Genomic DNA, 110317 nt, shown 5'->3' on the forward strand with positions numbered 1-110317 from the left:
CCCAGTTGCAGGCTTGGTGGTGCCTCCGGAGGGGCCAGACCAAGTTTCAGGAGGTAGGGCGGGATGATGAGCTACAGGTTTAGATGTACTGTGCTTGTGGACGCCCCAGAGGGAAGCATCCAGAAGGCAGTGGGATCCCTGGGTCTGGAGTAGAGAGGCGCATTTTGGGAGCCGCCTGCATGGCGTTGGTAGCTGAGGCAGGGCGCACATGGTCTCCCCAGGGGGTGTCTGTGTGGGTGTGCGCACGCGCACGTGGCAAGGAGAGAGCCAGGGCAAGGAGGGAAGCAGTGAGGGACCGGGACACAGCCGAACGCATAGGGTCTTTCAAAGGAAGAGGAGTCAGTGTGGAGCAGGAGGGGAAACTCCAAGAGAGTGGGTGTCCCAGAAAGTGTGGAAGGTGAGATCCAAGAAGAGACGACAGGCAGGGACCGCCCTCCAGCCAGTGCCCCCCCAGAGCAGCCCAGCCTCTCCCATCAGTCCCCAAGTCCCAGCGCCTGCCTCTCTCATCCAAGCACCCCCCCTTCCCTATAGAACCCGGGGAAGGACAAGAATTCCCTGGGACATGCTTTGGGGACCCTGCGTGAGGGGGGTGAGCAGGAAGGACATCAGGTGACCAAGAGGAGGAAAACACACCTCCCAGGTCAAAGTCCCAAGCTTTAGAGCAAAACAAGTTGTTCCGGAAAAGGGGGGGTGTGGGTGGACACTTGGCTTTGAGGCTGGTCCCTTCTCTCTAGGTGTCCTCATCCAGCTGAGGGGGGCGGTCATCTCCCCAGCTATATGGACACAGCCCTGGGTCCCCATGGTAACAAGTTGGAGCCCCTGCTTGTCTGGCTTGGGTCCAAGATCTGGACTCAGGCCTCAGCAGCCCCACGGGGCTGGACCCTGTGTCCTCATCTCTGAACCACTGTTCCATCAACGCTCAGTTCCTCCCTCCTGTTCCCAGCCCAGCTCTGCCACCCCGTGTCATCAGGCCCCCTTAGGCCCTCCACACAGCTAGGTCTTGTGTGATTACCCTTCAGAAAAGCCAAAGCGGCCCTCACTGCTTCTAGGAGTCCCCTTTCTCCGCGCCCCATCCAGCCTGCCATTCCACTCGCTGCCAGCAGGTGGCAGAGTCTAGCCCCGATCCCAGACTAGTTGGGGAGGGCATAGAGGGGAGCCAGTTTGCAGCTGAAGGTTCTGCAACTTCCTCTCTCCAGCCCCTGACTTCCGACCCCTTCCAGGGGTAGTTTGAAGGAAGGGAGGGTGGACGCTGACAAACAGTCAGTGATGCTGTGAACAGCGCACCTGGCATGCTCAGGGCTATGCTCTAGGGAAGCACTAACAGCTAAATCGTTAGGGATGGCGTCCTGGCAGGGCTGATGCTAGGAAAAGTTTAGCTGAATTGTTGGACCTAGCAGAGAGACAGCTTGGGGGAAGGCATCCAGGCAGAGAGCTCAGCCTGAGGAAAAGCACAGAGGCACATTCTCGTTGGGGCTCAGAGCACAGAAGTAAAATGTTTGTTAACTCATTCTTATATTTCATCTTGCTAATGTCTTTGCTGCAAGCCTGAGAGCTCCTGGAGACTTCGTTTTATTCATTCAAACAGATCCTACTTACATCCCTTCAGGGCTGCCAGTTACTCTTCAGATAATACGCAGACTTCTTAGCATCGGCTTGAAGACCCCACCACCTGCCCTTACCCTCCTCTCCAGCTTCATCTGGCCCCAGGGTCTTTGTCACTTCCTAACAGCAGCCAAGCTCTCTCCTGCATCAGGGCCTCCACCACACTTGCTCTTCCCCTCTGTTTGCCTGGCGGATTCTAACCAATCCTCCAAGTCTTGCATTAGGTGTCACTTTCTCCAAAGGGCTTTCTTTGATCTCCCTTCTCCCCCATCTGAAGTCACTCCTGTGAGTCCCCTGCTCATCTCTTCACAGCCGTTATCACAAATTGCAGTGACATGTTGATATGTGTGTTTACTCATTAGTGTCTGTCTCCCTGGAGAGAAGACATCATGTCCATTTCAGCCCCAGCACACTAGTACTGAGCACACGTGCAACAAATGTAAGTCTCAGCGTATCCAGCGCCTACCTCTGGCCTGGCAGAGAGCAGCTCAGAGAATGATTGTTGAATAAGGTATTTTAGCTCTAGTCAGGGCCTTATCTTTCTTTGTCCTCTAGCTGTGGGCGCAGAGCGTGGATCTGCTTCATCTCTGGGTGAGAGGAGACAGGGTCACGGCTGTTCAGAGAAGCTGGACCTGGCCAGCTCGGGATGAGCATGAGTTTCCATCCCTAGAGGTGCACAAGCCAAGGCTGGGAACCAGGTCCCTCAGTGAGGGCAACTACAGAAGGGGTTCTGGCCCTTCCATCTCTGGAAACCTGTCATTCTGTGACTCCGTTAAAAGACTATGGTAGATTTTTGTATTTTAATCAGGTTCTGAGGAAGTGGGCTGGTTAGGGGTGAGTCTCTCTCCTCTCAGACTCAGCATTTGGTTCACCCAGCTCACTTCACTTAGCAATCCCTCCACAAGAGCCCATGGGCAGTACTTGGGTTCATGAACTTGCATGGGAAAAACATTACATCTGTATCTCACTAACCTCTAACTGAAATTCACCATATTCTGCCATTAGGAATGAAGGCATCAAACCACAGTCCCTTTGTGACCTTTACCTGTCACCATACAATTGTTGCAGATATCTGGATGGATTATTTCTGCTCATCACTATGGAAATATAACAGTCATTGGGACTAGACTTCCACTAGATCTTATCATAAAGTACATATAGTTACTATATTGCAAACTTGTATTTTTAATATTTTAATAACTGTATTTCAATGTAATTGGTTTCCTTGCAATGCCACGCATTTTATTTTATGCATTTAAAAACATTACTGGGCTCCCCTGGTTGCTCAGTGGTTAAGAATCCACCTGCCAGGGACTTCCCTGGTGGCGCAGTGGTTAAGAGTCCGCCTGCCGGGACTTCCCTGGTGGCGCAATGGTTAAGAATCCACCTGCCAATGCAAGGGACACGGGTTCAAGCCCTGGTCCGGGAAGATCCCACATGCCTCGGAGCAACTAAGCCCATGTGCCACAACTACTGAAGCCCTCATGCCTAGAGCCCGTGCTCCACAACAAGAGAAGCCACGGAAATGAGAAGCCCGCGCACCGCAACGAAGTGTAGCCCCTGCTCTCCGCAACCAGAGAAAAGCCTGCGCGCAGCAACAAAGACCCAACGCAGCCAAAAATAAATAAATAAATAAATAAATTAATTAATTAAAAAAAAAAAAAAAAGAGTCCTCCTGCCAATGCAGGGGACACAGGTTCGAGCCCTGGTCCGGGAGGATCCCACATGCCACGGAGCAACTAGGCCCGTGCACCACAACTACTGAGCCTGAGTGCCACAACTACTGAGCCCACATGCCTGGAGCCTGTGCTGCACAACAAGAGAGGCCACCGTAGTGAGAGGCCCACACACCGCAACGAGGAGTGGACCCTGCTCGCCACAGCTAGAGAAAGCCCGCATGCAGCAACAAAGACCCAACGCAACCAAAAATAAATAAATAAATTAAAAAAAAAAAAAAAAAGAATCCACCTGCCAATGCAGGGGACATGGGTTCAAGCCCTGATCCGGGAAGATTCCACATACTGCAGAGCAACTAAGCCCATGTGCCACAACTACTGAGCCTGCGCTCTAGAACCTGTGAGCCACAACTACTGAAGCCCACATGCCACAACTACTGAAGCCCGTGCACCGAGAGCCTGTGCTCCACAACAAGAGAAGCCATTGCAAAGAGAAGCCTGTGCACCACAACGAAGTGTAGCCCCCGCTCACCGCAACTAGAGAAAGCCTGTGCACAGCAACAAAGACCCAACGCAGGCAAAAATAAATAAATAAATAAAATTTATTCAAAACTAAATAAATGAATAAATAAGAGCATTACTCTGAGAAGGGGTCCATAGACTGCCCAAGGTTTCCATGGCACAAAGAGTTAGGAAGCCCTGACACAGGGAGCCTGGGGCAGGTCTGCTCAAAGCAAAGCCACATGATCTCAAGGTCAGACCTGGAGAAAGATTGGCACTCTCTGGACAGAGGCTTTCTGGGGCTCAGAGCTGGGGGCTACGGTCAGATTGCCCATTGAGGGCCCCAGTGCCCGGGGGGCTACAAGGAGCAGAAAGCAGAAAGGAATGTACTGGCTGGACTCCTGGGTCCTAGGGGACCCCACTGGGCTGGTGAGATTTATGGCCAGGACTCCCCAGTGGGGGAAGATCAATCACCTCCTGCTGCCCACTCACTCTGCCAAGAAACTAAAGGGCTGGCCCTGGGCCAAGAACCCAGCCTGCCAGCAGAGGTCCCAAGACCTAATTTTTGCCCAGTGGTTCCAGCACAGCCCTGCTCCCCTGCCCCAGGCTGTAGGTCAGCAGTGGAATCCCATGGTGGGTGCTGGTTTCTAGAATCACGGTCTCTCCTGGCCTAAAGGCTCATCCTGAGTAGTGTGATCTTGCGCCTCATTTTTCAGCTGGGGAAATTGTGACCCAGAAAGAGACAGTCACTAACTGGAGGTCACACTGTAAGTTATCAATAGTAGGCAAGATAGGGCTAAACCCCAAGCATTCCTATGTCTAGCCCAGTCCCACTGTGAAGGACCTACTTGTTGGTCAGTTTCCCAAACAGCAATCGGCTTGCTTTCATTCATTCACTCAGCACACATGTACTGTCTCCCATGGGACTGGAGACACAGTAGTGAACAAGGTAGAGCTTACGTTATACTATTATCTAATTACCATTGCACCAAATATTTCAAAGGAGATGGAAGGGCGCGAAGAGTATATACATGGGTATACCCTCTAGTTTACGAAATCAAGAAAAGGTAGTATTAAGTCTAAAATTCACTTCTTCATTCATTCTGCAAATGTTTATTGAATGCCTTCTGTGGACCAGGCACTCTTCAAGATGCCAGGGATACAGCAGTGAACAAAACAAAGTTCCTGCCCTCACAGAGCTTTTATTCTAGAGAGGTTAGCCAGGAAGCAAACAAATAAACGGATAAAATAGGTCACATGGCAGTAGGGGAAAGACCAGATAGGATCAGGAAGATCAGGAAGATGCGGTCCTGGCAGGGAGGGCTGTGCTGTTTTACACAGACACTTCAGGGAAGGCTCCTCTAGAGGTGACATTTGAGGAGAGCTGAAAGTGGGGAAACAAGATATTCAGCTGTCAGAGGGGAGAGGATTGCAGGCAAGGAGAGCAAATAGCACATACAAAGGCCCTGGGAAGGAGCACGGAGGGAGGTGTCATTGTGGCTGAGGGAAGTGAGTGCAGGGAGAGGGCAGGAGAGGAGGTTTGAAAGGCTGCAAGAGGCCACTCCTCTGGGGCCTGTGGGCGCCATAAGGACTTCGGCTTTTAGTCAGACTGAGACAAGAAGCTCTTCAAGGACTTTGAGGACAGAAGACGTGATCTGGATGCTGTGTTGAGAAAAGGCCACAGGGAGCAAGAGGACCAGAAGCAGGGAGGCCAGTTAGGAGGCTACTGAACACTCCAGGCAAGAGATGTCAGTGGGGCTTCCCTGGTGGCGCAGTGGTTGAGAGTCTGCCTGCCAATGCAGAGGACACGGGTTCGAGCCCTGGTCTGGGAAGATCCCACATGCCGCGGAGCAACTAGGCCCGTGAGCCACAACTACTGAGCCTGCGCGTCTGGAGCCTGTGCTCTGCAACAAGAGAGCCCACGACAGTGAGAGGCCCGCGCACCGCGATGAAGAGTGGCCCCCACTCGCCGCAACTAGAGAAAGCCCTCGCACAGAAACGAAGACCCAACACAGCCAAAAATAAATAAATAAATAAAATAAAAATTTAAAAAAAAAAAAAAGAGAGATGTCAGTGGCTTAGGTCAAGGTAGCAGCCATGAACTGGGGATACGCGATCTGAATCTAGGTGTCTTTTGAGGGTAAAGTGACACGACTTGGAATGTGAGGGAAAGAGGATGGCATCAAGGTTTTGAGTCTGCTCAGCGCACTAGGCTGAGATGGGGAAGGTTCAGGAGCACCGGGCCATTCTTGCTCAGAAGGGGCAGGATTTGCGAGTTTGGTTTGGAGACGGGTACGTGACTCTGGAGTTAAGAGGCAAGGTCCAGGCTGGAGATGTACATTTGGGAGATGTGGGGCAGCGATGCAAGGCCCCCCTGGGTCCCAGGGAGAGAAGATCTGAAGTGCTGGGCTTGAGCAGTGGTAGGGAGGAGCCCTTCCAGGCTGGGTAAAAGCCTATGGGAAGGAGCCCCAGCAGGAGGAACTGATCGGAGATGGGCTTGGCCAGAGAGCAGAGGGTAGTTGGGAAAGGGGTCTTGAGGGCCTTGCAGGACCTGTTAAGAGGTTTGGTCTTTACCTTACAGAGGATACCGAGCCATTATGGGGTTTTAGGCGAGGAAGTGCCATAGGCAGTCTTGCATTTCAGCAAGATCTCTCCAACCACAGCTTGAAGAATGGGTTAGATAAGGCAGGAAGCTGTAAGCAGGCTGTGTATGGGGGTAGGGGAGTAGGGGGGCGGGAATCCAGGAGAGAGATGGTGTGGCAAGGCTTACAGCAGTGCATGGAGAAAAGTGGGAGGATCAAAGGTCAGTTTAAGGGGTACAATTGGCAGGCTGCGGTGACCGCATGGATGCAGGGAGGAAGGGCCTCCAGAGAGAAGGGTCAAGGCGGCACCCGTGTCCCCACCTTGGACAGTGCTTGGATGTTGGTGCTGTTTTTTAAACCAGAGAATACTAGAAGAGCAGCAGTTTAGGAGTGAGGAGAGAGCATGTATTCCTTCATTTAACAAGACGTTCAAAGTGTCCGTTCTGTGCCAAGCACTGTTCTAGGCACTACAGCTACGCAGCCCTGCCCTGGGGGAACTCACATGTTAGTGGGTAAGACAAGCAATGAGCAATGAAACGTGTCTGGGCTTCTAGTGCAGACAGGCTGAGTTCGCAGGGCCTGGGGGACATCTCAGGATGCAGCTAGGGGTGTCGGTCTGGCGTTCCTGAGAGAGATCTGAGCTGGACTTAGAGGCTTAGAATGTAGCAGCTCATGGGTGGTGGCTGAGGCCTTAGGCAGAGATGATATGGCCATGATAGGGAAGGATGAGACATCGGGCTGGGACCCAGCCTTAAGAAATGCCCTAATTAATATGGGGACATGTGTATGAATATGGCTGATTCGCTTTGTTGTGCAACAGAAACTAACACGGTATTGTGAAGCAATTATACTCCAATAAAGATCTATTAAACAAACAAAGTAATTAATTAATTTTTTTAAAAAAAGAAATGCCCTAATTACATGGATGGAGAGTGGGTCCCCATCTGAACTGAAGGGACGATAAAGAAGCAGCACATACGGCCTTTATAACCTTACGATCTACAAGCATCAGGCATGCCTCACATTTCAGGGCCTTTGGAGTCATGTAACTGATTTTATTTCATCCTAACTAAAACTGTTTTCTTCCCGTGTTACTAATTTTGCCATTGGTCTATTAAATATTTGGAGAAGCTGAGCTTTCAGCCTGAAAAGGAGCAGCCTCAGAGGGCTCTGTCTCCAGATCAGAGAGCGAAATTGTGCTCTGTGCCCTCTGAGCGCCGAGCTGGGGATGATGAGAGCAGACACACAGAGGCTGGGTTTGGTTCAGTGAGAGAAAGGCTTGTCTAAAAGAGCAGTCTAGTGATAGCAGAGATGACTCTGAAAGGTGCTCAGCTCCCCGTCACTAGAGGTGTGCAAGCAGGAGCTGTGAGCTTGCAGGGGGGAGGTAGAGCACAGCAAGGGGCAGGGGAGGGATGAAGAGACTCAATGCCTAGTCCCTGGGGACCAGGAAGTGTGAGCTGAGGGTCAAGATGATCACCCACCAGTAGTTTTGTGATCTGAACAAGTCTCTTCATTTCTCTGAGCCTTCGTCTCCCAGTAATGCTGCACCAGATTGGTTGGAGCATAAAGCATCTGAATACCTTGTAGCTTTAGATACTTGATAAGTGTTAGGAGCTCCCAGATCTGAACAAGGTGTCAAGTGTTTGAGCTGTACTGCCCTGTCCCAAACCGCTCCTTTTTCAGAACGGAAGCACCAGCAGGGTGGAGAGGGGTATGTTCTGCTGGCCACATGTTCACCACCTCTAACTCGGTCTAGAAGGAGCCACACCCAAACCATCGGGCCATTTCAGGCTTGGAGCTTTTATCTGAAAGGTCAGACTTTGACCTTCAATATGAAAATAACTTTCAAAGGCTGCACGCAAAAGTTAAACAAAATGCAATTGCAATTTCACAGTTGGGAAAAGAAAAACATGGGGTTTTTTTGCGGGGGGTGGTTTAAGGGAGGAAATACATCAAAGCATTCATTGGTGACCTGGGCTGAGTTTGTGATTTTTTTTTTTTTTTCTTCTCTTTCTGTTCTTTCCAGATTTTCTATAACAAGGAATGTTTGTTTGGGGTGGAGGGTAGGGGGCAGTGGGGAGAGACCTTGTAGTTTAAAAATAAAATAAAATGTGCATTAAAAAGGCAAAATCAAGTTACTTTTCCAAATTTTTACTGATGCCCTTAAATAGCCCAAAAGTTAACCCAGAGCCTTTCTTTGCCAAAGAATCCATCCCTGGCCAGGCAGGGCCACTAGGGCTCTGTGGAAGAGCCCAGTCTGTCTATTATCTGGCTAACGGGGGGCTTCCCCCACCATAATCTTCTACAGAGGTCTCTCAGGTGCCAGGACACACACAGCAAGCACCTGGGTCCTGCCCTCCAGCTCAGTCCATGGTGACAGAGAGGCATGTCCCATCAGTGATGCTGCCACTTCTGGAAGGAATGCTTACTGGGGGCCAGGCACTGTACCAGGCGCCTCAGATCCATTGCTCATCCAATCCTCACAACAGTATGAGGTGAGTGCTATATCCCTATTTTACTGACAAGAACACTGAGGTTCAGAGAAGTTAAACTCGTTAAGTAAATGGATCCAGAACTTGAATCCACATCTATTTGATTCTAAAGCTCTTAAGTATACATTACAATGCCTCCTCACATAAACAAAACAAAACCAAACAATACTAAAAAGCAATGACTTCTGTGAAGGAGGTATACAATTAGAACCCCACAGAAGGAGCCATTAAACACCCCTGGGGAAAGGAAGAATCAGGGAAGACTTCCAAGAAGAGGTGACATTTGAGTTGGGCTTTGAAAGATGAATAGGAATTTACCAGAATGACGTAGCACGCAACCAGACAGAATGGATGTTCAGTAGATATTAATTTAATCAACTAACAGAGATTTTAACTGAATTTACAGATGAAATAACATGATGTCTGGGATTTGCTTCATAATAATCCTTTTCAAGGACAGGGAGTGTGGGGAGGGATGAAGGTATAAATGAGACAAGATTACCCATGTGGGGGCTTCCCTGGTGGCGCAGTGGTTGAGAATCTGCCTGCTAATGCAGGGGACACGGGTTCGAGCCCTGGTCTGGGAAGATCCCACATGCCACGGAGCAACTAGGCCTGTGAGCCACAACTACTGAGCCTGCGCGTCTGGAGCCTGTGCTCCTCAACAAGAGAGGCCACGATAGTGAGAGGCCCGTGCACCGCGATGAAGAGTGGCCCCCACTTGCCGCAACTAGAGAAAGCCCTCGCACAGAAACGAAGACCCAACACAGCCAAAAATAAATAAATAAATAATAAATAAATTAACTAAAAAAAAAAAAAAGATTACCCATGTGGACAACCGTTGAAGTTGGTGATGGATTCCTGTCATTCATTATATGATCCTCTCTATTTTCATGTATATTTGAAAATGCCCACAATAAAATGACGGTAATGATCCATTTGTGCCCACTCACCCCAAGGATCTTATGAAATAACTCAGTAAACATTTACTGAGCACCTGTGTACCCCCCACACACACGGGGCCTGACGGAGGCACCAGTGACACACTGTCCCAGCAATGACCGGCTCACAGACAAATAGGGAGATGAGGCCAGGATTCAAACATGGGCAGATGGCAGGCAGCACCCAGATATGGTTCAAGGGGCTCTGTGAGTTCAGAAATAGGAGAGACCCCAGTCCGGGGCGGGCCGGGCGGTGGACCAGCAGATGCAGCCTCAGATAAAGTTTAACACACAGAAGTGTTACTGGTGGTGGGAGTCTACAGGGAGGGCATCTCGGGTTTATACAAAGGCTTAGGGGAGGGAAAGTAAGGATGGATGTGGAACACTTGGGGAGCTCAACAGGCCCTTAAGAGAGGTTGGAGGAGAGAGAATGGGGCCACATTTTTCGCTCGGATCTTAAACTAGCCTATTTTTTAGGATACTCCCTGGAAAACATGGGGGTGGGGGCGGGTGGGCACAGGACCATACTTGCTCCCTCTTCCCTCCCTGAAACTCTGTCCACACCCCCAGAGCACGGGGAACCATCAAAGTGAGTGACGGCAGGCTAATCACGGCCACTTGGGTGTGAGGAGGGTCCCTTGTCTCTCTCTGAGGACCCCAGCATGGACAAGTGCAAGACAAAAGCAGTGCCTCCCCCTCCTCGCCTGCCACCGCCTTCATTAGCATCAGATAGAAAGCCTGCCAGCCAGGCTCCCCGCTCAGCCGCAGCCGGGCAACTGGACCGGCAGCCCAGCTTTGGCCGAGCCCCAACCGAGCAGATGTGAACCCTGAAGGGGCCTGTGGCCAACCCTGGCCCCCCTCCTCAAAAAATAACCAAGCCAGGCAATCCCCACCCGGCTCTGCCTACCCCATAAGCCTCTCCTTGCATTGCCCCACGGAACCTGCTGCGGCCGCCAAAAAGCCAAAGGGAGTCCAGTAAGCGTATGATCCCTGAATGACAACTCCTAGGGCGATAGAACCTGAGGATCGTAGAGACATCAACTGCTACCTGTCATTAGACTCACGGAGTCGAATCTTAGCTCAGTTCAGGGCCATCACATCATGTCGCCCCTTGTTTGGACTGCTGCTCTAGAATGCGTCATTGCTCAACAACAGAATTGCAGCCTCAGGACCTAGAGTCTTGAGCATGGAAGGCAGGTAGCAGGCATCATAGCTGTGAGGTCCCAGGAGGTCCTGGGAGAGATTGCCTGGGGGCTTGGGGCTGGGAGTGCCAGTGTCTGTCTGGATCCCACCTATTCAGGGGCAGTGGGGAGGGGGCGTGAGAGTGATGAGGAAGCCTGATAGCCCATTGAAGGCGGCAGCTCGCGGGGGACTGATGGAGAAGGGGCGGAGCGCCGAGAGAAGGAACTGGGGGCTGCCGGTGTGGGAACGGCCAGAGGGCAGAAGGCCTGGCCCCCGCCCCCCTCCCCCCGCCGAGATCCCGCAGAGCCTGGGACCCGGGAGCACCACAGGTCCCAGGCTGCTGGGGGTGAGCTGGGGAGGGCTGAGGACCCTGGGCTCCCGGGTCTCAGCTGGCTGGGCTGTCACCAGGAATGGGGTGGGAAAGGGTTTTCTACCCTGGTCCCGTAGCTCCACTGGGTCTCAGAAACGCAAGGGTCTTGCAGGGGGCAGGGGGTGGTGGCAGTTATGGGATAAGAAGGGGGTGGGGGCCAATTGGGGGAGGGGGTGTTATCTTCAGATCACCATCTGCAGAACTGAGACTGAGTCAGGAGAGATTGTGTCTCCCCCGTAACAGGGACTCACAAAATAACATATAATAAAACCTCCCCCCACCAATGTATGGGGGGGGCAGCCCTCCTCTGATTGCTCCTCTGAGTAGTCTTACACTAACAGCCAGGGACTGGGGGGTGCCCCTCTCAGTAATCCCGGCAGTATTCAGGGGCTCATCTGCATTGGGGTGAGGGAACGGGTTCCCCAAACAGCCCGGGTCAGAATCCCAGCTGGGCTTCTCTCTCAGCCACTCGACCTTGGCCAAATCGCTTAACCTCTCTGACCTCGGAATTTCCTCATCTGGGAAATGGGAGTGACTGTCCTCTCACACCGGGTTCTTGGGAGGAGTCAGTGAGATGGCAGAGCTGAAAGCACAGCCCTTCGGTATAAACTGCAGACACTGAGCACAGGTGAGGCTAACCTTGGCGACCAACATCTTCTTCCCAAGCTCCCCAGGTCTGGGGCCAGGGGACCCTTGGCCTCGCTCTACCAAAACCGGCTCTTCCCTGAGGAGATGGCAATTTAACAGGTCTACATTAAGGTTAATTCAAATTAAACATAATTAAATATTCAGTTATGCAGTTGCACTAGCCACATTTCAAGTGCCAGAGAGCTGCACGCTCTGATCGAGCGGCTTCCATACTGGACAGGGCAGATAGAACATGCCCACCACCACGGAGTTCTGCTGGACCGCACTGGCCTAAGGGGGTGAGACAGCTCCAGGTTGGGGGTCAGGACAGCTGGGTTCTAGCTCCAGCTTAGCTCCTAGTTCATGCTGAGTTTAGACATTCCCTTTGCCTCTCGGAGCCTCAGTTTCCCCATATGGCAGCCTATCCCACACTCTGTGCAAGGCAGAGCAGAGTCAGTGCTTGATGAGGACCTCTTGGTTGATCCTATTGCCCCGCTGCCTTGGATCAGGCCCACGTGGAAATAGGCGGTGGGTGAAGCCCTGCTCATGTGGATGCTGAGGGAACCACCTGCCCACCCACAGGCTCTGGAGACTCCAGAAAACACCCTGGAGTCCCGAGCTTGTAAGGTCAGTCTCCCTGAGTCTCAGCGTCTCAGACAGTTGTCTCCAGGCCAGCAAAGCCAGAGCCAGGAGGCAGGCCACGCAGAGGGCCAGTGTGTATCTCTCCGTGGGCTTACACAGGCCTGAGTCAAGCCTGAAGACCCCAAACTCATCCCTCCCAATGCAGAGAGAGGCCCAGGCAGGCAGGGCCTTGGACAGGAGGCGGCCTCAGGGGCTGGTCCAAAGGGGAGGGGAGGGGAGGCACGGAGAGCCGAGAGTCAGAACCTCGCTATCAGCACTGCCCGTCCTCCCCACTTCCTCTCTTCGAACGGATCACATCCTGTTATTGTGTGGACAGAGAAGGCCAGGGGCTGGGGAGGGAGGCAGGGCTTGGACCAAGCGAATGGGGAGAGAAAGGAGGAGCCAGAGGGAATATCCTGGTGGGCATGGGTAGCTCCAGCAGCCCAGCCCTGCCCCAGGTGGCCTGGACAAGAGCGGGGCCTCCAGGACGGAGGACCAGCATCCCTGGAGCAGCTTGCAACTGCCATTGAGAGAAGATGCTGGGGCTCGGGACAGGCTGTGCAAACCTGCAAAGGCACCTAGAAGGATGGAAATGACACCGTCTCTAGGAAGCCTTCCCCAGCCTCCTCCCAGGCTCCTTCAATTCAGCAAACATTTACTCTGGGCCTCCACTGCCAGAGCCAGGTCTCCCACACCCACTGGGCCTCTCTCTCTCCCAGCGCTTGCCTCCAGGGTTGTCATGCTCTGGATCTCTTCCCCTACATCCCACTTCCACCCAGCCTGCAAGCCCCCTGAGGACAGGGACAAGGAAGATCCCTTGCTGGCTCCCCAGCATTGCCCAGCATGGGGCAGGTCCAGAGGAATTCCTGCTGCTGTGAATGATTAATGTTCCCACCTCCCCTCTGCCCTCTTTCTCTCTTCTGCCATTCCAAATACAGCCCTATCCCAAACCCATTTCCAGCGATAGTAATAGTTCTTTCTACAAAACACAAGCACTTACATATATTATTGAAGTCCCATGACAGTCCTGTAAGATACGTGTTAATAACTTCATTTAACAGATGAGGAAACTGAGACTAAGAGAGATTAAGTGATTTACCCTAAGTCACACAGCAGGCGCAAGAAGCGGCAGCCCTGGAACTTAACCCCAAAGGCCAGGCTCTTTCTGTGGCCCTGCTGCCTTTCCTGCTCAGTCCCATTCATGTCCTGGCCTCTCCCTCCCTGAGCTGACACCACATCAACTGTCCTCACTGCCTGCGAGCCTGTCCTCAAGCCGAGCGTGTAGCTATCGGCAAGCTCTCCAGGGCCCACACTGATTGCTCATGGTCCTGGGCAGATTGCTGGACAAACCGAGCTGCCATCTGCCCCCAGCCTGGCACAGGCCCACCTGCTCTAAGAGCACGAACTACCTATTGGCTATTTCTTCTTCCTCTCCTGAGGGGCCCTGAGCACTGGCTCTGGATCAGACCTGAATTCAAATCCTGTGTAAACTTGGTGAAGCCCATACCCTCTCTGGGCCTCATTTCCTCCTCTGGACGATAGAGAGGGTGCCTGGGTGATCTTGACTGACTCCTGTCCTTACAGTCATGATGGCTGCGCCTCTACTGCTGGACACTGTGCCCAGCACCATGGCCCGTCCCCAGCAGTCTGGCCACACAGCCAGAGGGGGAGAGCTGGTTGCTGGGGAACAGTTAGTTGTTTTGCAAGCTGGGGAAAGGGGAGTGGGCAGCGTGGGGAGGTAAGGCTGCTATGAGCGGACCAGATCATCAGCCTCCTGATCTTCATTATCCCCACCTCACCCCAACCCGGATCCAGTACGAGAACCAGGCTAGGGGGGCCCAACCCAAGAAAACACATACCCCACCTCCCTATCCACCAACCAAAGCAGCCCAAGGTCCTCTGCCAGCCCAAGGGGGCAGAGCTGTCCGTCTGCCCCTGACCAGCCCAGGACCATGGTTTTAGGCAGAGGGCATCTTTGCAGGATTGACCCAGCCCCCCACCCATCCATCCCTCTACCCTTTCATTCCACACTGGCCTCAACACCGAGCTGAGAGATTCCATGCAGGGGAAACTCTTCATTCAGCAAATGTTGAAAGGGCCCCATACCGGGTCTGACACAGGGCGCTGGAGGCGAGGAGACAAATCAGGCACGGCCTCACCTTCAAGGAGCTCGTGTTTTAGTGGGAAAGCAGATAAGTGGACAAGCAGACAGAGAGTGAAGGAAGGCCTGTGGGGACACAAAGGAGGCAGCTGACCCCAGTGAGTCAGGACAGTCTCCTGATGCTGAAGACAACTTAACTAGATGAAAGGAGGGTGGGAACAGAGGATGGATAGAAACCAAAAGTGCAAAAACTGGACAGTTAAAAAAAATTGTAGCAGGTGCAGAAAGGCTAGTGCAATAGGAGCAGAGAGAACGAAGGGTCGGGTGGTGAGAAATGAGGCCGGAGAGACCATTTGGGTGAGGCCCCGTGGCTGCCCTTCCCCCTCACAGGCACAGCCTGTCCTGGGGGGGCAGGAGGCCCGGCCCTGCCCTGCCTGCCACTGTCCATGGGATGTGTGGCCCTGGGAAGATCCCTCTCCTCTCTGGCCTCAGTCTCCCCATCTGGAGATGGGGCACCAGCCAGCCTGGGCAGTTGATAGCCTCGTAGTTTCTGCCTGGTGGCCACAGAGCTGACGGGCTCTTCCTGAGCTCTCTGGACATGGACTGCCTCGCTCTCTCCTGAGAAAGGTCCTTCTGGAAATGGGTGCTCCTTCCTTCTGATTCTGTGTCCATGACAGTCAGACTGTTGCCTCCACCCCTCCCCTGCTGCTGTTCTCACCAATGCCACCAGCGACTTCCACGTTGCCAAATCCAGTCAGCACTCTCAGACCTTTTCTTGCTTGCCCTCTCGGCTGCCTTGGGCTTGGCTAACCACTTCCCCAAACACCCTTTGGCCTTAGCCTCTGACACACCACACTCACACTCTCCCAGGAGTTCTCCTACTCCTCTGACTGCCCTGCCCTGTCTCTCATGTCCCTTCACCATGCTGCTCCCACCACCAGCGCCAAGACCTGCAGCCCACTCCCACTGGTCTCCCCATCCCATGACTGAGTTTCACCATCTCTCTGCCCAGGGACCTCCTTGCTCTGGGCTGGCGAGAGGCACACTTGGCGTCTTTCAAAAGCCGAGGAGCTTCCCTACAGGCCAGAGCAGTATCCCCATGCCCTGTTGTGCCTTTGCCCTCCTAGCAACGGTTGGAAGCACCTCCAGAACAGGGGCGGCCAAGATCAGAGCCTGGCAGGATGAGCAAGGCTCACCCCAAAAGAGCCAAAGTTATCTGTGGGCCCCTTGAGCTCCCCCCTTGGCACATCTTTTTCCCTTAATACTAACCACCTTCTAACCTACTATACAATCAACATATTCATATGGCTGTGTGTGTCTGTGGGTTACTGTCTCCCTCCTAGAATTTAAGTGACACAAAAACAGGGATCTTGGTTTTCTTCACTGCTAGATCCTAGTACCTAGAACAATACCTGGCCCAATAGGAGCTCAATAAATATTTGCTAAATGAACGAAAGAAAGAAGGATTGGTACTTCGTTGGAAGCGCCTACCTGACCTACTGAGGTTCCCGAAGATCCAACAGTCTGCATGCAGAGGCCTCACCGGCATCCAGAGTCCCTGCCTCTGAACGGTGGCTCTCTGCCTGAGCCTCCACTCACTGCTCCCAAAGCCTCAGCCTCTGTCGCTGAGCCCCACGTAAGACCCGCACCCCCAGTCCTCAAGAGCAGCCTCCATTGAGTCACTGGGGAGCCTGGGACCATCCTCTGGTGAGAACTTAATCTGTCCTGAACCTATAATAAAAGCCACTGCCCCAGCCACGGAGCTGAACCCAACACGCAAAGAAGACTCTCCGGCCTGAGGCCCCGTGCCCGAAGTGTGCGTGCACAGCACTGAGAAGAGGCACCCCCTCCGTGAGGCCTGGCAGAGGGAAAAGAATGGAAACCCTAAGGGGGGGAGCCTCAGGGTAGAAGGTGGGAGCCCACCCCGGGAGAACCCATTATCAGGGGAGACAGGTTCGTGCCACGCCTTTCCTTTAAAGTCCCAACTCTCAGTCCTAGGGGTGCAACATGCAAGCACAGAGTCTAGGCCCCTTTGTAAAATTTTTATTTAGAAATCTTCCCAATATATCCTTATATATATACACACATCATCACCACATGGGTTTTGTCGCTAAAGAGTCACACGCCCACAGTGTTGGCCTCTGGGCTGTACAAAGGTCAAGGTACCTGGAGCGGTTACTCCTCTTCTGCAGAAAAATGCAGAGACCAACGCAATGCATCACGTACAGTACAACATTGACGGAAAGTGCTGGGCCCGCCCGCAGGAACGATGCGCTATGTACATGGGCTGGGGGGCAAGCCTTCGGCAGGGGCCACGTACCATTGACATCACAAGTACGACACGACCACCCCCAAAGGCCGAGACAGGTGTCGGCTGACTACCGATGCTGTGCCCTTTGTTTTGCTTTCGGAAAAGGATAAAGGTTGTACCATCTTGTCGTTTGCCACTACAAATAAAAGAATACGAATTTGTCTTAAAAGACGTGATTCCCTCCAGTCATTAACAATCATCTTTGTCCTCCTCCTGTTTTTTTACCTTTACATTTTTTCCTTTTTGTACAGATATTATTCTTGGATGGAGAATGTTCATGGGTGAAGAGGAGGCAGAGGAAGGAGAAGAGTATGGTGGGGGGAGGTGCTGGAAAGGAAAGTGAAAATTATGGATCTTTTCTAGTTCTTAACAAAGACACGAAGCTTTGCCCACCCCTACCCAGGCCTGTCTTGGGTAGCTGTTGTACTTTTTACATATTCTGCCTCTGTTCCCATCTCTTTTCTAGTCTCCCTCCTGTGCCTTGCTTTGGAATGAGACTGAAATGAGGTCAATCTGGAGAGATAAGGATAACCTAGATAACTCAGGCTCAAGTGGTTTAGAACCTAAATTACCCAAATGCTATGGAGACAGGTAGATTGGCCCACTGCCTAGGTCCCGGACTCAGGGTGGGAAACCCCACTGCAGGAATGATAGTGAGGGGGACAGAGTTCCGTACAGCCTCAAAATGCTTCTACTTTCATGATTCCATTCAGTCCACACCACCGCCCTAGGACACAGGCCAAGCCAGAGTATTTACGAGAAATTGACCTTCAGAGAGAGAACTTTTCCAGGTCACACTGCAAGTCTGAGAGAAGAGGAAGCCAGAAGCTGGAGTTCCTCATGGAATGTGTGATCCATCTCCTAAAACCCATCCACCTATGCTCACCGTGGCCACTTTTCACTCCCAGGTCAAATTAATCCACCGGAAGCAAACACAGCCTTAGGACCTAGAATAGGTGCTCCATCTTTAGACAGATGGGATTTTTCACAGGAGCTTCCAAGTATCAGAAAGGAATGAATCCTAATGTTCATCAAAATATGACTGGGGGGGGGCAGCGCTGAAATGGGACAGAGAGAGTGCTACAAGGGTTAACCATGTTGCTCCCACCCCCACAAACTGGACCTCTCACAACTTAAAAGGAAGGGGAGGAGAGCAGGGATCATTCCCCATGGGCATGTGGCTGTCCCCAAGGTCCTGCCATGGTGAGGGCGAGCCCCCAGGCTGGAGCCCATAAGGTGTGAGGGTCTTTCCCGACAGCGGCAGCGCTGGTTCTTCCACATTGCTATGGACAGGGCAAAGTCAGAGCATTGTTTTCCCTCTGACCTCAAAGGCAGAGCCTGGTCAGAGCCGGCTGGGGTGACGTGAGGGCACAATGACAGGTATGTAGGACTTGTGTGCAGTTTGTTCCAGGGGCTTGGGATGTGGGTCACAGGCAGGCCTCACCTTAAGAAAACCATGTTCCACCATCTGGATTGACACGGGAGGTCAATGAGGGAGCAGCAGTCCACTCTACAAAAGGATTCTCCACTTTACCAAGGGACTTGTGGCAGTATTTCTTTAAAAGGTGAAGATAAGGATTTGATTTACAAAAATGTCATGTACAACTTTTGGCGGGGAGCACTCCTACTGCGTCACGCCAGCCTCCCATACACACCCTTGAGGACCAAAATTTGTGCACTCAGGGATGCCGAAGGTTCTGCTAAGTGAATGTCAATGTGTTTGGGTCTCCGCCAGGGCCTGGTCTCTCACTGGGCTCCCCGGGCCCTAGAAGTGGGGCTAGATCCTGGGTCATATCAAGACCTAGAGATCCCACAAATACCTGAAGTCAAGCAAAATCCCACATGCCAGGAATTCATAGGACAGAGTTTGTTGTCGATTCAGTTTCAGGACACAGACCAGACCGTCAGCAAACAGACATCCTGCAGCAGGGAGGCCCCTCTGAGGAGCTAGAACGCGAGACGGGGCCGCACGTCTACTCTCAGCACCCACACACACCGATCAGCACACTGGCATCTGCTCCCTGCATGAACCGCGACGTGTCGCTGAGGACGCAGGCAGGTAGCTCTGAGACACCACCACGATTTGAAGCCCACGTGCCCCAAATAGCTCTTGCTCAATTTCACTCTCATCATTTCTCCTTTGTCTGCCTTCGAACAAAGCTCACAGGGCACGCTCACAGCCGCAGACTCAGTCCCCACAGCCACAAGGATGAGGAAGGCAAGTCTCAGTGGGGAGAAAGCAGAGCTTCGATCCCCAGGGCAAGAAGTAAGGGCTTCTGGGTTTCTGACCCTCTGGCCCAGCTAGTCGAGAGCAGGCTGTCCACTGGCTGTCTTCTTCAACCAGGCCCTGAAGAAGGCACCTCGAGGCTTGTGACTCTCTGCAGCACTGGCAAGCTGGATGGACCAACAGGGGCCTGGGTGAAGATGGGGCTCGAGAAATGGGCAGCTATTGGGTACCTATATATTTGGACAGTGTGGCCACAAAAGCCACCCCAGCCAGCTTGGGAGGGGCTAAAGGCAAGGCAGAGGCTGCCGGACGCCTCAGGAGAGAGCTGACAACCCCAGGTCTCAGCCAAGACAGGCTCCCATGCGCCAGGCCAAAAGCAATGCCACTCCAGCCTCTTACTTGGGAAGTCTTAGGGATTTGGAAAAGGGGGAAGACCGTGCCATCTTCATAAAAAGTACCTACCACTTTGCTCCATTTTTCTGTTCTCCTACTGAGGCAGGAAACAGGAAAGCCAGCCCCAGAGGCAGCTGGGACTTCCCACAGTTCAGACATCAAGGAAAGCTCATCAAAAGTCCATGCCCTGCTTCAGAGCTGCCCAATCCTCACCCCACCTGCCCTAAAGCCCATGGTGCCCGTGGCCTGAGGGCACCCTCCTGGCTGGTCCTGGGTGGCCCCAGACCCATCACCGAGGGCCGGCTCCATCCGCGGCGGGCAGCATGGCAGGATGGAGGCTGCGGGCCGTGTGCTTGGGTGCCGGCTCTTCGGTGTAGCTGTCCGGGCTGGCTGCCCCGTCCAGGGAGCTGCCACAGCTGGAGTTCGGGGACAGCACGTCCTGCAGTAGGTCATCTGGAGGTGCAGCACCCCCTCCGCCACCACCCCCTCCACCAGCCCCCACCGCAGGGTCCTTGCCAGGTTTGGCCCGCTGGCTGCCCTCCTCCTCCTGGTCATTGAGCAGCTTGGCCAGGAAGTTGATGTACTTCATGGCCAGGCGGAGGATCTCATTCTTGCTGAGCTTCTTGTCTGGGGGATGCGTGGGGATCAGCTTGCGGAGCTCAGCGAAGGCCCCGTTCACATTCTGCTGCCGCCATCGCTCCCGGCTGTTGGTGAAGATGCGCCGCACGACTTTGGTGTGGGGACCTGGAGGTAGGAGGACAAGGGTTAGGACAGTGGGTCGGGGATCCCCCAGGGCGTCTTCTCCTGTGGGGAAGCAGAGAAGCCATCCACCTGGAAATTTGGAAAACCCAGAATGCCCTCTTTCCTTTTACTCAGAAAACTCTTTACTTGTCCTTCAAAACCCTGTTTATCTGTTTCCTCCTCTCTGAGAACTTCCCTCAACCCCTCCAGACAGATCTAACCAACCACCACGGCCCTATAATCCTGTAATCTCCATCACTCTTGATCATCACTGTATGTTTCCATGTTTGCCCCCCTCTCTGAGCTGTGAGACATTTGAGGACAGGAACCATATATTATTCATTCATTCATTCATTCACTTGTGCTAAGAAGCCATATGGCACTAGTTAGAAAGATTAAACTCTGGAGCCAGACTTTCTGGGTTCAATTCCTGACTATTACTCCCTAGATAGTAACTCTGGGCAATTTACCTGAACTCTCTGTGCCTTAGCTTCATCACCTGTAAAATGGAGATAATACTAGTAACTCAAGTCATAAGATTGTCTTGTGGATCTAACAACTAATACAGTTAAAGTACTTAAGATAATACCTGGCTCTGATGAAACATTCAATAAATGTTAGCTATTATTATCCATTCATCAATTATTTACTGACAACCGGCACTGTGCTAGGCATTAAGGAATAAGGGTACACAGAGTCCCTGCCCTCGTGGAGCTTACATGTTAATGGGGATGACAGATAATGAACAATCAGCAAACAAATAAGAAACAAACAGGAAGCTGAATGTAAATGAAAGATGGAAAGGAGCTGCCATGTTTACCTGAGGTGGTTGGGGACAGCCTTTCGGAGGAGATGACATCTATAAGGGAAGAACTTAAGGCTAAAGAAGAGCCAGCCAGACACAGGAAGGGAAGTTGGAAGGGCATGTGCACATGCCCTGAGCTGGAAAATGGCTGAAGCCAGCCCGGCTAGATTAGTGTGGGTAAGATCAGAGTAGGCTGAGTCCAGATCCCATAGGGCCCTGCGGTAAGATGTGGGGATTTTATTCTAAGGGTGATGGAAGCACAGAGTAGGTAGGAGCTTAATAAATATTTGCTGACTAACTGATCATGCTGGCAGGTGCGGAATGGAGGAGAGAGCAGAGTGGTGGGGAAATGACCTACCCTGCGGGCTCTCTCCCCCAGGAGAGGAGTGGAGAGACAGCCACGCACAGGCATGGCCTGAGGCTCTAGGCAGGCGTCTGAGGGCTGCCTCCGTCTCCCCATGTCTACAGTGCACTGATCACAGACTAGAACAGTATTCACTAGCGCTCGTGTACTAAGACTTGCAGAGCAGGGGCAGAAACCAGCGTGCATGTATCGAGCACCTACAGTATACAAAGCACTGCACTAAATGTCCAAGCGTGACCTGGGATTCCCAAAGCCAGGAAAGGCAGAGGAGCGCCCCGCTAGCGCTCCCAGGCTCCTGGGCTGAGGCGGCCGCTTCCTTCCGCAACCCTGAGGCACAGAGCCAGCTCCTGGCAGTCCTCAGGAAGCTCTGAGCACTGAAGGAACTGCCAGTACTGGGATGGTTGCTTGCCCTCTTCTGATGACCCTGGAACCGGATCTCAGAACGTGGAAAGCTGGGTAGGAGAGAAGACATCACCTAAGACCCATTGCTCATTTCACAGCTAGGGAGACTGCGGCCAGGACGGAGGCAGACCTTGCCTCTGCAACCCAGCTCATCTGTGCCGACACTTCCCACTTGATCATCTCTGTCTTACAAATACACACACCAGTCTTACACACACATACACACACACCACGTTTCCCCCAGGGAGAATCACTCATCCTCTGCCCACAGTGCCTCAGAGCTATCTTTCCAAACCCCAGCAGGCCCCAGCCCAGCTGACTCTTTGCCAAAGGCCAGACCCAGGCTGGGAAAAACACAGCACACCTGCTGGGCAGTCCTACCCTGGGCGCCTCAGAGGAAATAACTTGCTGTTCTCCGGCCTCCAGGACAGACAGAGGGGAGTCCCTCAGCTGTGCCATCAGGAGGACCACTGCTCTGTGGCTGAAGCTGGCTGATCTTGAGGGAGCTCCTAGGTGTGGAGAGAGGCATTATGGCTGCTGTCACAGCTAGAGCTACACAGACTCCAGAAGCCGCACCTACCCCAAGCCAGGCCCTAAAAGCACTTTACCCCACTGTGCTCCTTCAACAACCTGTGAGGAAGCTATTATTCTCCCTACGTTACAAATGAGAAAACCGAGGCCCAGAAAAGTTCAGCAACAGGAATGCACATCAAGTCCTGGCTTTAGACCTTGTGTTAGCTCCACTTTTATGGACTCCTTTCGGTTAAATCTCTGATTTCAAAATCCTGTGGACATATCCTGCACCCCTCCACCCTTCCCTTCACCTCCATTTCTGTCTATTCCTCTCTGGTCTTTTCCAGAGAACCACCCACCTCTCCACACCTTCCTCTTTCCTGAGTCTGTACCTCCCACCAGGTCCTCTGTCTCATGCTGGCAGGGCACAGAGTAGGTGCTTGGTAAATATTGGCATCATTTATGGGTAATCGCCTCTCTACACTCCTGCACTCCCCCCAAACCCTCACCCCTTGCCCCTTCCTCTGTGCCTGATTTCTGTTGTCTCTGACCTTTGTAGAAAATGCCTCTTCCCTGGGGAACTTCAGGGCTGGTCTTGCCTACTTCCTGTTTGGTACACCCACCTCCTGTCTCTAACCTAGCAGCACTGACACTCCAACACCCTTCCCTCCTGGCCCTACACCCCTGTGCCCCAGGCTGGCTGGGTCTTTTGAGATCTGTTCCTTGTCCAGATGCTAGCTTGCCTCCTCTCCAGAACACCACAGAGGGATCCCCTCCAGAAGCCCCAGCTCAATATACATCCCTCCCACCAGCAACTTGCAGAAATCCCAGTCTGGCTCCAAGGCCTCCGGTGTGCACCAGGAGCTCCAGGAAGTCCCTCAGCTCTGAAGAGCCTGCTCTCCTGCCCCCTGGTGCTGGGCCCCATCTACTACATCTAGTCAACCTTGGGAAGAGGGAGGGGGTCCTCCAAATTTCCCACTCATCCAACTCCTTCCCCCAAGTTCGGGACCAAAGACTACTCAGGTAGTTCACATTAAAAGTGCTGAGGCCTTTGGGGTTGGGGGGGGAGGGAGGGAGCAGGGTAGAATCTATGATGTCAGGAAGGGAGCTCTGAGTCTGAGCTCAAAGTGTGGAAAAGGGGACAAGAGGGCCCCACTTTGCAGGGACCTGGGACAAGACCCTAAAAGGTGCAATTCCAGGCAGGGAGAAGACTTCAGACTCCAAAGAGGACTTGGGAGGAGATACAGAGAATCCCTGGAGGCTGGTGCTTAGAAACACTGTGTGTTTCTGCCCTCCCGGGGGATCCTTACCAACTGTAGGAATGGAGCTAGAGTGGGGACTACAATTGACGTGAGGTTTGGGCTAAGCGCCACAGCGTGTCCTCACTCCCATGCACTCTCTTCCCAGGACTATGAGTGTGGCAACCCCCAGCCCCACCCATGACCTCTCCTAGTCCCAGGTCAATAGGGCGAGGACTTCGACAGCTTCTCTTGGCTCCAAGAGAGCTGCCCATCTATGTGAGACACCTAGGGAGTAGTCCCCGATGATCCCTCCTTCAGGGTTCTAACAGCTTGAGGGAGTGAGTACACAAGTGGGGCGGGGGGTAGACTCACCATCAGTAATCTCCATCTCATAAGGGGAGGGTCTCCTCTTCACTCGGTTGTTGGTGGCAAACATAGGGAAGGCATCTGGCTCCCCAAAGAACCCACTGTGGGAGGGAGCAGGCAGATCACAAGATCACATGTGGGTGGAGGGGAGAGAGAGGCTCCACACAGATCCTCCCCACATGTTCTTGAGCCCCCGCCCCAAAAAACAAGGGCAGGGCTTCCCTGGTGGCGCAGTGGTTGCGAGTCTGCCTGCCAATGCAGAGGACACGGGTTCGAGCCCTGGTCTGGGAGGATCCCACATGCCGCGGAGCGACTGGGCCCGTGAGCCACAACTGCTGAGCCTGCGCGTCTGGAGCCTGTGCTCCGCAACAAAGAGAGGCCGCGACAGTGAAAGGCCCGCGCACCGCGATGAAGAGTGGCCCCCGCTCGCCGCAACTGGAGAAGGCCCTCGCACAGAAACGAAGACCCAACACAGCCAAAAAATAAATAAATAAAAATAATAATAATAAATAAATTAAAAAAAAAAAAGAAAAAAAAGAAAAAAAATAGCAATTGTCCTTAAAAAAAAAAAACAAGGGCAACCCTGGTCCCTTCACATCGGAACTGGGGATAGAAGGAGCATGAAACACACACACACACACACACACACACAACACCCACGGCCTCTCTCTGTGGTGAGACAAACAAGGGGAGGGTGGCCACACACCCCTACACACACACACTCAGACACACACAAACACACACACACAGAATTAATGGTGAACACAGGGAGCAAACAAAAATGAACATACACCCCCCACATACAAGTGCACAATCCATAGACACCTCCGCTCCCAAACAGGTGCTCACACAGGCAGACACGGCCTTCACACCTGGGAGTGTGCAATTCCTGCACCACATAAGGGCACCCTGTCCCTTACCCCCAACTTCACCCCACCTTCACTCCAGCCCCATGGGGCCCATGGACAGACAACAGACAGGAAACCCTGACTCAGCCCCACTGACATGCCCCCCCATCACCCACTCGACTCTCCGTAGCTTCTTCCTCCAGTGTCCCACAGACTCACAGACTGCCCCCCACTGTCTCTCCCTGCCTCATCTTCCTGTCCCCACCCCAACCGTGCCTCCTGCTCTCCACCACCTCAGTGGCCCCAGCAGGGAAATGGATACCCTCACACCAAAGGGAGCACAGGTCCTGCCCAGAGATCGCAGCTAGGGGCAGAGGAGCTCCGGAGAGGAGGGAGGGATCCATTCCCCAGGCGGGCCCTGGCGGGGAGATTCAGAGGAGGGAGCCCTCTTGCAAGCACCCTCAGATGCACATCTCTTACCTGTCCACAGAGGGCTGCAGCTTCCAGAAGAATTTCACAGCGGAGCGCATTCAGACACACTCCTTCCTGGTACTCACACTCAGACTCCTCCTGTCCACCCCACCACCACCACCACCACCACCGGGCAGCGCCCCGCGCTTCTGCTCACAGCCAGCCGCGTGCCGGTACTCCCCCTCTTCGGCTTCCAAGCTCCCAGCACGCCGCGTTAACAAGGCACCTGCACATTGCCCCCCGCGTGCGCACACATACACACACACACTAGCAGAGGGCTCGTTCCTCACTTGCACGGGGTCTCCAGCCAGACTTTTCCGACCCCGGGTGTAAAACGTCCCCCTCTCCCCTTCTCTCCGAGCGCTCAGCCGCACTGCCCCGCCGGGAGGAGGGCAGCCGGCTCCCGACGTGCGGAAGGGGAGCCCCGGCGCCCATGCCTCCTGCCCACCCGCCCCTCCCGCCGGCCCTGACCTGCCGAGAGAAGCCAGCGGCTGGCTGAGGCTGTAGAGCAGCGCGCGGCCGGGGGCGGCGGGGGCCGCCAGCGCGGGCGGGCTCAACTGCTCTGCGGGGGCCGAGGCGGGCGCGGGCCCAGGAGGTCTGCACAGCTCGGTGGTGGGTACCCGATGGCGCGCTTCGGCAGCCGCCGCGTCGCGGCCCTTTAAGTCTCGCGCGGCGCCGCCCCCACCGGCGGGGCCGCCCCCCGGGCCGCCGCCGCGCGCGCCCAGCTCGATGACCGGGGGCTCCGCCGGGGCCGCGCGGCTCGTCTCCTTGGCGACGCCGTTCAGCAGGACCAGGTGCGGGGGGGCCATGCGGGCCTCGGCCGCGTCCCGTCCCTCTAGCGCGGGGTCACTGCGTGCCGCCTCGCTCGGCGGCCGCTCCGTCATCCTGCGGGCAGACAGACAAGCGGACACTCGCTCTGACCACCGCCCCCAGCCCATCCACGTGGGGTGGGATCGGAGCGGGGGGTGGGGGAGGGGGTGAAAGGCAGAGAGAAACTCACGCACCGAAACGTGAGAAGAAGCGGACAAACTTAGCGCCACGTGGACACACACCCGCCCGCAGTGCTGGGGCGGGAGGGAAAGGGGGCCTCTGGTTTGGGAGAAGGGAGGAGGGTGCCCGGGAGACAGAGACTGAGGGCCAAAAGGACAGAGGTGGAGAAGGACCACAAAGACATTGGATGAAAAGGAATACAGCCAGCGAAAGAAAAACAGAGGGGGGAAAAGGAGGAAGGAAATGTAGAAAGAGGCGAGAAAGAAATATCACCCCGTGCCCCTTCTCAGGCCGCAAGGGAAGAGGAGGGAACAAATCCCCGACCGTGTTCTTCCCGCCCCCCTTTTGGTTTTGGCGGGGAACCTGTCGCGCGGAGGTGGGGTGCTTTTCGAACCTCCCTTGCCTTTCGGCAATACCTGCCCCCAGCCTACCGCCACACACATACACCCAGAAACCTGGTGCGGGGGTGGGGGTGCAAGAGGGATCAGAGCTGGCAGAGAATTATCCGGAGGAGCCAGCTCTCCCTTTCAACACATATTCACCCCTGCGGGGGCGTCCGCCTACACTCAGCGAATCCACCTGTATTCTGTGTAGCCGCCGGAAACCCCAGTGGCCCTTTACTTTTACTCCTCCCGGGACTGGAGATGGGACATAAGGAAGGGAAGAAGATGATCCAGGCCATACCTTCTCGCACACTATACCCTCTTCTGCTCAGCTGGACTCAAAAGTGAGGTGGGGTCTAGAAGGGAAGCCTGCCTGAGGCAGTGTGAAGCCCCGACGTTCAAAGGGTGCTCCTGAGGCCACTGGGGTCTGGGCTCCCATCCAGGAGTGTGGGGCGAAGGGGTGTCATGATGGCTGCTGAACTCCTCCAGCACTCCCCCATCCCCCTCTCCTACCTCGGTGTTGTCCTCTGGGAAATGGGAGGAGTACCTCATATATGCATTTAAAAGCACTGTGCAAATGCTCAAGTAAACATTATTATGGACTGGGAGACTGGGCCCGCAAGGAGACTACCTTGCCCAAGGTCACACTCGCCTGTTTGCCACAGAGCAGGACTAGCACTCCAGTCTCGCTCTGTCTTTGTTATCCTCCCATATACACCCTCTCATATATCCTGCCCCCCCCCCACCAGCCAAGGACAGTCCTCTCCTCCTCAACCATACTCCTGGGTGACCGCAGGCCGAGGCTCCACTCCCCACTACCGCTCCCTCCAGTTCTTCCATAACCCGCCACACACACACCCCCCACCCCCGCAAGAATGAAAACAGAAAAACTATGAGACTCTGGGTCCAGAGTGTGGAAATGCTTGTGAGTTTTAATACAACAATAAAAATATAACCAACTCAACAGGCTTCATAAGATGTTCAAAATAAGGCTTCTGCTGTCGGAATTATATAATTGGGGTATTTTGTAGCAGAAAACAAATACACAAAAATCCAACTCAGCACCAAGCAGAGTCCATCTGATCATTCCTGGCAGCCATTCTGCCACTGCACCACTCTGGGCTGGAGTCGGCCTGGGAACCATCCTCCCACCCCAGAAGAGAGACCAGACCTTCTGAAACCTCCTCAGTAGCTCAGCTCAATTGCCACCGGACACACAGCTGATGGAGAATCACCATTCAGATTAAGCTACTGCCCTAGCTCTGCCAGCCCCATGGGCAGCGCCCCAAAACGACAAAATTCCCCCAGACCTGGTGTACCCTGGCTGCAAAGGCAGTAGGTCCGCAACACTTCACTGGAAACGAGTTTATGATCATGGTGGAAACAATAGGTCTGTATCCACAGAATGGGACCGACCGTCAAGACACTGCAGCCACTAGAAATGCACCGGAGGTATACCATTGGAGACTTCCTGGCTCCCCTGCGACAGTGAAATGCATTAGAAATATACTGTCCTCTGGCAAAACATACAAGCCCCAGGGAGCTGGCTCCCTACCTTACTGTCCCCAGGCACCGTTGTGCGCCCAGTGACATGTGCTTAAGTCCCAGCTTCTAACCGAGTGACAAACGGTTCACTCAGCAATTGCCAGAATGAGCTCAAGCTCTCCATATGACACATTTGTACCTTCTGATTAATTCCGAGACTCTGAGTAGGAGCAGATCCCAGAGGGGCAAGGGGAGCACGTATTTCAGATGAGTTGACTCTGGCCCCAAATGCCCTCTCCAGACGCCTATAAATATCTATATCTCTGAGCCCCCCCAAAAACCTATGATTGGTCCCCAGGGGTCTGTGGTCAGCCTCTCCCCGCCCCTCCCAGGACCTCAGGAAAACCCTGCCAGTTCGTCTGCAACCAGGATCACCCAGGCCAGAGGTCCAGGCTCTCGAGGAAGCTGCCAGAGAACTCACAAGCACTTTCGGTGGTCGGTGACTAAACCCCATCACTTGGCTTTGGTTAAGATTATTAAAAGGAAAGCCTGAGTGACGTTTATTTGTTTTTATTAGGGAAAATGAAGAAGGAGGTGAGAAGATTTCAGATTTCGAACCGAACAGCACTAGACTATTGGACCATTACAACTCCTCTTTGTGCAACCAAGACCCAGCTCGAAGCCCCCTACACCGGCTCATCTCCTGTTGCCAGACAGCCAGCCCGATCACTTCCATGTGTGTCTGAACAAGACAGGGGAACCCGAGAGCTCCTGGGGGGGCAGGCACCTGGTCTCCCGCAGCTCCCACTTCCCAGCAAGGAAAATTTCTTATGTGAAAACAGCCTCCGCCATGCCCCGGCTAGAGCCACCGCCTTAAACACAGCCTCTGGTCCCTGATACTACATCCACACCCGCATGACCCCCTGGGGGAGCCCCAAGCCTGCACACAAACCAAAATCGCCCATGAACAGAACCACTTTCCCGCTGCTACTGGAGTGGAGGGGTGTTTGAACGCGGCCCCACCCTAGGCCTTAGGCCCCAGCCTGGGCCCACCCGAGTTGGGACTGCGTTAGCCAGGATGGCTGCGGCCTTCTTCCTGCCAGAGCCCCGGGCGCACACAGCTTGCGCTATCCGGATATAGCCGTCCCAGAGTTATGAGCCTTGTGAAACGTCCACAGAACCAGGACAGAGGGGGACTTTGGGGTGGGGGTGGGGGGACTAAGTCCAACTAGCTGTTTTCACCCAGGGTCAGGAAAGGGCCCTGCTGGAAGCCACAGTGGCACAGAGGCCACAGTCAATGGCAGAGTCAGATCCCGGATTCCCAGCTCTGGGTTCTTCCTCCCCTACTCCTCCCCAATCTGAAACTGGACTGTCCTCTGTCCCAAGCTTTCCCCACCTCAGGCCAGATCCCAAGGCCTTCCTGGTGACTGTTTCCACCAGTACTATTCCCCAAAAACTCACCTGGGGCATATTTAGAGAGAGCGGCCCCTCTGAATAGGATCTCCACTCCTCCTCCGGCAGGAGAGTGGCGGGAGCCGAGGTCCAGGTTGTGGAAAGGGGTCTTTGCTTTCCCCCTCTCTCACTGAGAGACCAGCAGTTAGGCCGCGGTGTGGTCCTGGGCGGTCTGCCGCGCCCAAAGCGAGTTTCCAGGAAAGATGGGGGTGGAGAGAAAGAGGGAGGGCGAGAGGGAGGGAGAGAGAGAAATGGGGGTCAATGGCTGGGAATTACCTCATGTCCTCGCCAACCCGCCCCGGGAATCGCCAGCAGCTTTCCGCCCCCAACCTGCAGGTGTTTGAAGCCTCCCCCGCACCCCCATAAAAAAGAACCCTACACCTGACCAATCAGGAATAACTATCTAGTCCAACAACAACAACCCCGCCGCAGACTGCCCGGAACGTTATCGGACCCTCCAACCGGGATGTCTGGTTCAGTGTGGCCGTTTGTTTTCTAAGCAGACTCGTCTACGCCGTTGGCTCGGGAACCGAAGTCAGGCCGGAGCTGTGGCCACAGCGCGGAGTCGTCCGCAGCCTGGCATGGGTGGGTAGCGGGGTGTGTGTCCGGAAAGGGGGATCCAATCTTCAGACCCTGGTCAGTGGGACAGAACCTCTGAGAACCCCATTCTCTTCATGACTCTCACCTGCCCACCTCCAACCCAAAGCGAAACCAGAACCCAATTCCAAAGGCTACTTTCCCGAAGGGATACAGTCTGAACGGCGCAGATCTGAGAGAAAGGGGTGGGTTGGGGGATATCTGATGTATCCCGGTCCCTTTTTTTCTTCCTATAGATTAAGGGGGGGGAAAAAAGAAGAGGGAGAGGAGGAAAAGAAAGAAAAGAAAGAAGGAAAGGAAAAGAAAAGAAAGGGAAAAAGAAAGAAAGGCCCTCGCCTTTCCCTCAACGATCCCTACACAAGATTTTCGATTTATCGGTATTCAGATCGCCAGAGAAGGGGAGAATTTTAGTAATTCTTTTCAGCAATAAACAAGGAAAGGAGGGAGGGTAAAAATAAATCCAGTACTGCTTCCCAGGGTGTAGCGGTAGTGAAATTTAGTTCACCTTTTTTCCCCTCCCTCCGGAAGGTTTGTTTAATTTGTTTTGCCTAAATTGTCCAGTTTATGGTCACACATTGAAGTCTTGGATTAATTGCTAAGGCCACCTCCTTTTTGCCCCGGCTTTAGTGGAAATACAGTAATAATTATTCTCTGCGGTTTCAGTTCAATGCGGGAGATTTTCTTTCTCCTCTTCTAATCCAAATGAGGGGGGAGGTGTGGGAACAAGGAGGAATCCAGTCATGCCCGGTGTCTGAGGTCGGGGTTAATTTTTGCTTTAGGACGGAGTCTCTGTGTTCGTCCCTCTCTCCATTTTCTCTCCCTACCACAAACCCAGCAATTTAAAAAACAGCGCTGGTGGGAGGAAACCCGCGCTGCTTTGTTATCGCCCCGAAGAAGCTAAAAGGGACAAGCCGCTTCGCTCCTGGACGATTATTTTAATTAAAATATGATGATGATGATGATGATGATGATGGTGATGGTGGTGGTGGTAGTGGTGGTGGTGGTGGTGATGATGATGACATTAGCAACCACAATAACTGGCAAAACAAAATCCTTTCTTTCGGAGCTAGGGCAGCACTGACCCCGTCCCTCCATGAAGCCCGGTCCCGGTCATCGATGTGACGGGTACCTGACCCACGCGGGAATGTCGCTCACCCGGGGAGGGGGTAGAAAAATGTTCCTTGGAGATGATCCCGAAGGTCCCCACCCGAGGCGCGAGGCCTGGAGAATGCGCCCATTGTCTTTTCCGGGCCTCTCCCGCAGACCCCGGCGGCCGTACCCGCGAAACTGACCAGAAATGGACGAAGCCTGAATGCGGCGGGAACCGAAGCCGGCGGCTACCGGCCTGAAGGCGCTGGCCTCCGCGAGCGCTGCTCAGCTTCCAGCCTGGAAGAGCCTCCCACCCACTAACAACACCTCCAACACCGAGGCACAGAGTGGCCTCCGGACAGAACAGCCGCTGCTCGGGCTGCTCATCCAAGCCAACACTGGCTTCCGAATACATCATAATTTGGAATAAAACGTGAAATCCCTCTCCCCGCCCCCATGCCGCCTCCTCAACTTGCGCATCCATCTCTCGCTCGCTCGCCCTCCCCTCCACCCCCCAGCGATTTACAAACGCACTTCCAAAGGACACCAGCACACAGGCACACAACCCGGTGCGGACAGGGCCACACGCGGTCCAGCCCCATAGAAGGGAAGCAAAGTAAGCACAACCCAACACTGCCCCACAAGCCGACTCGGTCAGGCCCAAACATTGTCCAGCACGACACAACGAAATCGATCAAACGCAGTCGCTCAGGGACGCACAACTCAACGTAGTCAGGATCACACACGCCCGACACAACAACGAGACCATCCAAACACAATCGCAAAGGACAAGCAACCCAACACACATGTCGAGAAGGCAAACGAGCATAATTATATACAACGATGAAAACGCAGAAGGGCCTCGGAGAACTCAAATCTACACCCCAAAGAGGGCAAACACTATCACAGTTGGACACACAACCTATCGCCTAGAAGACCACACTCAGAAGAAGTCAACACTGCCCACAGCTCACACACTCACTCTCACAATCCCACCGCATGCACACAACCACCAAGGAGAAATGAAAACCAACCACCGCCTCGCGCATTTCTGTATATTGCGTAAGGAAAAGGGGAAGGAAGGAAGAGAGTCTCCGAGGCGGGAGGGGCGGCGGCGGCGGCGAGCTCAAGGGCGTCGGTGGAAAATGCCCCCCATCGAAAGAAACCGAGGGAAAAGGAGCGAAACCTCTTCTGCGAACGGGCAAAAGAGGGAGGAACTGGATGGGGGATTCCGTGGGAGGTTGTAGGTTGCCTGCCCCTAGAAAAAGGCCATAATGCTCACGTTTTGCCGCTAAGGGGGTACGCGTGTGGCCATTTTGAGGCCTGGTCCTTAGTGCCGAGCCCTCCCCCAGCCGCCCCCCCCCCAGTCTCCCCCTTCCGCGCCGCGGCGCGCCCGGCTCCTCCACCGGCGCGCTCTAATCCCGCTCACGTTCTAGGCCTCGTTAGCATGGGCCGAGGCGCGCGGGGGCCGTGTGTGCCGCGGAGATAAGGCACTGCCGCGGGTCCGCTCGCCCCCGATAAGCGCCTCGGCCATTACGGGCCAAATGATTCATTTTAATTTGGCAGTTTCACCGGAGAGAGTGGGGACTGGTTGCGCGGCTCTGGGACCGTCTCCGTAATGCGCCACGAAGAGAGTTGGGCGGGCACTCTGTGTAGGACCCGGTGGGTCCAGCCTCATTACTGATCCCGAGGCCTCTCGGGAACCCGGGCTCCCCACAACCTCAGTCCCTCGGCCTTCCAGACACATTTCTCCAACGACTCGAACCCCAGCAAGACCACAACACCAAAATGATCACATCCAACCCTTCCTTCCCTGACATTCATTCATACCAGTGTCCTGGATACCCGGATTTCAATGGGCAGTTCCTCTTATCCCAGAAAGCTCCCCAGCTCCCCCCGACTCTCACCCCCTTCAACCCTGGCTCTTTTCTGTTCTAAAATGGAGACTGCTTGCCTGAATGCTGGGACTGAGGTCACACCCAAGAGGTTCTATGGAGGCAGAACTGGTGTCAACGAAGAGTTTAAAATACCCATTCTACTGAGTTTCAGGCTGAGCCCAGAGCTGGGAAACATCCCTCCCCTCATAATTTAACATTTTAATCTCGCTACTGAAGCAGTCTTCTGAGCACTGTACAAATATTAACTCATTTAGTTCTCATAAACAATCCTAAGAGGTTGGTGCAATTATTCAGTTTACAGATGAGGAAACTGAGGCAGAGTGAAAGTAACTTCCGCAGTGTCACACATCTAGTGAGCGGTAGAACCTGGGTTTGAAGCAAATCTGGCACCAGAGTCCTCTGGAGCCCAGCTAGAGCCTAGGCTTGGAGGAGGGATCTGGGCTCAACTCACTGCAGGAGCTGAGACCTGTACTGTGTCCTAGAAATCTGGGTTCAGTGAGGGGTAGGCAATGGGCTCAGCCCATGGAGGGTATCTGGGTTCATTCTTTTAGGGTGGAGTCCCAAAGTCACTTAGGGACTTCCCTGGTGGCACAGTGGTTAAGAATCCGCCTGCCAATGCAGAGGACACGGGTTCAATCCCTGGTCTGGGAAGATCCCACATGCCATGGAGTAACTAAGCCCGTGCGCCACAACTACTGAGCCTGTGCTCTAGAGCCAGCGAGCCACAACTACTGAAGCCCACGTGCCTAGAGCCCATGCTCTGCAACAAGACAAGCCACCGCGAGAAGCCCGTGCTGCTCGCCACAGCTAGAGAAAGCCCCCGTGCAGCAACAAAGACCCAACGCAGCCAAAAATAAATAAATAAATAAATAGAAGTCACTTAGTTCCAAACCTCAGTTTCACCTCAGAGAGCTGTTATGAGGATTACACAAGATGATCTTTAAAAGGTGGTGAGGGCAATAATCTGTGGAAACTTACCAGCCTGGAACCCAGCATGACATCATGTGCACTTGCACACAGGAGTTCTGGTCTATCCTTATAGAGAAGGAAATTAGGTCATGAGGAGATGTGACTTGACCAAAGCTTACAGTGACCTAGAGGAAAAGCCAAGACCCAAACTCAGTTATCCAGTTCCCAGTCCACAACTCTACCCACCATGCCAGGCTGCTTTGTCCTTCTAGCATCTCTGGTTTAGAGCTCCTTTTGGCGCCTGAGAATTCACAGACTGAGTCCCAGTCGAGGACTGAGCCCAGAGTGTGGCTGCAGTCTGAGTCTGGCCCCTCCTTGGCCATCAGGCAACTCTCCGTGAAGATACAGTTAATCCAGTGCAGCCCGTTCCCTCTGTTCCTCTCGTGCTCTCTGGTGGAAGTCAGGATGCCATGTGGATACAGGTAACTTTTACAGAATCCCATGGGAGAAGGGCTACCCATGTCCTGAGGAAAAGAGTCTAATTCCTGGACTTGCCACAAGGCCTCCCCTGGCCCAGCCACACCAACTGCTCAGCAGGGACTCAGGGGACCGACCTCTGTGGTTTGCTCAGCCCCATCTCACACTCTCTCCCCGCGGCTCTAGCCACACATCACCCACTGCTATCAAATTCAACTCACCCTCCATTATGTGTCAGCCTCTGCTTTACCGCACCCTCTCCTCTCACATCCATCCTTCAAGACTCAGTCTTTCTGCTCCTTCCTTCTTGAAGCCTCTCTGCAACGGGGGTTGGTTTTCATCTCTCCCTCCTCTGGTTCCTGTTGTCTTTGCTTGGTTGCATCACTAAATATAATTCTGAGTTCAAAGCCCAGCGCTGCCACCCTTGGGCTGTGGCACCACTGGGCCAGTCATTTCACATCTCTGAGCCCCTCCAAAAAAGGAGACCCCAGCCAGGGAATGCTTCTCTGAGAACTGATGCCTGGACTGAGATGGGAAAGTGGGTTCTGAGGGTAGGTAGAGGAGTGAGCATTGAGAACCTTCCAGGTAAGCCAAGGGCTGCATCCGAAGGGCTTGAGGTTCATGAAAGGCATAGAGAAGAGTCCAGTACTGGCTGGAGCAAGGCTGTGGACAATTCAAAGAATTTGGGGGGGGCACCATTTTGTTCATTTGGTTGGGGGGGTGCGTAACGTCCTATAAAAGATCAGATTTGCATTTCTAGAAAGCTCTTTGGCTGCACGGTGGAGAAGGGGTATGTGGGGGTGGAATGATGTGGGGATACCAGTTCCGAGGCTGATGCAGTGGTCCAAATAAAGGGGATTGGAGCATGGACTAGGGTGTTGCCAGGAGACATGGCAAGAGGCAGATGCAGATAACATGTATTTAGGATACAAAATCGGGTTTATAAGAATTGGGTTTGAGGGATGAGGGGGAAGGAGAAATATAGGAACCCTCTGGGTTTCTGGCTGTATTTGCCTAGATGGGAGTGTTATTCCAGGTGACGGGGGCTTGGAAGCCAAGGGAAACGGAGAGGGATTCTGCATTTGGTTTTAAATTTCTTGAGTTTAGGTGACTTTGAGGCACCTACAGGCTGTTGGACAGGCAAGGCTTTTGTCAGCCCTGCCGAGCTGGGAGAGAGAGACGCGAGGGGAGGTGATGTTCCCCATCCCCCTCTATTCTCAAAGCTCCAGATTCTGACAGTCTGGCAGCCATCCCGACCTGTCCCCAGCTCCCCGCCTGGGGTTGGGGGCTCGTGACGTCTACACCCTCCCCCCCTTCCCCATTTCCGATGGTCGATGGAAAAACGGAAACTGCGCGTTGAGCCGAGAGCCGCCCGAAATAGCGTCTGGTGCCTGTCGATCAGCGAGCTGTCCGAGTGTCCGGGAGCGAGTGACGCTGCCCACGGCCCCGCCAGGAAATGCCACCCCTCCTCCGCCCGCCCCAAGCAGGGGCCTCGGACGGGCAGGAAACCCGGAGCTCCTGGGCTGGGGATGTCGAGGGGGAGGGGACGTGGGGACTTGTGCGTCTAGAGTCTGGTCCTGGAGGGAGCAGCCTGGAGAGAACAGCCTAGCCCGGCTTTGGGGCTTTGGGCCTGAGGGCGTCGTTGCCACTCTCCTACCTGTCCCCTACCCCCACCAAAGGCTGGATTCTCCCCCAGATTCGAGGCTTTAAATTTTTTTCAAGTGTTTCTGCCTACCCTGTCTCTGCGTCCTAGGTAGTCTCTGAGCTTTCTCCCCAGAGCTTGTCCCCTGGAGGGATGCAGTGTGTGTGCACTCTTGTGGTCAGCCAGGTTTGTTTTCAGTACACGTATATGGTGGTACTATGTGCCAGGTGCTGTCCTGAACACCTCATAAATATTAATTTCAGTTAATCCTCACAACAACCCAGTGACTAGGGACTACCATTACCTCCATTATTGTAGTAGCCAGTTGAGGCACAGAGAGGTTGAGCAACTTGCAGAGAACACCCAGCTGGTAGGTGGTGAAGTCAGATTGCACACCTAGGGCGGCAGAATGAGTACAATAGTCAGGCAGTCCTGAGTTCCCACCCTGCTCCCCAACTTGCCTGCTGTATGTTTCCAGGAAAGTTACTTAATCTCTGAGTTTCACTTTCCTCATCTGTAGAAGGGAGATGATAATTGTCTATACATCATACTGTTCTTAGGATTATTTTTAACAGTAAAAACTCCGATTTGAGATGTCATTGTTTCCCCCTTCTACCTCCATATGACCATTGTCTCCATTCCTTGCCCTGGAAGAACCTTGCCCCCTCAGTAAGCACATCTGAGCCCAGAATTCCAAGCTTGAGATGTGGGGAGACTCTGTTGCCAAACCCAGCGCTGCCATCACAATGCTCAGGGATGGAAAGGACTTCACTCTAATTCAGTTGTTCTCAAAGGGGACCATCACCATCACCTGGGAACTTGTTAGAAAAGCAAATTCTCAGGCCTCACCGCAAGCCTGCTAAATCAGAAACTCTGGGAGTGAGGCCCAGAAGTCTGTGTTCTAACAGGACAACCAGGTGATTTCTGATGAGCACAAAATCGTGAGAACCACTGCTCTGGTTTACAGCCCTCGTGTCACAAAGACCAATGTAAAAGAATTGAATGTATTTAGAAAGCACTGTGCTTCCCAATGTTTTGAAGCCATTTCCCTTTCCCTAACCCATGCTTTGTACAGGAGCATCCAGAAGACCAGAGCTGCTCCCCAGACTTATAGAGCCAATAGTACCTAAGTGGGTCTGTCCTCACAAGGCGAGAACCCCACACAGCTCTGCCATCAATGATTTTGCTCCCAGAACTGTCAGAAAAGGACAGAAGAACATGGATGCAGCCACCAGCCCTCTGGCCAGCAAATAGTTGTTACTGGTCACCCAGATGGGGCCCTGGCCCTTGTGTAATGTAAATACTTGTGGGTGGGATCCTTGGATCAATGAGGGGGACTATATGTGCTGAGCACCTGCTGTGTGTGCCTGCATTGCTCCTCGCTTCTGCCTCTGTTGGTTACTTCATCCTCCACAATAACCCTGCTGGGCTGTTAATGTGACCCCAACTTAAGAGGTGAGGAAACGTCTTACCCAAGGTGATTCAGCCAGTCGCACCCATGTCAGCTTGGACCCAATGTCCTTTCCATTCCTGCTGGCTATAAGGAAATGTTTGCTACATTGGGAGAACTACTTAAAAATCTTGTGGTATGTCCTGGTTTAAATCCCTTGTGACCCTAAAGAAGATAAACAAATAGCCAAAATGTCATGGGAAGATGCGCAAACTTGCATTTGGGAAATGCAAATTAAAACTGCAATGAGATACCGTGATACATTCACTAAAATGGTTAAAATTTAAAAGGCTGACAATCCCAAGTACTGATGAGGATGTGGAGCAACTGGAATTCTCATACATTGTTGAAGGGAGTGCAGAAATGACTCAACCACTTTGGTTGATCTTTAGCAGTTCCTTATAAACATGCAGTTTATAAACATACACTGACTTGGGAGAATTGAAAAATATATATCCACAGGACCTCTTGTACATAAATCTTCATAGCAGCCTTATGCATAATAGCTAAAATCTGGAAACAATCCAAATGCCCAGCAACAGGTGAATGGATAAACTGTGGTACATTCATGCAATAGAATACCACACAGCAATACAAAAAGAACCAAACTACGATATACATGCAAAAATATGGAATCTCAAAAACATTATGCTCGGTGAAAGAGGCCAGACACAAAAGAGCATATTAGTGTCTGATTCCACTTATAGGGAACTCTGGAAAAGGCAAAGCTAATCTATAATATGACAGAGCTCAGATCGGGGTGGTGGGAGAGGGAAGATGACAGCAAAATGCACAAGGGAACTTTCTGGGTAATGAAAATATTCTGTATCTTGATTGTGGTGGTGATTATATGAGTGTATGCATGTCAAAACTCAAGAAACTGTACACTCAAACTGGATGTGTTTTATTGTACATAAATCATGCCTCAATAAAGTCATTTATAAACCTTTTTTTGTGGCCCAGTTTCAATCGTATCTTGTCCAGGGAGCCTTCCCTGGTCAATCCTGCGTGGATATTTCCTCTCACCTCTTGCTCTTCTGATGAGCATGCCCCCGAACCCTCCACTACAGTCCAACTCGTGCTGCTCAGGGCCAGCACAGGAGGAATTCGAACGTATCTGGGGACACGAGAGGAACTAAATGAATGGTGTTTAGAAAAGTGACAGAGACATCTGCCAGGAAGTAGTGTCATTTCTTCTGACCCTCAGTTTCCCCATCTGTAATAGGGAATGTAATGGGGTGAGAGGACCACAGGATCCCTCTCTCCCTTTTATCTCTTATCATTTCTTTCACTCTGCCTCTCATCTCTGCCACCTCTATCTCAAGCTTGCGCTCTCTGTCTCTGTCTCTGTTTCTCTCCCTGAGTCTGCTCTTTTTCCTGCCTCTGGTCCTCACTCTCTGTCTCTGTCTTAATCTACTTCTCATCTTTGCCTCCTTCCTCTTTTTTGGTCTCTGCTCTGGCTCTCACTGAGAACTCCAGTTCCCCCACAGGTACCCGTACCAACAGACATCTTGGTTCCCTTGTCACATTTCTAACAAGTCAGACCTGATAGAGAGTTATAAGCTGGTCTGTCAGCTGTTCTGGGCCAGGGTGAGGGGGTGGGTGATGGAAAGGAAGGTGGAAAGGGAAGGGGAGAGTTTATAAAGTCACCATTTAAAGACACACACGGGCCTACTGGACTCTGTCACCAGCTCTGAGTCACCAGGAAAACACTGTGGCAGGAGCCCTCTTGTCCACATGGCCTGGGTCCTGTGTGTCCAGCCCGGAACCCTCCCACAGGACAGAGCCTAATGGTGTGGTTAAGCATATGTTACTGATTGTTAGGCCAACCTAGGCTAGAGTTCCTCCTTGGCTACTCAGTATGTGGTGTCCCTATGCAAGTTACATCACTTTTCTGTGACTCGGTTTCCTCACCTCTAAAGTGGGGGTAAAAATAACATATGATTCACAGGATTGTTGGAAAGATTATGAGACATATAGAAAGAACTTAGCACAGAGCCTAGCACCATCTGATACATAGAAGCTCTTATTTTTTATGAGAAGCCTCTACTTTGCACCAGCTCTGTGTTTAGGCCTAGGGATCCTAAGATGGAGGAGACAGACACACAAGCAAAGAATTATAGTGCAGCTTAATCAGTATGCAACTAGGGCGGAGTGTGCAAAGTGTGCTGGGAACCCAGGAGAGACTGTGTGTGTGTGTGCGCGTGTGTGTATGTTTATTCTGCCAAGAAGGATCAGACTAGACTTTCTAGACTTTACAGAACTGGTGTCATCTGTCTTGCACTGTGAGGAACAGGGGCAGATGACAGGGAAGAGTAATAGCAAGTACAAAAAGGCCCAGTGGTGGGAAGTGAAGGGCACGGATGGGGACAGCAAGCAGCTCAGTGTGACCGTGGTTCAAGTGATCCACAGGGACTCCGTGGTAGATGCAGCGAGAATGGGGGGCCAGGGCTCTCCACATCGCATGCCACCCAGCTCCATTCGTTCATTTTATTCCACATTTGCTAAGCATCTGGTTCGTGCCAGACAACATCTTAGGTGCCTGGGTGACAGAGACAAATAAGACATGCTCCCCTTTCTTGGACAGCATGCCCTGCACTAGGGTAAGAAACCTGGGCTCCTTCTCATTCTGTTACTAAAAGCCGTGGTGGGGGAGCAATCTCCTGTCCTGTCTGGAATTCAGTTTCCCCATCTCCACAGTGGGCACAGCCCCTGCTTGTTTGTCCATTTTAAGCAAACACTTTTGGAGCGGTAGTTCTGGACCCCGCGCTGGCTGCGGGGGATGGGAGAGGACGCAGAGCCCAGCTGGGCTGCCCTCAAGGAGCCAAGGCTCACCTTTAGGAGAACGGAGAGGAGTGGAATGAAATCATGTCCATGATCTAGGGCCTTTGGCAGCACACAGTTGGGTACCTTGCTTCTCCTGGATTAGTCCCATCACTGTCTTGTTTTCCCAGGACTGTGCGCTGGGGCCCTGCTGCACAGGGGTGGCAGGAGGAGGCGGGGACAAGGGTGAACACCAAGTGAATCTCCTGGAGGAAGACAGAGGGAGCCAGGGACTCTGGTTGGCCTGGGACTTCCAGCAGAGCAGAAGTTCCTGCCTCCAGCTCCTTCTCCTGTGGCCCTTAAACCTCCCTCCATTGTGGTGCCGACCACACGTGATGGGCTTCTGTGTACCCCAATGGGGGCCTTGGAGACAGGGCCCGTGTCTGGTTTGTCCGCGCCCCAGACTATCACAGAGACAGAGCAGGAGCACCACAAATGTATGTTGAAGAAATAAGAGCGACAGAGACAGAACTGGAGAAAGAAACTGAGGGAGAGCGACACCACCCAGCAGGAACCTGGGCCATGAACTTAGAGGAAACAGAACTGGTCAGCCCTCCGGTTTCTAGAAAACAGCCCCAGAGAACGTGCAAGTGCGTCCTGTATGGCCCTTGTAGGAGACAGAAATGGTTCCGCGATTACACAGGCTGTGAGTTGCAGTCCCTTCCTGGGTGGCCCCGGGAATGCAGGCCTTGATGGGGGTGGGGCGCTGGACTCTCCCTGGCTCGGTGGTACTCTCCGTGCTGGGGGTGGGGGAGGGGAAGGAGGGGAGAGTCACAGCGCACCCCCTGGGGGTGATTCTGGGAGTTTGGAGCAAGTTACTCACCAGGAGTGACTCAGCTGTGGTGCAGCCAGCATCTATGACCTGGTATCACCTTATCAAGGTAGGAACAGGATCTTTAGGGAACGGAAACACATGCTTCCCTCAACCCTCTGCTCTGAGGGAGGAGGAGAAAAAGGAGATGAAAAGCCAGACAGACCTATATTCAAATCCTGGCTTCCACCGTGTGCCCCTTGGGCACAGCACTTTAGCACTGAGTGTCCATTTCTTCTCAGGGATAGTCCCGATAGAATGCTCGAGTGAAGAGCGAGGGCTCTGGAGCGAGATTGCCAGGGTTTGAAACCTGGTTCTTCACATTGGCTGTGTGACCTTGGGGAAAATTACTTAACCCCCCTGTTCCTATTTCCTACTCCCTAAAATGGGGGATAATAAGAGTATCTACCTCATACTGTTGTTGTGAGGAATAAGCTAACAATGTAAAGGGTTTAGTACATAGCAGATGTAGTCAGTAAATGTTAACTATTGTTCTTAAGTCACTGAGTTGTTATGGTGATTAGATGAGAAAACAAATGTAATCGTGCTTTCCTCTGTGACCTGAATGATCCGCAAGGCAATAAGCAAACTGTACTGACTCTGTAACAGGCAGTTTCTGATCTTCAGAAAGATCTCTAAGAATAATCTCGTCTTCCTTTCCCCCATCACATGCTCCTACCACAGCCCTGAACCCGGATCTTGTCTCTCGCTGCAGGTCTTTTCCTCTGCTTTTGTCCCGGTTTTCTGTGGTCGTGAGTACCTCTGTGACTGCATGAGAAACTGCACATTTGCTGCTGTTACCTCGCAGGGCTGGGTGAGGTCTAACGAGACTGAGTAGGACTAAGATAAATGTTCGATGAGTGGGATTCTGCACATATGTCCGTGCGTGCATAGATGCATCTTTACAGTGGCAGGGTCTACCAGAAACCTTCTCTTTCTTGGTTTTGCTCCCAAGGGTCTAGCACAAGGTCCCAGACATAGTGGGGACATTCAACAGACCTTGTCCCTGTGACTCTTCATTGGACAAGGCGATCATACATGGTCCCTGCCCTCAAGAAGCTCCCAGCCGTGGGTACTTACAAACCAACATACAAGCTGGCTATAATCATCTGGAAGAGGACAAAAAGAGCACCAGAGAGAGGGTAATGAGAAGTCAAGAGAGGAAAAAACTCAATTTCGTTTCTTTTTATGGTTGAGTAATATTCCATTGTATATATGTGCCACATCTTCTTTATCCATTCATCTGTTGATGGACACTTAGGTTGCTTCCATGTCCTGGCTATTGTAAATAGAGCTGCAATGAACATTTTGGTACAGGACTCTTTTTGAATTATGGTTTTCTCAGGGTATATGCCCAGTAGTGGGATTGGCACAGGGAGATCAGCTCGGTGCTTTGTGACCACCTAGAGGGGTGGGATGGGGAGGGTGGGAGGGAGGGAGACGCAAGAGGGAAGAGATATGGGAACATATGTATATGTATAACTGATTCACTTTGTTATAAAGCAGAAACTAACACACCATTGTAAAGCAATTATACTCCAATAAAGATGTTAAAAAAAAAAAAAAGAGAGGAAAAAAATCATTCTCACCAGAAGATTCTGGGAAGGTTTCCTGCAGGGTGGGGAGGAGTCGTGGAGCGGGGGAGCATCTAAGCTGTGTTTTGAAGAGTTAATAGGGCTTTGAGCCCATGGAGGGTGTGGAGGCAGAGGGAGCAATTGGAGTGTGTGTGTGTGTGTGTGTGTGTACGTGCCCGCGTGCACACACAGCCTTTTCATTCCTTTATGGTAGAAAGGGAAATGGGGGGCGGGGGAGGCGAGGCTAGGTTTGATGCTTGGTACCTGATTTACTGACTCAAATACCACGGCATATGACAGCATGCTCTGGGAGGCTGGAGTCCTGAGTTCCAGCCTGAGCTCTGTGCTTACTGAGCTGTGTGAATTTGAGCAAGTCCCTTTTCTTGGGGCCCCGATGTCCTCATTTGTACAATGAGGACCAAGTGATTTCTGAGGGCCCTGCAGCTCTGAATACCTGACATCGCCTTTTCCATTGTGTTTTTAATTAGTTCCTCTTGTCCTCCTGGTCCCAGACCTCCCGTGAAGAGGCAGGACACAGGGCTCTCCCCAAATCCGTCCTTTTCCTGGAGTTCAGCCTCTTACCAGGAGGTGGGAAAGCAGGATTTCCTGTGAGGATGTTTTCTGTGATCCAAACAGTTCCCGTTTGGGGAGCGGAGAGGAGATAGGGAACATCACCCAGGCCTCCAAACACTTAAGCCCCTTTCTGTGGGTTTGATGTTTTCTTCCACACTGGAGTTTGAGCTCCTTGAAGTCAGGGAATGTATTAATTCAGAACTGGAGAAAGACATGTTGGTACCTCTTCGAACAGATATTATTACTCAACAATTTTGGTGGTGAAAACGGAATTCTTTTTCTTTTTAAAGTGTTAAATAATTAGGTATTATTAAAAGTAAGGAAATCTCCTTTTCCTCACCGATGACTGTGGAAATCCTTCAAAATGCTTCAAGGCCCAATTCCAATGCTATCCCTTGCAGAAGCCTTTCCCTCCTCTGGACTTATAAACCACTCCTCACAGCCTATTTCTGCATTAACATTTCATACAATCACAGAATGTTAGAGATACATGGCTAACCCCTTCACCTAAAAAATTGGGAAACTAAACCTAGTGATATGAGGTGACTTGCCCAATGTTATGGAATTTTGAGCAGAGGGACAAGAGGAGCCCAAATGTTGCTGACTCCTAACTCAGTGTTCTTTCTAGATGTATATTTTTTTCCCTTCCCATCTTTGGTTTCCTGCCCCCAACCCCCTCCTCCAATGCTATACCTATTCAGATCTCCATGCTTTCCAACAAGCTGTTCCCTCTATCAGAAATATCACATCTTCCCCTTCTCTTCCATATTGCTCCTGTAAGATTTTGGAAAAACCTGGAGCATTCTCAAAATAACCGTCCTCTTAATATATCCTCATGTCATATAGTTTTATTATAAGCCCTGACCTCACTGTATTGCTAATGTTTGCATGTGTCTCCCCCATTAGATCGAGATCCTACAGGACAAGTTGTCTTGTTCATCACGGTATGCTCAGCATCCCAGCCCAGAGCCCAGCAGAATCAACATTAGACACCTGCTGATTGACTAGGGGTATAAAAGGTGCCGGTGGGGAGAGGAAGAATGGAGGGAATGGCTGCTGCTGGGCTGGATGCTATGAAGGACTAGGTTGTTAATTATAAATGTGTGACCTTGGCCCACTTATACCTTATTTGTGTCTGTCTCATCATCTGTAGAAAGAGGTTGATGATGTCTGCCATACATACTTCAGTTGGGTTTTGGTTGTGAGGATTATATGAGGAAATGTGTGGGAAAGCACTTTGAAGAGTGTGAAGCAGTCTGCAAATCTAAGACATTATCATTAAATTTATTTTGCAGGCATAAAGGTCTCTGTTAATCTAGGAGCTAGGAAAGGTTCTGCCCTCAAGAGTAATGTCTAGGGGACTTCCCTGGTGGCGCAGTGGTTGAGAATCTGCCTGCTAATGCAGGGGACACGGGTTCGAGCCCTGGTCTGGGAGGATCCCACATGCCGCGGAGCAGCTAGGCCCGTGAGCCACAATTACTGAGCCTGCGTGTCTGGAGCCTGTACTCCGCAACAGGAGAGGCTGCGATAGTGAGAGGCCCGCGCACCGCGATGAAGAGTGGCCCCCACTTGCCACAACTAGAGAAGGCCCTCGCATAGAAACGAAGACCCAACACAGGCATAAATAAATAAATAAATAAAATTAAAAAAAAAAGAGTAATGTCTAGGGGCTTCCCTGGTGGTGCAGTGGTTAAGAATCCGCCTGCCAATGCAGGGGACACGGGTTCGAGCCCTGGTCCGGGGAGATCCCACATGCCGCGGAGCAACTAAGCCCGTGCGCCACAACTACTGAGCCTGCGCTCTAGAGCCCGCGAGCCACAACTACTGAAGCCCGCATGCCACAATTACTGAAGCCTGTGCGCCTAGAGCCTGTACTCCACAAGAGAAGCCACCGCAATGAGAAGCCCGCGCACCACAACAAAGAGTAGCCCCTGCTCACCGCAACTAGAGAAAGCCTGCTCACAGCAACGAAGACCCAACGCAGCCAGTAAATAAATAAATAAAATAAATCTAAAAAAAAAAAAAAAAAGAAGAGTAATGTCTAGAAAACAAGGGCATAGAAAACTCTTTTGCTCCTCTAATTTCCTGGAGCCGTTACGGTACTCAATAGAGGTTACCACGATGTAAAATCATTGACGTGAACTCATTAACATTAACAGAGCTGGGGTTCCCTTCTTCAGGACTGTTGACTAAAAAACCAGTAGTTTCTGGTCTTGGCTAAAGGGCAGGGGGACTTCTTGGCAGAAAATAAGGCCGGCAGCTTGGAGGACAGCACGTACCTGAAATAGCACCGACTGTAGTATTCAAAATCATTCATTCAGCTCAAGATCTGTGTCTCGTAGGAAGCTCTTCCTGAATTCCTCAGGCCTCAGATAAGTTGCATTTCTCAGTGGCTTAGCAGGAGCTTGAGCTTGAATCTCTGGTAACAACTTACTTGTGTAAGTTACTTCCCTAAGGTCAGTCCCTCAACTATGAGGATGACAATCACCAGCTGGGGTCAGCCAGGAGGCTTAAATGAACTAAGGCATGTGAAGTGCTCTGCACAGCGCCCTGTGAGCATGCAGTTAAGTCTTAAAAGATGGAAGCTATCGTGATTACACTGTTGTGGCTCCTCATAGTCTGAATCACTCGTTTTGGCTTTTCATCATACACTGTCTCATACTGTTGTGCCACTGTTTCCAGTGTGTATCTGTTTTCCCTAGAGCCTTTACAGCTGGCAAAAGCAAGACTTATGTCTAACATGTCTACATCCACTTCTCTGGAGCTTATTTAGCACAGGCAGGGAAAGGCAGAGGACAAGTGAGCATAGAGTAATTAACCATCAAGGGGCTCAGAGGTTGAGTGAAGGGACATTTGATGAAGGGGGTGGAGGTGCCGACTGGCCAGGACCTAGACTAATAGGTTTCTTTCCCAGGTAATAGAAGCTCCATCATTTCCTTATTCCATTTGATGTAGTGCCCACATATCTATAAACAGTATTCTGTGGGACTGGATGAAAGAAAGAAATTCAGACAAATGTCACTTGAGAGGCAGTCATCTCCAAAGTCTTTTAATCCAACTTTTCCCTTATTAATGCTTTATCCAAAGATGCTGAAAAGCTATCGTAGATACTAATTTGTCCAATAACTTCCAGAGTGAGTTCTCTTCTTAGAGAACTTCTAGAGAGGCTTCAGTGATGGTCCCTCTTCTCTGGATGTTAGTAGGAGACATGTTTTGTTGAATTAATCTACAGTCTAAACTCAGTCTCCAAAACTGCTTAAGTGTCTTATCAGAGGCCTTGAATTAGATGTGCTAACAGCAGTGATGGAATTAGATTCTGCCTAAAAAGCCTCGGGTTCAGTTTTCATTGCTCAGATAGAGAACTTCTTGTTTGGTGTGAAAATTACAGGATTACCAGAGATAATGGTATAGTTAATGAGGCTTTCAGTGAATCAGCATTCTCTCAGTTTTTTAAATAATATGCAATATAAATTGTACTTACACTCACTTCTTGGGTGAAACACTGAGGGCTAAAGTTAAACAGAACACACTTGAAGTGGCGATGACAATTCCATTACTTAAAAATTTACTCCAGTGAAACCTATAAGTGGATTTTAAAAATATTTATTAAAATAACCGAAGCCCCAGACATTGCCTATGGGAACAAAGGTAAACACAGAGAATCACCATCAGTGACATTTCTATATCTTGATTTTAACCTGAAAGAGCAATGTAACAGGGAAATGTACACTAACTGGTGCCTGGCTCCAGTGGGGAACAGCAGAGAGCACCATGTTGCCGTACTTTGGCTGGCTAAGTATAAATTGGTTCATCAGATTATTACCTTAGAAGGCCCCAGTTGGGTATTTAGAGACCCAAAGTCCACTTCTTTCCAATTTACATATCAAATTTTGATATAAGGCAAAGACATCTTAATCTAACTTCAGCAGAAGAGCTTTCTCTCTCAAGTGAATGAGGACTTTTTCATTTACATTCAGAAAAAACAATTTAAAATTTATTTTTTAAGAAAGTGAGGAAAGGAAGCAACTACTGATGCACTCAACAAGTTGGATGGATCTCAAGGATATTATGCTGAGTGAAAACCAATTTCAAGAAATTACATACTATGATTCTATTTATATTAGCATTCTCAAAATGACAAAACTCTAGTGATAGAGAACAGATCATTGGTTGTCAGGAGTTAGTGTTGGAGGGAGGCTGTATTTTAAAAGAGTAGAACTAGGGAGTTTCTTTGTGATGATGGGACAGTTTTGTATGCTGACTGTGGTGGTGGTTATGCAAATCTATAAGTGATAAAATTTCATAGTTATATACCAAAAAGTAAATAAATGAGTGCAGCAACTTGTGAAACCTGAAAAGTCTGTGGTTTAGTTACTAATATTGCACCCAATGTCAATTGCTTGGTTTTGATCATTTACTATGGTTATATAAGATATTATCATTGGGGGTTGCTGGATAAAGGGTACACCTGAACTCTCTGTATCATTTTTGTAATTTTGGGGGAGTCTAAAAAGTTTTTTTTTAAGAAGTGGAGAAGGATATGCTACAGCAGAGGACAAAGGAAAGCAGTCAATCTAGACATTTTTATTAAGTTCCATTAAAAAATACTAAAACATCTGAAAAACTCACAAAGTTTATAAAACACACTCATACTCAATAATTTTCTTATTATGTGATAGCTAGTGCTATATGTTGAAAATGTTACATTAACATCAACCCACAAGAGTGCAAAAGTTTTACTTCCACAGTATTTAACAAATATGCATCTTAAGACAACATCTATACTCCTTGTATAAAAGATGTTAAGTTACTTTTAAAAATAAAACTTTCCCCTTAAATTCAATAAGGGTTGATTTAGCTAATTTATGGGTCATGATAACTTTATATTCTTTTGGTGATACTGGGTAGATGCAAAATGCTAGGAAAACAGACTTACTTTTCAAAGTGTACAGTATAAAAGAGCAATTCAGATTCATAGTTGGATAGCATCTGCTTATCTAAATTTGTTGAAATAACTGATCTCAGGATTTGTTTAAAAAAAAAAAAAATCCAGTGATGCTGAACGCCACTATCTGAACAAAGAGCACTTAGCCCTCCTAATAGCCAGCCATGTCATAGACAATCAGGTCACTTGTTCAGCTCTTTGCCATCAGCTGCTACCAAGAAACAGAGAGATCCCTAGAATGACTAGGAATTCCCAAACTATCAAAAGGCTCTGGCTTCCATAAGTATCTTCAGGAGACATCCCATCCTCATATCAGGAGGGCAGGGGAGTTAAAAGTTTAAAATAATTTTGGCAACTGTCTGAGACGCTTCACATCTAAGAAGGTGCCTACTGAATTCATACTATTCATTTGCTTTAAAGTATCAGAAGGTTTCAAACTTTCAGGAAAAATCGGAGTGTCCCTTACATTTTCTTTCTCAGGATGTTGGGTGAATTCTGCTTTTCCAGTTCGGAGGTTCACTGCAGGACTTGATTTAAGGTTCTTTAATAAGAAATCTGGGTTTTCATTCAACTGTGGTGTTGCTTTTGGCCGAACAACTTCATTTGTAATATTTCTCAGTACTGGCATATCTGTGTGGGTGCCCATGGAGTCATAGTTATAACGAGTAGTTATCTCACAAGCATTCTTAGAAGGCTCTTTCTGACAATCAAGTTGTTCAGCTATGCACGTAAGGTTTTGATTCACTAAATGTTCACTCTTGGTATCTGTATTGTCTGGAGGCTCCTCTTCATCCTCACTATTGTCACTGCTTTGAATCAGTCCATACCTCTTCATGTATTTTTTGGTTGCAAATGACATGTTGTTTGGTGAAATTAAACTAAGGCCCACTGTGTTTCTGTCTGTATTAATATGTAGAAGGCTAAAAGATGAGTCACAGTTATTTTGGTTTGATCGAGTGAGAGACAGTTGTGACAGCTGATTTTCATTTAAATATTTCAGAGCTATAGCATTTGCCTCCATGCTCAAATCCACACCGTTGGGGCTTAAGCCACTCATGCCAACATTAGCAAATGACATGCAGTTTAATCCAGAGATCACTGCTTCAGGGCTGATGCATGCCAACACACTGAAAGACAGAACAGAGCAGGCCATCATTTATCTTATTCTGGGTACTAAACAGTGTTACTGTAAATATGTTCCATTCTATGAAGGTAACAGTAAGTCTTCAGCTTTAAGCTTGATGGTGCTTTTTATCTGAGAGCTCAGACATCTAAGTCTTGATGATCCAGATACATTCAAGGGGTAACTATGATAACCTAGAAGGTAATCCATGATGCAAAGACTGAAAGTGGAACACAAATTAATTTTCCTAAATTTATACCAGTTATGGTTTTAAGACCAAATATAAGACCCCAAGATGTAAAGCTTTTTAATATTGATAAAGTAAAACAAAAATAAAATCAAACAGAAAACACATCTGATTATATAACATTAAAAGATTTGGTGAGTAGCTCAGAATATTACATTGTTCATAGTTGAAGAGATTCCATTTGTAATGAATGAAAAATATCAACCAGTCTCTGGATATGGACGTGTGTGCGTGTGTGTGTGTGTATACACTAATTTTCTTTTGTTAGATATAATCCTCACTCACTTTGGTTGGTTTATCTCATTAACAGTAATCAATTGACTTGCCTTTTCCTGTATATCACATATACAATAATAGCTGCTAATTTTTATTGATGCCTTATTATGTGCCAGGCACTCTGCTAAACATTCAGTGCCTCATTTAATCCTTGCATAAACCTTTCTCTGGGAGGTTGTCCCTATCATGTATTTCAACCTTATTCTCCATTACAACAATTCACATTTCCCTTCCCCTACTTTTCTGTTTTCTCCTCAGCACTTATGGCTACCTATATATTTACCTCATATTTCTTATTTATTGTCTAGCTCCCTCATGAAAATCCATGAGGGCAAGGGATTTTTTTGTCTCTTTCCCCCACCACTGCAGTATCCTTGGTGCCTGGAACAGTGCCCGGCACAGGGTAGGCATTCAATAAATATTTACTGAATGAATAAAATAGGTATTATTATCTTTATTTTACAGTTGAGAAAACTAAGGACTAGAGATTTTAACTAATTTCCCTAAGTTGAACAGCTAGTAACTGGCAAGCTAAGCCCAGGTCTGCCTTACTCTCTGGGGCTCTATAACCACTGTTTCACTATACTGTATTCAGCAATTTGTATTTTGCTATCAGAGTTTTTCTATTCCCTAAAAATCAGAGTCCTCTGTGTACTATTATATTATATATATAATATATATATAATATACAATATATTATATTATTATTATATTCTAGTCAAAGAATATGCTATGACTTTCCATACCATCCAATGAAGAAATTCAGCTGTTTTATACATGCCAGCCACTGCCTGCATCCCTACCCTCACAAAACCCAAATAACTATCAGGTATTTTTATTCTCACAAGTACCTGAAATTTTGAAGAAACTATTTTCAACCATCAATATCCCCTAAAACCAGTGATGTCATTACCAAACAATGGAAGAATGTGCTTAATAATGCTGTTCTTTATAACTACCTTGGAATTCTTCCTCAACCTTCTTGGTATTTACTACTTTGGAGACTGTCTTAATAAGATGGAAGAAAAAAAAAAAAAAGATGGAAGAGATAGTACCAATCTATCTAGATATTATTCTTTTATGATATATTCATAGTGCTAATATCATCTGAATATAGTTATTTTTCTACTTTCTTTGCCTATTTCCTCAAAATCATAAGCAATTTGCATATTAAATCAGAAGACTTGTACATATTAAAAATATATAATATCTATAGATAATATTAATGTAAATAATATGAAAAGGCAAATAAAAACTTCTAATTCAAAAGGTTAAATATTGAGAAAAAGTAGATCTAATTTGAATTAGATCTTTTTTTTTAAACCATTTTAAAAAATTGAAGTATAGCTAATTTACAATGTTGTGTTAGTTTCAGGTGTACAGCAAAGTGATTCAGTTATTTATATATATATTCTTTTTCAGAGTCTTTTCCATTATAGGTTATCATAAGATATTGAATATAGTTCCCTGAGCTGTACAGTAGGTCCTTGTTGTTTACCTATTTTATATGCAGTAATATGTATACATTAATACCAAACTCCTAAACTCCTAATTTATCTCCTCCCGCCACCCCCTTTGGTAACCATAAGTTTATTTTCTATGTCTGTGAGTCTATTTCTGTTTTGTAAGTAAGTTCATTTCTATCATTTTTTTTAGATTCCACATATAGGTGATATCATACGATATTTGTTTTTCTCTGTCTTACTTCACTTAATATGATAACCTCTAGGTCCATCCATGTTGCTACAAATGGCATTATTTCATTCTTTTTTTATGGCTGAGTAATAATAGATCTTTTATAGAATGGTTAAAAGGTCTATATAAATCCATGAAAACAATCAATATCAGTTTAGAAGGTTCTTCAAGTTTCATTGTCTAACACAGCTAGCTAGTTTCGATTTGGGGTCTGGAGGAAACACCATTACTTTGAAAACAAAACAAATCAATAATACTCAGAACAAACGCATATAAACAACACTAGCATAATTAAGATGAAAAGCAAAAGTAGGCCATTCCACTGATCAAATCCTAAAAGCCTTGATCACAGATATACTATATTAGAATCTCATTAGATACGCAGTCACAAAAGGATGATGAGAGTCCATTTATGTTTAAATATGAGAGTCACATGCCAATAATTAAGGGAATTATTCCAACTTACTTAAAGATGAAAACCAACCCTGACTATTGTCCTGCTTGAATCCCGATTAGTTACCCCCTACTTATCCTACATAGGGTTTTCAACTAGAGAAAACATACCATTTTCAAGTAGAGAGCAAGGAAATAACTAGAGAGACTGCTAAGGATCTGTTCTGAATTCAAAAGGTCACTCCAATTGGGAATATGCCTGGGAGGCTGCTGCCAGTCCTCCATCTTCCCTACAATTTCTAGGTATGTCTGGGACCTTCTTTCATTGTTTTCCTGTTTTTGGACCTTCTTAATCTGCAGTGTTATGGAACAGGAAAGCAGAAAGGAAATCTTCCTTGCCCTGTCTCAGCTACTCTTCTGGCTGGAAGATATGCTCCTGCAGTCCAGAACTGGAACGTGAAATAAGTTTTCCATAGGTACAATGACAAAGGTAGCTGGTTTATAGAACTAGAACAACAACAGGCATTACAAGGACTATAAAGATTACTTTTCTGGAATACCAAACTACAATTTATACACTATTTCTATAGGAAAAATGTGTCTTAAATTCTAAACAATTGCCTTATGAACTTTTAGCACACCAGCTATATTATACCAATATGTGTTAAAAGATAACAAGGCCATAAATACTGACAAAAAGTATTACAGAGGTACTTATAAAAATAAGGCATTCATTGTAAACTTCAGTGATGACCTGAGTAGTTTGGATTTCCTTCCTTTATCAATCCATGAAGACCCACCAAGTGTGGTAGAGGCAATAAGGATTCACAGATAGATAAAACTCACAATCTTGCTGGAAAGGCTATCACAAGAACATGCTATATAATTTATTAGAAACGAGGTACTCTGAGAGTACATAACGTCAATATTCTGGTGAGGGGTCCCAGAAACATTGACAAAGGAGGTGACGTCTGAGTTTAGCTTTGAAGGATAAGGATTCTGGCAAGCAGAAAGATAAAAAAGAGCATCCCAGGTAAAACTAACAGCAAGGAACTTTGCAAATGCCAAAGATGGGTAAACTGGAATTTGGTAGAGAGTGTTAGGAGATTATACTAAAAAAATTAAGTTCAAGACAAACTGTGAAACAACGTGAATTAATTAGGTAGGCTTTAGATAGTCTTATGCTTGGAATCTCCTCTCAGCCTAAGACTATTGACAACAAAATATGACTTATATGTGTTAGAGAAATAGTTTCAGTGCAGTTTCATTTTTAATCACAATAATATATAGAACCCATTAATAATGCATAAAATATAAATTAAAGATAATTTAAGAATTTTTGGTCTAAATTAGCACAGATCTTTAAAATGGTCAATTTTAATATAGGGTAATTATAATACAGTATGAAAATATGCTAGGTACCTCTCCTATGTGCTTCCATGATATACTATATCCTTCCTTTTCACAGCAGGTATCAGAGTATTTTATAATTGACTTTATTTGTGCATCTTCTCCACTGAACTATAAGATCTATGAGGGGAAAGATGTCTTTCCTAGGTTATCTTGTATACCATGATATTTCTCATAGCTGGCTCACAGTAGCAGCTCATTACATATTTATTGAAGTAAAATGAGTAAAAGTATTGGTGAACTACTAATACATATAGCTGGTAGGAAGGTAAAAATCTTACTCTTTCAGAAAGCAATGTAGTGACGGCCTTAAAATTTTCCTACCATTTGACTTAGTCTTTCCACTTCTGAGACTCTAGTCTAAGGAAATAACCCTAAACCTAAAAAATGCAATCTTTGCAAAAGGATGTTTATCATAGCAATATTTAAAATAGTAAGACATTGAAAACAATTTGACTCAGTTCTGACAAGAGGGGAAGGGTTAAGTAAACAAATACTATGTCCTACTTACTGGTTTATTAGTTCCCCATTAAAGATGATGCTTAGAAAACATTAGAACAACTTTGAAAACATGATTATTTTCCAGTGTAAAACCAAAAACATTTTTTTGGGAGGGTATATACAGTATGGTCAAAACACAAAGCAGCAAAATATACATCACCGTTAAGACCCCACCAAAAAATTAAACAAGCAATAGGCATAGAGCAAAATAGTAAAAAAACAAAACAAAACAAAAAAACTATGGACTTTGGAGTTAGAAGAGCAGGTTTAAAATTACAGGTGTGGAGCCTTGAGTAAATTGGTACTTAATTGCCTCATCTATAACACATGTATAATAATAGTATCTATCACATAGATTATTGCAAGGATTAACTGAAATAATGTTGCATAAAACTTCAGCACAGTTCCTCATACATTATGAGCACTCAATAAATGGTTGCTGTTAAAATTATTTTAGAAAAATAAAAGGAAATACAAAAGCAAAATTTTTAATAATAAATGAAGTTGGTTGGTATGAATATGCTTTGTTTTGGGTTTTTTGGCCTCGCGGCTTGTGGGATCTTAGTTCCCCGACCAGGGATCAAACCCAGGCCCTCAGCAGTGAAAGCACATAGTGTTAACCACTGGACCGCCAGGGAATTCCCCTGAATATGGGTTTTCCTTGTCTACTTTTCTAAATTTTCCAAGGTTTCCAAAATAAACATATTACTTTGACAATGGAAACAAAACAAATATCAAACTCTATTTCCAAAGCTCTACAATATTTTACACAATTTATAACATAAAATAAAGCTTTTTTAAAAAAAGTTTTCATGTGAAGATATAGCTATGTTATTGTAAAATTTTAGCCAGCTTACCCCTCTATGGAAATGATTAATTTAACATATTGTTTTGAACTGAAAACAATTTTTTTCACATCAGCTTTTACTTCCTTGAGAAAATCATCTTACATGAAACTAAAATCCTATCTATGAATGTATATCTATGGATTTTTCAACTCATATAGGTAATTGAATTTTAAAAATGGGAACAGCCCATAATATTAAATGAAAATGTCTATTTTGTAATGGTAAGTAAAGAAAAATGAACAAAATTATATATATAGTAAAACAGCAACTATGAGGAAACATAGTTTTCTTTGGGTGTTATTAGTTCAGATGACATTTTCTTCATTTTGTAAAATTCCAACCCTGAGCATGTATTATTTTTATAGTATAAATTTATAATATAAACTGTCATTTAAATAGAGAGCAGAAGAATCTGACTACTCCACACTGATACATCAAAAAGGCTTTACTTTCCATTTCATTATAGGCATTTAAAAACAGAATCAAGTTCATTATATACTGAAAATTTATTCATTTCAATGTTTCACACTTAAGACATTAAAACAGGGTGGCCACTATGAAGAAATACATTACTTAAAAACTATTCCCTACAGACAGCCATACCAAAACGTAAGGGTTCCACACAGATAGCAGGGTGATTTATGCATTCTAACAGATGTATATAGCCTCTATCCCAAGAGTATTGAAATAAACCTTCAAAAATGCTAGACTCATTCCTACACTGGTGGTAGGCATATAAACTAGTAAAACTATTTTGATGGGCAATGGCAACATCTACCAAAACTTCAGATGCACATATCCTTTGATCCTGCCTACTTCCAGGAATTTATCCTACAAAGACACTTGTACAAGTACGTGTAGAATGATGTTCACTTAGCATTGTTTGAGATAAGAAATAAGAGATTCAGCCTAAAAGTCCATTAATAGAGAACTCGGGTTCACTATATTATAGTACATGAGCACAAGAGAATATTATGCAGCTGTTTAAATGCATGAGAAAGAATTGCATATACCTATAAAGAAAAGTACCTAAGATATAACGTTAAGCAAAAAACCCAAATTGCAACACTTATCACACAGATACATACTTGAACATGCCTAGAGCATTTCTAGAAGAATACCAAAGAAACAGTTAAGAGAAATAACCTAGGAGGAGTCAGACTGAGGAGTTTGGGAAGTGGGGGCTTTTGCATTCTATCTGATATTCTTGCATGTTATTTGATTATTTTATTTATTTATTTACTTACTTACTTAATTTATTTATTTATTTATTTATTTATGGCTGTGTTGGGTCTTCGTTTCTGTGCGAGGGCTTTCTCTAGTTGCAGCGAGCGGGGGCCACTCTTCATCACGGTGCGCGGGTCTCTCACTGTCGCGGCCTCTCCTGTTGCGGAGCACAGGCTCCAGACGCGCAGGCTCAGCAGTTGTGGCTCACGGGCCCAGCTGCTCCGCGGCATGTGGGACCCTCCCAGACCAGGGCTCGAACCCGTGTCCCCTGCACTGGCAGGCGGATTCTCAACCACTGCGCCACCAGGGAAGCCCCTGATATTTTTTTAAATCATGAAATTGTATTACTTTTGTAACTAGAAAATGACATCAAAAATAATTCATAGAAAGCACACTAGCCTTAATAACATAATTTCCAGATTTTATCCTCTTTAAAAACAAGTATGTGTTGAGGTGATCTTCGATGAAGAGGAATCTAAACAGAACATGGCCAGTTGGAACTGGTGAGCAATAAGTAAGGTTCATATAACTATATTCTTCAAAACACATTTCTACAAAAAGGAATTTTTTTTTTAAAGGAAATAATCGTTTTTTAAAATTTATTTATTTTTGGCTGCGTTGGGTCTTTGTTGCTGCGCGCAGTCTTTCTCTCTAGTTGCGGCGAGCGGGGGCTACTCTTCGTTGCGGTGCGTGGGCTTCTCATTGCAGTGGCTTCTCTTGTTGCAGAGCATGGGCTCTAGGCGTGCGGGCTTCAGTAGTTGTAGCACACAGGCTCAGTAGTTGTGGCTCGCGGGCTCTAGAGCGCAGGCTCAGTAATTGTGGTGCACGGGCTTAGCTGCTCCTCAGCATGTGGGATCTTCCTGGACCAGGGCTCAAACCCGTGTCCCCTGCATTGGCAGGTGGATTCTTAACCACTGCGCCACCAGGGGAGTCCCACAAAAAGGAATGTTTTTGCCTTTTAGATGGCACAACTGCATTAACTGTACATCCAGTAGCTGGCGCAGACCTCATCACCTCCAGGAAAACTTTTCCAGACACCAAAAATGAGCAAAAGCTCATTTCTCTTTCTGTAAGACTCCCAGAGCATTTTGTTGGCATCTTTACCCAGGAGATATCCCCCAATAACCCTCAAATTACTTAGGTCTATAACCTTCTCCTCTACTAGAAAAATCTAAAGGGTAGAAACCATCTCTTATATTCATCATATAGTAGACCCTGAAAAAAGGATAAGCCAATTGAATTGAGTGGCAAGCTTATACCTTTTTTCATGAGACAGCTGCAATACATTTAAATTTTTCTTTATCTTTTAAAACAAATTTTAAACTTACCTGGCATGATCCACTTTATGTACATTTTTCTTCACTTTAGTAGGAGAATCAATTTTTACTCCAAGGCTTCTTAGTTGCTTAAGGGTTGCATTAAGAACACAATCTTTGTCCACCGGTCCTGAATCATGTTTTTTTTTTTTAGTATGGTAAACATTCTGCATTCTGGTGCATTCGTGACTGATAATTACTGCTTTGGTAGATGGCTGCTCAGTTTCCTTGTGGGAGTTATTCAATAGGTGGTTCCCTTGACCCTGATGAAAAAAGAAAAAGGACATATTTGAAAAATCACTATTAACAGTCTTAGGAAACAAAAATGCAAATAATAGTGGTAAGTAATGCCAGAGAAGAGCAAAATATTATCTTGCTAAATTCTACAAAATATCAAATACATTTGCCAAGTTTTATGGAGTTTTTATAAAAGAAGTCCATCCTAATGAATGAATGATTTCATCAGATCCTAGAGAAAACTTAGAATGTTTGTTCAGAACTTGTTCATTTTAAAACCAAAAGATTTAAAATCATTTGAGTAATATTTCAAGTATTTTTAAGGATTTATAGTAAATTCTTTATAAACAAAAGTTTAAAATCATGCCTTCATTTGAAAAATGATAATGTTTCAGAGTTATAAGTTTGATCTTTATGTTACTTTGAGAATTTGACTCCTCTCTTTTCTCGCTTTGAATGAGAATGACCTGTGATCCTATCTCTGCCTTCCTGACCTTAAATCATATTTCATTCCCTTGAGCACACGGCTGCTAGCACCAGTCTAGGACCTAGCAGGCAAATAACAAATATGTGTTAACTCATGAATACTTAGGGCCCTATGAAGTATGTTTAATTAGCCTTCAATTATGAATGGAGAAATCAAATGTTCCAAAGTCTACAATTGGTAAGTGACAGCCACAGTCATTCGAACTTCAAGTCCCAGTTTACATTCTAGCTTTTCCAAGATGACTATTTCCTCCAACCAGAATTACCCCTTTTTATTGTGTGCTGCCTTTGCTTACAGCACTTCTCAGCCTGTCCTATAGTTATTTGTTACTGGTATCCATGGGCTATTTCCCCCAGGTTTTCAAAGGCAGAGACGGTCATATTCATCTGTATATTATCCACTTAGTTCATTTTCTTAGACTAAGCTAAGTATTCAATAAAAATCTGCTTATGTGAACTAAAGTCAGTAAATATTATCATAAATATTCTACTACTTTCCAATTTTCAAGCTTCCTGCAAACTCTCGCTTATTTTTCTGGTACTAACTTTAGTTTGAATTTGACATAATGTCAACATATTTTTAAAGTAAGACATTTTTTTCCTGGCTATCTAAGTATCTGGTGACTGGCATGCTTACAATGAGTTATTGAATTTAGGTTATCATAATTTATGAAAAGCTAAAAGAAATAAGTGATATATCATTAATTTGGGGAAAATCTTTTTATATCAAGGTCCCAATCAGTTTAAGGATAGGAAAGGCTTAACTAGCATACCCTAGACTAAATAACCATCTCACAAAAGATGAAATGCTTTACATTTTCTTACCAACACATCCTGGAATAGTTTCTGGTTATCTGATGGTTGATGAGGCAAGGGTTGCATTACTTGCTCAGTTTTGGGTTCCCCTGATGTTACAGAGCTATTAGTGGCACCCTCTGTTGGTCCACTTTGGAAGCACATGCTTACACTCTCTGCCAGCAGAGGATTTGGAAAGAATACAGGCACATCAGGTTCTTTTCCCACAAGTGGAGAAGAGCTGCTTGAAAGGACATATATAAAGTAAGTGTTAGTTATCAAGGTATCTTTAAAGTATATTTGAAGTGCAGTAACTTTGGGAGAACAGGGTAAGACTCAGCAGCATTCTGCTTTGTACCGTCAGCTCCTAGTGATACTAGATAAGCATTTCATCTTGATAGGCTGTATATAAATGGTTAAGATGGTAAATTCTATGTTATTTTGTTTTACAACAACAACAAAAAAACAGGCAAAAACCTTAAAAGGTTTATTAAAACAAACACAATTCCTTATACTGTCAATCAAAGCTCTCTGAAATTTGGTAGTCAACTTGGCTTTTCAGCCAATCTCTTTCAATGCCTCCTGTTTTATTTTATATTCTGAACAAACTGGATTACTAACAGTACTCTGAATTCTGCCCATAAATTTTGTCTACAACAGAACAGTTCTCAATCTTGGCTACACATCAATATCACTTGTAAAGTTTTAAAAAATACAACTGTTTGGACTTCTCCCTTCAGAGAGTCTGAATTGGTGAAGGGCCCAAATTTACCTGTATTTTCAAGTGCCATGGAGCCAAGACTTACTGTTCTAATGCCTTTAAATTGGCACACTCTCATCAAAATCCTATCTACTGTTCGAGGGACATTTTAAAACTTTGCTTCCTCTATGATGTTCTAAAACCTTAACTGGGTATGTCCTCTTGCTTCTTTCAACCCCCATTAGCACTTCCTTTTATCTCTCAGGTCACATATATTCTCATTTATATTACAGTTTGTTCATCGTGTCTGGGGCAAATTTCTTAATCTCTCTGGGCCTCAGTTTCCTCATTCATCAAATGGGAAAAATGATATCCACCTCCCTGGGTTGAAAAACATGAGACAGGATTAAAGGAGATACAAAGTACCTAGCATAGTACCAGATAAACATAGTGGGTGGTCTGTAATTGCTAGTTCTCTTCATCTCCTGCTGCTATCCCCTTGCTTCCTAAATATCACATTGAACTTTTATCTTCAACCATGTTAACTAATTTCACTGTAGTGAAAATACCAAAACTCAAATGTAGAAGCAGAAATCCAGCCTGTAGAGATTTTATGGCTTTTTGGGAAAGTACTTGTACTGAGCAGGATTTTTATCATGCAAACATTTGCAAAAGTACTTTATTTTTAAGGAGAGTCCATGTCAGTTACTGAGTTTGCCTTATTCTACCTTTAGCTAAATGATGACAATAATTAGGTACTAATTCTGGTACTATTCTATGTGCTTTAAATACATTAACTCATCTAATCTTTACAACAATGCTGAGATAGGTACTACTTTCACTGTCTCCATTTATACACAGGGAAACAGAGTCATCCAGACATTATGAGACCTGTCCATGGTCACACTGCTGTGATTCAAATCCAGGCAGTTTGGCACCATGCTCTTAATCACTCTACTATATTGCATTTTCAAGAATTTAAAAATATGTGTCTTGGTGTCTAACCTACCAAACAAAAATAAAAGCTAAAAAAGAAGAAAAGAACCAAAACATTAAAGATTTCAAATTTAAAAAATTGTTTAAAGATGATTCTAATATGGCAAGTATTAGTAGTTATGTCCAAAGCACGACTTCTTAAAAAAAAAAAAAGCAAGCTTGTGTCAAAAGAAATATCATCTACCACTCTTCCCTGGGAAGAAGCAACCAATTACCATATATGCTGCAAGCCAAAAAATTTATCTTTCACAAACTGTTTTAACATTTGACTGATTCAGCAAGACACCCAAAGCGGGCAGGGAACCCAGGTGGCCAGGTGCCATGTATGAATACTTAGCACTGGGAACCACAGCATGAATCAGACCAGATGTTTGGGAAGAATCTCCTAAAGAAGCACCAAAACCACCATATACAACACTGGAGATACTATTTAATCCAAGTCATATATTATGCTGAACAAAGATCAGATTTACATCTGTTATATGTTGGAATCAACAGAGTTAGTTAATTGCCCTGAAAAAGCAATTAACTGCATTCTATCAATGAACTCAGATCTGTTTCTGAAGTTAAAAACCACAATGGCTTGGAGATTTTTTTTTTTGATGTGGATCATTTTTAAAGTCTTTGTTGAATTTGTTACAACATTGCTTCTGTTTTATGTTTTGTTTTTTTGTCCACGAGGCATGTGGGATCTTAGCTCCCCAACCAGGGATCAAACCCACACTCCCTATATTGGAAGGCAAAGTCTTATTAACAAGTGGACCGTCAGGGAAGTCCCTGGATTGGAGATTTTTTAAAGTTCTGACTTAAAACTATTTCAGGGGTAAAACCTCCTAATTCCTGATAGTCTACAGTTTACAGAAGTTAGGGAGAATAAACAAGGATAACCACAGTTCATGCCTCTTTGTTCTCAGTTTCTATAATTATTCCAAATAAAATGTGGACTTATTTTGGGGCTCACCCCAAATTGCTCTTCCTATCACTGAACGTTTATGAAGGAGCTAACATGGGGAAACAGACACTGGGTCAAGTCCTAAAGATACAGAAATGAGTAGGATCCCTATCCTGTAGGAATTCAGTCTAGTCGGGGAGACACATATACAGATCTTTTTAATACACTTGTGGTACATACTATGAGTACTTAATTGAATTGTAAGGTTAAGACATATACTCTACTGAGCAAAGCAGATAAATATTTCTAGTTTTGTGGAGGGGTGTATTTATTGTTTTAATCATTATTGTAATCAGAATAATTTAAAATGTCAAATATTATCAAAAGGCTAATAATTTTAAAAAGTAATCAACTGCCTGCCACATGCCACCCCCACCACTGAATTCACCTCTTTTAAAACTGTTTCATGTGATATTACCCTGTAGCGTTTTAGCCTACATTATTCCTCTACCTTTAACATTTATTCTACACCTGATTCCTTCCACCACAGTCAATTCCAAGGCACCTTCACCTCACTTGGTCTTTAGTCTATTAACCAGTCTCCCTACTTCCACTCTTAACCCTCATCAGTTCACTTGCCACAAAACAGCTAGAATGGCCTTTAAAAAATGAAAATCAGATCATACCACTCCATCATTTAAAATCCTCCCTGGTTCTAATGAACACAAAATAAATTCAGAACTCCTTTCTACAACCTACAAAGCCCTACATAATTTGGTTCCTGCCTATATCTCTGACCATATTTCCTGTGCTCTCTCAGTCACTAAGTTCAGCCACAATGGCTTTCCTGCTTGTTTCTGGAACTCTCAAGCTCAGGCGCACCTCAGGGTCTATACTTGCCATTTCCTCCACCTGGAACACTCTTCGCCAGATATTGTCATGGCTGGCTTCTTATCATTCAAGCCACTGCTCAAATGTTACCCCCTGAGGGAAGGCTTCTTTCACCACCCTACCTAATAATGCCCCTCACTCCCATGCCACTATCCCAGTTACACTCCACTTGGTCACCCTGCTTTATTTTCTTCAGGCAGTTGTCATTATATGAAATTATATGATTTCCTGCTGATGTGGTTACTGTTTGTCTCTACAACTCATGGAAATTCCATGATGTCAGGAGCTTTGCCTGACCTACTGCTCAATCTCTAGGGCCTAGTTCTGTGGCAGCACGTACCAGAAACTCAAAGAATATTTGTTGAATTTATTTCCAAATTTGCTAAGGATCTAAATTACTTCACAATCCTTATTTTTTTTTAATGAAAATTTCAAAATGAAAAATTTTAGACACAAGAGAGAATAGTTTAACAAATCACTATGTACCATCACTTTTTAAAATTACCTACTCTATCTTACTTCAACTATACCCCTAGCCATTTCATCCCCACCAGCTTATTCTGAAGTATATCTCAGGTAACAGGTTGTATCTCTCAGAAATAAAGACTTAGTTATACATATATAATTGCAATATGGTAAATCTTTAAAAATTTACAAAATTCAGGACCCCAGTTCCAACTGGGATCTAGTGTTATCAGAATCTCTACAGTGAGGCCTGAGCATACATATTTTTGAAATTTTCTTCAAATGTTCTGATTCAGCCAGACTGTTTTACACATCCAATGACTGACATCTGGGAATGGTTCTAGAAGGCTCAGAATTATGTTACAGGGAATTCCCTGATGGTCCAGTGGTTAGGACTCCTTGATTCCACTGCAGGGGGCACAGGTTCAATCCCTGGTCAGGGAACTAAGATCCCGCATGCCACGCAATGTGGCCAAAAAAGAAAATTCAAAAAAAAAAGAAAAGAACTGTCTGTTACATAGGAATCACATTAGGAAAGATACCAATGAAAATACTTTTAGAAAACAGTTTCTGAGTTAGAATACCAGAAGAATATTAGAATTTAAAAAGAAAAAAAGAGGTAAGACGAATACTGAATCAAAGAGATCTTACTTGGATATAGAAAGTTGCTGATTAAATTCTTCTTCCACAGCAATGTTGCTCTCTTCAAAACTGGGAATATCAACAGCTTTTAATGAAGATGCACTACCAGGAGTACTTGTGACTTCATTATTAATATCAACAGAAAAATTCATGTCCTCACTGGAAATCTTGGTATCATCTTGTCTCAGCTGAGATTCAGGCTCTTGATCATCACCTGCCGCATTCCAAAACAAGCTGGCACCTAGATGTTAGATGATTTAACAGATACTGAAACAAACATTTACTTATAAAAATAATTCTCTGACAAACCTTTGTTAAGTAACACTAGCTATATTAGTTTAACACAATTACCCAGAACTGTTTTCAGATTATATTTTCTCAGAAATGCCATGAAGAGGTAAATGAAAGGTGAAAAGAGAGAAAACTGGGGTACAAAGGGAAAGAGGACATTCTGGGCCCTACCTCTTCAAGAGGTGTGGCTCTCAAATGATGTGTTTTACCTATCAAGGTTCTGAATATGATTCGGGGTGTATATGTGTTTTGAAAACTGTTCTGAAAAACAGGAGAAAATATATAAAATGCAAATCCCTAGGCTCTCTGATTTTGATTCTTAAATACAATATTTATGATACTATATTAGAGATGTATCAGACATACATAATATCAGGCAAGTATTTAAAAATCAAATATCGGGACCTCCCTGGTGGCGCAGTGGTTAAGAATCCACCTGCCAATGTAGGGGACACGGGTTTAAGCCCTGGTCTGGGAAGATCCCACATGCCGCGGAGCAACTAAGACTGTGCGCCACAACTACTGAGCCCGCGTGCCACAACTACTGAAGCCCACATGCCTAGAGCCCGTGCTCCACAACAAGAGAAGCCACCGCAATGAGAAGCCTGCACACCACAATGAAGAGTAGCCCCCGCTCGCCGAAGCTAGAGAAAGCCCGCGTGCTGCAACAAGGACCCAACACAGCCAAAAATAAAAAAATAAAAAATAAAATTAAAAAAAAAATGTCTTCTATTTTGCTTACCAAATGAAGTAGACATGGCTTTGTGAAATATGCAGTAAAGGCTCTCCATGACACAGTAATGTGTAGAGTACTAGACAACTCAGAACCCTGTGTTTTCCCACTGAGCCCTATTTTCTCTACCATCTGTTCTGCCATCTCTCAATTCCACCAACTAAGATTCTACATTCCCTTCAAAGTCCAGAATCAATAACACTGCATAGATGAAACCTTCCCTGATCCCTCAAACCACAGATGACTTCTCTCATTAGAACTGGGGGTTCATCTTGAGAAAGCAGCAAAAACAAACAATATATTACGTTATATGGTTTCCAGTCTGTCTTCAGGTATAGTTTTCAGAAAGAGTAAAATTACACAAAGACTTAAGTTATACTCTCATCACCTTGGTTTTGATATTATGTGTACCACGTACAAATTAAAAAAATGAAATTACCTGTGCTCACAGCAATGCTTACACTTTTTCTCATGTGCAAAGCAGGGGGAGACTGTGCTTCCATGGAAACCAATTCCATTTGTCTGGCAGCTTGCACTGTGTCTTCAACAGTGGTTGTCTTAGGGGAACAGGGTTGCAGAGACTGTGCTTCCAACAAACGCTGAATCTGTATCAATTAAAAACATACTTTACACTGACAGTGAAGTAATCAACCAAATTGGCATAAGAGTTTAAAAATGAATTACAAAGTGCCCCCATTATAAATAACTGACTTTTAACTATATTTTCTCACATTTCAACTAGATTATAAAAAAACTTACTCAATGTCGAAAATCATTGTCATTAGTTATTAAGCACTTAAGTGGGCTACCTATAAATTTAAAAGTAAAAACATACAGGTGTTTAGATTAGCATTCATAAATTGACACTCTCGTAGAAAAGCCTTAATGTTAACACTTCAAACAAACATTTTATTCCTATTTCACTTACAAACCAAAAGTAAGATAGGAGGCATACTCTAACTCCATATACCAAATTTGAACAATTTTTTACACAAGATTCATCTTATAAAAGTTAACCAGAATTGCCCGCATTTGGTCATGCTGAAACTGGAAATATTAATAACAGTCTCTAACACTGAGTGCTTCCTGTTTACAAGACACTATAATAAGAGCTCTTATGTATGATTTTTACAATGACCCCATGAAGAATGTACTACTATTAAGCACACTTTACAGAGAAAAAAACTTGAGGCACTAAAAATAAAGTTACTGGCCCAGGTCCATAACTAACAAGTAGCAAAGCTGAAGTTCAAACATCAAAAGCTTCCCCTCGGGCTTCCCTGGTGGCGCAGTGGTTGAGAATCTGCCTGCCAATGCAGGGGACACGGGTTCGAGCCCTGGTCTGGGAAGATCCCACATGCCGCAGAGCAACTGGGCCCGTGAGCCACAACTACTGAGCCTGCGTGTCTGGAGCCTGTGCTCCGCAACAAGAGAGGCCGCGACAGTGAGAGGCCTGCGCACGGCGATGAAGAGTGGCCCCCGCCTGCCACAACTAGAGAAAGCCCTCGCACAGAAACGAAGACCCAACACAGCCATAAATAAATAAATAAAAAAAATAAAAAAAAAAAAGCTTCCCCTCCTCCTTTTAAAATTGAGATGTAATTCACATACCATAAAACTTATCACTTTGAAGTATACAATTCCATGGTTTTTAGGATATTCACAAAGTCTGCATCCATCACCACCATCTAACTCTACAATATTTTCATCAACCCCCCGAAAAATCTCTGTACCCACTAGCTGTCACTCTCCATGGCCCCAGAACCTAGCCTTTGGCAGCAACTAATCTACTTTCTGTCTCTGTAGATTTGCCTATTCTGGACATTTGATATAAATGAAACCAAACAATATGCGGCCTTATATCTTGCTTCTTTCACTTAGCATAACGTTTTCAAAGTTCATCTGTGCTACAGTACCTATCAGTAATTCATTCCTTTTGATGACTAAAATATTCCATTGTATAGATAATGTCACATTGTGTTCATCTATTCATCAGTTGATGGACTTTGGATTATTTCATCTTTGGCTATTAAAAATAATGTTGCTATGAATATGTGTATACAAGTTTTTGTGTGAACATATTTTTTCATTTCTCCTGGATATACACCTAGGAGTGGAAAAGCCTCCCTTTTTAAACACTGTAATTTTCTATTTCCCTATAAGTTATACTGTTGTGTTCAACTCATTAACTTTAGCAGATTAACTTTATTAATATAGGAAAATAAGTATTACCAATAATTGTTGAGATCAGTAGAAATACGACCTGCATTAATAATACAAAGTGGCATATGTACTTATAGTGGTTTGGAGCATGGGCTTTAGTGTCATGAGGACGTAAGTTTAAATCCTACTCTGCTACCTTTTGGAAAAGCTATTTAGCTACTATGAGCTTCAACATTACCTAAAACTAAGGTAGTTGTGAGGACTAAGAGATAAACAAAATAATTGTAATTTGTTGAGTGTTTACTATAGCCTCATCCTACAGTAAGCACTTTATCTAGACAGACAGGTGTGTGTGTGAATATATATACATACACATATAAATTCATTTAACCATCAAATCTACATATAATACCAATCACTGCTCCCAATTTACAGTTGAGAAAAGTGAGGTTTAGAGAGACTGCCTAGGAAGTACTTGATAAGAGATTTATTATAAAGCTATACAGATTAAACTGAATGGTAGTAGTGCTGGAATAGACAGGCAGATCAATGGGGAACACAGTACAGAAACAGATACAAACACATGATACTTTCATTATACAATAAAAAAGGCATTTCTAAATCATTAACAAAAAGATATATTATTCAGTAAATATATGGAGTCAGTCATCTAAGGATTAAAAATAAAAAAATCTTTTATCTCATATACCAAAATAAAGCAACAAATATAATCCTGGGGGTGTGGTGGTAATGAAGACTAAATTTTTTATGATCTTAAAGGGAAGAGGCTCTTCTAAACACAATACAAAACCCAAAATGAAAATGACTGATAAATCTAATTATGTCTAAGCTGGAATATTCTGTACAAATGATTAAAACACAAAACACTTAAGACAAACTGTAAGAAATACCACATACAGATGATAAAGAACCAATTTCCTTAATATACAATAAGCTCTTATAAATTGATTAGAAAAGGACTTAATAGAAAAATGGGTAAATAACAGAGACTTTATAGAAAGAAAATACAAATGGCCAATAAACAATAAAATGATCACTCACTTATAATAATACAATGCAAATCAAAACAGTTTCTATTAATAAAGACTGATAATAATTTAAGAGTAGATATGTCCAGTATTGGAGACGTGGGAAAACTTTTGAAGTATTAAGTTGGTATAGCCTTTCTGGTGGCCTTTTTCACTCATTCAAGTTACAAAATATGTATTAAACAACTGTTTTAAGTGAAGTACTATTCAAGGTGCTAAAGAATACAGTGATGAATCTTGTAAGCTCCCTGCCTAGAGCTCCCTAGAGACAAAAAACTAAAACATGTAATTAAGGCCTGACTGAACGAAGAGAAAGAGCTAGCCATTAGTAGAATTAGAAGAATGTCTCAGGCAAAGGGGACTAGAAGCTTAAGCACATAAAGTGGAAAGATGCTTGTGTTTTTGAAGAACAAAAAGCATACCACTGCAGCTGAAGTGTAGTCAACATGAAAGACAGTGGCAAGAGATGAGCGAGGAGAGGGAGACAGAAGCTGAACCCAAAGGGTTTTGAGGGTCAAGGTAAGAAATTTTGATTTTATTTTAATTGCAGTGGAAAACCATTGTGTTTTAAGCAGGATCCCTATGATCTGACTTGGGCTTTAAAATGATGGCCCTCATGTTTCCAACTGCAGGAAAACATGAGGGAACAGTACTGGAAGCAGCATGTACGGAGAAGAGAAAATGATGGTTTGAATTAGGGTGGTAGCAGGAAAGATGGTAAAGAATAGTTCAGTTCACGATACAGCTAGAAAAGTAAAAGCCTGGGTTTTTATGCATAGGATTTTGGCCTGAGCAGCAGGATGAGAAGTGATGTCATTAACTGAGATAATAACAATAATGAAAATAATAGTAATAGTTAACATTTACTGAGCACTATATGCCAGGCACTATTCTTGGACCCTACCTAGTAACTCATTCAGTCCTTAGAACTCCATACACTTACGTATATTCCTCTTTTGTGGATGAGAAAACTTAAGTCAGACACATAAAGTAACTTGCCCAAGATTGTATAACTTATGTCACACCAAAATTGGATGAGAACCCAAGGAGCCCACTCTCTTAACCACTACACCAAAATAAGACTTTGAATATTAGAAGAGGAGAAAGTTTGGGTATCTTCGAACATTTAAATGTGTGTTCTCTTTGACTTCAAAATTTTACTTCTAGAGATCTATGCCACAGTGGTACATGCATATATACAGGAAGATACAAGTATAAGGGTGTTCACTGCTGCACTGTTTGCAAAAGTAGAAACTTCAAACTGCTGAAATAATTGATAAGAGACCAATTAGACGATTTCTTGTACATAACAAGAGAATCCTATGCAGAATAAGATAGTTCTATAGAAACGTATATAGAAAATGTTATGATACTCTTAAAAAATTTAAATAGGGACTTCCCTGGCAGTCCAGTGGTTAAGACTTTGCCTTCCAATGCAGAGGGTGCAGGTTCGATCCCTGGTCGGGGAGCTAAGATCCCACATGCCTGGTTCAATCCCTGGTCGGGGAGCTAAGATCCCACATGCCTCGTGGCCAAAAAACCAAAACATAAAACAGAAGCAATACTGTAACAAATTCAATAAAGACTTTAAAAATTGTCCACATCAAAAACAGCTTAAAAAAAAAAGTTAAAAAAAAATTTAAATAATATGTTACCTTAAAAAAGTTTTTAAAAATACGTTAGCAAAATACTATGTGAATTTATCATAGAAGCATTTTCTACATCATCTTTTGTGTTCTCCAAGTATAATGACTCATAATCTACACCAGAGCCAGTAGTCTGTAATTTACATTTTAAGTATATAAATCCCAAGTACTAAGATTTCTAAAAGCTTAGAAGACCTTTTTAGCCGCTATATCCTTTTTTAAAAAACAAGACCAAAGGGCTTCCCTGGTGGCGCAGTGGTTAAGAATCCGCCTGCCAATGCAGGGGACACGGGTTCGAGCCCTGGTCCGGGAAGATCCCACATGCCACAGAGCAACTAAGCCCGTGTGCCACAACTACTGAGCCTGTGATCTAGAGCCTGTGAGCCACAACTACTGAGCCCACGTGCCACAACTATTGAAGCCCACGCGCCTAGAGCACGTGCTCCGCAACGAGAGAAGCCACCACAATGAGAAGCCCATGCACCACAACGAGGAGTGGCCCCTGCTCGCCTCAACTAGAGAGAGCCAGCGCACAGCAACGAAGACCCAACACAGCCAAAAATAAATAAATTAAAAAAAAAAAAAAAAAACAAGACCAGAAAGAAAGAAAGAAAAATTTCTTTTCAATGTGAAATATTTAGCCACATTAAAAATTCTGCCAAATGTTTATAATCATTTGCTAAAATCCAAGTTACATTTTACAATTTCAGAGGATATACCTGGGTTTAAAAAAACAGCAAAGCTGAATTTTTCTTGGGTGTCTTATCTAAAGCATTTTAAAGCAGAATTTGAAAAATGTCACTGTCTTGTTTTTGCAAAATGTGAACACTATGACCCCAATTTTATAAAAGATTTTTTTTAAAAAAAATCACACATGTATATATGTCCATTTTACATATATTTGTATAGTTATAGGGTCATGGAAAAAACTATGAGAGAATCTATTTCAGGTTGTTTCCATTGGTACTAGGGGGAAAGGAAGGAGTGGGGGGTTTGTGGTAGGTATGTGGAAGAAGGGTGTCAGTTAGCAAAGAAAGAAAAAGACACAATACAATAAAGACTAAACTGTGCAAGGATATAATTAAAAGACTAAGAACTCTGTCATAAAGGCCTGAAGAAAGGAAGCATTTCAGAATAAAATGAGTAGAACAAGTCTAGTATAGATACACAGAGGAGGCACTACATGTATTCTGTAAAGGTACACTGGCTAAAGGTTAGTTTACACACTATAGGGTTGACAAACTAGAGAGTATCAGAACCTACTGTGCAGGCTTTATATTTAGTTGTATATAAAGTTTAGTAAATTATACAGACTTCTCATTAGAGGCAAAAAGTGAAAGAAAAATACAATTATGTTGTAGGTTAGGATATGCACAAGACAGAGAAGAGAGGACTTGCTTTCTAGGCCTAGTTCTACTCCTAACTAGCAATGTGTCATTGGGTAAATTATTTTTTCTCTCTAATCCTCATTTTACTTACCTGTAAAACAACAGGGACTAGAATTCAGTTTCAAGGTCTCTTCTAGTTCTGACATTCTACAATTCTACTCCATAAACTATAATTACTGAAGAGTTGCCAGTTATTTTTTAAAAACCCTATTAATACCAAGAATTTAACAGAAGAAAGCTAGCAAACCTGTGCCTGAAGTAGTCGCAGCTGTCTGTCTTGCTCTGTGACGAACCTATACGCATCCGGAGATAGTCCCATCATTCCATTATCTGACCCAGTCTTGGGTGTGTGCACGCATACTGCACAAGGCCATGGGTTACATGAGTCCACGTGTGGAGGTAGTCTTGCCACAGGCGATGGTTCTACATTGCTGTGGGAAGAACAACCCCCCATGTTTCCCTGAGGTCTCAAGGCTACAGGACTACTTGAGGAACAGAATGCATTATGATACTGAGCTGGACATCCACTTGGATGAAATAATGAATGTTTCTGAAGGGCTTCAGGCTGGAGGTCTTGAATGGATCCTACTGTATTCATTCCTTGCAAAGAATTTATTGGACTATATTGAATACGGCCATGATGCTGAAAACAACTGCAAACATTTGTGGAACAGTAAGATGGTGGGGGGGGAGTAGGTATCTGAAATTCCATCGGTCTTCCTGAATTATGGGGTGAAAAAACAAAATTGTGTGGGTGGGACTGTGGGGCAAGGGAAGACTGCCTGGAATTAAATGTGGAGGATCTTACAGGATACTCTTCTTTGTGTACATTTCCAGCAGAAACTGTTTGAAGCTTTTCAGATGCCTCAGGAGATGGTCCATTAAAAGAAGACGGTTTAACACTGTTCCTGATATGGGGGTTCCCTTTCTTACAGGTAGATGGCCGTCTTACTGTGCAGTGTCTCAAAAGAGCAGTGTCCTGGTTTACTTGATTTGGTAGCCCTCTCAAGGTAGGCTCTCCAGCTTCAGCTTCTGGGCTGTGTTTCTCATCATAAAGCTGGGGTTGCAATGGCTCAAAGTGTTCAGAATGGTTAATCAACAAAGGAGGATTTTCATTATTCACCATTTCCAATGGGTTAGGCACAGGGTTTGATTCTATGAAGTTGCCATCCAATACAAGTGAAAGTTCAGGAACTGATGGCTGGATCTTAGAAACCTGTAAGTGAGAAAGAAATGAAAGAGGAAAAAGTACTTTTTAAGATAATGATATATGCTTCATTTTCCTTTGATTAGTATTTTCCAAATTACATCCAATTATTTATTAAAAAGTGTATATTCTTTATTTAGACAGTTAACAAATATTTTCTGGGCATCTATGTGCTAGTACTAGAAATGCAATTGTGAACAAAATAAATAAGGTCCTTGCCCTCACAAACTTATTTAACAATGAAACTCCTTTCATTGGAACACTAATTAATGTTGCTTAGATCACAGAACACAATATGGGAAACTATGTTATAACAGACTTTTTTTACCCTCCCTGCAAAAAAAATTATCAGACCTGATGCTTCAACACATCTAGTAAAGAATAATGTTTCTGCATTTTAAATAAGGGTCTTCCAATAAGTATTCAGAATATTCTACTAAGTGAAATTATTCACTGCTATTCTTTTTACTGATACCTACTAAAAGAGTTGGAAGAGAGCCAAAAAGAATAAACAAAATACTCACTGTGGTGAATTTGGTTATAATTTAATATTAATTTAAAAAAGGCTTTCTCATTCCTTTTTCTTCTAATAAGTAATTAAGACACAACAATTCTAAAATAACCCGCTAGTTGGCCTCAATAAAAAATTATGACAGGTTATTAGCAATCTCTAAAAGGAAGTAGAATGTTTTCTCGGAATATGGTAATAAGAAACAATGTTGAGCTCTGGTTAATGTACAGAATGTTGAGTCTAAATGGGTTAAAAGCACCAGATTCTGAAACTAAACCTCCTAAATCACGAGGTTTACCAAATCCCAAACTTCCTGAATTCCAGCTTTACTACTTAATAGTTATGTAATCCTAAGCAGGTAACTTAACCAATCTGTTCCTCAGTTTTCTCTGGGAATAATAATTATATATACTTATTACAATATATGTATATATTCATATATATTATTACATATAATAATTATATGTACCTGTGAGGAATGTATCCATATCTTTATATATAGTCAAAGCCATATACATATAGATAGCTATATATATCTTAGAATGAACTTAAGGAAGTTTTAGGTAATATTATTGAGTGCTTTAACATGAAGAGATTTTTAGGTTTCTAATCACAAAGGTGAGTTCTAAGATCAGTGATACCTTCTGACTCACTGGATGAGGACTAGGAGTTGGTCTTGGAGAAACATCTTCATCTTCAACACCAGAGTCATGATCACTTATTGGCATTTTCCCTGGAGGTAACTTTTGAGAAGACCTAAAGAACAGAGGGGAGAAAATGTAAGTCTTCAGTAATTTAGTTTTCATTTGTTCTTTCTTTCTGAAGCTGAATAAAGTCCTTTAATAAGCCACAATAGTATCGGGATCATTTAATTTCGTATCTGACAACCACAAATTATTTTATTTTTTTCAGGCCAGTGCCAGATGATCAGGAAAGCTGAGCCAGTCAGTTTGATGCTTAATAATCTACCCTCTTCTGATCATGGCAAGTTTAACCCAGTTTTTCTTTTTTTTTTAAATTTATTTTTAATTGAAGCATAGATGAATTACAATGTTGTGTTAATTACTGCTGTACATCAAAGTGACTCAGTTATCCATACACACACACACACACACACACACACACTCGCACACGTGCGCACACATACATTCTTTTCCATATTCTTTTCCATTATAGTTTATCACAGGATACTGAACGTATTTCCCTGTGCTATATACAGTAGGATCTTGTTGTTTATCCATTCTATATATACCAGTTTGCACTGATAATCCCAAACTCCCAACCCAACCTTCTCCCACCCCCCTCCCCCTTGGCAACAAGAAGTCTGTTCTCTATGTCCCTGATTCTGTTTCTGTTTCACAGATAGGTTCATTTGTGTCGTATTTTAGATTCCACATATAAGTGGCATCATATGGTACTTGTCTTTCTCTTTCTGATTTACTTCACTTAGTATAATAATCTCTAGTTGCATCCATAACCCAGTTATTCTTAATGTCATAATAAAGCAATAGTTACTGAGCATTTTCTGATTCACCACTTAGGGGAGTATAGAAATTAATAAGATACAGAGCTTGCCATCAAAAATTTACCATCTGATAAGAGAGATGTATTCTCACTGTATTAAACATACTGCATTAAACACTCATTATGTTGGAAAGAAAAATCAAGTAAGGAATTACATTTTCCTATGTACTTATATCTGTGATGGTAAAATACTCTGAGACGTTAATTGAAATACCTCCTTCCATTTAGTCAGTTGAAGTTATTGTGTCACAGGTGCCATGTCCCAATAGAACACAGAAAAATTTTGAGTGCTGGTACTGAGTTTCAAAAGCTGAAATTAGAGTTTAAGACTAAAATTTGAAAGACTATATGCATCCAGTTTTTTTCCATCCTAAACTAAATAAAATCTCAAGAAGATGAGGTAGGGAAGACAAAAGAAAAGCCAGAAGGAAGCTAAAAGAGCTTAGACATTAACGGAATTCCTAAGAAAGGGTCCTGTCTCCTTAGCAGGAGAACAACAGAAACCCCCAGGTAGATATGGAAGATTTGACAGCAGAATAGACCTTAGTCCCAAACCCTAATAGTCTGTAGAGGCAAACACAGAGTTCTTTCTGTGCCAAGGTGCTGCAATGAAACAATCTCACAAAGCTCTCCACCCACACTCAAGAAGGACATGGAGAATACAGAATGATATTCCATATGCCTCAGTGCAGCACGGACATGACTCAGAGAGCCAGTGACCTGAATAGGGTAAGGAGGTCGCAGCAGGATCCTGCACAAACCAACTGCCAAAAACCAGATACAAATGAAAACACCTCAGGGACTTCCCTGGTGGCGCAGTGGTAAGACTCCACACTCCCAATGCAGGGGCCCTGGGTTCGATCCCTGGTCAGGGAACTAGATCCCACATGTATGCCTCAACTAAGGAGCCAGCGAGCAGCAACTAAAGAGCCCGCAAGCCAGAACTAAGGAGTCTGCCTGCTGCAACTAAGACCTGGTGCAACTAAAGAAAGAAAGAAAGAAAGAAAACACCTCAGCAGATGGCTGAGTGGTGTGGATGGATGATAATCATGTCACCCCACATCACCAGTAGTGGCAGAGCATTAGTCCCCTCTAAATTACATATAACCTCAGAAGAAATAGGATAAACAGACCTTGAATTAACTGAAATTTGGCTTCTATAACTGAGCAAAATGAATAGGGGCTCAAAATAGAAATTAACTTCAATTACTTTTTTTTTTTGGCTGTGGCACCGCACAGCTTGTGGGATCTTAGTTCCCCAACCAGGGATCAAACCCAGGCCCTGGCCGTGAAAGCACGTTGTCCTAACCACTGGACCACCAGGGAATTCCCTCAATTACTTTTAAAAAGAAAAAAAGTAAGGGACTTCTCTGGCGGTCGAGTGGTTAAGACTCTGCACTTCCAATGCAGGGGAATCGGGCTCAATCCCTGGTTGGGGAACTAAGATCCCACATGCTGCACCAAAAAAAAGAGAAAAGAATAAAAACAAAAAGAGTTACATTTTTGGTACACCTGAGTTTGTGGCAAGGAATTAATATTTGCTACATACTTACTTATGATAAACATATACAAATATACACATAGATACACACATATAAAATTTCCCAACGCTGAGCAATAAAATCCATTTCTGAGGGACTTCCCTGGCCGTCCAGTGGTTAAGACTCTGTGCTTCCACTACAGGGGGTGCAGGTTCAATCCCTGGTCAGGGAACTAAGATCCCACATGCTGCGTGCCACAGCCAAAAAAACACAAAAAACAAAAAATATCCATTTCTGAGCTTTTTTAGCACCCAAGACAAAAAGAAAAAAATGTTGTATAATTTTAATACCAGTTATCTAGGTGAGATTAACATTTTACTAAAATTAAAATCTAAAAATGACTGATCCTTATCAAAACTTTGGTCAGAGTTGAAAAGAGACACGGCCGGACTTCCCTGGTGGCGCAGTGGTTAAGAATCCGCCTGCCAATGCAGGGGACATGGGTTCGAGCCCTGGTCCCAGAAGATCCCACATGCCGCGGAGCAGCTAAGCCCGTGCGACACAACTACTAAGCCTGCACACTAGAGTCCAAGAGCCACAGCTAATGAGTCCACGTGCTACAACTACTGAAGCCCGTGGGCCTAGAGCCCGTGCTCGGCCACAACAGAAGCCATCGCAATGAAGAGTACCCCCCGCTCGCTGCAACTAGAGAAAGCCCATGCGCAGCAACAAAGACCCAATGCAGCCAAACATAAATAAGTAAATAAATAAATTTATTTAAAAAAAGAAAATAGACACGGTTTTTCAACAATGTTAAAGAAACTGCAAGTGTCCCCTTAATTGGGCTTTTTCTTCCATAAACATTCAATAAAATCTTGAATAAAACCTTAAACCTTAAGACAATGAAGGTGGTCCTGCAAGTCTGTAAGAATATAGTTTTCTGCTGATCTAACCTGTTTCAAGGATAACTTAAAATGCCCAAAGATAGAGTATACCTCAGACATCTTTCTAATCCCCAGAACCTGTGAATATGTTAGTGTAAAAGAAAAAAGGGAGTTTGCAGATGTGATTAAGTATCTTGAGATGTGGAGGCTCAATGTAATCACAATCGTCCTTATAAGATGGAGGCAAGATGGTCAGGCAGAGAAGGAGATATGAGGAGGATAGAAGAAGTCAGAGAGAGATTTGAAGATGCTATGCTGCTAGCTTTGAAGATGGAGTAAGACAAGGAATGCAGGTGGCCTCTAGAAGCTGAAAAAGGGAATACGGATTCACCACTAAAGCTTCCAAAAGGAACGCAGCCCTACCATCACTTTGATTTTAGCCCCAAAGATCCATTTTGGACTCCTGACCCCCAGAACAAGAAGATAATAACTTTGTATTGTTTGAAGTCACTTAAGTTTGTGGTACTTTGTTAGAATAGCAATAGGAAACCAATACGGATATAGTCATAATTCCCATTTTACAGATGGGATAGTGATGTTTACAACCAAGACTTGAACACATGTATGTCTTATACCATAACCTGAACTCACAACTATTATGTTATGTAGCCTCTATAAATAGTTGGCATAGCTGGCATTTATTTTAAAACTGTATCATAGTTAACTTCCACCTACAGGATCAAGTGTTAAGGACAGATGAATGAATGCTATTAAAAAAAGGTCAAGCTAGGGACTTCGCTGGTGGTCCAGTGGTTAAGACTCAGTGCTCCCAATGCAGGGGGCATGGGTCTAATCGCTGTTTGGGGAATTAAGATCTCGCGTGCCAGGCAGCGCGGCCAAAAAAAAGTCGAGCTATTTTCTCAATAATTGCAATAATCTATAATGAACCTTATACCTGCTTGTTTCTCATGCAAGATACTAAACAGATAGTATTAAAGAGGCCCAAAGATAGGTTATGGTTATAATCAAAAAGTTGAGAAAAGGACAAATCAGTTGTAAGTGCAAGTTAAAAATAACAATAGTTTCTGAGCTACAGAATCAAAGAATAAACCAGCATTCCAAAGTAACTTTTAAATGAGGTTATTAAATACTTGGCAAATATTAACTTAAATTAATGGACCTCTCAAATAATACAGAGAATTCAACACTCCATTACTGAACTATAAATTCCATGAGGAAAGGGATCGTGTCTGCATCTGTTTTTAATACCACTATATCCCCAGCTCTTAGCACATTATCTGGCACATAGTAAAATAAATGAGAAAGCTGGAATAGGGATGTGAAGGGTTAATTTTATGTGTCAACTTGGCTAGGCCACAGTAGCCAGATTTTTGGTCATACATTATTCTAGATGTTTCTGTGAAGGTGTTTTTAAGATGAGATTAACATTTAAATCAGTAGACTCTGAGTAAAGCATGTAATCCTCCATAATGTGGGTGGGTCTTATCCAATCAGCTGAATGCCTTAATAGAACAAAGACTGACCTCCCCAAGAGGAGGGAATTCTGCCAGCAGACCACCTTTGGACTCTAACTGCAACTTTTCTCAGGCTGCCAGCCTACCCTGCAGATTTTGGCCCTGACAAGCCTCCCCAACTGCACAAATCAATTCCTTAAAACAAATCTCTATGTATATATATCCTGTCGCTTCTGTTTCTCTGGAGAACCCTAATACAAAGGGAATATCTACTTTACCATAAAAGGTATATATGGACCCAAAAATTCACAACCATTATTTAATATTCTCCAAGTGCATTTGCTTTAAAAGTTTTCTTTTTTAGGTAGAGGAGTTATTTTTTATAGTAGTTTATCTGATAGGCCTAGGTTTAATACTACAAAGAAGGGAAGAACAGAAGGCAAACTAAACAAAAACAGGATGCTTCTTCTTAAACAAGATAATGTCTCGACAAATACTTTTGTTCCCCTATGTAATAAATCAACTCAAATGAGAACCGTATTAGACTTGTCACTTCATTAAAATTATCATCCAACCTCTGAGTATGAAGGAATGCATTTAAAGCAAGGATACCTATGGTATAAGATTTACAAAGAGTTTCCTCAGAAATAATGAGGGAGTTACTTTAATTACTCACCAAAAAACTAATAAAAGTAATAAAAAAAGTACACATGACAATAAAATATCTTTTACCTCTTAATTGAAAGATTCTTGGAAACTTTGTTAAAAAACTCTCTTTCTGCATTCTGGCCTTCAGCACTCAGTTCAAAACAGGCTGGGTTTTTGTCAGAAGGTTCAACATTCTGAAATAAAGTAGGTCATACTTTGAGATGTGACTTACATAAATACCAGAGAATTCTATTTAGATGACAAGTAGCTCTGAAACACTGGGGGGAACGCGACTTCTGAAACTATAATCTTTTTTTAAAAAATCATTCTTTTAACTGAGATATAATTGACATATGACATACTTTCAGGTGAACAACATAATGACTCAATATTTGAATATACTGTGAAACACACACTACAATAAATCTAGTTAACCATCCATCACCATGCAGAATGATAAATTTTTTCTTATAAGAACTTTCAAGGACTTCCCTGGTGGCGCAGTAGTTGGGAATCCGTCTGCCAATGCAGGGGACACGGGTTCGACCCCTGGTCCCGGGGTTATCCCACATGCTGTGGAGCAACTGGGCCCATGCGCCACAGCTACTGAGCCTGTGCTCTGGAGCCCGCGAGCCACAGCTTCTGGGCCCGCGTGCCACAACTGCTGGAGCCCGTGCGCCTGGAGCCTGAGCTCTGCAACGGGAGAGGCCACCACAATGAGAGGCCTGCGCACCGCAACGAGGAGTGGCCCCCGCTCGCCGCAACTAGAGCCTGCGCACAGCAACGAAGACCCAACACATCCAAAAAGTAAATAAATTAATTAAAAAAAAAAACTTTGAAAATACAATATAGTATTATTAACTATACTCACCATGCTGTATATTACATCCCCATTACTTATTACTGGAAGTTTGTACCTTTTGACCACCTTTGGCCATTTCGGCCACCCTCAAACCCCCCCTCCCCCCCACCTCTTGCAAACCATCAATCTGTTCTCTGTGTCTGTGAGTTCAATTAAATGTGTTTTTTTTGTTGTTTAAATATTCCACATATAAGTGACATATGGTATTTGTCTTTCTCTGTTTTATTTATTTCACTTAGCACAATGCCCTCAAGGTCCATCTATGTTGTCACAAATGGCAGGATTTCCTTCCTTTTTTTACAGCTGAATATTTTACCATTATATTGATATAATATGATACAATGTAATATAATATAATATAAATTACATTTTCTTTATCCATTCACCCATCCATGGACACTTAGGTTGCTTTAATACCTTGGCTATTGTAAATAATGCTGCAATTAACATGGTGGTACAGATATCTTTTTGAATTAGTGTTTTTGTTTCCTTTGGATAAATACCCAGAAGTGGAATTGCTGAATCATATGGTTCTATTTTTATGCAACCTTTTTAAAAAACTATCCGTCTCCCTACTACATAAATGAAAGTAAAAACTTAATTACCTTTACTATGTAACTTACTCAATAACCAGGGATTCAGTTAAAATAGTAACTTTAAACTGAGCATACAATCTGAAGAATAAAATGAGTGAATGATATATGTCTCTAAAATGGAAATAAATAGACCTCATTTAAGATGATTATGTTTATAATTAAAATACAAAAACTTGATTCATGAATCAATACAACCTATAAATGAAATTAAAGGCACAAAATAAGATCTAAGTGGAACCACACAGTTATTTAGGGATAGTAAAAAAATTTTTTTTTAATTAATTAATTTATTTTTGGCTGCGTTGGGTCTTCGTTGCTGTGCATGGGCTTTCTCTAGTTGCAGTGAGCGGGGGCTACTCTTTGTTGCAGTGCACAGCCTTCTCGTTGCGATGGCTTCTCTTGTTGCAGAGCATGAGCTCTAGGCACGTGGGCTTCAGTAGTTCTGGCACGTGGGCTCAGTAGTTGTGGCTCACGGTGTCTAGAGTGCAGGCTCAGTAGTTGTGGCACACGGGCTTAGCTGCTCCGCAGCATGTGCGATCTTCTGGGACCAGGGCTTGAACCCATGTCCCCTGCATTGGCAGGTGGATTCTTAACCAATGAGCCACCAGGGAAGCCCGGGATAGTCAATATTTTTGTTAAAAAAAAAAAAAAAAAGCAGAATTATTGTTCATTTTTGGCCTTAGAATGTTTTTACATAACAACACTTACGGTTTCAAAGATCTACTTTTTCTGTGACCATCACCTAAATGTATTGGGTTGGCCAAAAAGTTCTTTCAGGTTTTCCCATAAGATCTTACAGAAAAACCCGAACGAATTTTTTTGCCAGTCATATTAATCTATCCTGATTCCTTGGGTTATATATTATAGACACTGACTTTTAAGTATGAGAAACCATTTGTTATACCCATACATTTAGAAATTAACAGTCAGGACAAAGAAAACACTAAGATCACAAATTAACTCTCAATATCATAAAATGATACAACATATACATTAAATTCTTGATATAGTCTTCAAAGGTTTTAGGAAAACATGGGAAAGTTACTCTGTAGATAACGTTTGATCCTGCATTAGAATTTGGTTCTGGAGGTATGGCCTAAAATTTACAAAACAAAATTAACCATAAATGAATAAAGTTAATATTCAGTAAGATTGATTATAAATAAAGCCTAATAATTTGAGTACAACCCTGAATAGTCATTAGTGTGCTAGGTAATCAAATCACTTACTTTGAAAAGATGTAATGTTTCCTTACTAGTTAGTAGCTGGAATCGAAGGTCAGGTGACCTGCCATCACAAGGGAGGCATTCATAAAACTCAGGATCCTTATGTGTCACAGAATAAAGAACTATAATGAAATTTCCAGATTCTGAAAAAACCCTGGATAAAAAAATGCCATTTAATTAAAATTTACTGAGAATAACAAGAGTACACTCAAAGAATTCTATGTGAGTCTCTCAATCTAGTTAATAGACTAACTAAACAGTCCAATTTTTGGAAGAAAACTGAGGGGCAAATTTTACTTTTCCCTGACCAGGGATCGAACCCATGCTCCCTGCAATGGAAGTGTGGAGCCTAACCACTGGACCACCAGGGAATTCGCTATGCTTACTTTTTAATGTTACTGATTTTTAATTTTTAAAATACATTTATTATGGAATACATATTCCTTGTAAATACTTCAAACAAAAACAGGAATGTATAAAATAGAAAATGAAAACCATCCCACTCCACTCTCCAGTTTACCGTATTTACTTCCAGAATTTTCCCCTAGGCATATGCAAACATTTTGTACAATTTAACAAAAACAAGGTACTATACACAATATTTGCATTTGTTCCTTTTTTTTTTTGAGGGAAAAGAGAAATAACATTTAATTAAAAGCACACAACGTGATTACTGGTGTTTCTAAACCACATATTCAATAGGTCTGTGATATAGTTTTTTTTTAAAATTATTTTTTATTGGAGTATAGTTGCTTTACAATGTTGTGTTAGTTTCTGCTGTACAGCAGAGTGAATCAGTTATACATATACATATATCCCCTCTTTTTTAGATTTCCTACCCATTTAGGTCACCACAGAGCACTGAGTAGAATTCCCTGTGCTCTACAGTAGGTTCTCATTAGTTATCTATTTTATACATGTCAATCCCAAACTCCCAATTCATCCCACCCTCTCCTTCCCCTGTTGATATCTGCAAGTTTGTTCTCTACAACTGTGTCTCTATTTCTGCTTTGCGAATAAGTTCATCTGTACCATTTTTCTAGATTCCACATATAAGCGATATTATACAATATTTGTTTTTCTCTTTCTGACTTACTTCACTCTGTATGACAGTTTCCAGGTCCATCCACATCTCTGCAAATGGCACTATTTCGTTCCTTTTTATGGCTGAGTAATAGTCCATTGTATATATGTACCATATCTTCTTAATTCATTCCTCTGTTGATGGACATTTAGGTTGCTTCCATGTCCTGGCTATTGTAAATACTGCTGCAATGAACACTGCGGTGCATGTATCTTTTTGAATTATGGCTTTCTTCAGGTATATGCCCAGGAGTGGGATTGCTGGGTCATATGGTAGTTCTATTTTTAGTTTTTTAAGGAACCTCCATACTGTTCTCCACAGTGGCTGTACCAATTTACATTTCCACCAATAGTGTAGGAGGGTTCCCTTTTCTCCACACCATCTCCAGCATTTATTGTTTGTAGATTTTTTGATGATGGCCATTCTGACTGGTGTGAGGTGATATCTCATGGTAGTTGTGATTTGCATTTCTCTAATAATTAGTGATGTTGAGCATCTATTCATGTGCCTCTTGGCCATCTGTATGTCTTCTTTGGAGAGATGGTCTACTTAGGTCTTCTGCCCATTTTCTGATTGTTTGGGTTTTTTTTGTTACTGAGCTGCATGAGCTGTTTGTATATTTTGGAGATTAATCCCTTGTCAGTTGCTTCATTTGCAAATATTTTCTCCCATCCTGAGGGTTGTCTTTTCAACTTGTTTACGGTTTCCTTTGCTGTGCAAAAGCTTTAAAGTTTCATTAGGTCCCATTTGTTTATTTTTGTTTTTATTTTCATCACTCTAGGAGGTGGGTCAAAAAAGATCTTGCTGCAATTTATGTCAAGGAGTGTTCTGCTTATGTTTTTTCCTCTAACAGTTTAATAGTGTCTGTCCTTACATTTAGGTCTTTAATCCATTTTGAGTTTGTTTTTGTGTATGGTGTTAGGGAGTGTTCTAATTTCATTCCTTTACATGTAGCTGTCCAGTTTTCCCAGCACAACTTATTGAAAAGACTGTCTTTTCTCCATTATATATTCTTGCCTTCTTTGTCATTGATTAAGTGACCATAGGTGCGTGGGTTTATCTCTGGGCTTTCTATCCTGTTCCATTGATCTATATTTCTGTTTTTGTGCCAGTACCATACTATCTTGATTACTGTAGCTTTGTAGTATAGTCTGAAGTCAGGGAGCCTGATTTCTCCAGCTCTGTTTTTCTTTCTCAAGATTGCCTTGGCTATTCAGGGTCTTTTGTGTTTCCATACCAATTGTACAATTTTTTGTTCTAATTCTGTGAAAAATGCCATTGGTAATTTGATAGGGACTGTACTGAATCTGTAGATTGCTGTGGGTAGTATAGCCATCTTCACAATACTGATTCTTCCAGTCCAAGAACATGGTATATATCTCTCCATCTGTTTCATCTTTGATTTCTTTCATCAGTATCTTACAGTTTTCTGAGTACAGGTTTTTTACCTCCTTAGGTAGGTTTATTCCTAGGTATTTTATTCTTTTTGTTGCAATGGTAAATGGGATTGCTTCCTTAATTGCATTTGCTATTTATTATTTGACAATCTTGGATTTCTTTCCATGTCACTATTCTATATTATACCTTAGACCTCCTTATTCTTTTTTAGTGACTATCCAGTATTACAATTTATAGATGTGCTATTATTGATTCACCTAGACTTCTAAAAGTGGATATTTAAATTATTCACAATATTTCACTACTATAAACACTGATAAAATGAACATTTATTTTCTTATTCACTACATGACTCAACAAATATCTGTAAAGTAATCAAGAGTCCTTAAAATACACACCAAAACCCACTATTTAAAAATACTTCAAAAAAATAAAAATAAATAAAAAAATAAAAATACTTTTAGTAGTTGTCTCTACTTTGTAAAATGTTGAATGAAAGATAATTTGGGGGGCTTCCCTGGTGGCGCAGTGGTTGGGAGTCTGCCTGCCAATGCAAGGGACATGGGTTCGAGCCCTGGCCCGGGAAGGTCCCACATGCCATGGAGCAACTAAGCCCGTGCGCCACGACTGCTGAGCCTGCATTCTGGAGCCTGCAAGCCACAACTACTGAAGCCTGCGTGCCTAAGCCTGTGCTCCACAACAAGAGAAGCCACCACAGTGAGAAGCCCACGCACCACAATGAGGAGTAACCCCTGCTCACTGCAACTAGAGAAAGCTGGCGCACAGAAACGACGACCCAACATAGCCAAAAATAAAAACAAACAAACAAATAAATAAATTTATAAAAAAAAAAAAAGATAATTTGGGGATATATTACACTATTAACAAAACAAAGCAGTGAGGGTTTAGGAGGCAGAATGTCTATTCTGCTCAATTCCTCTCTCTAGGGTCAGACAAGACCACTGATCAGAATGCTGTAAAGTACTAACCTAAGCTATGCCAAGCAGTGCTGATGCCTCCCTGGTTAAAGGCTGGCAGTAATTAAAGAGTCCAGGTATCAAAGAAATTCCCTAATGCTTCAGATTAACAGAGAGAACTTCAAAACTAACTTCACCAAGCATTTACTAACAATAGATAATTAAAGCAAGACCAGTCACTGATAATAAAACTTAATTTTACTAATAAGCTAAAATGAATATTTAATTTCTCTTTTATTGCAAATAAAACTAACTATATTATATAATTAAAATAAAATGTAAAAAGTAGAACTGTAGCTTCTGGAGAAAGAACAAGAGATTTTCATTTCAATAAAAATCCTTTCTAAGCAAAATAGAAAAAAAAAAAGATGGATAAATCTGACTTTAAAAAATGTCTGGGAAAAAATATTAACCAAAGTGAAATGAAATGACAATCTGGGGGATATAAAATTTTGCCACATATCTATACCAACACAAATACATATACATATGTACACACGCACATTTTTATAACATATTTATATACACATATATAAAATCTTTGCAGCATATAACACATGTATTTTAATAAATATATACTTCTCTGTATACTTTACATATTATATAAATGTATATATACAGAGAGTGAGAAAGAATAAGAGAGCTCTTACAAAGCAATGTGAAAAAGATACACAACCCAATAGAATAATGGCAAGAGACATGATTAGGAGATTCCCAGAAGATGAGATTATAAAACATCAGATTTGCAAAGATCAAAAATCTAATAATGGGGGCATCCCTGGTGGCGCAGTGGTTAAGGATCCGCCTGCCAATGCAGGGGACACGGGTTCGATCCCTGGTCCGGGGAGATCCCACATGCAGCGGAGCAACTAAGCCCGTGCGCTACAACTACTGAGCCTGCACTCTAGAGCCTGCGAGCCACAACTACTGAAGCCTGCGCACCTAGAGCCTGTGCTCTGCAACAAGAGAAGCCACTGCAATGAGAAGCCTGCACACCACAATGAAGAGTAGCCCCAGCTCCCCGCAACTAGAAAAAGCCCACACGCCCCAACAAAGACCCAACGCAGCCAAAAATTAAAAAAAAAAGTCTAATAATGGCCTTCCAGTTACCTCTCTGAGGTCTTGTTGTTTTTCCCTTCCCTCATTCCACTCCAGCCACGCTACTTCCTTGCTGTTCCTTGAAGATGCAAGGTGATTTTTCACCCACAGCTTTGTACCCATCATCCTGTGATACTGCCCCAGACAGCCACATGGCTTACTCCCCCATCTCAAGTCTTTGCCTGCCTGACTGCCCTATTTAAAACTGCAACCCTACCTGCCACTACCATAGACACAACATCCACCTCCCCTGCTTATTTTTCTCCACAGCACTCATCACCTTGTAAAATACTATTTATTTTACTTATTTTTTCTGTTTACTGCCTATCTCTGCAGGGTCTTTATTTTGTTTACTGCTTATTGCCAATATCATGAATAGTGCTTGGTACACAGTAGGTGCTCAACAAATACTTGTTCCACAGTGTTAGTGAGGGGACAGAGAAAACAGGCACTCTCAAACAGTTGGAAAGATTATAAACTGATAGTCTTTGAAGCACAAATTGGCAATATCTACCAAAATTTAAAATTATATACTATTTGACCCAGAAAAACCACTTTTAGGAATTTATTCCACAAATATACTAGTATATACACACAAAGTTGTATACACAAAGTTGTCCGCAAGCAAAAGGAGTAGTTTTTAAAATATAGTATATATTATTTACTATTCAGTTGTAAAATATGTGTATTAAATCTGTATGTGCCAAGATTTAGTAATGATTTCCAAGGTATAATGATATAAAGAAAAAAGCAACAGAGAAAAGGGAGAACGGTTTGATCCCATTTGTGATTTAACTTTTACAGACCAGGGAAGGGTGTTATTTGTCTATGCATTGGTATTTCAAGAAGGAAGCACAAGATACTCTTTTAACAGTGATTGTCTCTGGGGATAGAGTCTGGGGAAATGGGGTGGAAGAGACATCTTTATTATGTATCTTTATATATGTCTGATTGATTGCCATGTACTTATACTGCCTTTTCATTAAAGTTTTTTTTAAAAAGTGTATTATAGCCACCAAAGCAGACAGAAACAGACTCTGGAATTTTCATTTAATAGATTAAGAAAGTAAGAGGCAAATAATGGTACCATGTACAAAATAACAAAATTAAATGAGGAGTTGAGGTTAGAAATAAAGTTTCCCTATTAGTTCCAATGCTTGTGCTTTAGTTCCAAGAACATTAAACTTCATCTCAAGTGTTTCTTAAGGTACTATCAGTAGCACAGGGTAACAATAAAACACTTGAAACAAATTCAAACTCATTTTCAGCCACTTCAATGAAAATTAATCTTTTTTATAAAATAGGACTCTAGAGTAGATGATCCCTAGGGTCTTTTTTCCACTCATAAAAAGTATGTCTTTTGTGTTACAGTACTGTCGTTAGGCAAGTGAATTCCTTCATATTTCCACGTATAGCACAATGTCACCTTTTTTGTCTGGTTTTATTCCCGTTTAATATAATGTTTGACTTCCTTAGTGTGTCCTTCTGGTTTGTAAGTATTAATAAAAGGTTAAGGCATTGCATGAACTTTAAATAACACCAGTAAAACATGAATGGAGGTAAAGATCAAAATAAAACCCTACAGAAAAAAATATCACTTACCTTTCTTGAATAGAAGAACTGAATACGTAGCGCAAGCAGCAAGCCCACACCTGAGGACTATAGATATGTATAATTCCAGACAGCCAGCTAAAACAAAAAATAGAAATTAAAAACTATAGTCATTTTACAAAATAGTACTTAACATCCTTTAGATTATGTTCTTCTCAAGGTAATGTGGCAGAAATTCTTGGCATTCACCAGGAACAGATTAAAGGGCTCATAAATAAGAAATCTATGAACATTAAACCATGCTGATAATTAAGAGGGAGACTATAGATATACCTATAACCACAGACAGATACAGAGAGAGAGCACTACTTTCTGTCCTCTTCCACCTGAAATGATGGTAAAACTGTGGGAAAGAAAATGGTTAACAATAGAGGTGAAAGCAGAAATCAATTAGAATCAATTAGCCTGCATTAGAAAGAATAGGCTGAATTAGGGGAGAAAGAAGTTAGCAGCCTAAAACCATAGAGTTATTGAGAGGATTTAAGTCTATAAATATACAGGTAGGCTGAAAAACAGAAAACTCTTCTTTTAAAATATTTTTTTATTATTTTTTTAAGTATTTATTTATTTATTTATTTTGGCTGCACTGGCTCTTAGTTGCAGCATGCAAACTCTTAGTCGTGGCATGCATGCAGAATCTAGCTTCCCGACCAGGGATCAAACCCCGGCCCCCTGCATTGGGAGCACGGGGTCTTACCCACTGGACCGCCAGGGAAGTCTCAGAAAACTCTTAATAGATATTCACTTAGCAGCAATAACACACAGCCACTACCAGGACCAGAGCAAAAGGACTGTAAGGAGATTTCATGGTCCACAGAACATTTCTGTACTCTCATTTTTTTTTTTTTAAACATCTTTATTGGAGTATAATTGCTTTACAATGGTATATTAGTTTCTGCTTTATAACAAAGTGAATCAGTTATACATATACATATGTTCCCATATCTCTTCCCTCTTGCGTCTCCGTTCCTCCCATTACTCTCATTTTTTAAGTCTGCGCATACCATTCCCACATATGGGTTCCCTTCCCAATCAATCCTCCCTTCTATTATCTACACACTTAAAGGTCCAGCTCAAGTTTGCCTTCTCTAAGAAAATGTCCCCTATCATCTCTCTTGCAAACAGTAATAGTGCTCACTGTCTAAATTGTTTATTTCATAGTAAATCATATACTTTCTTATTATTTATCTTTCTATGTGGGAATATTTGAATATTTTATCGCCTCACCTTTATTAATTCCTTGAGGAGCTTTAAATCCCAACACAGTATAAAACATAATACTATGTATAGGGTAAGCACTCAATAAATACTGAATTAATATAAATTTCTGATTGAATAATCTATCTAAATGTCATTAACCACCAACTCGAAAAGAGATTGCCATAAACACTAAAGAGAATTTCTGCAAAATTGCCTGGCAGTGAATTTTAAACAGTGTTATCCTGACTCCTGAGTTCTTCATGGTGCCTTAAGGACAGGGGTAGTGAATAAGGTTAAAGAAACAGGGCTGTAAGGCTTCAACTTCAACCAGAAGAATTCAGCTTTGTTTTATATACTGGAATTCTTCCTAAGATTGGAAAAAAATCTTGTTTTAACTGATTCAGCTGTTAAAATAAGAAAGCTTAAGCATCATTGGCATTTATGGTTTTATAAGGTGATCCAAGTATTAATGACATATTCATAGAACAAATGATTCACATGCTTATAATATACATTTGAATACATATATGGCTGAAAAGGTTTTCATAAGTAATGCAATACTTACATTCCCACTAATGGTAGAGAATAAACCTTGGGATCAGATTCCAGCAAAAGTAACAATTTGCGTGTCTCATCCATGGTAAGATATCTAAACAGAAGACATTCATGTAAAAACAACTGGAAATATGCACTTTTACCTAAAAGAGATAATCTGAGTGCTGAAGAAGTATATTTCAAGCAGAGGAGAGGATTCAAATGAATAATTTCTCTTACATACACATGCACACAAAGAAAACAGTTCAAAGTGTAGAAAAAGATTCTAGTAATTATGAGGATGACATGGAAGATATTTAATATCTTAAAATTTCTATATATTAAAATGGTCATTGAAGATTACATACCTTTTGAAAAAGTTTGCTCTAAAAGTATCAACTTTTTTTAATCAAAAGTATTAAAATCAAGGCTAACAATTTCAGAACCAAATAGGTTTCCCTGGGAGAAATGAATTTCCTGTTGCTGGAAGTATTCAAGCATGCAGGTGACTTGACAAGATTGCAACAGATGTGACTTCTCACTGAAGGAGGCTGAATTAGGTGAGGGATATTCAATCTTCCATGTACTATATTCCTCCAACCGCTATCAAAGAATTTTGCAACCATCATGATAGAACCCCAAAGCTCACTTTTCCCTAAAAGGACATTATACTACATTTATACTTTGTTAATATAATATACTTATTACTGACAATAAGTTTTAAGAATATGGTAAGTACAACTGTCAAGAGTTTACTGTTATGGCTTTAAAACACAAAAGTAAAAACAATGCCATCTGTGATATAAAGTCTTAATAGTATCACTGAGGATACATTTTATTGCTATAATAACCCTAAAACACAAAGATGATGAATTTATCAAGCCATGTGACAAGATGATTAAGCCTGAGTTGGCACAAGATTTATGTATCAACAATGACCCTTACACCTGCTTTGAGAGCTCTTCTGCCTTGACAACCTGATAAACCAGCTTAGGCTTTCCATGATTTTCCCAGGCAATTTGGACACACCTTCCTGCTTTCCCTGCACTATATATAAACCCCTATTACGTTTATCCACATCATGTTTACATGATAATATACTTAGTGGACAGTAAGTATGGTTTTTTTATCTATTTAGTGCCAGTGTATAACACAATACTATTCCACAATGGATCCTAATAAATATTAGGGTAAACAAGTGAATGTGGTCAAAGAAAAAGGCAAACGTCATAAATTAAATAATTCTAGGTAGAAAGGGGCAAGAGGAATAAGTGATTAGATAGAATATTGAACATCCAGGGTTACTACTGGCATGCCAAGGGGTCACAAAGGAATAATTCAAAGAAAGGTAAATTCAGGCTTCACTAGATAGACACAGGTACTAAGGAAAATAAATTAATTTTTTGGTTAATTTTAACACAAATTTCTATGTACCGATTGAGAAGTATTTTATTACTCCAAGAGAATTAAATGTTCAATTTAATTCAAACACTTTTTAATCACTATCACCTTTGACCATTCCATGATTTTGGAATATAGCAACGCTTTTTCTTTTGTGCCACCCCAACCAGAAAGGTGCTCTGATCAGCATGTGGGAACTTTTCTTGTTGTTCCAGGGACCTCTGAAAAGAAAATCCTTTTTCTTACCCTCTTTTGAAGAGGCATTTTTGGTAGACAAGACTTGAAGTTGAGTTTACCTTGCCAAACATTTTCAGCTCTAGAGACCTAACAGGAACTAGGGTGGAGTCAGTGGGAAAGGAAGCCAGAAGTGAATTGCTTAGACTTTAAAGCAGTTGGTGCTTACATTGTCTGACTTAGCTCAGTAGACAATGGATAAAGAAAGTGGATGAGGATTCAGGGAAGCAGCCCTGCTGAGGATCAGAAAGCAAGCAATTTGGCTTACATTTCCTAAGAATCTAAGAGCGTTAATAGGAAGCTAGAGAGGATGCTGCTTCAGCTATGTGAGGAAACTCCACCCTCAAGTGGTTGACAATTTGGTAAGCAAGAGTATTATACATTATAATTTAATAATCTCCTTTATCTGCAGTGCTCATTATTCACAATCAAAACTGCATATTATAGGGCTTCCCTGGTGGTGCAGTGGTTAAGAATCTGCCCGCCAATGCAAGGGACACGGGTTCGAGCTCTGGCCCGGGAAGATCCCACATGCCGCGGAGTAACTAAGCCCGTGCACCACAACTACTGAGCCTGAGCTCTAGAGCCCGCAAGCCACAACTACTGAGCCCACGTGCCACAACTACTGAAGCCTGCGTGCCTAGAGCCCGTGCTCCGCAACAAGAGAAGCCACGACAATGTGAAGCCCGTGCACCGCAATGAAGAGTAGCCCCCGCTCACCGCAACTAGAGAAAGCCTGTGCACAGCAACGAAGACCCAACACAGCCAAAAAATAAATTAATTAATAAATAAGTTAATTTTTTTAAAACCCCTGCATATTATAAATAATTCTCCAGCCTCCATTAGGCTCATTATCAGAAAACTATATTCAGTAAAAATTAACAACTTTTTCACCTTCCTTGGTTATTTATCTAGCTGCCACAGATCTCAGGCATGTAAACTGACCAAACAATTATTTCATATTGTGTGAATAACATGAAAATATACTAATGTGACGAATATTTAAAATTTTGGATGAATAGCTCTTTTACTTACCCATATTTATAGGTACCTTGAACTCGAGAAATATTCAGATTACTGCTCAAGTTTCTTGCCAGAGCTGTTGGAATAATGGGGATGGGCTTCACAGGTGTGCATTTAAAGGTATTTGCTAGAGTTACTGCTGCCCAATCCAAGTCAAAATCCACAGTGTCCAGACTCTCCCTGGAAGTGATATGAGCTCTTAGGGAAAGCAGTTTACCACAATCCAAGGAATCTTTGCTACACACATGATGCTGCAGAGCCTGAGGAATCAATATTATACAATTATTTTAAAGCTTTGAAATTTGTCCTTATCTCTGAAGGTTTTGTTTCATATATCTTACATTAACAAAATTAAACAATTTCTGATTTGCAACATTTCAATTCTCTTATTTCTTCCATGTGACCAAAAGGTTACATGAATAATTATGTTAAAGCAAAAAAGATTTACTAAACCAAGCTCCATCACATATTTCCAACCTATATGTCTCAGCAGCATTTTAAACTCTTACTGGAGAATGTCGCTTTCAATAAATATTTATTACGTGGCTAAAAATGGGCATAAATTAACTTTGACTCAGTCTCAGAGAATCTAAGGTCCATTCCTCTCTGATTCTTTTCTTATTACCCCAAATTGTCAAGTTAGTTCTTCCTCTGTAGTTGCTCATGCAGACTGTGCCCTTTCTGGTCTCACTGCCACCACTCTGCTATAGGCTAATACACCCACCTCTAATACACATCTGACTACTGCAATGGCCTAACTATTCTGACTTCAGTCAGCCCTCCCTATCACATTAACCATCCCTGATTTAACAGTATTTCCTCTTTTCAAAAATTTTCAATGAAAAACATGGCCCATTAGATAAAGTTCAAATTCCGTAGCCTGGCAGACAAGGCTCTCTATGATCTAAACAAACTAATACTCAAGTCTGACTGCCCACAAATCCAGCAAAAATCTCCACCCTCAATGTTACCCTGAGCACATCTTGCACTTTGCTATCTTGGTCATGTTGCTTCCTCTTCTGGAATGCTACCCATATTACCTACCTAGGATTTCTGTCCTCAGAAGCCATATCTAATTGCATTTTAGGTCAACATCATTTAGTCAGAAATTAAATGAATACCTATTAAATATGGGTTTATTAAAATATAACACAGTACACATAGTTTGATTCTTGTGTTGAATAAGGAATAATCACATTATCAACAAATCTCACCTTAAAAGCTGAATTGAAGTTATCTGCATTATGCACTATTATTTCTCTTGAACAAAGTCCTTGAGTATGAATTTTGCATGGGATCACAAAGTCCCCAGGAAGAGAAGCAGTAGGGGTTCTTTCTAAGCATTCAGGTACCTCTCGACCAGGATCAAAACGATCTATTGTCAATGTCACACTTTCTTCATCTGAAGAACAAAAATAGCAGTTATTATATTGCACGCCAATTATGAAATGTGAAATTAACCAAGCAAGCCTAGATTACAGGAAAGCATTTTGTTCATACTAAGAGTACACTAAACTTTCATTTAAAAAGAATGACTTTCATATATATTTATCCACCTGACCAAACTGTAAAGTCTATGATGAGTAGTGTCAACTTTTACTCATCTTCATAACGTTGGTATACAGTAAAGAAAATTAGCCAAAGTACATTACAGTAATTGACTGAAACAGTAAACATAAAATCTATTATACTCATAAAAATAATTTTTCAAAGTATATTACCTTCATCTACTGTGAGAGAACCAAGTAAAAAGCATGGCAAGTTTTCTTTATTCTGCTTAGCATGACGACAAGCAAGTCGGATGGTCTTTTCAGTTACCACAAGCTTTGGATTTCTAAAAAATAACAAGTCTTTTACAAATGTGGTGGATCTGATAGCCTAAAAAACCTTCCTGCCATGAAATGTTGCCTAAAATATAATACACATCTTTTAAAATGTATAGAAAGATCACTTTTGGGAAATCCTAGGGTCAAAGGCAGCGGGTAAGGAGGACTGCGTGGAAAGCAGAATTGCAATAAGCAGACACTGAAGTTATAGTTGTTCTCCAGGCATTCATAAAATTCTTAATTTTATGAATTTTAGGATCAAGAACCTATGAGCCCTCCTGTTTTTGTAAACAAAGTTTGATTGAAATAGTCACATCCATTTGTTTACATATGATCTATGGACTTCAGATACTAGCATTATTGAATACAGAATATAAATACAATTCACATGTTTAAAGAAATATAAAAGGGACTCTAAAATATGAGTAAGGAACAAGATACTATCAAAAAAGACCAGACAAATTTATTATTCCATAAACTGTGTGTATATATTATAAATAATCTTTCACATATAGAGTATACTCCCACATTTACAAACCTAAATGAACAGATTAGATGGCAACTAAGCACAGCTCAAGAGAAAATTAGAAGAGCTGAAGAATAAAAGAAATTACTCAAAATGCAGCAGAGAAAGATGGCAATAGAAAATATAGGTTAACAGACACATAGAAAAGAATGAACAAGTCTGACAAATATTTAAACTTCCACAAGACACTCTCTGTTTTTGTCAATGATACCATCCTTCTCTGAGAACTTAAATACTTTTTTTTTTTTTAATTTATTTTTGGCTATATTGGGTCTTCGTTGCTGCACATGGGCTTTCTCTAGTTGTGGTAAGCGGGGGCTACTCTTCGTTGAGGAGCGTGGGCTTCTCGTTGCGGTGCCTTCTCTTGTTGCGGAGCACGGGCTCTAGGCACACAGGCTCAGTAGATGTGGCACGAAGGCTCAGTAGTTGTGGCTCGCAGGCTCTAGAGTGCAGGCTCAGTAGTTGTGGCACATGGGCGTAGCTGCTCCGTGGCATGTGGGATCTTCCTGGACCAGGGCTTGAACCTGTGTCCCCTGCATTGGCAGGCAGATTCTTAACCACTGCACCATGAGGGAGGCCCTTAAATACTTTTTGACTTGTAATTTTCCTTTAGTTCCTCTATTCAGTTGATCATCAAATGCTATACATTTCTTCAAAACACCTTGTTTCATTCTTTCCTCTTGGTCTCCACACTGCTACACTGCTCTAAACCCTTATAAGAGCTAGCATTTATTGACTACCTCCTATGTCCAGGCACTGTGCCAACTGCTGCTTTACAGCCTGTCTCATTTAATCCTTACAAGAGTACTATGAAATAAGTGTCATATCCCCATTTTATAAATAAGGAAACTGATCCTTGGCTACTTTACTGAGGTCACTTAAATAAGAAAGGGTAAAATCAGGATTTGACCCTCCAGGAAGTCTGACTCCAGTTACACCACCTTAAACCACTACAGAATAAATCTACATTCCTTGGATTATAGAAAATCATTTCGCATTAGGCTGACTCTAGGGTCTCCCCACTATGATCCATCCTTCTTAGAACTCTGCTTTTAGCAAGTAACTCTCTTATATATAAAATCTCAGTGGATCTCTATTTTCTATTACCTGAAGACTAAGCTTCTATGTCTTTCACGATCCTGGCCATACCGAAATATTTTATGTTCCTTCTAAAATGGGCTATTCAACTCAAAATCAATCTTCTCAGTGTTCTTCAAAGACACCATGCGGAAGCATGACGAAAAACTCAGTTTTTATTATATTTTGTCTCTTTTGAATTCCTATAATACTTAGAACTTTAGATTTGCAGAATATTTTAACTGTGAAATTAAGATTACTTCTCAAAAGCACAAGGAACAGATTTAAGAAGCAGCAGAAAGAATACTTTGTATGAGGGGAGCTCCTGAATGGAAAAGTTTAAAAAAGAAAAATGGATCACTGTAATCATTGCCTTACATATTCTTTTGACTCCTGTTTAAACTGGTTTGATTTGGAAAGAGAAACGTTTTATACCTGTGGTAATTGAGATGTAAGTAGATATAATCTCCAATTGGCACTGGGTTCCAAAGCGCACATTTTGACGGAGGAAAATAGAAAGGCACCATCCTGCTTGAAGAAAACCTTAAAAAAATTTTTTTTTTAAAAATCAAAGCACAATGAAAAACAGTAGAAATTTTATAAGCAACAGTTTAACTGTAAATGATAGGGATTTCAGATTACTTTTGTAATTTTAGAAGACTTGAAAAATATTTTTAAAAAGTAAAAAGGAAAGAAAAATCGCTTGTAACTCTACTATCAAGAGAATAAGCACTCAAAATTTAGGTATGACTTTCTGTCCTTTTATCCTATCCATATATATATTTATATACATGTGAGTCTTTTTAAAAAGAACTGGGAATATCAATTCTATAAAATCTTCTTTAAGTAACTGAAAAATGAATATAAACCATGAATTTACATTTAAATTTAAAATAATATCCATCCTTCTGAACTGATTTCTAAAGACTGTTTTTTAAAAAAATTTTATTTATTTATTTATTTATTTATTTTTGGCTGTGTTCGGTCTTCATTGCTGTGCGCAGGCTTTCTCTAGTTGCAGCGAGCAGGGGCTGCTCTTTGTTGCAGTGCACGGGCTTCTCATTGCGGTGGCTTCTCTTGTTGCGGAACACGGGCTCTAGGCACGCGGGCTTCAGTAGTTGTGGCATGTGGGCTCAGTCGCTGTGGCTCGTAGGCTCTAGAGCGCAGGCTCAGTAGTTGTGGTGCATGGGCTTTGTTGCTCCATGGCATGTGGGATCTTCCCAGCCTAGGGTTCGAACCCGTGTCCCCTGCATTGGCAGGCGGATTCTCACCCACTGCGCCACTAGGGAAGCCCTGAACTGATTTCTAGATGATTTCTAGATAATACTTAAAAAATTATGAAAAGCACAAAAACTTCTCAGGGTTTTCAAATTTGGTATCTTGGGCCCTATCACGTAAGTTTTTTATGTTACTGTTCTGTGTATTTTTTGGGTTTTTTTGGCAGTGCCACGTGGCATCAGGCACCAGGGATCGAACCTGTGCCCCCTGCAGTGGAAGCGTGGAGTCTCAACCACTGGATGGACAGGGAAGTCCCACACATAAATTTAATTAATGAAGCATCAAAAGGACATCATTAATAATTCCTCCACAAAGATCACACAAGCAATGTAAAGCAAGGTTTCAATGTTAAATCATATAGGATATCATCACAGAGTTTTTAATCACATGTAACTAAAGCAAGAAAGCTCTGACAGTGAGCTACTTACAGAAGTGCATTTGCATGGTAGTAGATTATGAAATAGTTGAACTGAAAAAATATTTATCATATCATGCACTAAGAATATCTTGTTCTAGATCTTACTTTCATGTTTCATCTGATAAAACTTCTCAACTAAAATATTAGCACCAGGGACTTTCCAAGTGGTCTAGTGGTTAAGAATCCGCCTTCCGATGCAGGGGATGCAGGTTCGATCTCCGGGTCGGGGATCTCACATGCCTCGGGGCAACTAAGCTCCCGTGCCCTCAACTAATGAGTGCTCGGGCCACAACTAGACAGAAGCCCATGCACTGCAGCGGAGGATCCCGCGTGCCGCAACTCAGACCTGGCACAGCCAAATAAATAAATAAATAAATATTTTTTAAAAAAAAGTCAATTGCAGTAAAAAAATATATATATATTAGTCCATTTACTGATCACTTACTATGTACCAGGCATCCTACTGGGCACTTTACATATACAATATTTCTCACTAAAACTGTTCTAGAAACACTTTATTGTCCACTTTATAGATAACAAACTGTAACTTTTATAACTTGATACAGCAACTAAGAGGCAGAGCTGGAATTTGAATCTAACTGTGGCTGATTTCAAAGCTTATACTACTAGAAACTGAATGATGTAGTGCTTTATCCACCACATTCTTAGCTATTTGCTTTCAAATCTTTGTCTGATTTGAGCTCATAATATCTATAAGGATTTTTAATCTCCCTTTTTTGAAATGAGGACACAGTCTGAAATTAAGAAATTTGTTCAAGGTCACAAAGGTAGTAAGTGACCAACTGTCAAGTTATCTGTGTCTCTATATCTAATATATTTATTATTTACCAATTGGTGAGAGGCACTATGACATAAGGGTTAAAAGCAAAGCCTGGAAATCAACTGCCTAGGTCTGAAACCTGGCTTCAAAATTTGCTGGCTGTGTGACCTTGATCAAGTTATTTAATGTCTCCGTGCCTCAGTTTCCTCAGCTGTTAAACAGAATAACATCAGTATCTCCTGGTAGAGTTATATTGAATATGAGTCAATATACGTAAAATGCTTAGAAAAATTCCTGGCTTATTGTAAGTGCTCAATGTTAGCTATTTCTTTTTGCTCTAAGTAGTCCATTGTACCTTTAAAGCCCAACCTACACTACTTCAGGTTTACTTCCTTGTAGTACAGAGTAGAAATCATTTCAGGTTTAAATACTGGCTATACCATTTACCAACTATATAATTTTGGATTGGTTAATCTCTCTATGCTAGCTTCCTCATTTAAAAAAAAAAAAGAGGGGGATAATAATAGTACCTACTCCTCATGGGTTTGTTGTGAGGATTACATAAAAATAATGTATGCAAAGTGCTCAGCACAAAACCTGGCAGAGCAAGATTTCAATAAATGCCGTTATTAGTCTTTTTCTTAATCTAAGGTATACAGGTAGACTTTAGAGGCAAGAGAGACACAAACGCCCTGAAATTGGGTGCAAAATGTTGCATGTATGTATAAAAGTATTTTTCCTTATAGGGAATGAGATTCATGGCTATCAGATATTCAAAGGGGTCTGTAACCAAAAATAATTCAAAACTGCTGCCCTAAAGCCCACAGATTACTGAAAACCAGAGTTCAATAAATGAATTAAAAAACTAGAGTTGAATATACCAGGAATAATCAGTTTAAATCACACAAGTATATTATCTTCCCTAGAATGTAAGGAATGGATTTGACCCAATAATAAAATTAAAGAGAAGAACAGAGGTTGACGAATTTTCAAAGAATAAGAGGTAGCAACAGGACAGAACAGAAGGGCCAAAATTAAGCAAAAGGAATATGACAGCCTCTTTGGGTCATGTTTCCCATTGTCTTCATCAAGAACATCTGGCACAAAGAAAAATAATACAGAAAATAAAGGTAACTCATGGATGCAACTCTAGTTTAGAAGAAAAAAATTCACACGTCAGCATTAATTGTTCTTCTCTGGGGGAAAAAAGAACAATAAATGATCCAAAGAGCCAAATAACACAAGCCAATTTGCCTGGTCCTCACAGTAGTGACAGATTGAGAAAATCAGGAGACAGGTGGCAAGCCCCTCCTTCCTACACCACTTGAGTGGGCAAAGGCTTAGGGACATGTAGGAAACTTGATACATCCAGTGTGAAATTTTTCCCATCAAGGAATTAGGGTTTAGAAGAAGGAAGGAACTCAACCACTTTCCCATTTGTCTAGGATGTAAATAAATATGTATGTGATCTTTAGCCTCAAAAGTTCAGGTACTATTTTTCATCAATAAAAAGACCCTCTGTGAAACTAAAATAAGGGAAGGAGGAAATGAGACTAATATTTACTGACTGCCTACTATGTCCCAGACCCTTTAGTTTAGTAACCTTATTTAACCCTTCACAATTATCTTCCGTTAGATATTACTGTCCCCAATTTACAGATGAGGAAACTGAGGCTTAGAGAAGTTAAATAACTTGATCACAGTCACCCACCTAATAAGTGGTAGAGCTGGGATATGGACTCAGATTTTCCTGGTTCTAAAGATTACTTTTTCCCCTCTATTCCAACCCAAGTTATATGAGCAGCTCTGAAAAAAAAACATTTTGTAAAAATATTTTTATACCTGGTATTCATCTGGGTCCCTGTGAGAGGATACGTAGGCTCCATGATAGTTAGTGAATGATTTACTCAATTTCACATGCTCAGGATCCTAAAGAAGTAAAAAGAATGTTATTAATGAGTGACAAAAACAAAAACTAAAAGGAAACATGATTTAACCACATATTAACAAAATAATAGACAAAGTTAGGTTACTTATGTGAAGTGTCTTCATCCATAATTAATAAAGTGCTTGTGGATTCTGATCATTTTCATACTTTACAGTATTCAGTATAATTAATGTTAATATTTATTCTAGGCAGCAAAACCCACCAATATATCTATTCATTAAGGAAAGTACAGATACTGCCCCAAGATCCTTGTATGAATTTAGTGAGCTGGGTAGGGCAGTAGTATTTTGGGCATGAGGTTTTGACCAAAAGCCTCATAATATTCAGAAAACCACAAAGAAGCAAATAGGAACAATTCGGGCCAGATGTTTATCAGGTCTATAATAAAGTCAACGAATCTTCAGTCTTGTGGAGATGGGAGGCAAATGCTGCATACCCACAAACTAACTTGTATCAGTGCCAAGTCAGCGGTGTTTCTTTGGCTCCACATACCCTCTCTGGGTAATCTCATCCACTCTCAATTGTTTCCACACCTATCTGTATATAACAAACTTTCAATTTCCACCTCTCTTTTGAGTTTCAAGCCCATATTTCTAATTGCCCACTGGATATCTAAATCTAAATATTACCTAAGCAAAATACAAACCTCAAAGTCCTTTCTTTACAGTTCATTATTTGCTATGTCTTTTTACTAAATCTTAGAGTTAATCTTTAGGCCCTGTACCTTCTACTTCAATTCTAGCAAAAATGAATTGTGTAAAGCAAGATAAGGAAGGAGAGAGTTATTCATGCTGGTGCAGAAGTCATTAGAAGAATTTTTCAGTTAAAGTCAGAAGCTGGAAATATTTATAAGAACAAAATCCTATTGAAAGTGCCCTTGTAAGGTTGATAAAAAGTCCCTGTTAGAGGTATCTGGACTTCACGCAGCTTCCAGGCAATGCATGTTTTAAACTCTAAAGTCCTTCTATGCTACTTGGTTGTCATGGATAACAATATTCAGATTGATAGTTGTAACTCTAGGAAGTAATAAAGTGCCGTTTTTCTTCATTAAACAAAAGAGTCTTAAAACTCCATATCTGTCTGCTCTTCCTTTATGCATTAGGGTAAAAAGATAATGTTGACCTACTTCTCATTTTAGAAAAACACACGAGACAATTTATTCTGACAGTAACACACAAGCAATTAAAGCTAGTGAAACATAACACCTATACCTAGCAAAACATATTCTCCCTGGATAATAGAAACCATCAAGTCATCCTTACCTCTTCCTTCCTCCCTCTTCCCCGATGTAAATTCTGTCTTTCCATCTCTGCTACCTCAGTTCCTGACTTCATCAGCTCTCACCAGATTTACTGAAATGTCCCCACAGTGCTGCTAGAAGGATATTTCTATATAAATCTGGTCAAGTTATTCTGCTTGAAGAGTTGATGGCTCTTCTCTATGTACAGAAAAAAGGACCTTCAAAATCTGGCCCCACCCTATTATTATTCCAAACTTAACCCCTATTTACTCCTCCAACAACACAATCAAAGTTAACTACTTGCAGTTTCCTAGTATCTTTGCACACCGGCTGTCCCCTTTACTTGGAAAGCCCTGGTAAACCCCCATCATCCTTCACAATCCAATCCGAATGTCAACTCCTCTGTGAAACCATTTCCTAGGCACCATGGTGGTGTTACTAACGCCTGTGTTCACATACACAGCATTTTCACGCTTTGCTGTTTATACATTACTTCCAGTAGACCACGAACTTCAAACGTTAACTGATTCCTTACTATGTAGCTGTCCGAGCACACAGGGCTTTAGTCAATAAATTTTCACAGTAAAAACTTTAAACGGCACGTTATCGATTGCAAACCTCGTTCACACACCTACGTACAAACGATTCCCAAGGAATTCATGGTCCGCTTAATTTATTTCTCCTACTAGCTTCCCTTCACTTCATTAGTCCAGGCTCCTGGAGGCCTGAACCCACCACTGGGCCCTGAGTGTTGCCCACCCTCCTTCCCCCCGTCCTGCTGCCGCTCCTCAGGGGAACCGAAGCACATAGCCCCACTCACCGCAACCTCCGCCGAGTCCAGGTTTGTTTGTTGGGCCGGAACAGAGGTCGGCCCCAAAGAGCGCCTCCGCCGACTCCGCCCCGCCTCTGGGACGTTGAGGTCGCGGGAACCAGGGCGGCAAACAGAAGCTCGCAAAACCGAAGTCCGCGCCACGCCTGCTAACTGGTCAGAAGCCCAACCCGTCAGGGAGCAAGGGCGGTGCCGAAGGCGTAACGCACGGTCGCCGCGACACCTTGGCGCTCTAGCCAATCAGCGCCCCGCACCGGTCCCATACCGACCAATCCCAACCCTCCGTGCAGAAAGGAGGGCGCCACCCGCGCTCCAGGATTAGGTTCCGGAGGATTTAAACACTTCAATTTCGTCAACGGTTAAGTTCCGGGGTGGGGCGGGCTTTGCGCACGCGCAGTGGAAAGCCTAGCCTGGCGGATGAGAGGACGGCAGAGGAAACCGGAAGTGCTCGTTGCCCTGGTTCTCACTCGGCGACTAGAAGCGTACCAAATCCCTTGATTGGACAAAAAGAGAGGGGAAGTTAGATTTCTTCCCTAAGAATCGTCCTCTCCTCTCAATAACATAAAAAAAATTTAATTCCTTCTTGTTTGAGCAGAAAAGAACGTGACAAATTTATAAGCCATTTATACTTATCTCCACAACGAAAACTGGTATTATGTATGGTATTGGTATTATATATAGTATTGGTATTATATATATATAGCATATGTTATTAGTATTAGTGTGATGATTTATAGTTATCTCCACAAGTATTGTTGGTAATTGAGCCTTCTCCATTATCATATTCGATTGTCCTAACAGTCAACGTAGGTATTACTATCCCTATTCAACAAGGGATCACACAGCTAGTTAGTGCAGAGTCCAGATTCGAAATGTCAAATGTCACTTACGTTTCTCTAGACTTTTGTTAGTTTCTTGAGCAATATGGGAGTGTCTTGAAGTCTGTGCTGCATTTGTAGGCTGTCTGGTTCTGAATATGCATCCACCCTTTTGACAGAGTGAAAACACTATCCTGAAAAATGTATCAAACTAGCCAAGAAATATATGCTCCATAGAGTGTCATTCTCTGCTTTCCTGGAAAAATTCCTAGAATCTAGGGCACACATTTTAAGAGAAATGCTGGTGAGTTCCTCAGCTCTGGTGTGAGAACAGGAAGAGCCTCAGCCAGTGATGCACGTCTGACAAAGTTGGCTGACCCAGTGGGGAACTTTGGAGCAAAGATTGCCCATTGGAGGGGTCCCACGTTAGGCAGAAATGACTAGAACCCTTGCTGTGCTCAGTCATTGCCTGGAGCTTCCCATAAAGAGCAAGCACAAAATTAAGGGAGATCCAGAAGACCATAAGAAGAGGCTGTCAGCCAAGTGTACTCTGCGCAGCTAATTGTCATGTCCTTTCTAGAGATACAGGTGGCAGACTTTGATGGCTGCCATGCTTTACATTAAGTGCAAAGGCCCTGGGGTGAGAGTTCCCTGGCATCTTCAAGGAAGAGCAGGAGGCCAGCATGTGCTGAGCAAAGTGGGTTAGAAGAATATCAACAGCTGAAGAGGGAGGAGGTGCTGGTAGATCAAATAAGGCATTATAAGGACTTACCTGCACTCTTCAGTTAGACTGGAAGCCAATGGAAGATTTTAAATAGGAGAATGACAAGATCTGATTTTAGGTTTTAAAAGTATTACTATGGTTGCCACATAGAGAATAAACTGTAGGGAGCAAAGGCAGAAGCAAGGAGACCAGTTAGAAGGTTGCTGCAATAACGTAAGGGAGAGATTGATGGCTTGAACCACAATGGAGGTGGTGAGAGGTTGTTAGATTCTGTGTATATTTTGAAGGTAAACTCAATAGAATTTGATTACAGAGTGAATTTAGGATGTAAAAGAAAAAAACTTTGTGTGGGCCCCTCATGATTTATGTTTTCTTTTAAGAACTACTTTAAAATATCTGAAAGAGAAATGTAAGATGATATGAATTAGACAAAAAGGAAGGGGCAAGCATAACACACAACTCTCTACTCCTTAGGTGTAGGCTGGGCATGTTGACATCTTTCCAAGGTGTACAGTATGTAAAGGAGTGGGGAAAAGAGTAACTTTACAGTGGAGAAACCTGACCATCAGTATTTCAGCCAGGTGATCAAGGCCAATAGTATGTATACTTGATATGCTGTGATGAAAATGGCACTTTACCTCTGTGGTCTTCCTTCCAAATAATCTATAAACCCAGACTTATCCTGAGAAAAACATCAGACAAATTCCAACAGTGGGGAATCCTATTAAGTATCTGAACTGTACTTCTCAAAACTGTAAAGGTTATCAAAACAAGGAGAGTCTGAGAAACTAGCAAAGAGGAGCCTAAAGAGATAACTAAATGTAATGGGGTATCATGGAACAGAAAAATAAGACTGGGTTAAAAACTAAGAAAATGTAAATAAACTATGGATCTTAATAACAGTGACCAATATTGGATAGTTAATTGTAACAATGTACCATACTAAATATAAGATGTTAATAATAGGGGAAACTGGGTGGCGGGGGAGTGGGTATGAGGAGACTCTACTATATTCTCAATTTTCCTGTTAGTCTAAAACTGTTCTTAAAAATAAACTCTGTTTAAAAAAAAAGAAAGGAGGGGGCAAGAGGAGAGTTGAAGTATACACTAATTTTTTGAACAGCAATAAAATAAGATAAATGCCTTCTTTTTTGCTTAATAATAACTCAAAAAGACTTCAATTAACCATTTTGTTACCACTGGACTTCTAAGCAGGATATACATTAAATGCTATGGATGGAGTAGATATTTTTTGAATTGAATGAAAAGTAATTACTGACTTCATTTTTAGATTGGAATGACTCAGCCTCATATTTAGGACAACCTGGAGGAGTCCAAAGGGCTTATTCCTTAGGTATTAAAAATTTTGTTTTGAAATATGGTATGATGTAACAAGCATTGGCTTTGGGCATCTGGCCCCAATTCTGCCATTTAAACTCTCTAAGATTGATTTTCCTCGTTTGTATATTGTACATTATCGTAAAAGAGTTAATTCATAATAAGTGTGAAAGTCAATTAAAAGGCTGCCCATATATTATTAGTCCAGGTATACTGACAACTGACAGTGTTAATAAATGAGCAACACATTGCTGTACATACATAGAGATTAAGGGAATGGTTTGTTAAATTAGAGAATAAGCTTAAATTAGAGAATAAGCATAGAGATTAAGGGAATGATTTGTTAAATTAGAGAATAAGCTTAATAAAATCTACAAATGTTCTACCAAGGATCTACTACACATTAAGCTTTGTGCTAGATGGCATGGGGAATTGGAAGGACATGACAAGCAAAGAACAAGGAAGGCACAATTTTATGGGGGGGGGTAATAAGAGGTAATTATCCAAAGCAAATATGAATTATTGTTAGATTATAGTCCAGTTTAAATAGACTGAATATATACTGTGCTATTCTTTGATCCTTGCTTATATATATTTATGTCATTTCAGGACACCATGGAATTGCTATGGCTATTGGCCCCTACAGAGAAAAGCTACCGGTATTATTTTTCAAATTTCTAAGCACTTTAATTTGCTTCACAGAGAGCCATTTCCAGTATGTCATACTTCTAAAAAAATGTATGAACTTGTTGCATAAACGATGCTACAAAGAAAAAAAATGTAAAGGGAAAAATTAATCCAAAATTCTACATTCTAACATATCAATTGTTTTCATTTTTCCTTATTCCCTTTCAGTCCCTGACCACGTGACATGCTCTTTATGATTAGAACTGGTAAATGTTCAGTGTTATAAACCCTGATGTGCCTGCTAATAGGCTAGTCGTGGGAATTAAAGTGCTATTGTTTTCACCAGGAACAGGGAAGTTGGAATCAGTTACCGGTTCTGCCCTTATTTACTAAATTTCTCCAAACACCCAACTTTCCCTTTCTCTATTTACACTTCTGAGCTAAGCTGGACTGCTGCTTTTCCAAAACAACTACAGCTTTGCTTTTAAGGAACATCATATTTTTAAGGGGGACTGTTAATCTGTTAATTTATGCACAATTCCTTTGAGACTCAAACCTCTTGGGAGAGGTAATAATAACAATTTATGTGTCAAGTCATGTTGACTTATTTTACTTATTTTTTGAGCTTGGATTGTTTGGAATAAAGACTAGAATGAGCAAATAACACACATCGGTAAATTCTCTGTAAGTATTGGCCACACTGATTTTTTTTACCATCATCCTGATTTTGCAGACAAAGACACTGTAGGCATAACCAAACTACCTAGGCTTGCAAAGTTAACAGGCAAAAACACTGTAAGACCTGCCAAAGACAATCTCCCTTCACTGGTCAGGCTGCCATTCTGCAGTATGGACTGAGCTCAGCTGACAGTCACTCCCAGGAGGGTAGGCATATTGTCTGTTGCCAGATTTGGCACATCAGCTTTTAAAAGACCATGTTTCTTTTAACCAATGCTCTCAGAATCTTTGATAAAAGCTCCTTTGATAAAGCATTACAGCAATAACCGTGCAAATCTGAATAACGTGAATCTTCATCTTAGAACCTCCATTAAGCATCAGGCTGTGTAATGGGCCAAGCATCCCTCCAGGAAATAGATCACAATATAACAGATGGCTATGAAGTCCTGAACGCAAAGCATATGGCCTGCCACCCACCCACTTGTGCCACCCACATGCCCTATCTTTGCTCCATCACCCAGACTGATCCTAGAAACCAGTTCCTAGGTATACTCAAGAAAGGTATTTCTGGAATTACAAGGAAGTACTTGCCAAAGACCATTGTAGATAGAACTTGAGTGGCAGCAACCAAGTTATATATTCTGAATCTTCCAAGAACCCTGGAGTTCCCTTAAGAGAGCAAATCACGTTGTAACAGTAACACATTATGTTGTACAAAGAGTAATCAGACATAGTCTCTTCCTTCAAGGAGCTCTAAATCTAGTATGGAGATACACAATACACCACAGTGTTAGGCCAGAAGTAAACAAGGAACAGAGTAAGTGTGGTGGTGGTGGTAGTGGGTGTAGAAACACAAAAGAGGAGCACCTAACCCAGTCTTGGGAATTTAGAGAGAGCTTCCTGGAGGAAGTAAAATCTGAGCTGAATCCTGAAAAATGAACAGCACATACCAGCAAACAGGTGTGGTCAAGAGTGGGAAAATGAAAGTATGGGAACAGATATCTAAAGGACAATTATGATAAATAGGACATAAATGGTGACAAGGCCCTACTTCTCAAGACCCTCAAGAGTTCACTAGGAACATAGCTATACTCTGGGAACAGTATGCATACACTGAATATATGCCCCAAAGACCTAACGTACTTGATAAATAAACTCATATGGGTAGGAGTGGGTTTTGAGGATAGCTCTTGTTATACATCTTTCTGAGATCAGTCTTCTCATCTGTAACAGAACTTACTTTGAAGGGACTTTGTGAGTATGGAACTTTTTATCTCATAAAGGGTCAGTAATGTATAGAAAGAATGCATATTTTGAAGCTATACATGCTAAGTTTGAGTTTGACTTTGCTATCTACTGCCTCTGTGGCCTTGAACAAAGTACTTCCACTTCCTGGCTCTCTTTTTCAATCTGCAAAATGACAGTACTAACTTCATAGCATTACGAGCATTTTATAAGGCAGACTTGATGTTTAGCCAACAGACAACTGGTAATATTGTGTTGGTGGTTAAAAGTGAATTATTTCCATATGAGTTGTATATAGCTTCTCCCCTGAGAACTTTGAATGCCCTCTTCCCCTCTCCTGGGACACCTAGGACCTCCTCAAGACCCCACAATTAGAGGACTGATGCCTGGCACAGCAAATCCCCAGCACAGAAATCTCTATAAATATTCTGATTGTACTGATTATTTAAAAGTTTGAATATCATCCAAAAACTAAGTAATATAAGTGAAATCCTTGGCACATAGTGGATAGTCAATAGATATTAATCAAATTTATGTAATCTATGGATTCAATCTATGGATTTAGGTAGGAAATGGCCCTCTACCATTTACAGGTGACAGCCATTTACTTAATATATTCTTACTGAGACATTTTCTTATTGAGGGTCTGATTGTTTGCATCTAGGTGGAACTCATTGCTTCTCTGCCACCTCCAAGGAGTAGGAGCACTGATATAAGGCTAAGGCAAAATGAATTCTTTGGGGACAAATGAGGACCAAGGTGCTAAGAGTTAGACCTTTCACTCTAGACCAGCAGGCGGGTTAAATGTTCGAGCATCAGAGTAGCACCGTGTCGTTTACGGATCCTAGCCTCCTTGGCTTGGCTCCATGGGACTGCCTGGTGTGGTAAACAGGTGTCTTGGAAAAACACTTCCATGTGTCTCCTCTCTCTACCCACAGCACTACTCATACTGAACACTTCTGGTCACCAAATGTGTGTGCCGTTTGGGCTGGGGGTGGTGTTCCCATGCCAAGCATTCCTTGTTGTTTTAATCCACTAAGGTTTGCTGCGTAGGAACAGATAACCAGAATAGGCCCAAAGAGCCAACAAATAATAAACTGTCCTTTTGGCCTAGTCTTGTTCTTCCTGGAAATGACTTCCTGGAAAACCCTTGGCAGATGTGGGTATCTAGGTTTCACTTTTTTTATATCTTTCTTCTTTAGTATTTTCTTCAGTTGCCTAGCATGGTTGGCAGGAGATGGGCAAGGTGCAGGATACTTAGGACTTAGCCTACTATAGTCAAGTTCTCCAGGGAGTCAAAGAGAGAAAAGTCACTACATATTGCTCTAAGTATACAATGAAGTTTTGAACCCAGACTCCTATGTGCAATCATTAATACTGGTGGACTCTATCATGGGAGCCAGAAAGACTATCTTTTTGTTTCTCTCCTAACGCATGTGAAAAGGGCACAAGGCTTTCACTAAAAGCCAAAGAATAGCTTTCTAGACCCTTTTCCACAGACGCCCATCCCCTTAACATCTTTCAACTCTGGCAATTATGCCATAAGAGATACAGAAAAGTCACTTAAGAGAACATGCACAATGGAAAAGAGGCACATTTGCTTCAATATGGCCTTTTTTTTTGTACTCCTACTACCTCTTTATAATATGACCAGTCATTCTTACTTTCAGCTGACATGTCCTAGGTCCTCCTCCCTGGTAGGTGGAGGATTTGGAGCCTTCCTCTGAGCTTGGATTGGACTTCTAACACCAGGCATTCTGCTAGGCCATGGGGCAGCAACTATAGCCTGTGGGCACGTGTTTTGGTATAGATTTACAAGCTAACAATGGGTTTTGCATTTTTAAATGGATGAAAAAAATGAAAGAAAGAATGACATTTTGAGACATGTGCAAATTATATGAAATTCAAATTTCAGTGTCCATAAAAAAAGTTTTTAGGAACATTATCACGTTCATTTGTTTATGTATTGTCTGAAGCTGCTTTTTACTATAATGGCAAAGTTGTGTAGCTGAACAGAGATGGTATGGCCCACAAAACGTAAAATATTTATTATCTGGCTCTTTTCAGAAAAAATTTGCAGATCCCTATGCTAGCTACCACGGACATGCCCTCAAGAGGCATAGTAGCAGCAATTGGATAACTGTCCCTCTTCTCATCAAAAAACTAAACACAGTAGGATGGTTTGAGGTCATCTACACCAAGGCTTTCATTTTACCCTTCTCTCCATTTCCTAGTTGAAAGATGAAAAACTGAAGTTCCGAGATTCACAGGAGTTTCTTAAGGTTACAGCGACTTATTGGTAGCATAGGGACTTAAACATAGGTCTCCCTGCTCTTAGTCAGATGCCCCTGCCTGTTAATCCTCCCTGAGTCCTAATTATTTGTCGTACTAAGTGGGAAGAGATCTTGGATCAGGAACTTACTTTCTTACCTGTTACCCTTTGGTAACATGAAGACTTTGGACTTATGAACTCTACAGTTCCTTTCAACCTTGATGTGCTCTGCTTTTTAAACGAGATAATGCCAACTCTATAGCAACAACAACAACAAGCTGAATTCCAGCTCCTGCTGCTTACTGGCTGGCTGTCTTCAGACAACTTTTGGCTTTGGTTTCATCTGCAAAATGAGTATAATAGTAACACCTATGTCACTAAATTGATAAGATAGTAGCTATGACAGGTGTCATAAACAAGCAAAAAAGGGACTATTTTGAAGCTATATGAATAATAAGTTATTAATAATAAGACTTCTCTAGCTATGATAATCAGAGATATTCCACTCCTTCTTCCATGATGGGAAGGGAAAGGTAGAAGTGTGGAAAGGAAGAAAGCAGGAACTGAAGGGAGAAGGGATTAGAGGGGCAAAGAAAGAGGGTGGGGAGGAGAAAAGGAAAAGAGAAGTAGATGGGGAGAAGGGGAGGAAGTTAGAAATGGGAAAAGAAGGGGAGGGGGAATGGAAATAAGTAAAATAAAAAAGAGTGGAGGGCTTCCCTGGTGGCGCAGTGGTTAAGAATCTGCCTGTCAATGCAGGGGACACGGGTTCGAGCTCTGGTCTGGGAAGATCCCACGTGCCGCAGAGCAACTAAGCCCATGCGCAACAGCTACCG

At 43.6% G+C, this 110317-nt stretch overlaps 2 protein-coding genes across 15 annotated transcripts; both read right to left on the bottom strand.

Moving 5' to 3' along the window:
* Window positions 1-16730: 16730 nt before the first annotated feature.
* On the bottom strand, window positions 16731-34305 carry TAL1 (TAL bHLH transcription factor 1, erythroid differentiation factor). 11 transcript variants are annotated; one of them, XR_009503098.1, is made up of 7 exons: window positions 31577-31815; window positions 30142-30320; window positions 29697-29859; window positions 25849-26262; window positions 24065-24159; window positions 19696-20370; window positions 16731-18562 (listed from the first exon to the last, which is right to left on the bottom strand). XR_009503098.1 is itself a non-coding variant. In XM_059922093.1 (6 exons), the coding sequence occupies exons 4-6, from the start codon at window positions 26259-26261 to the stop codon at window positions 19916-19918; spliced, it is 963 nt and encodes a 320-aa protein (XP_059778076.1). In that variant the 5' UTR covers window position 26262; window positions 29697-29859; window positions 30142-30320; window positions 34250-34305; the 3' UTR covers window positions 16731-19915. The 11 variants fall into 11 exon arrangements, 5 of the variants coding, with proteins under 5 accessions (XP_059778076.1, XP_059778083.1, XP_059778066.1 ...); XR_009503093.1 differs by having other exon boundaries at window positions 16731-19400; XR_009503094.1 differs by having other exon boundaries at window positions 18827-20370.
* Window positions 34306-48428: 14123 nt separating this feature from the next.
* Window positions 48429-101816, bottom strand: STIL (STIL centriolar assembly protein). 4 transcript variants are annotated; one of them, XM_059898200.1, is made up of 17 exons: window positions 101774-101816; window positions 99608-99694; window positions 95724-95831; window positions 93581-93693; window positions 93074-93261; window positions 91872-92119; window positions 89233-89316; window positions 87459-87545; window positions 81303-81453; window positions 78700-78809; window positions 73245-73359; window positions 71133-72101; window positions 65079-65244; window positions 63625-63856; window positions 59060-59273; window positions 57524-57774; window positions 48429-49602 (listed from the first exon to the last, which is right to left on the bottom strand). In XM_059898200.1, the coding sequence occupies exons 2-17, from the start codon at window positions 99649-99651 to the stop codon at window positions 48813-48815; spliced, it is 3870 nt and encodes a 1289-aa protein (XP_059754183.1). In that variant the 5' UTR covers window positions 99652-99694; window positions 101774-101816; the 3' UTR covers window positions 48429-48812. The 4 variants fall into 4 exon arrangements, with proteins under 4 accessions (XP_059754183.1, XP_059754190.1, XP_059754174.1 ...); XM_059898207.1 differs by lacking the exon at window positions 101774-101816 and adding an exon at window positions 100976-101026 and having other exon boundaries at window positions 59060-59270; XM_059898191.1 differs by lacking the exon at window positions 101774-101816 and adding an exon at window positions 100976-101026.
* Window positions 101817-110317: the final 8501 nt, after the last annotated feature.

This window comes from Balaenoptera ricei, chromosome 1, assembly GCF_028023285.1.
Source record: "Balaenoptera ricei isolate mBalRic1 chromosome 1, mBalRic1.hap2, whole genome shotgun sequence".
In the NCBI taxonomy this organism is placed as follows: domain Eukaryota; kingdom Metazoa; phylum Chordata; class Mammalia; order Artiodactyla; family Balaenopteridae; genus Balaenoptera; species Balaenoptera ricei.

What these genes read in the sequence shown, in the direction of transcription:
- TAL1 (XM_059922093.1), bottom strand. Translation starts at nt 26,261, where the DNA reads ATGACGGAGCGGCCGCCGAGCGAGGCGGCACGCAGTGACCCCGCGCTA. An exon ending in CCGCTGGCTTCTCTCGGCAG is followed by an intron (nt 24,160 to 25,848) that starts GTCAGGGCCGGC and finishes TCCCTCCCACAG; the next exon opens with TGGGTTCTTTGGGGAGCCAG. An exon ending in TGAGATGGAGATTACTGATG is followed by an intron (nt 20,371 to 24,064) that starts GTGAGTCTACCC and finishes TCCTACCTCCAG; the next exon opens with GTCCCCACACCAAAGTCGTG.
- STIL (XM_059898200.1), bottom strand. Translation starts at nt 99,651, where the DNA reads ATGGAGCCTACGTATCCTCTCACAGGGACCCAGATGAATACCAG. An exon ending in CAAGGTACCTATAAATATGG is followed by an intron (nt 89,317 to 91,871) that starts GTAAGTAAAAGA and finishes TCTTCTGTTTAG; the next exon opens with ATATCTTACCATGGATGAGA. An exon ending in AAGAATCTTTCAATTAAGAG is followed by an intron (nt 73,360 to 78,699) that starts GTAAAAGATATT and finishes TCTGTTCTTTAG; the next exon opens with GTCTTCTCAAAAGTTACCTC.